This window comes from Oryx dammah, unplaced genomic scaffold (assembly GCF_014754425.2).
Source record: "Oryx dammah isolate SB20612 unplaced genomic scaffold, SCBI_Odam_1.1 HiC_scaffold_2, whole genome shotgun sequence".
Lineage (NCBI taxonomy): Eukaryota > Metazoa > Chordata > Mammalia > Artiodactyla > Bovidae > Oryx > Oryx dammah.
Window position 1 is genome coordinate 39,683,595 of NW_024070186.1, and position 126,425 is coordinate 39,810,019.

Consider the following 126,425-nt stretch of genomic DNA (forward strand, 5'->3'; position numbering starts at 1 on the left):
GGGTGGTGTCATCTGCATATCTGAGGTTATTGATATTTCTCCTGGCAGTCTTGATTCCAGCTTGTGCTTCTTTTAGCGCAGCGTTTCTCATGATGTACTCTGTATAGAAGTTAAATAAGCAGGATGACAATATACAGCCTTGATGTACTCCTTTTCCTATTTGGAACCAGTCTGTTGTTCCGTGTACAGTTCTACCTGTTTCTTCCTGACCTGCATATAGGATAGATACACCATATTTTGTGAATCCACTCATGAACTGATGGAGATTTGGGTTGTTTTTTACCTTTGACTATTGTGAATGATGCAGCTATAAACATTTGTGTACAAGTTTTTGTGTGAACATAAGTTTCCATTTCTCTAGCAGTAGAACTGCTTAAGTCCTTAACTTTTTTGAGGAGTGCCAGATTGTTCTCTGAAGCGGCTGCACCACTTCACATCCCCACCAGTATATGAGGGTTCCTGTTTCTCTACATTCTTGTCAGTGTTTATTATTGTCTTTTTGATTCCAGCCATCCTAGTGGGAGTGAAGTGGTATCTCATTGTGGTTTTAATTTGCACTTCCCTGATGGCAAATGATTTTCATGTGCTTATTGCCTGGGTGTGTATCTTCTTTGGTGAGATACTTATGCAGACCCTGTGCTTATTTATATTTGATTTTAGTAAGAACATTTTAAAATTGAGGTATAATTGACATAAAACATTATATTAGTTTCAGGTGTGCAACATAATGATTCAATATTTGTATACATCAATCTGTTGCAAGATGACCACCACAATAATTGAGACTTCCCTAACAGTCCAGTGGTTAATACTTCACCTTCTAATGCAGGGGGGTGCAGGTTTGATCCCTGCTCTGGGAGTAAAGATCCCACATTTTGACATGGACCTTTGTGGCCAAAAAACCAAAACATGAAACAGAAGCAATATTGTAACAAACTCAATAAAGACTTCAAAAATGGTCCACATCAAAAAAATCATTAAAAGAAAAAAAGCAAAATGATGTACTCTTAGCAACTTTCAAATATTCAGTACAGTATTATTAACTATAGTCATCATGCTGTGCATTACATACCATGACTAATTTATTTTATAAGTGGAAGTTTATACCTTTTGACTCCTTTTCACTTACCCACCTCCACCCCCTGACTCTGGTAACCGTCAGTCAAAGAAAGAATGCTTATATGAGATCTCTTTTGCCCAATAAAAGAGTTATTTATTTCTTCTTATTGATTTGTAAGAGATCTTGACTGGAGAAGGCAATGGCGACCCACTCCAGTACTCTTGCCTGGAAAATCCCGTGGAGGGAGGAGGTGCCTGGTAGGCTGCAGTCCATGGGGTCACGAAGAGTCGGCCACGACTGAACGACTTCACTTTCACTTTTCACTTTCGTGCATTGGAGAAGGAAATGGCAACCCATTCCAGTGTTCTTGCCTGGAGAATCCCAGGGATGGGGGAGCCTGCTGGGCTGCCGTCTATGGGGTCACACAGAGTTGGACACGACTGAAACAACTTAGCAGCAGCAGCAGCAGAAGCAGCAGCAGCAGCAGCAAGAGATCTTGATATAATTCTAAACAGAAGTTCTTTATTGGCTATATGATTTGCAAGATATTTCCTTCCAGTTTTGGGTTGTATTTTCAACTTTCTTAAAAGTGTCTTTTGAAGCACAAAAGTTTTACATTTTGATGGAAGTCCAATTAATTTTCTCTTTCTGTTGTTTGTGCTTTTAGTGTCATACTAAGAATTTATTGCCAAATCCAAGGTAGTAAAGATTTATGCTCATGTTTTCTTCTTGACTTTTCTTTGGCTCTTACATTTAGGTCTTCACCAATTTTGAGTTTATTTTTGTATATGATATGAAGCAAGGGTCCAATTTTATTCCTTTATGGCTATTGTTGTCCCAGCATCATTTGTTGAAAAGACTCTTGTTTTCCTACTGAATTGTCTTGGCATCCTTGTTGAAAACTCCACTGACTAAATATATAAGTATATAAAACATATTGACTCTATTTCCCTCATGAAATATTGCCAAGGACAAAAAGAACAGCAAAGCAATTTTTCTTTTAAATTTTTTTTTACTTAATTTTTTTTTTTGCAAAGAGAAATTTTAAAATACTGTTTTCAGTAGTCATAAATGTTAATAAAATTGTTACTTTATTTTAGTAGGATAAAGTAACTATATAATTACATTAATGTTCTTGGGAGCCAAGGTTTTCAATTTAAGAAAAAAGGATTTAAACACAAAATTCAAGAAATATGTGAAAGCCTATAATTTTACATCTGAACTGGAATTATCAATATCAGTTCAGTTCAGTTTAGTCGCTCAGTCATGTCTGACTCTTTTTAACCCCGTCAATCGCAGCACCCCAGGCCTCCCTGTCCATCACCAACTCCCTGAGTTCACTCAGACTCACGTCCATCGAGTCCGTGATGCCATCCAGCCATTTCATCCTCTGTCGTCCCCTTCTCCTCCTGCCCCCAATCCCTCCCAGCATCAGAGTCTTTTCCAATGAGTCAACTCTTCGCATGAGGTGGCCAAAGTACTGGAGTTTCAGCTTTAGCATTATTTCTTCCAAAGAAATTCCAGGGCTGATCTCCTCTAGAATGGACTGGTTGGATCTCCTTGCAGTCCAAGGGACTCTCAAGAGTCTTCTCCAACACCATAGTTCAAAAGCATCAGTTCTTCAGCGATCAATATAAAATCATGTAAATGCATTTATCTTTAAAGTACATATTTTCTATCTTTGTTCACCAAAAGTCTTAGTAGCAACGAGAACATAGTGGGTAATGAACACCCATAGACTTCAGGTTGTGATTTCTAAATACCATATATTCATACAAAGAACCAGGGGCTCTTTGAGAAAATTGCTGAATCCATATTTGGGCAGCAAATATCTCAGGTGACTCTGGGGTAACCTGTTATGCCAGTCTCTTTTCTGTGTGCTTTACATGTGTTGGGCTGCACCCAACACAAAGCCTGTGCTTGCCCAGCTTCAAGACTGAAGAAAAAGTCCACAGTCAGCAACAGAAACATCAGTAGTTTAATGGATGGAGGGAGCTAATGCATCTGAAACAAGGTACTGGAGTGACACCCCACCATGTGCAGTGAGCAGGTCTGTGGGCAGGACGTGGTGGCAGTCTCCCCTCCTGGGGCAGAGCAGTGGGGCAATAACAGTTATAGGGGAACTGACCTCAGGTGGGCTTACCAGGGAAACCAGTAGAGGGACATGCCTCTCTTTGATAAGCTATCACTCAGAATTCCCTGGTGGTTCAGTGGTTAAAACTCTGATAAGCTAGCTGGGGCCTGGGGCAAGCACTTAGGAAGATCAGTCTTGTGAGCAGGGTGAACATGAAGCAGGCACTAGTTGGGCAGGGGATGTAGAGCAGGCAAGAGACAGCCGGAATGCATGACAGGCATCAGTTCATTTAATTTTATAACTGACAAAACTGAGACTTAAATAGATTGCCAAGGTTACACAGAAGCAAAGTGACCAAAAAAAGATACAAACCCAGGCTTCAGGCCAGCATCTGAAAACTTGGTCAACCTTGTTAAGAATCAGAGAAATGCATATTATTGATAAAATAACATTGAGATACTTTCTTATTAGAACTGCAAAAGTTAACGTTGAATAAAATGACATTTTAGTGAGCACTTGAGGATATAAGAACTCTTACACATTGTTTAATTTTTAGAGCCTTTTTTGGATAATGATTTCACCACTCTTAATACATTTGAAGAGGCACATACCTCACATTCAGAAATTCCACTTCTAGACTAGGGAAATTCTACAATATTTTATCTGTACAAGAAAGCAATGTATAAATATCTACATATTTTTTACAGCCCCACAAGCTTTGAGAAAAAGAAAGCTGGTGACTTCCTGCCAAGTTAAATATGGAGCCTGCTTTCCTTTTTTGTTTTCAATGAGGAAGGCCCCTCACCCTATCAGAGATCTTTTCGTTTTTGTGGTTCATGAAGTAGGGGAATGTTATTTGCATAGAGTATTTTTAACTTTTTGAAGTGCTTTTACCATCGTTAGGTTTCATAACAGTTGCCTGTAACAGGAGAGTGTTTCCTTTTCCTTAGGCTAAGAAGCTTAAGGGATTTAAGGTCAAAGATCTAGAATTCAGTTCAGTTCAGTTGCTTAGTCGTGTCCTACTCTTTGCGACCCCATGGACTGCAGCACATCAGGCTTCCCTGCCCATCACCAACTCACGGAGCTTGTTCAAACCCATGTCCATTGAGTCAGTGATACCATCCAACCATCTCACCTTCTGTCATCCCCTTCTCCTCCTGCCCTCAATCTTTCCCAGCATCAGGGTCTTCTCCAGTGAGTCAGTTCTTTGCATTAGGTAGCCAAAGTATTGGAGTTTCAGCTTCAGAATCACTGCTTCCAATGTATATTCAGAACTGCTTTCCTTTAGAACATCTGCTTCTAGAACTCAGAGGCCCCTTCAGAAAGTCTCAAAATTTAATTTGCGTACAAATCACCTGGGGATTCAGTGAGAATGCAAGTTGTGATTCAGTGTGCCTTGGGTGAGGCCCGAGATGCTGCATTGCTAACAGGTTTGTTTCCCAGTTACTGTTGATCCCCAGGCCACACTGAGTAGTGGGAGGTTAACCCTTTGACTCCGGCTAGGTATTAAACTGCACTGGTCTGCTTTCCCTGTGTGTACTTGGTGGTGCAAATGATAACGGGAAGAAAGGGCTATCACCTTGAGAAAATCCTGACGTTGTTGTTAAGCAAGCAGATATGACTTAAGCAAGCTGATATGATTTTGTGTTTTCATTCTCTGTGACCACCTTCCTTCTTTGTATATGTAATTAACAGAAGGGCCGTGCATGGATAACCAAGACTGGAGTCAGGAGGAAATATGCTTGGGTACTTCCAGTGTTTATGATTTGGACTTTGTCAAAAATTAGAGTCTGTAGCAATCCTGGTTGCATTTGCACCTTACAGTCTACAGTTGTTTATCAGCAGTGCATCAAATAAAATAAACTTACAGTGCCTTTGTGGTTCACCTGGCTCCCCAGCACCCCTGGGTGACAGGAGCTAGGTGCTCTCCAGGAGCCCTGCAGGACAACTGGTATTTACGCAGAGGGGTTCTGGCAGCCTCCTCTGCCTCAGGTATGAGATCTGATTTGGTAACCATACCACATCCTATTAATAAATGCTAAACAATGTGGTGTGGCCTTGCTGTAGGGAATTCCTGTGAGGAGAAGCAGCTATTCTCCCAGGGACTGGACCTCGTTTGGGGGGTGGGGGTGGGCAGAAACAGAGCCATTCTGGGTTCCCAGTCTGGGGTGCAGAACGCCCCAGTGTGGCATCCTTGCCCCTTCCTGTGCCCTAGGTTGGGGCTGAGAGGGCAGCTGTGCCCTAGGTTGGGGCTGAGAGGGCTGAGAGGACAGCCCATAGGCACCTGTTCTAAACAGCAAGTGTGCTGGTTTGACTCTTCCCTTATAACTGGACAGACTGGTATAGTGAGGTGTCAGCTTTCTTTGTGAAGCAGGTTTTGGTCTTCTCAATTACAATTATTATGAACAGTTCTCAAATGTGACCGAAGGGCAAATACAGCTGTTGATATATTTTCAAATATCAAGCCTATCTTGGGAGAAGCTATGTCTAACTAAGGTAGTCTGAATTCTACTGCTGAGTCCAGCCATTAAGCAGAGGTGGCCAGGACTGGAAGTAGTTGGGACATGTTATTCCGGGGGTAGATGATCTTACAAGACATAGTCTTACTTTAAACGTGATTCTGATATAATAGAGCTCTCATTGCTCTTTCACTTTATCATGCAACTGAAATGTCAAGCTCCCCCTGTGACTGCAAAGTTTCACACCAGCCTTTGTGGTGGTGAGAGTAAATGAAAAAAGATTGAAAATGAAAGACATGAGAAATAAATGATAAAAAAGAAAGATATGGCATTTGTTCTTAAATATTTTCATACACTAGCTGAGAAATTAAGAAACAAAACTATGAATCAAGGTAACATAATAAATGCTGACTGGTCCAGGGTCATCAGTTTCAAAAAGAGTATTTCTGATTCCAATAGGAAGGGGAAACTTCTCAGAGGAGGTGAAATTTAAGCTAGATTTTGAAGGCTATGTAGTATGATAATATAAGAAAATGAAGAAAAATAGTACAGGTTATCTAGAGAACAAACAGGTGGTTGCCAGAGGGGAGGAGTGGCAGGGGGAGAGGAGAGAAATAGGTGAGGGAAATTAGGAGGTACGAAATTTCAGTCGCAAAATAAATGAGTCACAGAGACAAGATGTACAGTAAGGAATACACTCTGTAGTTAGGTAATGTCTTTGTATGGTGACAGATCATAACTAGACTTACCAGGATGATCATTTTGAAAAGTAGACATACTGAATCACCATTTTGGGTACCAGGAACTAACACACTGATGGAGGTCAAACATGTTTCAAAAACTAATCAATTAACTCATAGGAAAAAAGAGATCAGATTTGAGGCAGTGGTGGGGTTAGGGGAAGGGGGAATTGGATGAAGGCAATCAAAAGGTACAACTTCCAGTTATAAGATAAATACGAGGGATGCCATGTGCAACATGATAAATATAATCAACACTGCTGCATATTATATATGAAAGTTGTTAGGAGTAAATCCTGAGTCTTCATTCCAAGGAACAAAATTTTGTTTAATTTTGTACTGTATGAGATGATGGATGTTCAGTAGACTTTGATTTGATGTAGGTCAAATCATTATGCTCTACATCTCTTTTGGCCTTGCCATGCAGCTTATAGGATCTTAGTTCTCCAACCAAGGATCGAATCTGGGCCCTCAGCAGTGAAAGCACAGAGCCCAATCACTGGACTGCCAGGGAACTACCTAGGCTCTAGATCTGAAACTCGTTCAGTTCTCAGTCGAGTCTGCCTCTTTGCAATCTCATGGACTGCAGCCCACCGGACTTCTCTGCCCTTCACTGTCTTACAGAGTTTGCTCAAACCCATTTCCATTGAGTCTGTGATGCTATCCAACCATCTCATCCTCCGTCGCCCCCTTCTCCTCTGTCCTCAGTCTCTCCCAGCATCAGGGTCTTTTCCAATGAGTCAGCTCTTCGCATCAGTTGGCCGAAGTATTGGAGCTTCGGCATCCTCCCTTCCAATGAATATTCAGGATTGATTTCCTTAAGGATTGGCTGGTTTGATCTCCTTCCTGTTCGAGAGTCTTCTTCAAGCACCAAAGTTCAAATGCATCGATTCTTTGGTGCTCAGCCTTCTTTATGGTCCAATTCTCACATCCATATTGACTACTGAAAAACCATAGCTTTGACTATATGGACCTTTGCTTGCAAAGTAATGTCTCTGCTTTTTAATACACTATCTAGGTTTGTCATACCTTTCCTTCCAAGGAGCAAGCATCTTTTAATTTCATGGCTGCAGTCACCATCGGCAGTGATTTTGGAGCCCCCCAAAGTAAAATCTGTCACTGTTTCCACTTCCCTTCTATTTGCCATGAAGTGATGGGACCAGACACCATGTTCTTACTTTTTTGAATGTTGAGTTTTTAATTAGCTTTTTCTCTTTCCTCTTTCCCCCTTATCAAGAAAGCTCTTTAGTTCCTCTTCCCTTTCTGCCATTACAGTGGTATCATTTGCATATCTAAGGTTGTTGATATTTTTCCTAGCAGTCTTGATTCTAGCTTATGATTCATTCAGCCCAGCATTTCACATGACATACTCTGCATATGTTAAATAAGCAAGGTGACAATATACAGCCTTGACATACTCCTTTCCCAATTTGGAACCAGTTCGTTGTTCCATGTCCGGTTCTAACTGTTGCTTCTTGACCTGCATACAGGTATCTCAGGATACAGGTAAGGTGGTCTAGTATTCCCATCTCTTTAAGAATTTTCCAAGGTTTTTCTGATACACACAGTCTAAGGATTTAGCATAGTCAATGAAGCAGAAATAGATGTTTTGCTGAATGCTCTTGGTTTCTCTATGATCCAATGAATGTTGGCCATTTGATCTCTGGTTCCTCTGCCTTTTCTAAATCCAGCTTGTACTTCTGGAAGTTCTGAGTTCATGTATTGCTGAAGCCTAGACTGAAGAATTTTGAGCATCACCTTGCTAGCATGTGAAATGAGTACAATTTTACGGTAGTCTGACCATTCTTTGGTATTGCCTTTCTTAGGGACTGGAATGAAAACTGACCTTTTCCAGTCCTGTGGTCACTGCTGAGTTTTCCAGATTTGCTGACATACTGAATGCAGCACTTTAATAGCATCATCTTTAGGATTTTAAATAGCTCACCTGGAATCCCATTACCTCCACTTTGTAGTAAGGCTTCCTAAGGCCCACTCGATATCACACTCCAAGGTCTGGCTCTAGGTAAGTGATCACACCATCATGGTTATCTGGGTCATTAAGAGCTTTTTTGTGTTTAGTTTTTACATGTATTCTTGCCATCTCTTTTTAATCTTTTCTGTTTCTGTTAGGTCCTTATAATTTCTGTCCTTTATTGTGCCCATCCTTGCATGAAACGTTCTCTTGATATTCCCAATTTCCTTGATAGCTCTATTTCCCATTCTACTGTTTTCCTCTACTTTTTCGTATTGTTCACTTAAGAAGGCTTTCTTCTCTCTCTTTGCTATTCTCTGGAACTCTGCATTCAGTTGGGTATATTTCCCTTTCTCCCTTGCTTTTTCTTCTCTTTTCTCAGCTAATTGCAAAGCATCCTCAGGCAATCACTGCTTTCTTGCACTTCTTTTTTGGGGGATAGTTTTGGTTACTCCCTTCTGTACAAAGTTCCAAACCTCCGTCCATAGTTCTTCAGGCACTCTGTCTACCAGATCTAATCCCTCAAATCTATTCATCACCTCCACTGTATAATCATAAGGGATTTGATTTAGGTCATACCTAAATGGCGTAGTGGTTTTCCCACTAGGAAATTAAAATTTCAATTTAAGCCTGAATTTTGCAATAAGCAGCTCAAGACCTGAACCATAGTGAGCTCCCATTCTTGTTTTTGTGACAGTATAGAGCTTCTCCATTTCAGCTGCAAAGAATAAAATCAATCCGATTTCTGTATTGACCATCTGTCTGGTGATGTCCATATATAGTTGGAGCTTGTGTTGTTGCAAAAGGGTGTTTGCTATGACCAGTGTGTTCCCTTGACAAAATTTAGTCTTTCCCCTGCTACATTTTGTACTTCAAAGCCAAAATTGCCTATTACTTCAGGTATCTCTTGACTTCCTACTTTTACATTCCAATCCCCTATGATGAAAAGGACATATTTGGTGTTAGTTCTAGAATGTCTTATAAGGTCATAGAACCAGTCATCTTCAGCTTCTTCAGCATTAGTGGTTGAGGCGTAGACTTGGATTACTGTGATGTTGAATAGTTTGTCTTGGAAATGAACCAAGATCATTCCATTGTTTACGCAAGCCTCTTCACCATAACAAGGCTGTGATCCATGAAGGGGATCTTAAATCAAACTTACACAATGCTTTATGCCAATTTATTTTAATATGACTGGAAGAAAAATTATTTAGTAAAGTGAGCAAATGCTGTTGGAAAATGGTGCTTACAGTCAACACGGGTTGCTTCAACCTTTATTTAAAAATGCAGTATCTGGAGGAAGGGCAATAGAGTATAAAAAATGTCTAGGCAGATAGTGCTTTTAAAACTAATTGAGGGTTTGTGACAACCCTGCATTGTCAGATGATAGCATTTTTCAGCAACATTTTTAAAATTAAGGTATATTGATTGTTTTTCAGACATACTACTACTTTATACAATAGACTATAGTGTAGTATAAACATAATTTTTGTATGTACTGGGAAATCAAAAAGTTCCTGTGACTTGCTTTATTGTGATATTCACTTTATTGTGGTGGTCAGTAAGTATACCACAGTATCTCTGAGGTATGCCTGTATATAGGGATTAGTTTTCTCTCAGAGTTCATCCTTCTTTCTGGAAGACAAAAATGATTTTAATCCAATTCCCCCAGTCAAAATAAAAGTCATACAATAGAACTCATGCACATTGAACCTGGATAATATAATGAGCCTTACATGTACATACAATCTTAATAGGACTCCAGGGAGAAGACAGTACTCAAAATGATAAAAATTGTGAGCCAAAAACCAGGAGTTATACTTTTTGTTTTTGCTTTTGTAACCTCCCTCAGGGCAAAGTGTGTAGGCAAATGGCCACTTTATATCTGTATTTAAGATCAATTCTGTTTGTTCTTTTTCCACATAAAGGAAAATAATTCATTGCCATGTCTGGAATGCTGAATCTGAAAAATTGTGGTACAAGAATCTTAATGAATTATACAAATAAAGGAAGGAAGCATTAAAAAAAAATAGCACAAGGTATCTGAAAAATGAAAGTACTCATGGGGCAAGAACAGGTCTCTGAAAGGAAGATATGCATCACAAGGCTGAAAAGGAAGGTTGGGCCACGTTATGAACTGGCCTAAAAATCATAGTTAAAGAGACAGTTCATTTCAATGGCAGTAGGAAGCCACTGAAGTTTAGTTAATCCTCAGGTCTTACCTTTATCACTCACTCAAGGGGGTTCATGAAATTAATATATAATCTTCTAAGGTAAAAGGAGAGATTCCTAAAGGATTATAATTCAGCATAATACAGAGCCAGTTTGGTCGCCCCAAGTCCAGTTTTCTAATCCTTGCTCTGCTACTGGTTTGTTGATGATGAGAAAGATAACTTCTCTAGGCCATAATTTCCTCAAGTGTAAATAAAGGGGGATAATAAAGATCATTTGAAGAGTTCCTTTTAGCTCCAAAATAATTTATTCTCATTCTCCTGTTTGACTTTCTCCCTAAGTAAGAAAAAAAAAGAAAAACTGGTTACTAACCCATTTGAGCATACTGAAATCATAGCTTTAATTATTAAAATGTGCAGATTAAGTTTTATCTTCATCCCAAAGTGGAAATTTGTACACAGGAAAGTAAGTCACACACACATTATTCACTGAACCTTGTATCTGTGGAGAGCACATATCTTTTTTGACTATTGGGCTAACAAAAAGTATTTTTCAACATCACAGATTAACAAATTTAAACAAAGTGTTAGCAAAACAACTTAAAAAAAATGTACCCTTAAATATGTTATGGTGAATAACATTACTGATTTAATCTTTGTTAATTTCATGCTGTACAGGAAACAATAGTAAATTTGTCACAAATTCATTTTCAAAAGAAGTTGCATCCATAAAAGGACAAATTCTCTTTTTCTTTCAATTGGCAAGAAGAAAAAAAATTTTAGGGGCTTCCCAGATGACTCAGTGGTAAAGAATCTGCCTGCCCAGTGCAGGAGACACAGGTTCAATCCCGAAGATCCTACATGCACCACAACTACTGAGCCTGTGCTCTGAAGCCAGGAGCTGCAACTAACGAAGTCTGGGTACCCTATTATAGCCTGTGTTCCACTGGAGAAGCCACAGCAACAAGCCCAGGCACAGCAACTGGAGAGTAGCCCCTGCTTCCCACAACTAGAAAAATGCATGCATAGCGACGACAACTCAGCACAGCCAAAAAAAAAAATTGAGATTTTCTAAAAGCAGAAGCAAAAGTTCATGAAAACAGAACTGTCCTGTGTGGATCTATTGTAATCAGTCCTACGGTTTCTAGATGGTTTAGTGAGCCAGAAAACTGTGGCTCTAGTTTCTTTTCTACCTCAACTGGCCCCATGAGGGCAAAGACTCTATTTATCTGGTTTTACTTTTCTTTTGAAATACCTATCACAATTACGGTTGTTTTCATTGCATTGTTTTTTTTTCCTTACTACTGGCTTCCCTGGTGGCTGAGATAGTAAATAATCTACCTGCAAAGTGAGCAACCCAGGTTCAATCCCTGAGTCAAGAAGATCCCCTGGAGAAGGAAATGGCAACCCACTCCAGTATTCTTGCCTGGAAAATCCCATGGACAGCTACAGTTTATGGGGTCACAAGGAGTCGGACATGACTGAGTGACTAACACACTTCACTGGAAGACATCTGAGTGCTGGGACTCTATATTCACAGTTCTATTTCCAGAGCTGCCACCTAAGTTACCTTTGAATAAATGAATTTTCTTATCTGTAAATTGAGGCAGTTGTGCTAAATTTCCTATGTCATTTCTATCTTTAAGATTCTGTGATATATATGAATTTACTTTGAATTATTTAAGTTCAGACAGTTGAATTTTTCCCTTCAGACAGTTGAATTTTTCCCTTCAGACAGTTGAATTTTTCCCTTCAAGTTAATTTCTACCCTTTTATTGCTCATTATAACTTTTTCCAAATTCAGACATTTTTGTTTTAACTCAACTTGAAGAAAAAGTAATACAAGCAGAGTGGGACTGTTCAGACAGGAAAGGATTCTCTGAGGGAGTGTTGTAATATTTGCTACTGAACTGAACTCCTACCTCTTAAAGTTGTGGTTTGCATCTAAAATGACAAGAAACTAAAAAGGTAGGTAAAGTTAAATCAAAAGACAATTTCTAAGTGGAAAATTTGATGATGTCCTAAATTTTAGAGATGTTAAAGCATAATAAAATTTTGTTGTGGAATCTCCCATGTGCCAAAACTCTAGGAACCTCAGTGAGAAGAGCCATGGCCTTGCGGTTGAATATATACACTTCTTTAATGTAAATAAAAGTCTATTACAATGCATCCTGTTACAATGAAAATCTTCACTTATTTTGGAAACCCGCTTAATTACGTTGAGCAACATTATATACAACCCAACATATAAAATGAAGTCACTGACAACTCCTTGAAATGTTATAGCTAAATTACAAGAGTAGTTGGATAATGTAGACCACCCCAATAAGTATTTATTCTCTACATTGTACTCAACATTAGGTGACATATAAAATTCAACTGGGAAAGGGAGATCAAAAAAACTGTGCTTTTTCCTTGTACCAGACTCAAATAATGAGATGAGGGTAAATTCCACGTGGGAAAGTATTTAACCCATTGTGCTTTTATATATATTTTTAGTACCTATTCCCAGTTATAAACCTTAAAATTTGTGCCTCTGTGTACTATTTCTTCTAACTCAAGTATAATACCAGGCATTCCTTAAAATCATCTTCTATTAATTATAAAAAGTATACTCAGATTAAGAACGCTACAAAATCATTTTCTTCTAGAAAACATCAACTATTCAGGGATCTTTATTTTTAAAGGGTAAATCAAGACATAGCTTTCATTGACCCAAACATGCATAATCCATCCTTAATATAAAATGTACCCAATTGGTAATTACATATGAAATACAAAAGGAATGCAACTTTATTTATGTAAAATGATTGCTCACTATGGCAATTTAACAATCAAATTAATAGACATTGTTAAAAAAAAAAAGAAAAAAAACTCAAAATGTTTTAAAGCCAACTATCTATAGTAAACCAAAGGGAAATTCTGATATGGAGATATGGAATAGTTTGACTCAAAAGCAAACACTAAGGCACCTGCTAAGAATTTAGAACAATAAATTTCATTTTTAAAGGTATAATAGAATTAGTTAACCAAAAGGGAAAAAAACACAGGGGTTGATTTCCTGGGTGAGAAAGGCAGGTTAACAATGCAGATAAAAACGTGCTAGACCAAGGTCAGCAGATTCCTTTCCTATTCCAGAGTAGTCAAGGACCATCCCAACCACTCCTCTCACTCACTCTTCCCCATACTTAGGGCTATCAGAAGCTTTGAGGTTCATACTGTATAGACTAGGTAGATTTCCCTTCTGCTCCTATTAAAACAGCTTATTTTAAAGAGATATCCTGAGGCAATCAACAAAGCAAACAAGCAGCTTTCTCTCCAATTCATTAACACAGACACCTCTCAGGCTTTTTTCATCAACCTTACGGCTAAGTATTTAAATAGCCAATACTTGAAATTTTCAACAGTACTAGTAAACCTCAAACCTGCCTTCTCACTCACCCTTACCATTAGTAAAAACAAAGTCTGATCAATCATAACCTTTAAGATCATACAACAAAGGGAAGACTAAGGACTGATTTGTATCAGTAAATCCATTTAATTCCCAATGACACTTTAGTCTGATATATCTAGTATCCTCACAGAATTTTAACCATAAATCAAGAAAAGCATTTCCAAACTAAGTGTAACTTTTCAGTTGATGTGCCTTTTTGGTATTAAAAGTGCTATCAACATGCTAAGATGTCTTATGGCACACTGGACTCAATATTATGTCCTGGTGAGGCATCCATTTTTAGTAGTATTTTCCCCTAAAATGTTGTTCACCATAATAGACCCCTTTGATATATTACAGTAATTCTGGTGAAATCAATGGTGATATTAAAAAACCTTCCCTGACTTTACTCCACCACGGCTACTTTTAGTGAAACTGAAGTGACTAAGTTATAAAATGCTCAACCAAGTTGTTTTCTTATGGCATCCTTGGTTAGTATATTCACTCATGCACAATCCAAGGTAGTGTAATAGAAACAATAATGTTAAAATAGACATTGTGGATGTAAGCATCTCCCTTTATATTGGGCATTTAGAAGCTTTTAAAAAAAATTTTAGATGCTAAAAGATTGTGGGAAAACTAGGCTAGCCGTGTAGTTGTTCCATTTATAAGTACCTTATTACAGGACAGTTACATGATCCTCTGTGGGAGTGTGCTTTCAATTCAAGAAATAGTAATAAAGTGCCTAGCTATATAAAAACTGTAGGATTCCAAATTTTACATTAAGCTAACTGCATTTACACATTTGGGCTAACAAAATCTAGACCCTGTCTATATAGATTTAATCTAATTTTCTATTCTATATCTTGTTCTAATAACCACATTTTAAAAAAACCAAAAACTTACTCTTTACTGACTGAATAAGTAGGGTCCACTATTGTAGCTTAACAATCAAATTTTATTGCTTTATTCATGTGGTGCTTTTGCAAGGCACTGTGGTATGGACTAGAAAACTTGGAATGACTTGTGAAGAAACCTTGGAATGACACATGAAGGATGATATGAACAGTCATTCTGAGGCAGGATGCTTTACTGAATTGGTTTTAACCAGGATACCAAACATCAGGAATGAGTTCAAGTTAAAATTCACAGGAGAATGGAAACATCTTAAGGTCAGTCACTTCACATGCCCATCCTGATACTTTGAATAATCTGGAAAATTGCTGTAAAAAGAAAGAGCAAAAATTAAAACATGCTTTGAAGAAAACAGGCCTGCCAACTGACAAGTATTAAAGTAGTTCAAGAATCCAAGAACACCCTGACAATTACTTGCAAATATTATGTAACTTCAAGTAATATGAAAACAGGCCTACTGTGATAATACAATTACTTTTCTATGCCTTAGCTTTCCTGAATTTTATGTCTAAATGTTTAAGCGTGATCAAATAAGGAGTGATTTTTAAGAAAGAAATTAAAGTACCAAAGTGAACAGGTTTTTCTAGCATATAAGTATTTTGGTTTAACCCCAAATATCAGGTGTACTTGGCCTGTAATATATGCATATTTCCTCACTCTTAGGAAGCTGAAATTCAATTATCTTTAGGTTACATAAACTGCTTGGCTCTTGGCCATTTATCAGGAAAGCTTCTCCAACGTTCAGGAGACAGACAAAGGGAAATGGTTAAAAGAAACCTCCAGTGACTTTAAAATGTCAGGACAAGGAAAGCAGAAACATGTTATTTCCATATTAAGAGCCTGCATATTAAGATAATAAACGAAGAGAAGAAAGACATTCTGTAATCCATTTGCAGAGACAAGAGTCTACCACTCCTGTCTGCCACAGAACAGCAGTCTGCCCTGACAACTAATTCTTCCTACCATATGCCAAACATTTCTTTCATTAAACTAAAAACATCTGTCTCACACATTAAATTGTTAATCAGGTACAAATTCCTCTACCGTGGATTAATTCTTTGTACTAGCTTTACTTTATAAAACATAACCAATTTTGACTTAAAGACATTAGATTTTGGAACACGTTAGATTAAGTTCGAATAATTCCATGAACATGAAATTCACAAGCTTCTCTTTCGCAAAGGTTGCTAAACATTCTAAATTCTCATTCTGGAAGGTGTTTTTTTGTTTTGATCTAATGTTTTTCAACTCGATAATTACTGAGGACCTGACCTCCTTTTCTGTTCTGTGAGCGCAAATCAAACGGGGAGAAGTTTCTAGAGCACCACCCTCTGTACATATGTGGGACAAGTAATTTGGTTCGGACTAAAGAAAATTATACGGATCTCCCGGCAGGTGGGTTGAGAACTACGCGGGTAGGACTCACCACTCATGGGTCACCACGTCATCCCCAAACCCGTCATCCAACACCCAACCCGATGGTCGGCCCCAAAACACTTACCAGAACCACAAACAACAAAAATGAAGAGAGCCAATAACCAGGGTCCTACAGACGCCTTCTCTTCTGGAGCATTTCTCTGCAAAATGGAAAATCCGCGGTTTGCAATGTAAAAAACCCGCCCTGAGCCCGGGCTCTCACCGCCCGCACCCCGGGCCAGGTGGCCGGGTCCCCGCACATCACAGGTCTCTCCCGCGTTCCCGAGTCGACCAGATCCCGCACCCGTCTTTTAAGCTCCCAACTTAGATCCAGCTCGCGACCTCGGGCCGGAGTCCGGGGAAGAGAGCTCGACGCGGCCCTGGATCCCGGGCCTCAGAACCGGCTGCGGAACGGAGAGAGGCGCCCGCTCTTCCCTTACCGAGGTCTTGGCGACGTTGCCGCGCTGGGTGATATTCTTGCTGTGCTTCTCGTTGGCCATACGGATCCGCTGCTTGGCGACCATTTTCGCGGCGCCACCACCTGCCCCGGCCACCCCTCGGTCTCGCTCGCTCGCTTCTCGGGCCGCTGCGACCGACGCTCCGCTCCCGGTGGCCGCGCCGCCAGAGCGAGGAGGCTCTCAGGCGGGGCGCTAGCTCCGACCGCTGGGCCTGGGCGAGGCGGGCTCCGGGTCTGAACCCTAGCGGGGCGCGGGCCGACTGACGACGCCGGACTGTCCGGCCGAGGGAGGCGGGCGCGCGGGAGGTGGAGAGCAGGCCGCCAGGATAGTCTCGCGCTGCCGCTCTGGCCGCCGCCGGGAGCGTGGAGTGTAAGAGGAAGGAAACGAACACAACGCAACAACGAGACAGTGCAGCAGCCCGTCGCCTCAAACTGCTTCGGGATCCGCTGCCAACGTCAGCACTGGACTGGCCCCGCCCCGCGGAAGTGCAGGCTCCGCCTGCTGAGGAAGACGGAGAGGGAGGGTGAAGTCCGGCGCACCGACCCTAGCCCCGCCCCTCCACGCTCCGTAAAGCGCGGGGGCCCCAAAGCTGCGCGTGCGCGCCTCCGAGGTCTTTTCAGCGTCTCGCTCCGACCGGAAGTGAATTGGCCCCGAAGCTCATGACCCAGGAAACACAAGTTCGCCGTCTCCACGCCAGAGGAGACGTGTTGGGGCCGGGTTTGGCCCTCGTGAACTCTGACCCAAGTATCTGAGTTTCTTTTTCCGGGACAAGATGGCGCCGTCCACGCCACTCCTGACAGGTGAGTTCTGAACGAGCGAGGGACTATTTCTTTAGAGCAGAGTTTTTTCTGTCTTTGACCTTGGGCACTACGCGAGAAGCCTTGGAGTCAGATCTGCCTTTTTTTGTGGATTGCAGTAGAGCCGGAGGGCCTTTTGGATTTGTTGATGTAGCGTGGCAATCGGAAGTTAGGCCCTAGCATCGGGGCTTCAGCATCCCGCCCTCCGCTTTTGCCCATCCATCATTCTTTCCTAACACTTCAAGTTCTACGGGAATAACGAAAGGGGAGTAAGAACAGAGTGCCAATGGAATTTGTTAACCTGGGTCTGCAATACTGGTAGTACTCTAACGCTTACCAGGTCACAGGCCCTGTTGACAGTGTGAAGTCATTTAGTTCTGTAAGAGGAAAGTCTATTAATACTAGAGTAACCACGCACGTTAAATACACCGAAATTTAACTAATGACAAATCCTATTCTCTTTGCTTTAATGCAGTTTGTGGGACTGAATGGAGCTGTGCTAGTGTAAGTTTTAAGTAGATGAGAGTGTGGTCTAGAGGAGTAGCAATGAGCGTTATAAAGTAGCAACGTTAGAACATCATGTGATTCCTGAGGTTTTGAAGCCGAGGCATAGTTTGTAATGTTACAGAAGATAATAAACTTATTCTTAGATAATATCGGCGATGACTCTGGATTAGAGTAGTGGCTGGAGTCTCATATATGAGCTTCAAGTAAGGAGAGGGGAGTTGGGAGAGAAAAGAAGGCTTAAATTAAGTTACCAATAATTTAATAACATGTAGAAGGAAAAAGAAGCCATTGAGGAAAGGGGTTACTTCCCCCTGAGACTTGAACCTTAAAAAACTTTTGCACCTTTTGCCATCCTGCATTTGGAGATCTTTGTTGTCAATGTTAAGCACCAGGCTTATTCATATTCAGTGTGGCTACACAGTTCTTTCATCAAACGTTTGTCAAATACTGACTGATTTGTTAGATACCTTGCCAGGCAGGTACTGCCTAAAAGCATAATTACCTAACTAAAATAATTTATTTCTCTAATTTCACAAAGGTAGCTTGTATGTTACTTACAGTTTAGGAATACTGAATGCTTTTTTGAACTTTAAAAATTAATACATTTTTGAATGTAATCATTTTATCTTTTGCCTTTTAAAATCCTTATAGTAACTGCTTACAGGATAAATTCTCTGCTGTTTAGCACAGCATGTGGAACCCTTTATAATCTTTTGAATAGCTCTTGTCATTCATTTTACGTTTTGCAACCTCATCCTATTTTGTTCTTCATCAATATTGAACTTTAAAACCCTTGAGCCATGTATTTCCTTAGTCTAACACTATCCTCTTTCTCTTGATTTGGCTGACTTCTTTTTATCTTTTTAATTTTATTTTATACGTCATTACTTTATGAAGGCTTTCCTTAATCTTCCCAGATAGTCAATCTTTTCTCAGGCTGTTTTAGTACCTCATATATACTTTTTTTTTTTCTTCTCATTCATCACATAAGATAATTATCTACTTGTTTAGATGCTTTTCTCCCCTGGTAGACTGTGAACTCCTTAATGGCAGGACAGAACTCCTTATTCATCCCTGTCTTCTCAATAACAGGTACAATGCCTGGTATACAAGAGACACTAAATATTTAATGGAAGAATAAATTAATGAAAGATAACCCCTTTATTTGTAGTCAGACTAACCAAGAGTGACAGTTTTCTTACAATGCTTAAAATCAGGGACTTAAATTAAAATCAAGAGCTTAAGAGTTATCCAGTCAGTCTTCTCATTATATTCTCACACTTACAGCAGCTCAGAGAAATAAAGTGGTGAGATTCACATCACAAATTGGCGAAGTCAGAATTATATTCAATCATTCAACCCCATGTTTCATTTTTCTTTAACTGGAACTCTTTCATTGGAACATACTGATTAATCTTTGAAACATTCTGAGTATAGGTATTCCAGTCAACAATGGATCCTTTTACTTCCAAAATCTTTTTTAAATTTATGGGATTTTGGAGTTGTTAATGATTTTAAGATTACCTAGTAAATTGTATTAGTTATTATTTTTCACTGGAAATGACAGAAAGCTAAAACAAGTGAAAGGATTAAAAAAAAAAAAAAATCTCATGTACCTTAAAGCTTTCACTGTTACATTCAGGTATTCTCATGATTCCAAAAATCTGTTTTTCTTCATCCCTAAGCTCTTACATTCTTTCAGGTTAAATTTATTCTCAGGCTAATGTTTTAATTGGGATCTCCAGGTTTACATTCAGCCAGCTTAGCAGCCCCTAAGGAAAGTGCACATCTGTGCCAGTGTTAAGGTTGGCTGTCTTTGAGTTGGCTTGGCTCTTGTTCGCCATTTAATTAGTCAGATTTATTTATTTACTTTTTAAGAGTCTTTATTTTCCCCCATGTATTTATTTAGTTTTGGATGCGCTGTGTCGTGGCTTTTCACAGGCTTTCTCTGGTTGCGGTGGCTTCTCTTGTTGCAGGGCACAGGCTCGAGGTGCCCGGGCTTCAGTAGTCGTGGCACATAGGCTTAGTTGCTCCAGGACATGTGGAATCTTCCTGAACCAAGGGTCAAACCCATGTCCCATGCATTGGTAGGTGGATTCTTTTTGTTGTTCTCCCAGTTTTATTGAGATATAATTTACATACAGCACTGTATAAGGTTAAGGTGTATAGCATAATGATTTGACTTACATCACAAAATGATTATCACAGTAAGTTTCTCTTATGCAATTTAAGGAAATGAAAATTTTTTTTCTTGTGATGAGAACTCTCAGGATTTACTTTTTTTTTTTTCCTGTTTGGTTTTTTGATTAATTAATTTTTAATTGAAGGATGACTGCTTTATAATGTTGTGTTGGTTTCTGCCATACATCAGCATGAATCAGCCATAGGTATACATATGTCCGCTCCCTCCTGAACCTCCCTCCCACCCCATCCCACCCCTCTAGTTTGTCACAGAGCCCTGGTTTGAGTACCCTGAGTCATACGGCACAGCCCCACTGGCTGTCTGTTTTACATATGGTGGCGTCTATGTTTCCATGCTGCTCTCGCCATTGGTCCCACCCCTCCCGCACCCGTGACCACACATCTCTTCTCTGTCTCCATTGCTGCTGGCAGGTGGATTCTTATTCACTGTGCCACCAGGGAAGCCCTAAATTAGTCAGTTTTTAATTGGATCACCAGAACCAAATTATTCTCACCCCTGGATATTTCTCAAAGGAAAACTAAGGTCTCCTGTAAAGGGGGTCCAGGATGCTTGGCCATAAAAGAACAGTAACCCTTACATGAAGCTCATGTTGTTCAATCAGCTTGCCTACTTGAGGCCATTGAGGTAATCAAGATTGAGTCATTTTCCTAAATTGATATATACTTCAGTGGGTACAAGGATTGGAAATAGTATGATATAATCACTGTATTCCAGACCTAGGGCCAATTTTCGTTGAAGCCTCATAGTTTTCTCATATTAACTCAGGCCTAGAGCAATGAATGGTATGTATCTAGAAAGGCTAGGAAGTTTTAAAAATATACTATATAGGCACAGTATTTAACGTAATTATTGTTTTTAAACAGTAATTCTTTGTGGAACTTTGTCATTTATTTGTTGCTTTAATGAAAAGAACCATTTGTATTCTTGATTTTTCTTTTTTTATAGAACATGTTGATCCTTTTTTGATTAAAGGGGAAAATCATCAAAAATAAAGAATCATATCATGTCAATACACTACATTAAGCTATCCCCACACTTTACTCATTGTTTTACATTTAGTCACTTCCAATTAAAATGAATTCCTCATTAGAAAGTCATGTAGAAAAAGATTGTTTCGGTTATTGAAAAGAGTTTGTTTTGAGTCCATATTTATTTTTGTTTTTATTAATTTATAATGCAGTTTATGTTCTGTTATGAGCCTGATTTTGCATTTCATCTGATAAACTTTGTATATCTATATATTCAAATTTGTGGAAGAAGTTGCTCAAACTGATAATACAGTGTATTATCAGTAGCATATCTTAGTGGTTCCAAAATTTCTTACAGCACTTTCTTATAGTTGTATTTCTGTGTAGGGAACTATAAAATAAAATATTTGTTTTAAATAGTGGTTTACATGTATGAACAAAGCTGTAATGACTCATTATGATTTTTATGATGAATATAATTGATATTTAGCCCCCCTATAACAGACATATCTACTGTAAAGCATCATGGATAAAGAAGTTGTCTAATTTAATGGGAACCAACTATATCATTAGTGCATAAAGTAGCTTTCAGTTCAGTTCAGTCACTCAGTCATGTCCGACTCTTTGCGACCCCATGAATCGCAGCACGCTAGGCCTCCCTGTCCATCACCAGCTCCTGGAGTTCACCCAAACTCACATGCATCGAGTCGGTGATGCCATCCAGTCATCTCATCCTCTGTCGTCTCCTTCTCCTCCTGCCCCCAATCCCTCCCAGCATCAGGGTCTTTTCCAATGAGTCAGCTCCTCGCATGAGGTGGCCAAAGTATTGGAGTTTCAGCTTCAGCATCAGTCCTTCCAATGAACACTCAAGACTGGTCTCCTTTAGGATGGACTGGTTGGATCTCCTTGCAGTCCAAGGGACTCTCAAGAGTCTTCTCCAACACCACAGTTCAAAAACATCAATTCTTCGATGCTCAGCTTTCTTTATAGTCCAACTCTCACATCCATACGTGACCACTGGAAAAATCATAGCCTTGACTAAGTGGACCTTTGTTGGCAAAGTAATGTCTCTGCTTTTCAATATGCTATCTAGGTTGGTCATAACTTTCCTTCCAAGGAGTAAGCGTCTTTTAATTTCATGGCTGCAATCACCATCTGCAGTGATTTTAATACGTACTTTCATCTTGCAGAATATGTTTTTATCTTAGTACAGAAATTCTTGGTCAGTGCAATTTTTAATTTAACACTTTTGTTCAGTATTCCTAAGCAAATCCATTCTTGCAGAATGTTGGCAGACTTTTGATTGGTTTCATTTTTTGGAATATTGTAAACAAAGTATTACCAAAAAATGATGGTCTTTTAAAAAGCCTTTTTATTTTGAAGTAAATTAAGACTCACAGGAAGTTGCAAAAAGAGTCAAAAGAGAGTTCCCGTGTATCCCTCACCTAACTTTCCTCAATGATAATATCTTGTATAACTATAGTGTATTGTCAGAACCAGGAAATTGACACTGGAACGGTAGTATTTACTAAACTGCTGTCCTATTTGGATTTTACTCGTTTGTGCGTGCATGTATTTTACCACACGTGCAGATTCATGTCACCACCACTATCAGAATATAGAACTGCTCCATCACCTCAAAGGACTACCCTGTCACCCTTTTCTAGTTGGAGCCTCCATCCACCTGTAACCCCTGGCAACCACTGATCTGTCTTCTATCATAATATTTTGTCATTTCAAGAGTTGTATAAACGAGATCATAGACCACTTTGGATTTTTGTTTTTAAAGTGTTCTTTATTTAGAATGAGAACATATGCATGTTGAAAAAGAGTCCCCAAAGCCACTCCAAATACCATTAAGGATTGTTTCAATGGATGAATTTGGGGTTGGGGTACACAGACATTCAGTCTTTAGCAACTCTTTTGAGATCTTCTACTTATCTTAGTTTGGAGTATAAGTGTGACATAGGAATTTTGTAAGAGGAAAATCTTGTACCTGTACTGATTGCCCTGAATACCCTGAAAGTTCCCACTGCTGTAGCAGAAGGCCACCTTCTTGGGTTCTGAGGTACAGCTGCCACCTTAGTATAACCTACAAAACCTTTGAATTTTCATCAGGTCAACATTGGGTTGGTAATAACAACAGAATCAACAGATACAGAGGACTGAGGTCACCAGGTACAAATACCATGAGAGCATAAGAAGTTAAGACGAGCTGGGGATGGCTTTTTTCTTTTTTGCCAGTCATTTTGGGTAGAACATGGTTTGATTGCATTCAGCATATGGCACATTTTAAAAAGTATTTGTGGCTTCATTGGGTCTGTGCTGACAATGTACCATTTTGTTTTCCTAGATGAGTGTGAGAATTCTGAAAGAGAATGCTTAGTGAGTTAAACTGTCACTGCAGTTTGTGAGAGGGACTTCATTAGGCTGATGGAATATTATGTAACCTAGCTGTAACATGTAATCTGATAACTGTATATGCCCTAGTTTGGGAAATTCATTTTTTATTAATTCTTCAAATATTTATTAAAACCGTAATTGTAGTATTAAGAATGGTGTCTTTTCTTCTAAATCAGTGTATCATACATTGTATTGCAGCAGGTGATTGACTTCGTGACAGGAAAGAGCACAGCTTTGCCTGTGTAGTAAAAGAATTTTGATGGAATACTTGATTTTAATCAAAGGCCAAGAATGAGACTTCTCTGACTATCCAGGGGTTAAGACTTCGCCTTCCAGTACAACAGGGTGCAGATTTTATCCATCCTTTTTCGGGGAGCTAAGATCCCACATGCCTCATGGCCAAAAAACCAAGACATAAAACAGAAGCAATATTGTAACAAGTTCAATAAAGATTTTAAAAATGGTCCACGTCCAAAAATCTTAGGAAAAAAAACAAACAGTTGAGAATTTCTGATGTTAAGAATTAAACTTCATAGTTTTCAAGTCATCTAAAATAACATTTTTTTGGCAGAAAATGTTTACTAAATATTAGAGATTTTTAGAATAGGTATTCATCAGTGTTTCATTCAAGGTGTAGCAATGGACTGAGCTCATTTGAAACCATTATCTTGAGTGCAGTGATGGACTCATTTTTTAAGATCCTTAGTGCAAAGCATGGGTTTGGATTTATGGCAGGTCCGTCCTCCTGGGCCTCTCATAGTGTCCCATGCCAGAAAAAATTGGCCCTGAACCATTGCCCAGCCTCTGCCTGTAGGCTGCAGGCACTGAAGTGGGTTGCACAGTGTAAAAAAAAAAAAAAGCACCCTAATGCATAGCATATGAAGCTGTGCAGGGGCCAGATAGACTTGTAGACAGTCCTATGAGGAGTTTAGGTTTTGATATATGTAGAAATGCAGGTGGTGATTGCAGCCGTGAAATTAAAAGACGCTTACTCCTTGGAAGGAAAGTTATGACCAACCTAGATAGCATATTAAAAAGCAGAGACATTACTTTGCCAACAAAGGTCCACTTAGTCAAGGCTGTGGTTTTTCCAGTGGTCATGTATGGATGTGAGAGTTGGAGTATAAAGAGAGCTGAGCGCAGAAGAATTGATGCTTTTTAATTGTGGTGTTGGAGAAGACTCTTGAGAGTCCCTTGGACTGCAAGGAGATCAGTCCTGGGTGTTCATTGGAAGGACTGATGTGGAAGCTGAAGCTCCAATATTTTGGCCACCTGATGCGAAGAGCTGACTCCTTTGAAAAGACCCTGGTGCTGGGAAAGATTGAGGGCAGGAGAAGAAGGGGACGACAGAGGGTGAGATAGTTGGATGTCATCACCGACTCAATGGACATGGGTTTGGGTGAACTCTGGGAGTTGGTGATGGACAGGGAGGCCTGGTGTGCTGCAGTTCATGGGGTCGCAAAGAGTCGGACATGACTGAGCAACTGAACTGAACTGAACTGATATGTGGAACACTTTGCTAGACTCCATTCTGTTCAAGGGCAAATTACTCACAACAGTTCGGCAATTCAGTTTAGTATATGAGGAAACATGGTATCCAGTTTTATACTTGTGAATGTGGACAAGAAACTTATTCACTTATATGTTTACTCAACTTATTTCTCATCTTTCCACTAGAATGAAAGCTCCGTTGAGTACACAGATTTTTATCTTGTCACTAGTTCTTTTACTTTCATTCTAACTTTAAAGCATTTACTTTGAAAAGTAAATAGCAATTTTCAATATCTGAAAATTGAGCTAGTTAATAATCTATAGGCAGAAAATCAATGTTGTGAGAACTGTCCCTTGGGAAGGGAGAGGAAACAGGGGTCAGAGTTGGAGCCCCGAGTGGCCCTTGGGTACCAGCTTTGCTGCTGAAGAGTGGGAGATTTGGAAATAGCTGGTAGAAAAGGAAGCAGGTGCACTTCAGTGAAACGTTTTCTTCAGGTCTGGACTGTTGCTGCTAGCAGAAATTCCAGCTGATAAAATAATAACTCATCACCAAGTTCTGTCAGTTTTCTCTCTTGAATATTAACACTGATTCTCCACTTTGCATTTCCACTGCCTGTCCCTAGTCCAAGCTTTTTGTCTTGTTTTTGCCATGCTGCACAGCTTGCAGGATCATAGTTCCCTGACCAAGGATCAAACTCGGGCCCCTAGCAGTAGAAACACAAGAGTCCATAACTACTGGACCACCAGGGAATTGCCCTGGTTTCTGTATCTCTCCTGTGGGGCTCCTGCAGACCATCTTGAGCAGTCTCTTCACACCCTCTCACTGCCTTCTGGGTCTCTCTCTGTACTGTGTCAGGTTGGCCTTTTCAAACTGCAAATCTGGTTTTAAAATCTGCCTAAAACTTCTTTGAATTTTCCTGTGGTTCTTCGGCTCCAGTCCATTGCTGCCTAACTCAGGCCCCGGGATCCTGTTTGGTCTGAGCCCTGTTTTCTTCTCTAGATCCATCTCCTTCCAGCCACACAGGCCTTCTTTGCATCCCTGCAATGCTGTCATCTCTCCTGCCATGGAGTTTCTGTGTTTGTTACTGTTACACCTTGCTTGTTAACTGCTAGTTTATCTTTCATATCAGCACACAAATTACTAGTCAAGGATGCTTTTCCCATCCTTCGATTTTTAGATTGAAACTCCGAATTATTCACTCTAGTAGCTTCTTCTGTCTTTCCTTTGTAGCACCAAATGCAGTTATAGATTTCCATCTATTTGACTAATTATTTGGTCAGTGAGGTCAGGGACAAGAGTGATTTTCCTCTCTATTGTATCTGTAGTACTCAACATGAGAGGTAGTTTTTTTTTTCCCCCCTGTAAACATTTGTTGAATGAATGGATCATTTTGTTTGGTTCAGCTTTATAAACTTCTAATTCAGCCATTTAAAACAAAGTAGAATCTAGTCCTGTAGATGTTTTTGCTTATTTAATCTTGAACTTTGTTCCCACCTAATTTTTTAGGACATTAGTATCATTGGGGGTGTCAGTGTCTCATCCTACTTATTCTCTTAGTTTAAGAAATTGTGACAACAGTGCCTGGTTGTTGTTGTTGTTGTTTAAAGAACATTCCATGAATTTATACTATATTTTCATGTTATTATTTTACATAAAGCACACAGTGTTCTAAAGTTTTCATTCTGTTGACTAGGGCACAGACTTCGAGGTAGTAATGTATCTAAGGTTCCACAGCCAGGTAGGAACTGAGGTCTGCCTTTGAGTTCATGTCCTCTCTGTTACAATACAACTACTTTTCACTGGTGACAGTTACAATTTTGAGCTTTTATTTATAAAACTTACTTGAAACAGTAAGCTGATAAAAAGATTTAACTTAGACTCAGCTTCTAATTCTGTTTCCAACAGCCATACATTTTGAAAATGAGATTACAAAATAATGTGAAAACATAATATTAAGATCACTTTTTTCCCATTTGAATAAAAGGATATAAGTATGAATGTTATATTTCAATGCACATGGATAGATTTCTTGTAAGATGGATAAAAGTGGGTTTATTGAAGTAATCTCCTTAGAGACTAAATGAGTATGCTCTGCAGAAAAAAAAAATAAGAATATTGACTGTCTTAGTCAGTTTGCATGTGTGCCCACTAAACTGATTGATTCATGTCCAACTCTGTGCAACACTATGGACTGCAGCCTGCCAGACTCCTCTGTCCATGGGATTCTCCAGGCAAAAATACTAGAATGGGTTGCCATGCCCTCTTCCAGGGGATCTTTCTGATCCAGGGATTGAAACTGCATGTCTTATGTCTCCTGCATTGTCAGGCAGGTTCTTTACCACTAGCGCCAACTGGGAAGCCCCTTAGTCAGTTTAGGCTGTTATAACAAAGTGCCGCATACTAGGTAACTTGTAAACAACAGAAGATAGAGTTCTAGAGGCTGAAAGTCTGAGACCAGGGTGCCAGCATGGTCAGGTGCTGTAAGAACCCTCTTCTTGTTTGCTGTCTGCCAGTGTATTGTAGCCTCACACATCCTCTGTGTTTTTCTTATAAGAGTACTAATCCTATTCATGAGGAATCCACTTTTGTGATCTAGTAACCCTCTGAAAGGCTCCACCATCAAGTACCATCACGTTGTAGTTAGGGTTTCAACATGAGCCTTTTGTGGAGACACAAACATTCAACTCATTGCATTACCTATTTATTTCTCAGCAGTTACATGATCTTATGCAGAAGAGCAAGAAAAATGTACCCATTTAATGCTGATGTTCAATAGTTCTATGAAATATTTAGTGATTTTATTAGTATTTTGATTGGAAACTTTTCACTTTTTTAAACATTTGTGATGACTGAGTATTTATTAACGAAGTAATGGTGATTCTTTCCCTTTTTTTACTTTAGTCCGAGGATCAGAAGGGCTATACATGGTAAATGGACCACCACATTTTACAGAAAGCACAGTGTTCCCAAGGTATGGTTTTATTTTGTTGAGTAATGTTACAGAGAACAAAAAAAGAAAGAACAGATAAGCTAGTTTCTTGGGACATACCGTATAATGTTAACAGAAGATGGGAAGAATGCATATTCTGTATAACAAAAAAATGACCTTTAGATTTGAAAACAATAGCTTGAGTACTTTTAAAAGGTCTAGACAACAGTGTAATTTAGTTCATGCCTGAGGCTTAGAGGAATGAGGAAAAACTTGTTACTGTGATAGCCAGACCACTGCCTATCATCTCCATTAAATTACAGCCTAAGGGGGTTTTGCTAAACTGTGATAGGAGTCAACCTGAAAGAGTTCATGCCAACCTTAGAGAAAACAATTTGAGGATTAAGGAGAATAATGACCAAAAGTTAAGGCATGTCAAGTATATAAATATTCCCTCCAAAATCTTTCTCCTTCCAAATATTATTGGTCAGTGTTAGACACTGATGGGATCCTGTTCATTACTTTGAAAACTGATAAAGAAAAAAAGTCAAGCATTTATGTTACCTTTCCTGTACAAATTTTTTCAGAGAAACCAAACTGTTGATGAGGAAAACTCTATAGAGCAGTAATAAACCCAGAAGGAAAGTTGGGCTTAGATAATTACCATTTCTTTATCCTAAAGAAGTCATGTATCAGTGGTTCTCAAGCTTTTGCATGCCTCAGAATCATCTGAAGAGCTTGTTTAAAAAACCACACACACACAGGATACTGTTGCCTCTTTAGGTTTTCTGATTCAGTAGATCTGGGGCAGGACCCCATGAATAAGAATTTTTAAGTTCCCAGTTAATGCTGATGCTTCAAGTCTAGAGACCACACTTTGCGAACAACTGATCTAGGCAAATTATCATCAAAAGATGCTGAAACTGTTAGATGAACTGTTGATAGGGAACTTTATAATCAGACTGCCATCGTCTGACTCTTTTGATGATTTTTTTATGAGATCCAGTTCTCTAGAACTTTGTTACAGAAAATATGGGCCCAAGGTCAACGGTATTAGCAACACCTTGAGTCAGTGCAGAAATATAACATCTCAGGCCCTACTCAGTTTACTGAATCAAAATCTGTAGTTTAACCAGGTCTTCAGTGATTTGTATGCACATTAATATTTGAAAAGTACCACTTTAGAAAATGAGTCTGTATTAAAGCTTTTGTGCTGCGCTTCATTGGGGTGTGCAGTCCCAAGGCAGCAGGATTTAGGGAGAAAGGGAAATGAGAAAAGGAAGTGAAAGGAAACATAGAATAGGATACACTGAGCTGACCACCAGTTCACAAAATCCAGCCGGGTTGCTTGGTCATGCAAATCTCTCCAGTGAGGTTGTATAAAACCACTGTGCCTTAGGGCAACCTATTGTTAAGAGGGTGGGTACAGAGCTGATTGCAGCCAGAGTCTCTTTTGATCTGTTTGGGCTGGATCTGAGTGCCAGTGCTTCTCTTCCTGCTACTGCAGTAGGGGTGATGGAAGCCACGCTGAAGTGTGGCCCTCATTCCTGAGTAGTCTGAGACAGCCAGTGGTGGTAAGGAGATGAGGTGGCCACGTCTCTTCCCTGAATGGCCAGCGCCTGGGAGCAGGAAGGATTTGCTGGATCTGAGGAGGCACATGATGTATCCAGTACAATCTCAGCATCACTAAGAGTAGAACAAGGAGACATTGCATGTCTCTTGGTGAGCTGCAATAGGAACAGTGTAGTATTTACCTTCTATGAAGATTTTTTAAAACCTGCTTCTAGTCAAGCTTTTAGATCTGGGCATTATTGTGTGATTGCAGAAACACAAATGTCATCGTCAGATGAATTAATGCAAAGATAGTGCCCTGTTTAGAAGGGGTGTACTGGTGAGTTCTCAGTGTGTCGTCGTTTGACAATTCAGATATTTATTAGCTACAAAATTCTGATCTGATGTGACTACATGTATGGGCGTTACTGAACACACACACACACATATTTCTTTATCGGTCTTCATTATCTCTGGGAGATGTGCTCACAGTGGCCATCTCCATTTGAGAGATAGAGTGCTTAAAGTTTTGATCATTTGATAGAAGATTGCCAACAAGCCCAAGTTCCACAGGTTAGTTTTTGTACAGAATCCTGCATCCATATTTATTTAATGTGAATATCCTCTTCTGGTTGTTAATACTTTCTGTCTCTGCACAGGAGAAATTGATAGAAGATCTTTGTCTTTGAAATCCAGGGGCACTTGTTGGCTACTTGAGGATATTGTATCCACCATTGTTTTCTTACGCTGGTAGTTTGGGAAATTCTTTACAAAGCTGTGTTGAAATCCTTCAGCTGTCTCAGGATAAGGACTGACAGCTGGTAATTTCCACATTGTTGTTTGTTTTTAGTTGCTAAATCCTGTCCAACTCTTTCGTGACTCCATGGAATAGCCCCACCAGGCTCCTCTGTCCATGGGATTTCCCAGGCAAGGATACTGGAGTGGGTTGCCATTTCCTTCTCTAGGGGATCTTCCTGACCCAGGGGTCAGACCCAGGTCTCCTGCATTGCAGACGGATTCTTTACCACTGAACCACCTGGGAACTCCTAGTTTCCACATACACTTACTCTTTTGGGTTTTCAGACAAACTAGTTATTCACCCCAAAGGGCTCTATTTCTTACTTAAGATTGATCTGTTGGTATAAAAATCGATTTCCAGCTTACTTTACAGTGGTAGTCAATGCTACATTTTAAGAAAGAAAGTATTTTGGACAAACTAAACCATGGTAGAATTATTTTCTAAAATTTATATAAGTTCTTAGTCACTAAATTAGTAAGATTGTGGATTTTTGATTAGATTCTTTAAACAGTATTAATGTTTATTAATGTAAGATTTTTTTTTCTTGTCATTTTTCAGAGAATCTGGGAAAAATTGCAAAGCCTATACCTTTAGTAAGGATGGGACCTTGTTTGCCTGGGGCAATGGAGAAAAGTTAGTGTTTATTTATATAAGTTTTTTTTGTATATGTCATGAATATAAAACATAATTGTTTTATTTGAATAACATGTATTTGGATGTCATTTATAAACTCCATCTTTATCATCTTGGTACAGTTAGGTATTATCTCCAGTATAACATCCACAGAACATCTCCAAAGTTGTTAGTTTCTATTTATGTGTCAAACTTGTTTGAGTTCTCTAGTTTCTTAGAATTAAAAAGGAACATATGAAAAGGGGCTATTAATTTAATGCCAACAGTTTGTTTTAAGTGGTGCTCTAAGTTACTGGTTAGGGTTTCTTGAGTTCTGCATTAATACTTAGAGAGTAGTTCTCTTTGCTCCTTTATCTTAGATACTTTATATTTTTGCTGTTAAATTACTTAACAGCTGTATTTATTGCTATTAATTTTGTTGTAGATAACAGCATGTCATTAAGTTATTCAGAAGTATGTTTGGTATAGTCTATATTACATAAAATAATCTGATTATAAAATTGGTCTTACAGCAAAATAAGTATTTAGACTTCAGTGTCATAATTTCACTCAGAAAATGAATCCTTTTCCATTTTTCGTAGTCACTGTATTTTAATTAACAGAACCAGGAGAAATGCCCACATATTTGTTGCTTGATTTAAAGTTATTTTAGTGTTGTTTTGTTTAGCCAGATACAATTGCTTAGATTTTTAAAGGGGAAAAAACGATTACATGAGTTTGAAAAGTGCATTTTAAATGTTTCTTATACCATAGTAATAGATTCTCGGGTCTTTCGACTATCAGGTCAAGTTGGATTAAACACATGATTTTTAAAAGTGCTAGAAAGATTGTGTTGAGTTAGTTGATTCACTTTTACAACTATAAGTAGCTGGCAGGATTCACTTTCATAATTAAAAATGTTCATTAGTATTTTTTTGTAAGTTACTAAATACAATCAACAAACTACTATCAAATTATTAAGAATGTAATTATATTGGGTCTTATTCACAATGTTAACAGTCTTAGTCTCAAAAGAAAGGATGCACTTTCAACTTATTTCTTTAGGTGTAACCTGTTGGGTTTTATTGTTTTTAAATCCATATTTTAGTTTGTACTATTTGGGTAATAAGTTGATAGAAATTTACTATCTGATAGGATATACTATATATCTTTTCATTGCCTATTATCTTTTTGATATATCCTTTATTCTGATAACTTAGAGTTTATTGAGTAAGTTTATTTTCACTTTGGCAATTATCATTAATTATTTTATATGTCATATCTCCACTTTGCTTTCTGTTGAATTCAACTCAGTCCTTTTACTATGTCCCCACATGTTGTGTCCATTCATGTTTTTAATATATTTTTTCATACCTTGCTCTAGTATTTATTTCCTTAAGGTGCTGCAGCCACAATACATATTGTTCCTGGGGCAAGAGAAACAGATGTAGTGTATTGATTGTAGTCTTTGCTGAGTCCATGGTTAATTAAGTCAGAAGCTATAGCTGATTTTTCCTTAAATATATGTGTATAAAATATACACCTTTCATTAAACTAAGAGTAACTTCAAAGTTTATTAACAACAACAACAACAAAAACCTTCATGTAATTCTAAAATATGTAATTTACAGTAAATTGTAAAGAATCTACAGTTGTAAGCATGTGTGTCTGTGTGTTTAAGCAGTTTTTGCTTATCCTAACCCAGTATTCTCAAACTTGAACAAAATAACTTTAAGGAATTTCTGCAGTGAGAAGGACTATCTTTTTTTTTTTTTTTTTTAATCCTAAGGACTACACAAGAGCAAGTCAGGCCAAACAGGTTTCAAAGCCTTGCTCTGGCATTTATTAGTAGTATGATCTTGGGCAAATCATCAAATCATATCACTTTTTTTTTCTAACCTTCAGTTTTGCCATTTGTAAAATGGAGATGTTAATATCTATTTTATGAGATTGTTGTGAGGATTAAATGAGAAAATGTGCATAAAGTGGTTAAAACAGAATATAGTACGTAAAAAATATTCCCCAAAAATGGAAACTGCTTTTTTAATATACAGTTATTGTCATTTTTGTCTTTATCGTATCATGATAATTCTTATAGAATTCTTGGAGAATGCTTCTGAGATTTTAATAGACATCAAAACTCTCCTTGATTATTTTTTCCCCAGCTGCTGCAGTTTCCATTTACTCAAAAAATATACCTTTTGTTTTCTCTTGAATTTGATATTCCTTTGCTTGTCTGGGTTTGCACTGTGTTCACTCAAAGGCCTGTTATTTCCTTTTTGGCTAAAGGTGGTATCATCTATTGTGTCTCCCTGAAAATTCTATTTTAATTCCCAGCACCAGCCTTAAATAGGGGCCTTTTGGTAAAACATACACTTTTTAATGTTATTTATTGGATATTTTCTAGAACTAACTGAAAATTGATCTTTATGAAAAATGAACACTTTAGAGTGATCTGTATTTAAAAAGAAGTATGAATGTTTTGGATAGTGCTGACTATTGTGAAACAGTATTTCATTGCTGAAGTATTTCTTTTGAAACCAGAATAAATGTTATCAGTGTCACTAACAAGGGACTGCTGCACTCCTTTGACCTTCCAAAGGCAGTTTGCCTTGAGTTCTCGCCAAAAAACACTGTCCTGGCAACATGGCAGCCTTACACTAGTAAGTATATTCCAATTGTAAAAATATTCTGATAGGACCAATGCAATTCAGTGGGGGATAAAAGAGGAGGTTATAACCTTATAGGAAAGTAATTAATCTCTATAATACTAAGCAGTGTTTAAGAATGTTTTTAATCAACAATGAATCTTGCATTCCCCAAATATAGTATACTTTAAATGATTTCAAATTAGATTTGTCATGAGATAGAGGAAAAGAAAAAGCTCAAGGGAAAATTTATAAAGTAAATAATCACTGGATAAAGAAGATCTCAAAATTAAGAATAATAATGAACTTTAAAATAAAATGTTTTATATAAGCATAAATGAAAGAGGAAGTACAGTAGACACATCATCTAAGAAATGTGCATGGTATGACAGAGTAGGAAATGGTGTGCCATTTTCTGGCACAATTAAAGATCTAATATACTTTATATGAGCATTTTATGTAACTGCTTTGTAGATGAGTAATAAAATATTGGGCACTGGTATAGAGCTTACTTTAAAAAGCATTTTGTAATAATGTGGATATTGTTGAATAAATATATGTTCAGTTCAGTTCAGTTGCTCAGTCGTGTCCGACTCTTTGTGACCCCGTGAACCGCAGCACTCCAGGCCTCCCTGTCCATCATCACCAACTCCCGGAGTTCACTCATACTCACGTCCATCGAGTCGGTGATGCCATCCAGCCATCTCATCCTCTGTCGTCCACTTCTGCCCCCAATCCCTCCCAGCATCAATTAGTAGTTCATTATTTGATTATAAACCTTCTGAGTTTGTTCTTCCAAGAGGCATGGACTGTAATGAATCTTAGTTTTCCAAGTAAGTAAAAGAGAATTGGAGAATCAGTTGAGAACTATGAGTGGTTTTATGTAACTTTTTTTCATGAGTGTGACTTATAGACACAGCTTTCATAATAAGACAGTTTAATCTGTTTAGCAGCAAACCACATCAGACTTAACAAACAAGAAATCTCCTAAGTATTTTTAAAAACTGTAGTAATTGACTCATTTCAGAAATACTGAACTTCTCAAACAGCTGTCATATCGTCATGGCTTTAGGAATGGGTGATTAAATCTGTAATTTACGTTAGAGGGGAAAGTTGATTTAAAGCATCTCTTACCTGATCTTTATAATCTTTTTGAAATTTTTTCTAAGAATGAAATCTTTTTACTGGTGTTAGGACACAGTTACTGCAAAAAAATTTATTTTTATGGCAGCTTCTAAAGATGATACAGCTGGGATACCCAATCTGCAACTTTATGATGTGAAAACTGGAACATGTTTGAAGTCCTTCATTCAGAAAAAAATGCAAAATTGGTAAATAAGTGCTTTAAAATATTAGTTATTTTTAAATATTTTAAATATCTTTTTTGTATATTGTTTGTTTTTCTGGTATAATATAGAATATAACTTGTCAGATCATAATCTAGATCTTTAAGGATTTTGTACATGGAAATGTAATAGAGTAAGATCTTGATCTTTCTTTGTTTATAAGTATTCTTCCTTAAATGGTAAACAATATCATAAACTTTAACATGCTATAGTTATATTCTTGCTCTTCATTGTAGGTGTCCTTCCTGGTCAGAAGATGAAACGCTTTGTGCCCGAAATGTTAACAATGAAGTTCACTTTTTTGAAAACAACAACTTTAGTATGGAAAGATTTATGAAATAATTTTATTATTTACTATAAATATGTATAGTTTTTATTGCCATATATGGCATCATATGGTTCTCCTAAATACTGTTTTTATATTAACAGTTGCTGTTACAGGAATTCATTTGAGTAACTAAAGTCTAAATGCTAGTAAAATGTTATAACACAAAGATACTATGTTATAATAAATTTTTACCATCTAATTACTACTAAATGAATATATTTGAATAGCTCTTACTGAGTTTAGTTGCGGTTGAAATTCTGTGATACGAATTTTTAAACTATTGTGTAGAATTTCAAACACAAAAGTAGACACCTAGTCCCAGTAATCATAAGCCTGTTGCCAGTCATTCTTCATCCAGGCATCTGTTCACCTACCATCTCTTTTACTCTGCTTAAGCAAATTGTAAACATCATATAACTTTACCTGTAAATATTTCAGTAAGGTAGTCATAATACTGTTATCACAGATTATAAAATAATCTGGTCAGTTTCACATTTCTAATAATTGCAAATATAAGTTTTTTAAAACTCAAGATCTAGATAATGTCTTTCATATTACAGTTGATATATATATATGTTTCTTTAAATATAGATTTCCTCTCTATTCTTTTTTTCCCCTTGCAGTTTATTATTTTAGAAACAAGGTTACTTGTATTATATATCTTCCCATAATTTAAGTTTTGCTCTTGTATCCTGTTCTGTAATTTACCATATTCATCTATTTCCTATAAATAACTATTTGAATCTAGAGTTGGTCAGTTTCAAGTTCTTTTTGGGAGATATGAGGGCAAGACTACATCATCATAAGGCAGTATTTTTTTTATCAAGCACCTAATGTCTCATTGTCTTTAATTTTGTATAGTTAATTGGCATTAATATTCAGTGCCTTGATCCATTATTTCATGAGTGGTTAGAAATTGCTAATATTAAAGTTTCCCTCCTTCTCATCTCATTTGTTAGTTTATACTACCACTAGAAAGAGAATTCCCCTTTCTACTATTTGATTATCTAGTGGTACTTTTTATATCGGAAAGGCAAGATAAATATTCTTTTCCTTTATCACTTTTAACAAAATGAATTCTTTCACTAGCAACTAGATACCTTAGGCAAGTTAGCCTCCCCCCAACCTAATAAACATATACGATTAATCCATTTTAAAAATTATTCTTATTAATGCTTAAATTGTCCTGTCATTGGTCTTTAATGACTTCTTTGCTGTATGGTAGGACAAGTCATTCTAGGGTTATCTTGTTTATTTCTTGCTATATACCTATAATCAGCCAGTTCTCTAGTACACTCTGCTCTCTTTTAGTGGAAAATGGTATTTAGAGACTGCAGTCTGGGTGTTGAGGGTTCTCTTTGCTACTGTGTTGATTGATCATTGTTTCTACTCCTTTTTTTCTTCTTTCTTCTCTTTCATCTGTATTGTTTTTTATTAACACTGAGAATCTGGTTCTCTGGGCTACCAGGGGTGATAGTTTGAGAATAGTATATCCATAGAACCAGATATTTTCAATTTAAAATGGGTTTATCAGGACATAACCATGTTGTAAGTTGAGAAAGTAAAATGGGAATAAGAAACTGTTCACATGTACCAGAGATGGTGTGCAGGCTGATTTTGATAACATCCACACAGTCATTTAGCTTTTGACTAAATTTCCTGCTTTTGAGACTTAATCTGCTCCTGCTGATTTGGAGTTAGCTTGCTTATTTATCTTCCTTGCCACTTCATGAGCATGCTGAAAGGAGGGGGCTGCCAGTTTAACAGCTGGATAGGCTACTTTTGAACAGCTGTTAATCTCTATATTTGAACAAAGGAAGAGTAACAGCTCTTGATCCCACTGACCATGAGAGCAGTAGTGTTGATAATGTGGTTTCTTACTGCCTGGCACAGAGCAATCATTCAACAAATACCCAGCCATTGTTATTGTTACTATTGTTGTGATTATCATTGTTATGGATCTGTGTATCATGTTAGTTATGAAATTTTCATCTCCACATTCTATAGTAGCAAGCTAGAGTCATCTTTCCCATCAGATGGGCTCTAAGACAACATTAGTTCAGAGGTTCAAGGGAAGAGAACTGATACCTATTTAATACCTACTTTGTGCCTGGCACTGTGTACTAGGAATTAAGTATGTGATTCTCTTACTTGGCGAAGGTCACAGTTAGTAGTGACTGAGTAGGAATTCAAGCATAGGTCTGTCTCGCTCTCACCCCATGCTTTTTCTACTGTGTAGCTCTGCCTTGCCTACATGAGACTACATTTTGTGTATAGTTACATTAATCTTTTATGATGTATTCAGAATTTGACACATATCTATTAGCTTTTGCTCATTAACCTAACACCATTTACTTTTTTTTTTAGACACAATTGCAAATAAATTGCATTTGAAAAAAATCAATGATTTTGTGTTATCACCTGGACCCCAACCGTACAAGGTAATTGCTAATGTTTTTGTTTGTTCATGTGAAATGGTATGAGATTAAGCCTTTTCCTAGTTTTTGGTGACTTTAAAGACATGTCCATCTTGGTTTATATGCTTCAAAATATTAAGTATTTATTTATGTCTGTGTATCTTAGGTGGCTGTCTATGTTCCAGGAAGTAAGGGTGCACCTTCATTTGTTAGATTATATCAGTACCCCAACTTTGATGAACCTCATGCAGCTTTAGCCAATAAAAGTTTCTTTAAGGCTGATAAGGTCACAATGCTATGGAATAAAAAAGGTATGATAAATATCTTTTTATCTCCCATTTTGTTTGTCGGGCATTAATTTAGACTTATATTCCTGTGTGTATAGAAAAAGGAAAAATTACCAGTGCTTATTTATTGAAAATTTACATATGGTCTGTTATACTTTTTAATGCTTTTCTTATCAACATTAGGTTAATTTATGTTTTAAACCTAATTAAAGTTTTTATCCTTTTAGCTACTGCTGTGTTGGTAATAGCTAGTACAGATGTTGACAAGACAGGAGCTTCCTACTATGGGGAACAGACGCTGCACTACATTGCAACAAATGGAGAAAGTGCTGTGGTCCAATTACGTGAGTGTTCCAGTAGTCTTCCTTTGGTAGAATCGATGATAGTCAAAAATACTGTGCCATAAAAATGTTATCATCTAAGTTTTTTTTCTTTTTTTTTTTTAGTTGTGTCAGGTCTTAGCTGCAGCACACAGACTCTCTAATAGTGGCTCGCAGGCTCAGTAGTTGGGCACATGGGCTTAGTTGCTCCACAGCATGTGTGATCTTAGTTCCTTGACCAGGGATTGAACCCCCTTTCCCTGCATTGCAAGGCAAATTCTTAACCACCAGACCACCAGAGAAGTCCACATCTAAGTTGTTGATCAAGTGATAGAACTCAAATATTTTAACAACCTTTAAGATAAAATTTATCTTCATTAAGGAATTTAACTCATCCCCAAACATACTCTATTTTGATAGAATCCAATTAGTTAATTTAGTTTTGCTGTAAGTTGAGTAGGGAACTTGCTGAGTGAGGTAATTCTACTGTATTCGCTCTTTGGGAGCTTATTTAACTCACTATGACAGCAAGTTGATCTAGTGGGTTTAGCATTGTCTTCAGAACTGAAGAGTGTTAACCACTTCATACTTTGTTTCAAGGAGTTAAAGTAACTTAATAGTTTTAAAATTCCTGCAACTCAGTAATCTTTTTCATTTTGAATTGAACATGTAAGGGTAAGGTAAACTTTCTTTTAAAAAAGTATGTATTCCCATTGAAATCAGGAACCAAACAAGGATGACTCTCCCCCATGTACTTTCTACTATTATTGAACATTCTGAAAGACCTAGTCAGTGTTCCTGATCAAAAGAATAAGTATACAGTTTTGAAAGGTGAAAAGCAAATCACTTCAGCTCATACAGTTGTCACAGTATAAACAGCATCCTCTTATAAAACATAATGGAAGGAAAGATTCCATATATGGCAACAAAAAAAATAAGAAATATATAGGGCTGATGGGAAGAAAACTAAAACTAATGAAGGGCAAACTAACCTTTTGTAAGAATTTTACAAAGATGTCATTTCTTTCCAAACTAATCTAAAAATTAAATTAGAATGCCAGTGGATTTTCTTTTTTTACAACTAGATAAGCTCATTCCAAAGTTGATATCAAAAAGTAAACATGCAAGAATGGTTTGAAACTTTTTAAAAAAAGAATAAGGAAAGAGGGGTTCTGATACTATTAAGATGTAAAACAATTGTAACGAAGATAGTTTGGTTCATGTTATGCATAGGCAGATAAATCACTGGAAAACAACAGGATTCAGAAATAGATCCATACTTCTGTAGCCATTGACTTAAGTCAGCGTTTGAATCATGGGTAAAAATACCGCTCTTTTAATATATGGTTTGGGGACAGTTGGCTATTTGTAACAAAAAGGTTTTGCTACTGCTTGTTTACCAAAATAAGTTCTGTCTGGGCCAAAAAAGTATGTCTAAAACTACAAAACTAGAAGAAAATGCGGGAGAATTTTCTGCTAATCTTAAAAGTAGAATAAGACTTTCTAAACACGACAGAAGTCATATGGGGAAAGTGGTAAGTCTGAGTATATGAAATTATAGATTTCTACATTGGAGGAAGAAAAGAGTCCATAAATTAAGCAAAACAAACAATAAATTAGGGAAAAATATTTTTAGAAAAGGGATGAGTATGAGAGAAGATGAATTTTGATAGTATATTAAGTATAACAAAGACCAATAATAGGAAAGAAAAATAGATATAAGACAGTAAAAAATAGTCCACAGGACTATTACAGGACACTAAAAAAAGAAATAAGATTATGTATAAGTGTATTAAAAGGTGCTTAGCTTATAATAAAGGAAAATGAGACGCAGTTTTCCACTTAGTAGGTTGGCAAAGATAAAAATATGAAACAGTGAGTGAGAGTGAGGGAAAAGTCTTTGCTATCAAAAATTATTGGTAGTGTAAATTGGTGCAACTTCTTTAAAGGGTATTTCAGTGTACATTATCAAGTAAATTTATATGTCCTTTGACCAGGCAGTTTCTCTCTTACAGGTGTTATTTGTGTACATTTACACAAATGGAAAGTAAATACAGGGTTTGTAATGGAACACAGTGCAGCTGAATGAGGCAAAGCTCAATGTGCTTTTATGGAAAAATTTCCAATACAGAAGTATTAAATGAAACAAGAAAGGTTTAAAACTTTTTTTTGTGTGTGTGCATTTATGTATTTAAGAGAGAGATGCTTAATTTCAACAAAAATATTCTGAAATAATATGCAGGAAATATAGAGGATTGGTTGAGTTTGTATCATTGTTGTTTAGTCTCTAAGTTGTGTCTGACTCTTTTGCGACCCCACGGGCTGTAGCATGCTAGGCTCCTGTGTCAATGGGATTTTCTAGGCAAGTATACTGGAGTGGGTTGCCGTTTCCTTCTCCAGGGGCTCTTTCTGACCCAGGGATGGAACCCACATCTCCTGAATTGGCAGGCGAGTTCTTTACCACTGAACCACCAGAGAGGCTTATTTTTAAGGCATGTCTTTTTATGTAGTTTGTGTTTTTATTGCTATATACATGTATTTCCTCTCTCAAGGAAAACTAGCAATAGTTTAATAATAATAATAGCTGATGCTTCTGTGAGTCCAAATTGCCAAAATGTTTAAAAGAAATAGAGATTTATTAGGGGTTCTTAAATAAATTTATAGTTCTACATTAATTTCCACAATATGTCATGTAAAAAATCTTAATTTTATCACACTGTGAAAGTTTTGGATTTTTCTTATTTGACTTGTTTACGAGTATTATATGATTATAACTTGTGCTACTAAATATTATATTCCTGTATATAATTCTTTATCACTAACAGATATTATCTTCTTTTTCCAGCAAAAAACGGCCCCATCTACGATGTGGTTTGGAATTCTAGTTCTACTGAGTTTTGTGCCGTGTATGGTTTCATGCCTGCTAAAGCGACAGTTTTCAACCTGAAGTGCGATCCTGTGTTTGACTTTGGAACTGGCCCTCGTAATGCGGCCTACTACAGCCCTCATGGACATATATTAGTACTAGCTGGATTTGGGAATCTGAGGGGACAAATGGAAGTGTGGGATGTTAAAAAGTACAAACTTATCTCTAAACCAGTGGCCTCTGATTCTACATATTTTGCTTGGTGCCCAGATGGTGAGCATATTTTAACAGCCACGTGTGCTCCACGGTTACGTGTTAATAATGGGTACAAGATTTGGCATTATACGGGTTCTGTCTTGCACAAGTATGATGTACCATCAAATGCAGAATTATGGCAGGTTTCTTGGCAGCCATTCTTAGATGGAATCTTTCCAGAAAAAGCAATAACTTACCAAGTAGTTCCAAGTGATGTGCCTGGTGAAGAACCTAAAGTTGCAACAGCTTATAGACCTCCAGCTTTAAGAAATAAACCGGTCACCAATTCCAAACTGGTAAGTAGAGTTTTACTACTTTGGTAGGAAAAGGTTTTTCAATGCAGAGTTCCCTAGATCTTTTCTTTTTTTAAATTTATTTATTAATTTTTATTGGAGTATAATGCTTTACAATGTTGTGTGTGTTTTTGCTGTTCAGCAAAGTGAATCAGCTATATGTATGTATATATTCCCTCTTTTTTAGGCTTCCTTCCCATTTAGGTCACCGCAGAGCACTGAGTAGAGTTCCCTGTGCTATACAGTAGGTTCTCATTTGTTATCTATTTAATACATAGTCTCAGGAGTGTATATGTCAAACCCAATCTCCCAATTCATCCCTCCCCTTCTTCCCCCGCTGGTATCCATACATCCATTCTTTATGCCCTAGATCTTTTTCTCATGCACGTTTTTGTGTTACTTGGTATCTGATTAGAAGATATAAACTCTAGGGTAGAAATTGTGGAGGACCTGCTGCTGAAGATGGTGAAAGGTTGTTAACTTGGCAAAGTAATTAATGTAAAATCTTGGGAAAGATGAGTGGGTGTGACTTAACTGGCTGTAGAGTGTGGGCTCAAATTCAAATGCCTGTCAAGCTAAGCTGGTAGTGTGAGACAGTGGTGAGTGGTAGGGAGGGTGAAAGAGAGAGAACATTCCCTCTTTAAATGCCATAGCAACTGCACAACAGTAGCCTTTTGTTTCCACAAGAGATTTTTAGGCCCAGTTTGCCAAAATGTTTGATTTTTCAAGACAAAACAAGTCTGGATGCTTGTATGAAATGCCATAATTTTTTTAAGACACCACTGATCAAACAAAACATACTTGTCCTTGGACCATTAGATCCTTAACCTCTGATGCAAAATTGTGGTTCGAGTATTGGTCAGATTCTAATCTACTATAAAATGTTTCAGAGCTCAGGAGAGAGCATTTATTAATAACATGAGTTTCTGGGATGATGTTGAGGAATAAAGTTACTCTAAGAATGAACAACAAAATTACTGGTATTAATAGAAAGGTACTTTACAGGTGGCTCAGTGGTAGAGAATCTGCCTGCCAATGCAGGAGACACAGGTTCAATCTCTGAGTCAGGAAGATCCCCTGGAGGAAGAAATGGCAACCTACAGCAGTATTTTTGCCTGGGAAATTCCATGGACAGAGGAGCCTGGCAGGTTGCAGTCTGTAGGGTCAAAAAGAGCTGGACATGACTTAGCGACTGACCACAAGCCCAAGACCATACGTTAGGTGTGCTGTCCTAATATACACCTAATGTATGGGCTTGGGCTTGCTGTCAGTCGCTAAGTCGTGTCCAACCATATAGTCATGAAATGATTAGGCAATCAGGGAAGTAGATACTTTTTCAAAGGATAAATATTTCTGTGCTTCCCTTATGCTACTTATGTGCTGTGCTGTGCTGTGCTGTGCTGTGCTTAGTATTTAAACATTTTTGTTGCATTGTTATTTAGTAAAAATATATAACAAATTAAGCCCTATTTACTATTTTTGTCTTTAGATTTTTTTAAAAGGATATATTAGTCTTAAAATTTGTTCTCTCTCAATTGAAATTTTTCTTACACAAGATTAAAAGAAAGAAGTGACCTCAACCCATCCTGCTTTCTGAATCTGTGCAAGTTAGCACAAGAGAAAGAAATTCTGAATTATTAATAGTATATATTTTTGTTCTCTGACTCATTTGTTTTGGTCAGTGGAGGGAAAAAATTTAAAATAGAAAGAATATACTCTGAAAATAGTGGGAAAAAACTAAGAGCTTCTTAAAACCAAACTTTTTTTGACAATTAAGATTTCCACTAAATTTTTGCTTTTATATATAACCTGGGGATTATGTGACCCTGTCACATCATTTTAGTTGAAGGAGCTACATTCCTATGAATGAGAAATTTTTGTATGTATTTAATTCCAGAAAAGAGCTAAATGGCAAAGAAAATATTGTCAAGAAATTACTAGAAACAAAGATAGCCTGGTTGATAATTTCACAAAGAAAGAGGGTTACATAGAAGAAGGAGGAAAAAATGTGTTTGGATTCTTCCCCCTGAAGAAAAAAGGTTACTTTTTTTTATAAGTAAAAAGTTTATATATTAATTAAAGAAGTATTTCTTGGCTTTCAGAAAAGCTTCACTTTTATACAGTGTGTTCATCAAAACGATGTTAGAGTTAATGTTACTGAAGAAACAAGTTTTATTAGTAAGAATGAAATTGCTGAGTATGGATAGTTTAAAGGCAGCATTCAGATTATAGCAAAGTTGAGCATACACATACTAAAGCCAGAAAAGCTTGTGATTCATAGTAACTGTATGGATTTTTTTCATCTAAAATGAAAGTCTGTCAATGGCTACATGATGCTTATAAAGTGGAAGAGACTTCATCCTTTCTTATTGCATCTTTCTTAATTGCTTTGTCTGTTTTTGAAGTTCTCATGAGTGGAAACTTTTCAACTAAAGTAAGATACTATATAGAAGAGCTCACAATTGAAAGAATTTTGATGTATAACACAAATGTTCAGTAAATATTAGTATATCTTTAACTATCATTATGAGCAGTGGATATAAAAAAAGTGAAAGGCTTGCTGTGCAAATTTGTCTCTTCTACAAATATGGATTCTCATATATTCAGTTGCTTCAAGTAAGTGTATGCTCACACATAGAACCTTGATGCTTTCTACAGTTAGTGCAGCTGCTAAGATAAAAATCACCTTATGATTTTTTGCTATTACTCGATATCTTAAATGTTTGATCCCTGCCCATTTGATAATGGCACTTGTTAAGTACAATGCAGATGACACCACCCTTATGACAGAAAGTGAAGAGGAAGTAAAAAGCCTCTTGATGAAAGTGAAAGAGGAGAGTGAAAAAGTTGGCTTAAAGCTCAACATTCAGAAAATGAAGATCATGGCATCTGGTCCCATAACTTCATGGCAGATAGATGGGGAAAGACATCTAGTAGTCAGACTTTATCTTTTTGGGCTCCAGAATCACTATAGATGGTGACTGCAGCCATGAAATTAAAAGACGCTTACTCCTTAGAAGAAAAGTTATGACCAACCTAGATAGCATATTCAAAAGCAGAGACATTACTTTGCCAACAAAGGTCCGTTTAGTCAAGGCTATGGTTTTTCCAGTGGTCATGTATGGATGTGAGAGTTGGACTGTAAAGAAAGCTGAGTGGTGAAGAATTGATGCTTTTGAATTGTGGTGTTGGAGAAGACTCTTGAGAGTCCCTTGGACTGCAAGGAGATCCAACCAGTCTGTTCTAAGGGAGATCAACCCTGGGATTTCTTTGGAAGGAATAATGCTAAAGCTGAAACTCCAGTACTTTGGCCACCTCATGGGAAGAGTTGACTCATTGGAAAAGACTGATGCAGGGAGGGATTGGAGGCAGGAGAAGGGGACGACAGAGGATGAGATGATTGGATGGCATCACGGACTCGATGGACGTGAGTTTGAGTGAACTCGGAGATGGTGATGAACAGGGAGGCCTGGTGTGCTGCGATTCATGGGGTCACAAAGAGTTGGACACGACTGAGCGACTGAACTGAACTGGACTGAAGTACAATATAGCTCTGAGATCTAGTACTCAAAAAACTTCATGGAGATCTGGTCCTTTTGATGTGCTGAGTATGGATAGTTTAAGAGACAGCATTCAGATTATAGCAAAGTTGAGAGAAATCAATAAGTAGATGAATCTGATAAGAAGTTGAGTACTGTTATTTATACTACATGTTGCCTGAAATTACTCTGGTGTTAACTTTTTCCCAGCTTCATTGGAATATAATTTGCCTATAAAATTGTAGGAAATTTAGAGGGTACATCATGGTGATTTGATATACATTGAAAAGGTTTCCTCTCACCTGGGGATTAACACATCCATCACTTTATTTATTTATTTTTTTTTGGAGAACATTTGAATTCTGCTCTCAAGGAATTTGAGCTGTACAGTTATGCAATACAGTGTTATCAAGTATAGTCATCATGTTTTACATTAAATCCTTCTTGATCCTACATGTAATTCACCCTCTTATTGAATGTAGTTAATAATTATAGAAATACCTGATGATGAAAATGATTGCTTGTTTTCATTGTATAGTCTGACAAGTTGCTTAGTTTTTTAAAGACTTCATTATGTTAGCTGGATTTATAATTATGTAATTTATTTACCCCTTCCTGTTCGATTTTGTTTTCTTACTGTCGGTTTTTTTTCCATTTATCTTCTAATCTCTCACTTTGCAAGTAAATATCTATCAATTGACTATTTGTGCAAAGGAAATAATTGAGGCAACTGGATTTCTTTTGGCAGTAGTCAGATCCAAAAGGACCGCAGAAGAAGCTATTGTTAGTATCTAATTTTATAAAAATCATGTGTCAGTGGTAGTACTAAGAAAAATGCCATTGTTTAAACAAAGATAAAGTGAATTTTGCTGGCTCTTATAAAATTGAAAGATATCGTATATAAACGAATAGGAAGATCCTTATTAAGTCCATCCTGACCATCGAAGTAAACCTGCCACAAGAGTTTTGAAATATTCTTTGTCAGTGAACTTAAGATAAATTTGATAAAATAAATTTGTCATGTACTAGCAAAATTGTATAATTTGTTGTATACGTTTTTAAAAACATGGACTCCATTTCAAAATCATTTATTTGTATTTTCCATAGCATGAAGAAGAACCACCTCAGAATATGAAACCACAACCAGGAAATGAGAAGCCATTATCAAAAACAGCCCTTAAAAATCAAAGGAAGCATGAGGCTAAGAAAGCTGCAAAGCAGGTACTTGGGACACTTATCTTTTCAAACCCAAACAGACCAAACCAGTTAAATTAGCTCTATACCTTAAAGTTTAAAGAACTGTAGTCCTAAAAATTTGATTGTTTGATTATAAAATGTAGTTGGAGTTAGACATAAATAGCCAAAATGTCTCTTTTGTGTTTACCTATGAATTTCTCAGTAGTCCTGTATGTGTAACGTGGGACTGAGGGAACTGGGACTGACCTTAAGACCTGAAACCCTAGTGGGATTATGTAGTGTGTTACTTTCAACAGACTGTTTGGAGGAGCCTGGGTGAAGTGGTATAGTTTGCTTTCTTAAACCATGTATTTAGGAGAGACCAGAAATTACATGATTATAAAGCCATTTTGTCACTCAGTAGATTGCTACAGGAAATTGTTCAACTAGAAATCTAAATACCAGAAGTATCCAAACAGTAGAATTGTTATAAAATAATTTCTTTATATACTTCGTAGTTGAAAAACAACAATTGACAAGTAAATAGTGATGGCTTGTGGCTTATGGTGGTAGTGAGACCAGCTGGGCTAGAAATATGTGGTTAGTAAAGTTGTGGTAATCACATTTTTGAGGTTCAGACAATTTGGTCTTGCCTATTAATGCTTAGATTTTGACAGTTCTAGGTTACTTGGGTGTTTTGGTAGGCAGTTACTATTTTAAGGTACAGAATTTCTTTCATCTTCAGTCACTCAGTCATGTCCAACTCTTTGCGACCTCAGGGACTGGAGCCTGCTAGGCTCTTCTGTCCTTGGGATTCTCCAGGCAAAAATACTGGAGTGGTTGCCATTTCCTTCTCCAGTAGAATTTCACTGTGTAACCATATTCTGCTAAAATCTGGGCTTAAAATATTGGTGTGTTCTTTTGTAGTTGATATATTTTTATCTCCAGAAATACCTGTAAATAACCCATGCTTTGGTGATTCCAAGTAAAATAATCTAGTCCACGTATTAGACTTGTGTGAAAGCAGGACTTAGCCTCTCATCAGAGTGGGTAGGGACCTCTGCTGGTCCCAAATGTTACAGACTAGTAGCTAAGATTCCTTTTTTGTTGTTGTTGGTTTTCCAGCTAATGATTATAGGTGTAATTGACAAATAAAAATCTTAAAATGTCCAACATGATGAAATGATATAGGTATACATTGTAATCGGATTCCTGTAATCAAGTTAATTAACACATATATCACCTTACGTATTTACTTCTGAGGGATGGAACATTTAAATTCTGCTTTCTTACCAAAATTCAATCACTGTGTTCAGTATAATACAGTATTATCAACTATAGTCACCATATTATACATGATTATCCTCAAACCTTATTCATCCTATAACTGGAAGTTTGTACCCTTTTACCAGCCCCTTCCCATTTCTCCCATCCCCCATTCCCTCTAGCTCCTGACAGCCACCATTTCTACTCTCCATTTATGTGATTTTGACTTCTTTCTTTTTTAGATTCCACTTGTAAGTGATGTCATGCAGTATTTATCTGTCTTTCTCTTTCTGGCTTTTTGCACTTAGCATAATGCCCTCCAGGTTCATACATGTTATTGCAAATGGTAGGATTTCCTTTTTATTTATTTGTTTTTTTATGGCTGGATACTATTCTACTCTATATATGTTTAATGTTTATATATTACATTTTCTATATTCATTCTTTTGTTGACAGACACTTAGCTTGTTTCCATACCCTGGCTATTATAAATAATATTACGACAAACCTGGGAGTACAGATACCTCTTTGGGATAATGATTTTGTTTCCTTTGGATGTATACCCAGAAGAGAGATCGCTGGATCATATGGTAGCTCTGTTTGATTTCTTGAGGAACTGCCATCCTGTTTTTTACAATGACTGTATAAGATTCCTTCTAATTGAGATTTAAGGGTCTTCAGAAATCTTTTCAACATAGAATCCTATTTTTATGTGATATTTCTTCCTCTTTATCAAAAGATATTTTTAATATGACCATTGCTGGTACTGAGCTAAGTAAATTCCCTTTGTAATAAAATATTAGTTGTTTATTTTGTGTGTTTTTCTGATACTTGAATACATAAAATTTTGGGAAGAGAGTTGTAGACTCAGTTTTCTAATTTAGAAAAACTAGTATTAAAATAGTGACTTTCTTAATGATATCCCTGTGGCTCTTTTGAAAAAACAATGAGTGCTTTTACTGTAAAACGTAATAATTACAGAAACACTCTCCCACACCCACATGTTATTTACTAAAGATGATACTACTAACCCATCATTATGGAGTTGCTCTTTGCGTGTTTTCTCAGTGAAAGCAAAATGTTTTCTACTTTCAAGATAATTCTATCAGTATGCAAAGAATTTTTTTTTTTTTTTGAGACAACTGGTTGAAATTAGTAAAAGTTATGATTATGTGGTAGAATGAAGGTAAACAGTCTATGATAGGACCTCACCTTAACCAGACCGTCTTTCTTATGCCTGACTGTGAATTAAGGAACCAAAGAGGAGTCAGATGTATATAATCTAACCAAGTACTTTCATAAATTTATGGTGATTCTATGAACTTATTATCTTTATCAAAAATAATTGAAACAAAGAGTTTAATTTTATCATATGCATAGCCTTTCCAGAGAATGACCAGAATTTAAATACAGTAACAGACACTTTGACTTACTCTTTGTTTTTTAAACTATGGAGAAGTTGTGTCATATTTCACTTAACTTTAATAGTTTTTTATATGATATTAATCTTCCTAGAAAATTAGTATTCTCAGCTGACTACAAACAACTACATTTTATTTTTTTGGACATGCCACCCAGCTTACAGGCTCTTAGCTCTCTCACCAAAGATGGAACCCAGGCCCTCAGCTGTGAAAGTGGACTGCCAGGATATTCCCACAAACAACTAAATTGAAAAAAATGGGGGACTTCCCTGGTGATCCAGTGGCTAAGACTGTATTTCCAGTGCAAAGGACCTGAGTTCAATTGCTGGTCAGGGGACTAGATCCCACATGCCACAGCTAAAGGATTCTGCATGCTGTGGTGAAGATCAGACCCAGTACGAATTGACCCAGTACGATTTGACCCAGTACGGCCCAAAAATAAATAAAAATAAATAATTTTTTAAAGTTTTTTTTTTTTATTAGATTTCAAAAGTGAATTTTGGTAGGCAAAGTATGTCTATTTTCCTTTTATCTACTCTTCTCCTTTAATTTCTTATTATGAAAAATACCAAACTACACCATATCAGAATTTACAAGCTCCTTAAGAGTCAAAACTAAATAATTTCTTTCTGAATACTCTTAAATGCTCAGTAATGTTTTCACATAAAAGGTTAGGAATCAACATTTGTGGACTGTAGTGTACGAATTAGAACCAACATGACTCTAAAAAAGAAAAAAAAAATGCTCCAATTCTGCACTGTCTAAAAATTCTCCAGCAGACATTTTTAGATTTGGAGATCTAGAAGTGATTCCCTGTCCCATGTTCCCCTGGGATGCTTTGGGAGTTTGGAGTATTCCACCCGGAACTCTAAGAGGTTCTAGAGTTTTGCAGAGTCTGTGTATTCCATTGCGAACTCTGTAAGGAAGTAGAAGCCCTACTTAAAAAGGTTTCCATGGCACAGTGTCACTGAGCTGATTTGATCTGCTTGTAAATAAATCTCTATGGGACTTATCCTGTAGCATCATCTGTTATATGTACTTGAGTTTACATACTCATAGTTTTGGAGGATATCCCAAGAGTGAAACTTCATACACCTTAGTTAGATAAGCCCTCTCACATTTCCAAATCATCCATATAATGGCACATCCCAAAATAACCAAAAATCTAGAATGTTTATTGGCTGAAACAATAATCTCCTTGTTTACTAAGGTCATTTCATTTCCTTCCTTTGTTATTATATTACTAATTATATTTTACATTACTAACAAATATTTTTATTACATTTTGCTAATATTACTAAAATCCTTGTGTTGTTTTTTTTTTTTTTTCCCCTGCTGCATCACGTGTCTTGAGGGATCTTTAGTTACTGGACCAGGGGTTGAACCTGTGTGCCCTGCAGTAGAAGCACAGGGTCCTAAAACCACTAGGCCACCAGGGAATTCCTCAATATGCTATTGTTTTTTATTTTATTGTTATGTTACTTTAAATTACAGATCTTGCCTTTTGGATATCTCATTGTACTGAAATATTTTTTTAAGCTTCATTATAACTATTATGGTATGATATACTTGAGGCCAGCAATTCAGTTACTTTCTTTATATAGAGTGTATAAAAGATAAAATCATATTTTGTTTTCTAAAAGGCTATGTTTGTTGAAATACTTCAATGATTTCATTTTTGAAAACTTAATTCTTGAAAATATTTCCTGCAGGAAGCAAGAATTGACAAGAGTCCAGATATGGCACCTGTTCCTGCCCCACAAAGCACACCACGAAATACTATTTCTCAGTCAACTTCTGGGGACCCTGAGACAGACAAAAAAATCAAGAACCTAAAGAAGGTGGGAGGCTTCAGTGAAAAGCACATGTGTTTATTGAAAGAACACATGAGAATTATATAAAGGAAATAGTGTTTAGATGCCTAAAGACAGGCATCCGAGAGGTTTGTAGCAATCCTTGTTGTTGCTTTCTCACCAAATACTGTAACTTAGGAATGGTACTGATTTTAGTTTTATTCACAGATGTCTAAGGGATATTAGTCCTTTATTGTTGATTTTTAGAGTAATAAGAAATAATGTACATTTGAACATGTTTATACTCACTACATCATTATACCCTTGTGAGACAGGTAGGACAGATATTCATCCCATTTTTAAAGATGAAGAAAGAAGAACAAAAGGAAGTTTATTGACTTGTCAAATGCAGTCACTGTGTGATGGTGGCCTTGGAGGTAAAATCAGGTTTCTAGAGCACTTCCCAGGCTACATTACGAAGTTTCTCTTAAAGCTAAAGACATGGTCCAGGTATCATGAGGTACTGAAATAAATGGTGAAATTAGACATATATTTACATACATGTACATATATATACATAGATGTACATGAATAGTAATATTAAAATTTTGAAAAATACCAAATTTCATGTTCTTAATGTATACAATTTTATGTTTAATTTTGAAAGTAGATTGTGCATTCTGAAATTGCTTTTTCTTTCTTCCTTTTGCCTCCTGTTTGGTGTTTACAGAAACTGAAAGCAATTGAACAGCTGAAAGAACAAGCAGCAGCTGGAAAACGGCTAGAAAAAAATCAGGTCTTTTCTGCATTTTTCATTTGGGCTCATAGTTACTACCACCCTTCCCCTTTTTATTACAAGCAACTATTTAATCAGATTAAAGAGTATATAGATTTTAAAACTTATTTTGAAATACCCAAGGATAGGGGAAAACGTGGATCATGGTGAATGAGGGAGTCCCTGTTGCCTGTGAGACATACTAATGCTGTAGCTGCTGGCTTCTTATGTGAGACAAATAGAAGATTCTCTTCTTTTCTGTATCTCAGGTCACACTGTCCTGTTTCCCCTTTTCCTTCCTCCTGTCCTCCACATTTTGAAGCGCAAGTATAGAATGGAAGATTTATTAGACTTAGAGAATGCAGTAAGACAGCTCTGTTTTTTGTCTCCTTGATTCATCAATTCAGTTGTTCAGTCGTGTCCAACTCTTTATGACCCCATGGACTGCAGCACACCAGACTTCTCTGTCCATCACCAACTCCTAGAGCTTGCTCAAACTCATGTCCATTGAGTCAGTGATGCTATCCAACCATCTCATCTTCTCTTGTCCCCTTCTCCTGCCTTCAGTCTTTCCCAGCATCAGGGTCTTTCAAATGAGTCAGTTCTTCACATCAGATGGCCAAAGTATTGGAGCTTCAAGTTCAGCATGTCCTTCCAGTCAATATTCAGGACTGATTTCATTTAGGATTGGCTGGTTTGATCTCCTTGCAGTCCAAGGGACTCTCAAGAGTCTTCTTCAACACCACAGTTAAAAAGCATCAATTCTGCAGCGCTCAGCTTTCTTGACAGTCCAACTGTCACATCCACACGTGACTACTGGAAAAACCATAGCTTTGACAAGGACCTTTGTTGGCAATGTCTCTGCTTTTTAATATGCTAAGTTGGTCATAGCTTTTCTTCCATGGAGCAAGCATCTTTTAATTTCAGCTGCAGTCACCATCTGCAGTGATTTTAGAGCCCCCAAAAATAAAATCTCTCACTGTTTCCATTATTTTCCTATCTATTTGCCATGAAGTGATGGGACTGGATGCCATGATCTTCGTCTTTTGAATGTTGAGTTTTAAGCCAACTTTTTCACTTTCCTCTTTCACTTTCATCAAGAGGCTCTTTAGCTTCTCTTCACTTTCTGCCATAAGGGTGGTGTCATCTGCATATCTGAGGTTACTGATATTTCTCCTGGCACTCCTGATTCCAGCTTGTGCTTCATCCAGTCTGGCATTTTGCATGATGTACTCTGCATAGAAGTTAAATAAGCAGGGTTACAATATACAGCCTTAATGTATTCCTTTCCAAATTTGGAACCAGTCTGTTGTTCCATGTTGGGTTCCAACTGTTGCTTCTTGACCTTCATACAACTTTCTCAGGAGGCAGGTCAGGTGGTCTGGTGTTCTCATCTCCTTCAGAATTTTCCACAGTTTGTTGTGATCCATACAGTCAAAAGCTTTAGCATAGTCAATGAAGCAGCAGTAGATTTTTTCCTGGAATTCTCCTGTTTTTTCTATGATCCAATGGATGCTGGAAGTTTGATCTCTGGTTCCTCAGCCTTTTCTAAATCCGGCTTGAACGTCTGGAAGTTCACAGTTCACGTACTGCTTGGAGAATTTTGAGCATGACTTTACTAGCATGTGAGATGAGTGCAATTGTGCGGTAGTTTGAGCATTCTTTGGTGTTGCCCTTCTTTGTGATTGGAGTGAAAGCTGACCTTTTCCAGTCCTGTGGCCACTGCTGAGTTTTCCAAATTTGCTGGCATATCAATTGTAGTACATTCACAGCATCATCTTTTAGGATTTGAAATAGCTCAAGTGGAATTCCATCACCTCCACAAGCTTTTTTCATGTGATGCCTCCTAAGGCCCACTTGACTTCACATTCCAGGATGTCTGCCTCTAGGTGAGTGATTATCTGGGTCATGAAGATCTTTTTTGCATAGTTCTGCTGTGTATTCTTGCCACCTCTTCTTAATATCTTCTGCTTTTAGGTCCATACCGTTTCTGTCCTTTATTGTGCCCATCTTTGCCTGAAAAGTTTCCTTGGTATCTCTAATTTTCTTGAAGAGATCTCTAGTCTTTCCCATTCTGTTGTTTTCCTCTATTTCTTTTCATTGAGCACTGAGGAGGACTTTCTTTTGTCTCCTTGCTAGTCTTTGGGATTCTGCATTAAGATGGATGTTATCTTTCCTTTTCTCCTTTGCCTTTAGCTTCTCTTCTTTTTCAGCTATTTGTATGGCCTCATTAGACAACCATTTTGCCTGTTTACATTTCTTTTTCTTGGGGATGGCCTTGATCACCACCTCCTATACAATGTCACAAATCTCTGTCCATAGTTCTTCAGGCACTCTATCAGATCTAATCCCTTGAATCTGTCACTTCCACTGTATAATTGTAAAGGATTTGATTTAGGTCATAGCCAAATGGTCTAGTGGTTTTCCCTACTTTTCTTCAATTTAAGTCTGAATTTGGTAATAAGGAGTTCATGATCTGAGCCACAGTCAGCTCCCAGTCTTGTTTTTGCTGACTGTAGATAGCTTCTCCATCTTCAGCTGCAAAGAACAGAATCAGTCTGATTTCGGTATTGACCATCTGGTGATGTCCATGTGTAGAGTCTTCTCTTGTATTGTTGGAAGAGGGTGTTTGCTATGACCAGTGCGTTCTCTTGGCAAAACTCTATTAGCCTTTGCCCTGCTTCATTCTGTACTCCAAGGCCAAAGTTGCCTGTTACTCCAGGTATCTCTTAACTTCCTGCTTTTGCATTCCAGTCCCCCATGATGAAAGAGACATCTTTTTTTGGTGTTAGTTCTAAAACGTCTTATAGGTTATCATAGAAACTGTTCCAGCTTCTTTGGCATTAATGGTTGGAGCATAGACTTGGGTTATTGAATGGTTTGCCTTGGAAATGAACAGAGATCATTCTGTCATTTTTGAGATTGCCCCCAAGTACTTGATTCATATCAAACAACAAATTAGACCTTGTTTCTAATCTGTGTTTTTTAAATCTGTGGTTACCAAAAAATCTGGTAAAGTCTCAGGTATACTCTTTCTCTAAATTTTTTCTCTTTTGCTATGTGGCTATTGATCTAATAATTATGTCATTTCCTGGTTAATAACTATTGTTTTAAACTTTTCTAGTTGGAGAAAATTCAGAAAGAGAAAGCCCTTCTTCAAGAGCTGGAAGATTTGGAACTGGGAATTTAAAGATTCATAGAAAGCAAGCTGGTTACCAGAAATCACTGCAAACGTATTTTCTGTTAAACCCATCAGTGTACATAGAAATATCCATGTGCCCACATTTAACATTCACTTATAATTTTGACCATTTAACTAAGATTCTACATATCTATACAAGTACTTACTATGTCTGTTAAATTGATTTTTACATCCTGCATCCTGTATCATGTCAACATATGATATAGAAAGAAGACATATGATTTTCTGTCTAGCTAAGCTTGACAGATTGAATGACTAATGTCATTGTTTTTTAGTAGGAGACAGAATTTACCATATCAATGAATAAAAAGATTTTAATTTTAATCATTGTCGACTCTGTTTTATGTTCTTCAGTTAACAAGTTCTTTATTAATTTACAAAGACAAGTTTGGGAAATTTTTCCTTTGAATATATAACATAACTAGCTTGATCCTAAAAGATTATATGGTTGAACATTAAAGAAAAGCCTTAAAATCAGTTTGTACTAAATATATTAAATTGTTTATATTATTGGTAGTATTTGAAGTAAAGTTTTTCTGACTAGTTTTAAAGTATGAACTTTAAAAAAAGAAAATAATAAGACATTTTGATATTTCAGATAATAAACCTGGCCATTTAATGACAAGGTAATATTTTCTAAATGTGAACTATGATTATTTTGCTGTAGTTGTCTTGATTGTTGTGGTTGTTCACTTATATGATGAATAAAAGATGTACTGGTAACCCAAGACATTCAGCTATCAAAACTGATTTATATTTGGTTTTGGAGTCTGTTACAGCTACTTTTTTAAAATCTGATTTACATTTGAAGTTATTATATTTACATTGATACAGATTTTAATTATCCAGAGCTAATATTTAAGCTAAGTAAAAGAAAAGAATTTAGGAATACTCTGAGAGAGATATACAGGTAACTGAGCTTCCTGACATCCCAAAGCTACAAATAAGATTTGGTACAGATCTAATGAATTAAAGTTGAAGTGTTTTGGGTTTTTTTTTTCCCCTCCAGTGGAAGCAGAGTCTTAACCACTGGACCACTGTCAAAGTCCCTTGAGTGGTATTTTAAATGTTTTGTGTGTAGAGTGAATGTGGACACATACACACTCCTGTATATATAATTTCTTTCAACATTAATTCATTTTTGATAATAGAAATATAAACTTTTTTAAAGTAATATATTGTAAAAACAATGAATTTTTCTAATAAAATGTTAAGTGATTCACCTTAAGCCAGTGTAATGTTTTTTGACCAAGCAGCCTAAGTTTTCTTAATTTAAAATTTTTTAATTACCAATTTACACAGTTTACAGCAAATATATTAATCATTTTTAAAATGAACTTCTTAAGGGAATTCCCTGGGGTTCAGTGATTAGAACCCTGTGTTCTCACTGCCCAGGGCCCGAGTTCAATCCCTAGTTGGAGGACTAAGATCCCACACACTGTGTGGCATGACAGTGAGTAAATCAGTAATCAGTAAATCTTATCAATCAATGTATGGGAATTTCTTGGTGATTCAGTGGTTAGGACTCCATACTTCAACTGTAGGGGGCATGCATTTGATCTCTGGTCAGGGACTAAGATCCTGCATGCCGTGTGGCCCCCCCCCAAATTTTTTTTAATGAAATGTTTATCTTGGAAGTATTATCATTGAACCTTTTGTTTTAGTCAGATGCTTTTTAATTGCTCCAAGGTGACTATTCCTATTACAATTAGATTACTTGGACTCAGTTTTTAGATTGTCTTTATTTCTGTAATCTATTTAATTTTTTCCAAAGAAATGTTTTATTTCTGTGTGCTAAGTTGCTTCAGTCGTATCCGATTCTTTGCGACCCTATGAACAGTACCTTGTTAAGCTCCTCTATCCATGTGATTCTCCAGGCAATATATTGGAGTAGTTGCCTTGCCCTCTTCGAGGGAATCTTCCCAACCCAGGGATCAAACCCATGTCTCCTGCATTGGCAGGCAGGTTCTTTTACCACTGCTGCTGCTGCTGCTGCTGCTGCTAAGTCACTTCAGTCGTGTCCGACTCTGTGTGACCCCACAGACGGCAGCCCACCAGGCTCCCCTGTCCCAGAGATTCCCCAGGCAAGAACATTGGAGTGGGCTGCCATTTCCTTCTCCAAGGCATGAAAGTGAAAAGTGAAAGTGACGTCGCACAGTCTAGCGTAATGTTTATTTCTGAGCACATATCAATGTAAAAATCACTGAGATGTTCTTGGACTACATATTTTATATTTATTTTAAATCTATATATATTAGGGCACAAAAAATGTGACTAGTAGGTTTATTGATATTCATTATTATGCAAAACTTCTAACTATCTTTAATAATGATAATATTTGCATTCGTGGAGTCGCAGAGTCAGACATGACTGAGCGACTGAACAACAAATACTTGCATTTGACCCTTGTTCATTATAAATGGACATGTGACCACAAATACAATCCTCTGTATATTTGTCAACCGAAAGCAAATGAGTTCAGACACATACAACTAAAAATGTGTAACTGCATATTACTCTCGTAGTCACTGATGACAAAAGATTTTCTCATATTCATACTGGTGGCCTACTCCATGCTCATGTGTCAATCTCCATCTGAGCAGAAAAAATAACCACTTAATGAAATGATCTAAAATTTTCCAGCTTTTAACTTGTTGAAAATATGGGAATTATTGGAGAAGGCAATGGCACCCCACTCCAGTACTCTTGGCTGGAAAATCCCACGGATGGAGGAGCCTGGTAGGCTGCAGTCCATGGGGTCACTGAGGGTTGGACACAACTCAGTGACTTCACTTTCACTTTTTACTTTCATGCATTGGAGAAGGAAATGGCAACCCACTCCAGTGTTAAATGTAACCATCAAAAAATGTATTGTTCTGAAAAATTTTGTTATTATTTGGCAACATACATAAGTATGTCTTGACACTGTAGCTCTATTTCTTTTCTAAGAGAATTCTTTTTTTTGGCTCTCTCTGGAGAATCCCAGAGACAGGAGCCTGGTGGGCTGCCGTCTATGGGGTCACACAGAGTCGGACACGACTGAAGCGACTTAGCAGCAGCAGCAGCAGGACAAAGCATATTACATTTTATTTTATAAAACAATGAATGAATCTACTCTCTCAAAAGAGATGAGTTAGTATTTTTTACAGTTACCTTATGGCTGCTTTAGAAGTTATCTTCTGGCAGCATGAATAAGGTTATAGAAAAGTGTGTAAAGTGATGAAATTACGCTTGAAACTTTAAATATGTTGTTGTGTATTCATTATAAAGGAGAAAATGTAATTCCTGGATTCTCATAACTCTCTTTTCATTAATCCTCTCAGAAATATATTTGGAGGACTTTCCTGGCAATCCAGTAGTTAAAACTGCACTTCAGTGCAGGGAACATGGGTTCACTCCCTTGTAGGGTAACTACGATCCCACATGCTGCACAGCATGGCTGGGAAAAAAAAGACAGAAACGTATTTGGCATTTACCATAGGCATCTGTGAAGGACATTATAAGCTTGAGGGGAGGTCCTTCAGTAGCACAAAGGCTCTGATTAGTTACACAAGTTTCCCAGAGAGGGAGGAGAAAAAGCAAAACTTGGTGAAAAGGAACTTTAGCTTTATCTGAAATGTGTAATTTTTTATACATAAAGGAAAATATTATTTTGTACAATTTTAAAATCGTAACCGAGACTAGGCTTCCAACTAGGAAATTCTCTTCCAGTTCAATTTTATGACTTCTATACACCAGTAATATCTAAGGTAAGGACTCAATGTTATAGGTATTACCTGCAATTCATTTGCTCTTTGGAATATGTCACCTAATAACTGAGGCAGCATGAGAGTAAGGTAAATGTTTGCAAAAATGCTTCTCATTTTTTTTCCCCTAGGAAATTTTAGCAAGTAAATATGGAAAATCTACTGTATTCTCTTATAAATGCCTATTAAGTTGGGATCCATCTTTATCCTGGTCTGTTATCTAATATTTAAAAAATGAGTTTGACTCCTACTTCACACACTGATTCACATATAATAATTTTTATTATTAATGGGTACCTACATGATCTTTCTGTAATGTATATGACCCTAAGGCTGTAGAATTAAGAAATCTGCCAATATCACCAACCTAGGAGGTGGGATTTAAACCCAGGCAGTCTGATGACAGTCCTTGTGCCCTAGGTCACTATGATACTATTGCTTCTGTATCCTGAGGTAATATATCCTTATGCACTCGATTTAGTGTAATTGTAGATTGTATAAGCACGACTGCTGGACTGTGCACATTTCAATTTTCATGGATACTGCCAAATTGCCTTCTTTGAAAGTTTAACTTCTACCAATGAAAGTTTCCCATATTCTTATCCGATCTATAAGGCTTTTGAATTTTTACCAAATCAAGAGAGGGGAAATGACACTTTTTGGTTTTGTTCTTTTTATTAGTAATGGGTTATGTGTTTTTCTACATTTGATGGTGGTTTATATTTTTTTAGTGAATTGCTTTTCCTTTTCATTGGCCCATTTCCCTATTTGAGTATTTAGCTTTCATCTTACTGATTTCTAAGCATGTCCTATAAAGTAACACGTTCAGTTCAGTTCAGTTCAGTTCAGTTGCCCAGTCGTGTCCGACTCTGCGACCCCATGAATCGCAGCACGCCAGGCCTCCCTGTCTGTCACCAACTCCCGGAGTTCACCCAGACTCACATCCATTGAGTCAGTGATGCCATCCAGCCATCTCATCCTGTTGTCTCCTTCTCCTCCTGCCCCCAATCCCTCCCAGCATCAGAGTCTTTTCCAAGGAGTCAACTCTTCGCATCAGGTGGCCAAAGTACTGGAGTTTCAGCTTTAGCATCATTCCTTCCAAAGAAATCCCAGGGCTGATCAGAATGGATTGGTTGGATCTCCTTGCAGTCCAAGGGACTCTCAAGAGTCTTTTGCAACACAGTTCAAAAGCATCAATTCTTCGGCACTCAGCCTTCTTCACAGTCCAACTCTCACATCCATACATGACCACAGGAAAAACCATAGCCTTGACTAGACGGACCTTAGTTGGCAAAGTAATGTCTCTGCTTTTCAATATGCTGTCTAGGTTGGTCATAACTTTCCTTCCAAGGAGTAAGTGTCTTTTTAATTTCAAGGCTGCAATCACCATCTGCAGTGATTTGGAGCCCCAAAAAATAAAGTCTGACACTGTTTCCACTGTTTCCCCATCTATTTCCCATGAAGTGATGGGACTGGATGCCATGATCTTCGTTTTCTGAATGTTGAGCTTTAAGCCAACTTTTTCACACTCCACTTTCACTTTCATCAAGAGGTTTTTTAGTTCCTCTTCACTTTCTGCCATAAGGGTGGTGTCATCTTCATATCTGAGGTTATTGGTATTTCTCCTGACAATCTTGATTCTGGCTTGTGTTTCTTCCAGCCCAGCGTTTCTCATGATATACTCTGCATATAAGATAAATAAGCAGGGTGACAATATACAGCCTTGATGTACTCCTTTTCCTATTTGAAACCAGTCTGTTGTTCCATGTCCAGTTCTAACTGTTGCTTCCTGACCTGCATACAGATTTCTCAAGAGGCAGGTCAGGTGGTCTGGTATTCCCATCTCTTTCAGAATTTTCCACAGTTTATTGTGATCCACACAGTCAAAGGCTTTGGCATAGTCAATAAAGCAGAAATAGATGTTTTTCTGGAACTCTTTTGCTTTTTCCTACTCTTAAAATTTTAAGTAGGAAGAGCATGCATGGGATTTTTTTTTTTAATTCAAGCAGAACAAAGGCCATACAATGAAAGGTACTTCTGTTCTAGATGCAGTGATTACCAGTTCCTTAGGTATCTTTCTAAAGATACATTGCATATTTATATTCAAGTGTACATACACTTCCTTTAAAATAAATATATATATACATATATATATATACACGCACACACAGAATTCTGTATTTTTTCCCTTAACATATTTTGGAAGTCATTTCATATCAGGACATTGCCCTTTTAAAATTTATACATATACCTTTATAATGACCACATTCTTTGGGGGTAAGACAGTTTAACCAGCTCATAGCAATGTACATTTAGGTTATAAAATGTCAGTTAAATACACATATACACATGCTTTAAAATAAAGTATAGATGTTTATTCTGGGATTAACGGGTGTCTTTTTTTTTTTTTTCTTTAAATGGGTTTGCTGCATTGGGTCTTCATTGCTGTACACAAGCTTTCTCTAGTTATGAGCAGGGGCTACTCCAGTTGCAGTGCTCAGGCTTGTTGCAGTGGCTTCTCGTTGCAGAGCATGGGCTCTAGGCATGCAGGCTTCAGTGGTTGTGGCGCATGGATTCCAGAGCTTAGGCTCAGTGGTTGCGGCACATGGGCTTGGTTGCCCTTTGGCATGTGGGATCTTCCCAGACCAGGAATCAAACCAGCGTACCCTTCATTGCAAGGCAAGTTCTTAACCACTGGACCACCAGGGAAGCCCCAAGTTGAGTGTCTCAAAAAATTAAATTAGGTCTTTGGATACTCAGTTTAACTGTGATCAGTTTTGCAGTGTATTTCTTTGAGTTAGTGAAATATAAGAAAAGATAACTAGGAATATTGAAATTTTTTTTATTGAAGTGAGGTTTCAAAGCAGTTCTTGGGTTCATCCACTTCTGAAAATATTAATACATTAATGTCCAGAGCAGGGGAAAAGTATGAATTTATAAGTAGTAAAATGACAAATTACTGTGACTGCCTTGCTGTTCCAATTTTGCCTAAGTTAAGTGTTTTTTTTTTGTTTGTTTGTTTGTTTTAAATTTCTGAAAGGCAGGAGGAAGAATAAGCAAACACTAAGTGCCTAACTCTCTGGGTCATCTTTGGCACCAAAGGTAATAGAATCAAATCAGATTTTGAAGGAATAACTTTCATGCTTTTTTTTTTTTTTTAAAGCTACATAGATCAGTTGCTTATAGTGTAAAGTACAGGTTACAAAGGAAGTACAGTGTATTTAGAAGTTCATTGAATTGAAGTAAAAGATACTTGAAGATTCCTGCCAAAAGATGTGGCCAGGTGTCTTAATCCATCAGGGCTACTGTAACAAAATATCATAGGCTGGGTTGCTTATCAATAACAAAAATTCCTTTCTGACAAATCTGGAAGTGGGTGAGAGGCTGCTTCCTCGTTCTGTCTTCTTACTGTGTCCTCACACGGTGGCAGGTGGGAGGGAGCTCTAGGGGCTGCTTTTATAAGGGTGCTAGACCCCTTTATGAGGGCTCTGCTGAGCCCTCACTTCCAAACACCATGATGCTGGGAACTAGGTTCAATGTATGAATTTTGAAGGAACACAAACATTCAGTCTCTATCAGTTCAGTTCAGTTCAGTTGCTCAGTCGTGTCTGACTCTTTGTGACCCCAAGGACTGCAGCACTCCAGGCCTACCTGTTCATCACGAACTCCCAGAGTTTACTCTAACTCATGTCCATTGAGTCAGTGATGCCATCCAACCGTCTCACCCTCTGTCATCCGCTTCTCCCGCCTTCAATCTTTCCCAGCATCAGGGTCTTTTCAAATGAGTCAATTTTTTGCATCAAGTGACCAATGTATTGGAGTTTTCAGCTTCAGCATTAGTCCTTCAAATGAGTATTCAGGACTGATTTCTTTTAGGATGGACTGGTTGGATCTCCTTGCTGTCCAAGGGATTCTCAATCTCCAATACCACAGTTTAAAACCATCAATTCAGCACTCAGCTTTCTTTATAGTCCAACTCCCACATCCATATGTGACTACTGGAAAAACCATAGCTTTGACTAGATGGATGTTTGTTGGCAATGTCTCTGCTTTTTAATATGCTGTCTAGGTTGGTCATAACTTTTCTTCCAGGAGCAAGCATCTATTAATTTCATGGCTGCTGTCACCATCTGCAGTGATTTTGGAGCCCCTAAAATTAGGCTCTCACTGTTTCCAATGTGATGGGACCCACGTCCAAGGAGTGCTGGCTGCGCCGGCACAGGAGAGCCGAGAGGAGCTACTCCATGTTCAAGGTCAGGAGGGGCAGCGGTGAGGAGATACCCCTTGTCCAAGGTAAGGAGCAGCGACTGCGCTTGGCTGGAGCAGCCGTGAAGAGATACCCCACGTCCAAGGTAAGAGAAACCCAACTAAGATGGTAGGTGTTGCAAGAGGGCATCAGAGGGCAGACACACTGAAACCATAATCATAGAAAACTAGTCAATCTAATCACACGGACCACAGCCCTAACTCAGTGAAACTAAGCCATGCCCTATGGGGCCACCCAAGCCGGGTGGGTCATGGTGGAGAGGTCTGACAGAATGTGGTCCACTGCAGAAGGGAATGGCAAACGACTTCAGTATTCTTGCCTTGAGAACCCCATGAACAGTATAAAAAGGCAAAATGATAGGATACTGAGAGAGGAACTCCCCAGGTCAGTAGGTGCCCAATATGCTACTGGAGATCAGTGGAGAAATAACCCCAGAAAGAATGAAGGAATGGAGCCAAAGCAAAAACAATACCCAGTTGTGGATGTGACTGGTGATAGAAGCAAGGTCCGATGCTGTAAAGAGCAATATTGCATAGGAACCTGGAATGTCAGGTCCATGAACCAAGGCAAATTGGAAGTGGTCAGGAGATGGCAAGAATGAATGTCAACATTCTAGGAATCAGTGAACTAAAATGGACTGGAATGGGTGAATTTAACTCAGATGACCATTATATCTACTACTGCGGGCAGGAATCCCTTAGAAGAAATGGAGTAGCCATCATGGTTAACAAAAGAGTCCGAAATGCAATACTTGGATGCAATCTCAAAAACGAAAGAATGATCTCTGTTCATTTCCAAAGCAAATCATTCAATATCACAGTAATCCAAGTCTATGCCCCAACCAGTAATGCTGAAGAAGCTGAAGTTGAACGGTTCTATGAAGACCTACAAGACCTTTTAGAACTAACACCCAAAAAAGATGTCCTTTTCATTATGGGAGACTGGAATGCAAAAGTAGGAAGTCAAGAAACACCTGGAGTAACAGGCAAATTCGGCCTTGGAATACGGAATGAAGCAGGGCAAAGGCTAATAGAGTTTTGCCAAGAGAACGCACTGGTCGTAGCAAACACCCTCTTCCAACAACACAAGAGAAGACTCTACACATGGACATCACCAGATGGTCAACACCGAAATCAGATTGATTATATTCTTTGCAGCCAAAGATGGAGAAGCTCTATACAGTCAGCAAAACAAGACCGGGAGCTGACTGTGGCCCAGATCATGAACTCCTTATTGCCAAATTCAGACTTAAATTGAAGAAAGTAGGGGAAACCACTAGACCATTCAGGTACGACCTAAATCAAATCCCTTATGATTATACAGTGGAAGTGAGAAATATATTTAATGGACTAGATCTGATAGAGTGCCTGGTGAACTATGGACAGAAGGTCGTGACTATGTACAGCAGGCAGGGATCAAGACCATCCCCAAGAAAAAGAAATGCAAAAAAGCAACATGGCTGTCTGAGGAGGCCCTTACAAATAGCTGTGAAAAGAAGAGAAGCAAAAAGCAAAGGAGAAAAGGAAAGATATACACATTTGAATGCAGAATTTGAATGCTATTCTCCAGAATAGCAAGGAGAGATAAGAAAGCCTTCCTCAGTGATCAGTGCAAAGAAATAGAGGAAAACAACAAAATGGGAAAGACTAGAGATCTCTTCAAGAAAATTAGAGATACCAAGGAAACATTTCATGCAAAGATTGGCTCGATAAAGGACAGAAATGGTATGGACCTAACAGAAGCAGAAGATATTAAGAAGAGGTGGCAAGAATACACAGAAGAACTGTACAAAAAAGATCTTCATGACCAAGATAGTCACAATGGTGTGATTGCTCACCTAGAGCCAGACATCCTGGAATGTGAGATCAAATGGGCCTTAGAAAGCATCACTACAAACAAAGCTAGTGGAGGTGATGGAATTCCAGTTGAGCTGTTTCAAATCCTAAAAGGTGATGCTGTGAAAGTGCTGCACTCAATATGCCAGCAAATTTGGAAAACTCAGCAGTGGCCACAGGACTGGAAAAGGTCAGTTTTCATTCCACTCCCAAAGAAAGGCAATGCCAAAGAATGCTCAAACTACTGCACAGTTGCACTCATCTCACATGCTAGTAAAGTAATGCTCAAAATTCTCCAAGCCAGGCTTCAGCAATACATGAACCGTGAACTTCCAGATGTTCAAGCTGGTTTTAGAAAAGGCAGAGGAACCAGAGATCAAATTGCCAACATCTGCTGGATCATGGAAAAGCAAGAGAGTTCCAGAAAAATATCTATTTCTGCTTTATTGACTATGCCAAAGCTTTTGACTGTGTGGATCACAAGAAACTGGAAAATTCTGAAAGAGATGGGAATACCAGACCACCTGACCTGCCTCCTGAGAAACCTATATGCAGGTCAGGAAGCAACAGTTAGAACTGGACATGGAACAACAGACTGGTTCCAAATAGGAAAAGGAGTACGTCAAGGCTGTATATTGTCACCCTGCTTATTTAACTTTTATGCAGAGTCCATCATGAGAAATGCTGGGCTGGAAGAAGCACAAGCTGGAATCAAGATTGCTGGGAGAAATATCAATAACCTCAGATATGCAGATGACACCACCCTTATGGCAGAAAATGAAGAGGAACTAAAAACCCTCTTGATGAAAGTGAAAGTGGAGAGTGAAAAAGTTGGCTTAAAGCTCAACATTCAGAAAACGAAGATCATGGCATCCAGTCCCATCACTTCATGGGAAATAGATGGGGAAACAGTGGAAACAGTGTCAGACTTTATCTTTTGGGGCTCCAAAATCACTGCAGATGATGATTGCAGCCATTAACTTAAAAGATGCTTACTCCTTCGAAAGAAAGTTATGACCAACTTGGATAGCATATTAAAAAGCGGAGACATTACTTTGCCAACAAAGGTCCATCTAGTCAAGGCTATGGTTTTTCAGTAGTGATTGGACCTTTTCCAGTCCTGTGGCCACTGCTGAGTTTTCCAAATTTGCTGGCATATCAAGTGTAGTACATTCACAGCATCATCTTTTTGGATTTGAAATAGCTCAACTGGAATTCCATCACCTCCACAAGCTTTGTTCATAGTGATGCTTCCTAAGGCCCACTTGACTTCGCATTCCAGAATGTCTGGCTTTAGGTGAGTGATCACAGCATCATGATTATCTGGGTCATGAAGATCTTTTATATAGTTCTGTGTATTCTTGCCACCTCTTCTTAATGTCTTCTGCTTTTAGGTCCATACCATTTCTATGCTTTATTGTGCCTATCTTTGCATGAAATGTTTCCTTGGTATCTCTATTTTTCTTGAAGAGATCTCTCAGTTCAGTTCAGTCGCTCAGTCATGTCTGATTCTTTGCAACCCCATGGACTACAGCACTCCAGGCCTCCCTGTCCATCACCAACTCCTGGAGTCTACTCATACTCATCTCCATTGAGTTGGTGATGCCATCCAACCATCTCATCCTCTGTCATCCCCTTCTCCTCCTGCCCTCAATCTTGCCCAGCATCAGGGTCTTTTCAAATGAGTCAGCTCTTCGCATCAGGTGGCCAAAGTATTGGAGTTTCAGCTTTAGCATCATTCCTTCCAAAGAACACCCAGGACTGATCTCCTTTAGGATAGACTGTTTGGATCTCCTTGTAACTAAGGGACTCTCAAGGGTCTTCTCCAACACCACAGTTCAAAAGCATCAATTCTTCGGTGCTCAGCTTTCTTTATACTCCAACACTAACATCCATACATGACCACAGGAAAAACCATAGCCTTGATGAGACAGACCTTTATTGGTAAAGTAATGTCTCTGCTTTTTAATATGCTGTCTAGGTTGGTCTTAACTTTCCTGCCAAGGAGTAAGCGTCTTTTAATTTCATGGCTACAGTCACCATCTGCAGTGATTTTGGAGCCCCCCAAAATAAAGTCAGCCACTGTATCCTCTGTTTCCCCATCTATTTCCCATGAAGTGATGCGACCAGTTGCCATGATCTTCGTTTTCTGAATGTTGAGCTTTAAGCCAACTTTTTCACTCTCCTCTCTCACTTTCATCAAGAGGCTTTTTAGTTCCTCTTCACTTTCTGCCATAAGGGTGGTGCCATCTGCATATCCGAGGTTATTGATATTCTCCCGGCAATCTTGATTCCAGCTTGTGCTTCATCCAGCCCAGCGTTTCTCATGATGGACTCTTCATATAAGTTAAATAAACAGGGTAACAAATTACAGCCTTGAGATACTCCTTTTCCTATTTGGAACCAGTCTGTTGTTCCATGTCCAGTCCTAACTGTTGCTTCTTGACCTGCATACAGATTTCTCAAGAGGCAAATCAGATGGTCTCGTATCTCTTTCAGAATTTTCCACAGTTTACTGTGATCCACACAGTCAAAAGCTTTGGCATAGTCAATAAAGCACAAATAGATATTTTTCTGGAACTCTCTTGCTTTTTTGATAACCCGGCAGATATTGGCAATTTGATCTCTGGTTCCTTTGCCTTTTCTAAATCCAGCCTGAACATCTGGAAGTTCATGGTTCACGTACTGTTGAAGTTTGGCTTGGAGAATTTTGGAGATTTTGAGCATTACTTTACTACCATGTGAGACGAATTCAATTGTGCAGTAGTTTGAACATTCTTTGGCATTGCCTTTCTTTGGAATTGGAATGAAAACACCTTTTCAGCAGTGGTCCTGTGGCCACTGCTGAGTTTTCCAAATTTGCCGGCCTATTGAGTGCAGCACTTTCACAGCATCATCTTCCGGATTTGAAATAGCTCAATTGGTATTTCATCACCTCCAGTAGCTTTGTTCATAGTGATGCTTCCTAAGGCCCACTTGACTTCACATTCCAGGATGTCTGGCTCTAGATGAGTGATCACACTATCGTGATTATCTGGGTCTTGAAGATCTTTTTTTGTACAGTTCTTCTGTGTACTGTTGCACCTCTTCTTAATATCTTCTGCTTCTGTTAGGTCCACACTGTTTCTGTTCTTTATTGAGCCCATCTTTGCATGAATGTTCCCTTGGTATCTCTAATTTTCTTGAAGAGATCCCTAGTTTTTCCCATTCTGTTGTTTTCCTCTATTTCTTTGCACTGATCACTGAGGAAGGCTTTCTTATCACTCCTTGCTATTCTTTGAGTGCTCTTCTCTGCACTCAAATGGGTATTTCTTTCCTTTATTTCCTTTGCTTTTCATTTCTCTTCTTTTCACAGCTGTTTGTAAGGCCTCCTCAGACAACTATTTTGCTTTTTTTGCATCTTTTTCCTGGGGATGGTCTTGACCTCCGCCTCCTGTACAATGTCACAAACCTTCGTCCACAGTTCTTCAGGCATTCTGTCTGTCAGATCTAATCCCTTGAATCTATTTCTCACTTTAGCATATACGGAAAAAAAGTCATAAAACAAGGAACATATGTTGATGTAGGTTCCCCCCAAAACGCAATTCCTGTTATGGCCACTAGAGGGTTTCAAAGATCAGAATATTGGGAAATTAAGGCATGGGGTGGCTAAGAGCCGGATACGGCTGAGCGACTGAGCGACTTCACTTTCCCTTTTCACTTTCATGCATTGGAGAAGGAAATGGCAACCCACTCCAGTGTTCTTGCCTGGAGAATCCCAGGGACGGGGGAGCCTGGTGGGCTGCCATCTATGGGGTCGCACAGAGTCAGACCCGACTGAAGTGACTTAGCAGCAGCAGCAGCAAGGCATTAGAAACTGTAGAACATACCTGGAAAATATCTTCACTCACTTAAAAGTTGCAAATGTAGGGACTTCCCTGGTGGTTCAGTGGTTAAGAATCCGCCTTCCAATGCAGGGTACACGGGTTTTCTTGTCGTGGGACTGAGATACCACATGCCACAGGGAAAATAAGCCTACACCCTGCAACTAGTTGCAAATATAATCGCCTGTATTGCTGCTCTTTGCTTTTATATCGCCAAACTCCTTGAATTAACCCTTGTTAGCTCCTTGCCATCAGACTTATTCCTACCTTACCCCTGAGTTCTGTCAAGAGCTATTGGTTGCAAATAAATCATGTCTCAAGAGTTTGTTTATAGGTCAAATGTTTACAAATGAAATTTTGCATGTTTTCCCACAGAGGTAATAAGTGGTTATTGGTGCTGAGATTATCCCACGAAAACGTTACATGGAAGAACTGGGTATATATTAATTAAAACAAAAATGCTATTTACAAGTTAATTTTTTAAATTAATGCCAATAGAAGAAAACAATGAGAATTATTTTTGAAAGTTTGAATGCTAACTTTTTTTTAAACAGACTTAAATGATGGAAAAAGAAGAAAATAATTTTAAGGGGATTCCTAAATGCTTTTGGTTATTCTTCTGCACTTTAGATACTGGTTCTGTGCTCCATACACATAAAGTTATCTTCTCTTCCTCAATTATCACTAAAGTTGGCCTAAAGCTCAACATTCAGAAAATGAAGATCATGGCATCTGGTCCCATCACTTCATGGGAAATAGATGAGAAAACAGTGGAAACAGTGTCAGATTTTATTTTGGGGGGCTCCAAAATCACTGCAGAGGGTGATTGCAGCCATGAAATTAAAAGACGCTTACTCCTTGGAAGAAAAGTTATGACCAACCTAGATAGCATATTCAAAAGCAGAGACATTACTTTGCCAACAAAGGTCCGTCTAGTCAAGGCTATGGTTTTTCCTGTGGTCATGTATGGATGTGAGAGTTGGACTGTGAAGAAGGCTGAGCGCCGAAGAATTGATGCTTTTGAACTGTGGTGTTGGAGAAGACTCTTGAGAGTCCCTTGGACTGCAAGGAGATCCAACCAGTCCATTCTGAAGGAGATCAACCCTGGGATTTCTTTGGAGGGAATGATGCTAAAGCTGAAACTCCAGTACTTTGGCCATCTCATGTGAAGAGTTGACTCATTGGAAAAGACTCTGATGCTGGGAGGGATTGGGGGCAGGAGAAGAGGACAACCAAGGATGAGATGGCTGGATGGCATCACGGACTCGATGGACATGAGTCTGGGTGAACTCCGGGAGTTGGTGACAGACAGGGAGGCCTGGCGGGCTGAGATTCATGGGGTCGCAAAGAGTCGGACACGACTGAGCGACTTAACTGAACTGATTCTCAAATTCTACCACAGTTGAGGTCACTGAGTGTTTATCAATGAAACAAGGAGAAGGAAAGAAAGGAGATTTTTCCTAAGATCACTAAGCAAAAACTAGATGCAGGAGGGAAGGAGAAAATGACCATTTCAGAGAAAAAGATATATATGAGATGGACAGAGAAAGAGAGAAAAGGGGAAGTGAAGCAAAGAGACCCTGGAATTGGATTGGAGCCATCACAATCAGGGTGCCATCTTGGTTTTTTTTTTTTTTTTTTTGAGCTGGGGAGCGATGGCACCCTTGGAAAAGGAAATCAGTGTGTAACCCAGAAATACTTGCAAATGAGGCACTATGTGACTTGGGAATGCCTCCACAATTCTCTTATGAATTAAGTTCCCTTTAGAAGAAAATTCAGGTGCATTTTTGAAGTCTTAAAAGAGCTGGCAAAGCAGAGCTGTTTGCATTCACATTCTCAGGCAAAATTACTTCTGGGCAGTTTTGTTTATTTGTTTATGTTCAGTTGAAACTAAACAGGTCAAATCCTAAAATTGTGATGTCACCAGACAGACACTTTCATTGTGCCCCGTCTGCTTTGCTTTTGTGTCCCTTCCCTCTTCTTCCCAGCAGGGGTGAATGGTACCCTCTTAAGGAGTTTAGAATCCCGGGATTGTCCCTCCTCTTCCAAGCCCACAGTCATATAATGGAGACAATTCAGGCTTACTTATTGGTTGAAAAAAATACCTTTGGACGACAAAACTCAAGCATGTATTTGCATTTAAACACTGGCAATGAAAGACTTGAGAATTTCGTGTTTGATAATATTGACTGGAGCAGAGAAGTGATTAGCCTTAGACATAGAAGTGGGTATGTGTGTGGGGAGTGGGGAGTGCAAAATGAAAATAGGGAGTTCTTGTTCAAAAAATAAGAATTTCGAAGTGGTGATAGCAAAGCGTTAAACCAAGTGCACGGGGTCTTTACATGCTGGACCCTGTACACCTGCACAGGTTGTGCAGCCGTGATGCCAACCCTGCATAGAAGCTGTAAGAAACCGAATTCCCTCTGACCTAAAAGAAGTGTCTTTACTTTGTTTCTGGACATCCCCTTGTTACCTGGAGGAGAAAGAGGTGGTGGCTGACTCTAACAAGACTGCTGCAGAGGAAGGGAAGATTTTTTTTAGATGAGTTTTGGGTTCACAGCAAAATTGAGGTGATCCCCACCACAGTAGTACATTTATTACAATCGGTGACTGCCTTGACATATAATCACTCAAAGTCCATAATTTACATTCAGTTTCACTCTTGGTGTTGAACATTCTATGGGTTTGGTCATAGGTGCAATAACATGTATCCACCATTATAGAATCATACAGAACAGTTTCTCTGATTGGAAAATCCTCTGTTCTCCACCTATTCATCCCACTCTCTCCCTGGCAGCCACTGATCTTACTGTCTCCATAGTTTTGCCCTTTCCAGAATGTCATATAGTTGGAATCATACTGTATGCCGCCTTTTCAGATTGGTTTCTTGCACTTAGTAATAATGCATTTAAGATTTCTCCTTTTCCTTATGCCTGCCACCCCCACCCCACTTCCAGGTATGTCTAGGAGGCTTCAGGGGATGTCTGATGTATGGTCAGCAAATGAATTCACGCTTATCAAGTGTTGCCACTGCCTCCACTTGCCCCATAAGTCTTCTGATGAGTGCTACCTTTGCTGAAGACCCCAACCCCTGCTGGCACCTGTTGCTGCTCCGCCAGGCCCTGAGGTTGCTTTCAAGATTTGTGCATATTTAGCATATCACAATCCTGAGACGCTAGAGCTTCATCATACCATACGTAGTAACCCTGGGTGAGATGGAGAATCTCTCTCCTTTTTGCATTGTATTCTTTTGGGAGAGAGTTGTTAAAAACTGTCTGAGCCACCAGTGCTTCTGGGGTTCCAATGTCATGCTTCATTCTTAGACTTTTAGACCTATTAACTTATTTTTGAATAGAGTTAGGCTGGCTTGGGGAAGCAATCTGAATGACAGTACTCTTATGCTGGAGTTGGAACCATCTTTCTTCCAGAGACCTGTGCTCTGTTGCTGCCTGGGCTCTATGTTGTTTGGCTCGTTCTCTCTCTCTCTTTTTTAAGTTATTTATTTTTGGCTGTGCTGGGTCTTCCTTCCTGCACTAGTTTTTCTCTAGTTGCAGAGAGCGGGAGCTACTCTCTAGTTGTGGTGCTAGGCTTCTCATTGCAGTACCGTCTCTTGTTGTGGAGCACAGGCTCTAGAGCACAGGCTCAGCGGTTGTGGCACATGGGCTTAGTTGCTGCACAGCATGTGGGATCTTTCTGGATCAGGGATCAAACCTGTGTCTTCTGCACTGGCAGGCAGATTCTTCCACTGAGCCACCAGGGAAGCCCTGGTTCATCCTCTTGAAATGCTTTATTTCCCAGGATTCACTCCATGTCCCACCCTCACCTACAATCCACACGTGTTTACTTGCCAACCACACCCCACATGTCCGAGCCCCAGCAGTGAAAAATGAGATTTTTCCATTAGCCTACTTTTGCACATCTTATTGTTTCCACTTGAAATATTTTCTTATCCTATAGCGACCCTCTTTTAAGAAGTCTTTCCTCAAGAACCCACAAGTCTAGTTATTCCTTGTGCCCTGTTCTTTTTAAAAATATTTATTTTCTGTATTTGGCTGCACTGGGTCTTAGTTACCGCTCGTGAGGTCTTTTGTTGCAGCACTTGGACTTAGTTGCCTTGTGGCATGTGGGATCTTACTTCTCTGACCAGCAATCGAGTTTGTGTCCCCTACATTGCAAGGATGAAGATGAGATGGTTGGAGAGCATCAACGATTCAATGGACATGAACTTGGGCAAACTCTGGGAGATAGTGAGGGACAGGAAGGCCTGGCATGCTGCAGTCCATGGGGTCACAAGGAGTTGGACATGACTTAACAACTGAACAACAACATTGCGAGAGGGATTCTCAACCACTGAACCACCAGGGAAGTCCCCCTTGGGCCCTGTTTCTGTGCTAGGTCAAAGTGGTTTATAATGAGTGTCTGCATCTTCATGTTGTATGCGACTTCCTACCTTTAGACACTTCTTTCTTCAGGGATGCACGCGGTCACTACATCAGTCTTCCTTAGTGCTTTGATAATGCTGCCAATCTTCAATAGCTCCCTTTTTTTTAATAGGAAAAAAATTTAAACTGCTTAGCCTGGCATTCAAGAACTTCCGCAATCTGCCCCACCTACATTTCCATTCTGGTTTCCCATTCATCCCCTAATGGAGCCCTCTCCAGCACGGTAGTCATGCAACCACCCCGCTCCTGGCTTTTATTTATATTCTCTTTTCTTCTTCACTCTTTAAAATTTTTACCATCCAGGACGTACACACATTCAAACATTATTGGCTGTGTCAGAATGAATTAATAAATAAAAAATAATAAGGGTAAAGCCCCAGGCACTCAATAGATAGTAGTTGATATTATTTGTTCTCATTTTATTCTCACTGTTATTATTTTAAGAAGTCTATAGTTACCTGGACTACAAGGACTAATGACAGTTCTTGCCCTTGCCAGTCTCGGCTAAAAGCAGAAGAGTCTGACATAGTAATAACAGATTACAATGATGCATAATGACTAGGTAGGCAGTCAGAGCTGAGTGCCTCAGGGGTATAGTGCAGGAAGGGTTAAGGGTAAACGTCACTGAACAGTGAATTGGCCTGGAAGAGTAAATAGAAAGTTTTTTACTTTCCTTTGTAAAAGTTTTGCACATTTCATTTTAGCTTTATTCTAGGAAGTATTTGTAAAAGATACCTTTTTAAAATTTTAGTCGCTAAGTTGTGACCCCTTTGTGACCCCACGGACTGTAGCCCACCAGTATTCCCTGTCTATGTGATTTCCCAGGGAAGAGTACTGGAGTGTGTTGCTATTTCCTTCTCCACCGGGTCTTCTTGACCCAGGGTTGAACTCACATCTCCTGCATTGGCTGGTGGATCCTTACCACTGAGCCACCAGGGAATTTTTTTTTTTTTTATTACATTTTAAAATTGTCGATGAAAGATTGTGCCCGGCCCTCTTTCTGTTTCACTAAGATATATGACCTGTTTTAGTCAGAGTGAACTGAAATAATTATTCAGAAACGTTTTCGGACTTTCACTACATTCTTAAATTAGAAAACAATTTTTGATCATGTGTTTCATTCAAACTGTTGGATATGAGAAACTGTTGCTGTTGTTCAGTCACTAGGTCGTGTCTGACTGTTTACAACCCCTGAACTGAGGCACACCAGGCTTCCATGTCCTTCACTATCTCCCAGAGTTTATTCAAACTCATGTCCATTGAGTCAGTGATGCCATCCAACCACGTCATCCTCTGTCATCTCCTCCTCTTGCCCTCAATCTTTCCCAGCATCAGGGTCTTTTCCTGTGAGATGGCTCTTTGCATCAGGTGGCCAAAGTATTGAAGCTTCAACTTCAGCATCAGTCTTTCCAATGAATATTCAGGACAGATTTCCTCTAGGGTTGACTGGTTTGATCTCCTTGCAGTCCAAGAGACTCTCAAGAGTCTTTTCCAACACCACAGTTCAAAGGCTTCAATTCTTCAGCACTCAGCCTTCTTCATGGTCCAGCTCTCACATCCATACATGTTCAGTTTAGTTCAGTAAAGTCGCTCAGTTGTGTCCAACCCTTTGTGATCCCATGAACCACAGCACACCAGGCCTCTCTGTCCATCACCAACTCCCAGGGTCCACCCAAACCCATGTCCATTGAGTCGGTGATGCCATCCAACCATCTCATCCTCTGTCATCCCTTTCTCCTCCTGCTCTCAATGTTTCCCAGCATCAGGGTCTTTTTAAATGAGTCAGCTCTTCTCATGAAGTGGCCAAAGTACTGGAGTTTCAGCTTCAGCATCAGTCCCTCCAATAAACACCCAGCACTGATGGACTGGTTGGATCTCTTTGCAGTCCAAGGGACTCTCAAGAGTCTTCTCCAACACCACAGTTCAAAAGCATCCGTCCTTCGGCACTCAGGTTTCTTTATAGGCCAACTCTCACATCCATTCACAACTACTGGACAAACCATAGCCTTGACTAGATGGACCTTTGTTGGCAAAATAATGTCTCTGCTTTTTATTTTTTTATTTTTTTTTTCAGGAAGACGGAAATGTTTATTATTCACTAATCTTTTGATTGCAACCATTACAATTTTTTTGGTTTAACTGGGTAGCAAACTTGATTAATAACACTTCCAGGAGTTCACAATTTCAAGGCTAAGGCTCTGACTAAGGTAATATGGTTATCAATTTAATATAAATGAAGCTTTTAAAAAAGGGTGAAAGCAGTCTGCCTCTTACAGGAAAATATAAATGATCCAGACTTTAGTCCTAGTAACATAAGTACACTTTGGTGCTACAACAGTTAAAGAGAAAGATCTTAACTAAAGATCAGAAAGGAGCGCTGCTACATTCTTCTACAACATTTATGCTTTGGCCACAGCATGCTAGCGTGAGTAAGGCAGTGTGCTCAGCACTGGCGTGCAGAGTGTGATGAGCTGCGCTGCAGAAGGCAGTGGTGCCAGGCGGACACGGCGTGGGGCGGCTCCCCAGGCTCCTGTCAGTCATCTTTGCCTCCACAGAGCAGCAGGAGGGTTTTCTTATAGTCCCCAGACGTGTCCCCCTTAATCATGGAATAAAGAGAGGTGCCAAAATTCTTCCTAAACTCCTTCCTAATGTTATACAGATCAATCTCACTTCTGGAAACCACAATTCTGATGAGGGTATGATCATCTGTTCCAGCTCCCTTCATAGCATAGTAGAGGGTTTCTGCAAGGTAGGCAGGTATACTGCGAATGGATTTCACAACAGCAAGGAGAAGCTGTTCCAAATTGCCAGAAGTCTCCCGGTCAATGGTTTCTTCTATCTGAAACCCGGATATAGTCATGTATTTGTCAAACACTCTTCTCAAGTGAGATACACTTCGTGTTCCAAAGATGGTAATAAACTTTTCTTCATCTGTTCCCCATTTAAGTTCTCCAGCCTGAAACAAAGCCTGAGCATCTTGTTCAGCCTGTGCTTCATCAATTCTAGCGTCAGGGTCTCTATTAGCCTGAAGGAGGACCACCAGCATCCTCTGGTACCCTGAAGTATCCCTCACCAAATCATCTTCCAGGCTTGAGCCATACTCTTCTTCATAAACTTGTTTTATGGCTCTCAGTTCTTCAGGTGTCCTTGACGCAATGATTTCTGTCAGGACTTTTTCATCTGTCCCAGCTCCCTTAAGAGCATGCTTCAGTTCATAAGCATCATAAAGCCGAGAGGGTTTCATCAGAGCCACGATTAATTTTTCAAATTTTCCAGTCAGTTCTGATTTCAGGTCATCCAGAAGGTCCCTGCCAAACAGAGTTTTAAAAGCCACAGCAATCTCCTGGTGCTGAGCATTACTGCGGGATGTCAACAGAGTCAGGATGCTCTCCTCATCCATGCCCAGGCCTTTCATGGCCTTCCGGAGAGTTTCTGCATCAGCCCGCTCATCAAATCCAGGGAAGTCAGTCACGGTGCCTCTGAGAACCTGTGCCATGGCGCCTGCCCAGGTCAGGAGAAGGTGAGCGACACAGGACCAGACCCAAACTCTGTCTCTGCTTTTTAATATGCTGTCTAGGTTGGTTATAACTTTCCTGCCAAGGAGTAAGCATCTTTTAATTTCATGGCTGCAATCACCATCCGCAGTGATTTTGGAGCCCAGAAACATCCATACATGACTACTGGGAAAAACCATAGCTTGGGCTATATGGACATTTTTTAGGCAAAGTAATGTCTCTGTTTTTTAATATGTCATCTAGGTTTATCATAGCTTTTCTTCCAAGGAGCAGGAGTCTTTTAATTTCATGACTGCAGTCACCCATGGTGATTTTGGAGCCCAAGAAAAGAAAACCATTGTTTCCACTTTTTCCCCATCTATTTGCCATAAAGTGAGGGGACCAGATGCTTTGATCTTAGTTTTTTGAATGTCGAGTTTTAAGCCAGCTTTTTCACTCTCACCCTTATCAAGAGGTTCTTTAGGTTCCTCTTTGCTTTCTGCCATTCAAGTGGTATAATTTGCATATCTGAGATTGTTGATTGGGAATCTTGATTCCAGCTTGTGAGTCATCCAGCCTGGCATTTTGCATTATGCACTCTGCATAGAAGTCAAATAAGCAGGGTGACAATACAGCCTTGACATACTCCTTTCTATTTTGAATCGGTCCATTTTTCCATGTCTGGTCTAACTGTTGCTTCTTTTCCTGCATACTGGCTTCTCAGGAGACAGGTAAGGTGGTCTGGTATTCCCATCTCTTTAAGAATTTTTTGTAGTCTATTGTGATCCACACAGTCAAAGGCTTTAGCATAGGTAATGAAGCAGATTTTTTTTTTGGAATTCCCTTGCTTTTTCTACAGTCCAACAGATGTTGCCAACTTGATTTCTGGTTCCTCTGCGTTTTCTAAATCCAGCTTGGACATCTGACTCATGGGCATACACATTTATTGAGAACTAGAACTCATACCTGATGCATTTCATTAATTATGGTATCTGGGCTAAATGATTCAAAATTACTAAAATTTACTAATTCTGAGGCTTTATTTTTCAAAAATATGGCCAAATTTTCTATTGGCATTCCCAATACTCTTCTCCAAATCATCTGAAGCCCATATACTATAATAATTTTCCTAAAACCCTCTTACTGAGACTCTCCTTGATTTCCTGTGGTGTGTGCTGCATTGAATAATAAACGAAACTTTACAAATTCCTGGTGTAATCTTGACCTTAAGGTTTTCTCTGATGGGACCTAAAACAGATATCAACCAATGGCAATGGATTACTTTTTACTTTGCTTTTGATTTTAGTCCTTTTTGTGTCCCCAGTTTCTTGGTTGCAGAAAGTAGGCTTCATTTAGCCTCTTTGACATTCCCTGAGTTCTAAAGAGCAGATTCAGAAGGTTGCTGTCAGGGAAGTTAGAGAATGCAGAAACCAGAGAAGTGCAGTCAAGAAAGGGTGCAGGGTGGTGGTCCAGTGGTTAAGAATCCACCTGGCAATGCAGAGAACTATGATCCCACATGCCTTAGGCCAGCTATACTAGAATGCCACAACTGCTGAGCTGTTGTGTGACAACTGGACAGTCCTTGGGCTGCATTGAAGGTCCTTCACAGCGCAGTGAAGATCCCAAGTGCCAACACTAAGACTGGATGCAGCCAAGAAAAAAAAAGAAGAGAATTTGTGCATCCACAACAGTGTGGTCTTGGGAAATAGGTAGAGACTACAAGGCCCCTACTCAGGTGGAGGATGGTAATTTGAGGCTGAGCCCAAGATTCCTGGTACACCACCATTACTTCACCACCAACCAATCAAAAGAAAGCCACCCACCCTGAGGCCTCACCCCAAATTTTGCTTATGAAACTATCCCCCCCAACCATCGAAGATTTCAGGATTTTAGGCACAAAGCACTCATCCTCTTTGTATTGGCACATTTATAGTAAATGCTGCGTTTTCCTTCACTACAGTCCAATGTCAGTAGCTTGGGTGAGCAGACCCATTTGGTTCAGTAACAATTTGAAAAATTAACAATAAAAATAAATACTAAGACAGGAGAAATTTGAACAGTGGATATTTTGGTATGAAGCAATAATTTTTTTACGGTGGAATAATGGTATTGTCAAAGCCTTTGACTGTGTGGATCACAATAAACTGTGGAAAATTCTGAAAGAAATGGGAATACCAGACCACCTGACCTGCCTCTTGAGAAACCTATATGCAGGTCAGGAAGCAACAGTTAGAACTGGACATGGAACAACAGACTGGTTCCAAATAGGAAAAGGAGTACGTCAAGGCTATATATTGTCACCCTGCTAATTTAACTTCTATGCAGAATACATCATGAGAAATGCTGGGCTGGAAGAAGCACAAGCTAGAATCAAGATTGCCAGGAAAAATATCAATAACCTCAGATATGCAGATGACACCACCCTTATGGCAGAAAGTGAAGAGGAACTAAAAAGCCTCTTAATGAAAGTGAAAGTGGAGAGTGAAAAAGTTGGCTTAAAGCTCAACATTCAGAAAATGAAGATCATGGCATATGATCCCATTCATGGGAAATGGGGAAACAGTGGAAACAGTGTCAGACTTATCTTTTTGGGCTCCAAAATCAATGCAGATGGTGATTGCAGCCATGAAATTAAAAGACGCTTACTCCTTGGAAGGAAAGTTACGACCAACCTAGATAGCATATTGAAAAGCAGAGACATTACTTTGCCAACAAAGGTCCACTTAGTCAAGGCTATGGTTTTTCCTGTGGTCATGTATGGATGTGAGAGTTGGACTGTGAAGAAAGCTGAGCACCAAAGAATTGATGCTTTTGAACTGTGGTGTTGGAGAAGACTCTTGAGAGTCCCTTGGCTGCAAGGAGATCCAACCAGTCCATTCTAAAGGAGATCAGCCCTGGGTGTTCTTTGGAAGGAATGATGCTAAAGCTGAAACTCCAGGACTTTGGCCACCTCATGGGAAGAGTTGACTCATTGGAAAAGACTCTGATGCTGGGAGGGATTGGGGGCAGGAGGAAAAGGGGACGACAAAGGATGAGATGGCTGGATGGCATCGCCAACTCGATGGCCGTGAGTTTGAGCGAACTCCGGGAGATGGTGATGGACAGGGAGGCCTGGCGTGCTGCAATTCATGTGGTCGCAAAGAGTCGGACACGACTGAGCGACTGAACTGAACTGAATGATATTGTGATCAGTTCCCGCTCCCCCCCCCACCAAGCTGGTTATTTTTTAGATATACACCCTTAAAAATCCATAGATGAAGTTATTTGTCTCCTACTATCTTCTCTTTGGGAAAAGCAGTTAGAGCTATACTACAGACAATTAAGATTGTCAAAAGGCCAGTAATTGTTAACGGTGAGTAAGGTAATTATTCTGTTCTTTTATATGATTTTGGGAATTCCCTGGTAGCTCACTGGTAAAGAACCTGCCTGTACTGCAGGAGACCAGGGTTCAATCCCTGGATTGGGAAGATCCCCTGGAGAAGGAAATAGCAACCCACTCCAGTATCCTTGCCTAGGAAATTCCATGGACAGAGAAGCCTGTCGGGCTACAGTCCATGGGATCACAAGAGTGGGACAGGACTTAGCGACTAAAACCACTATATAATTTAAGTTTTCTGTCCACAGGGTTCTCCGGGCAAGAAGACTGGAGAGGGCTGCCATTTCCTTCTCCGTTCGGAAGGCAGGGGCTTTCTCTTTTAGCTCCCACACCTGAATCAAGACTGTTAAAACACGTGTTCTTAAACGTCTCGGGGATATAAATGTCTGAAGTAAACTGTATACAGAATCCAGTTGTGTCGCGAGCTTTCATTAACTGGCTCCTCTGACGTACCACCGGCAGTAGGTCCCTCCCTACTCCTGTCATTCCACCCCAGAGTCTCCGGCGCACACCCAACATGGTGGGTCAGGACAGTAAAATGGGTCAGCTCTCCCTTCACAGGCTGCGCCGGCGCCAGGGTGCGCATGCGCACTCCTGCTTCCCTCGTCGACCTTGGCGGATCGCGTTTGCGCGGTGGGGATCAGTTCCCAGCACCGGCTCGGCTTTGGGCTGCCTGCGGTCTCAGCGTGAGGGCGGCCGAAGTGGCTGGCTCGTTTAAGATGAGGATTCTGCTCCTTCTGCTGGTGGCGGCGTCGGCGGTGGTCCGGAGCGATGCCTCAGCCAACTTGGGCGGCGGCGTGCCTGGCAAGAGATTAAAGATGCAGTACGCCACGGGGCCTCTGCTCAAGTTCCAGATTTGGTAAGTAGGTACGCCGGCTCCCGGCCGCGCCTCTGCTCGGCCCCTCTGACTACGCGAGGCCCCGGATCCGCGGCCTAGAGGGCTGAACTTTCCCCGGCCAGGAAGAACGGCGCCAGCAGCCTTCCGCCGCCTGCCTCCTCCGGGTCTCTTCCCGGGGATGGCCTGGCCGCCCTCCTTGCCTCCAAGCACAGCCGCTCACTTTGTTTTTATTTTTATTTCTTTGGTTCCTCGAATGAATGGAATGGGAACGGAGGGAAGGGGAATGGTAAATACGGAAAGGCGAAGGCTTGGGGACACTTGTCAGTACGGAGAACCGGTCGGCGGCGTCACGCCACGGCCCTCCGGCTGCCTTGCGGAGGTGGGTTACGTATGAGTCGGCGCAGTGTCAGCGCGGGAGCTCCAGCGTTTGTCACTGGGTTCACTTTTCCTCTCGCCTTTCGCGGGTAACGCCTGGCGGCCTCGCTGCCCGGCCAGACGAAGGTTAACTTGGGTCATTGGAGGGATCCCGCGAGGGACAGACGTCTTTTTCTCCAGGATCCGCCAAAGTGACTGTTGGATGAGGGAGTCGGGATTCTGATAGCTGATGGGCTTGGATGGGGAAGCTGATTGTCCGTTTGCAATTTCCAAAGTGTTTTTGAAAAGGAGCACGTTGCCCTTCTGACAAACGTTCACTCCCAGACAACTGCATCTTCTTCTCCAGTCCCGTTACTCCCGGGAGTTCCTTGCCCTGGCATCTCTCTCCACCTTTCAGATCTCTTGGGCCTTAAGAGAAATAGCAAAAACAATCCCTCATCCCCCCAGACCCTGCAGTTTTTGACAATTTTCTGTAAGTTTGTTGTTACCTAGATAGGTACTAGAAGCAGAATAGCAATGCACGCGATAAGGTAAGTGGTGTTGGGGAACGTTTGAAAGGCCTCGATGAAAAACAAAAACCAAAATTGTAAAATTGTAGAAATTAGAATCCTGTATCTCAAAAGATGGTTTGGTTTTTTTTTTCTTTCCTGAGAAGAAGGTGGTCAGATTAGTAAATCTGAAGAATCCTGTTATTTTTGAACACTGGTGTTGGCCTTAATACATTTAAAATCAGTTTCTTCAAGCTTCATATATTAATATGTGTACTAAAATTTAGATTTTCTGCTTATCCAATTAGCTTTTTGCTCAATCTTAAAGACTAAGCAAATCTTTAAAATTAAATCAGTTTAAGTGACTTTTAAAGAAAGTCAGAAAATAAGATTTTTGAACTGAAAACTAAAACCTTGCTTCTTTCTGATTGAAAAAAGCTTCCTGTAGTGTTTACTGTGTGCCTGGCATATATCATTGTATATCATCTTTCATTTGTGATACGGTAAATGAGAATTTTGGCTTGACTCCCCCTTCCCTGTCATTTTTTTTTTTTTGAAAGTGGCAGTCTTCTTACTAACTTACATATATTATTAAGGATTAAGTGTGATACTTTTGGATTTAAGTAGTTAAAAAAAGACTGCATTTTCCAAGTTAAGTAATTTTTCTGTTTCTTATCTCTGGGTTTCATTTGTGCTTTTCAAAAATATTCTTTTACAGTTGGTTATATCGGTTTACTTGTCACAGTAATTTAACAAATGTACCTTCCTCTTAGGTACACAGCAAAGTTTTGAAAATGTATAAATAAATGTAGGGAAAGGCATTCAGTTCTTAAAATCAAGCTTCAAAAACGTCATAAGTACTTCAGCTGAACTTCTTTTTTAAAGATTATTTATTTAATTATATTTGGCTGCTGGTTCTTAATTGCTGCACAGGCTTTCCTTTAGTTGTGATGAGCAGTGGCCACTGTCTAGTTGCGGCATAGGGGTGTCTCATTGCGGTGGCTTTTCCTGTTGCAGAGCACAAGAGCAGAGCACCGGGGCTTCAGTAGTTGCGGTGTGTGGGCTCAGTCGTTGCAGCTCCCAGGCTCCAGACCACAGGCTCGGTAGTTGTGGCGGGCTTCGTTGCTCCTTGGCCTGTGGGATCTTCCTGGATCAGGGATGGAACCAGTGTCTCCTGAACTGGGAAGCAGCTTCTTTACCACTAAGCCACCCGGAAAGCCCTCAGTTGAACTTTTGTTACTTAGTTTTTGTTTCCTTTTATTCTTTAAGTAGAGAAGTACAGACTTGTCCTAAATTCTTTTGCAGTCATCCTAAGCATGTTACATACAAAAATGCGTCACTCTTAAAAAAATATATCTGTATATGGCAAAAAAACCTGTTGATATGCCCTGTGCCCTTTTGTGACCCAGCAATCCCACTGCTGGGCATATACACTGAGGAAACCAGAATTGAAAGAGACATATATATACCTCATGAAGCAACCTAGATGTCCATTGGCAGACAAATGAATAAGGAAGTTGTGGTACATATACACAATGGAATTACTCAGCTATTAAAAAAAAGAACACATTTGAGTCAGTTCTAATGAGGTGGATGAAACTGGAGCCTATTATACAGAGTGAAGTAAGTCAGAAAGAGAAGCACCAATAGTATATTAATGCATATACATGGAATTTAGAAAGACGGTAATGATGATCCTATATGCAGGACAGCAAAAGACACACAGATGTAAAGAGCAGACTTTTGGACTATGCGGGAGAAGGTGAGGGTGGGATGATTTGAGAGAATAGCATTGAAACATGTATATTAGCATATGTAAAATAGAGGACCAGTGCCAGTTCGTTGCATGAAGCAGGGCACTCAAGCCAGTGGACTGGGACAACCCAGAGGGATGGGGTGGGGAGAGAGAGGGAGGGGGCGGTTCAGGATGGGGGGACACATGCAGTTGTGGCTGATTCATGGAGATGTATGGCAAAAACCACCACGATATTGTAAAGTAATTATTCTCCAATTAAATTAATTAAAAAAATATGCCCTATGCCCTACCAAATACAGGTAAATTTAGCTTGTTTGTTACTTTTTCCCCCTGAGACTAATCTGTGTATAGTAAAGTGAATATTTGGTTTCTGATTTTGATAGAATCTCTTGGGCATTTATTTGCAAGTTTGGGAAAAGAAGGAAGTTAAAACGAGGATAAATCTGTGAAAATTATTTTAATTCCATTTAAAATCAAAGTGCTGTAAAGTGCAACTTTTCATTAATTACCAGTGTTAACAGAGAACTCATTTTTCCCAAACTTTAAACTTTTGTTTTTTCAAACTTTAAACTTTTATTTTGTATTGGTGTGTAGCCAACTAATAATGTTGTGGTAGTTTCAGATGAACAGCAAAGGGACTTAGTCATGCATATACCTGTATCCATTCTCCCCCAAACCCCCCAGGCTGGCACATAACATTGAGCAGAGTTCCATGGCTATACAAGAGGTCCTTGTTGGTTATCCATTTTAAATGTAGCAGTGTGTACATGAGGTATTTTTCCCTTCCTTTCCATTTCTTTTGCCTTTTATTATTTTATATTCATTATGAGTACTCTTTCTTTAACTCAATATATCATCTGTTAATTGTGGCACTTTTGTAATTGCTAATAGAACAAAATAATACATAATGGAATTGAAGAGAGAGAGATCAAGCATGCAGAGTAGCTTGAACAAACCTCCTATTCTGTTTTCATGTATTTTTTCAGTAAATCCTCATTTAAGACCCGCTTGTGCCAAAGGCTAAAGATAACTTGAACAGGGCAGATGTGGCTCCTCTCAAAGCCTACTGAGAAGCACAATATAACTGAATGTTTGGTTTATTACATCAGTTGATCAAGCAGTTGAAGAAGATGCATGTAAGGATGTTGCATATTTGGAGGAAAATTTATACTGTTTACTTGGACGTTTAAGCATTAAGCATAAAAAAGGAAGTTTTCTAATCAAAACTTAAAATTCCCTTATCACATTTTTTTTCCCTGTGATTTTTGTGTAAATGTATTCTGACAGGTACTGTTTGGCATGTTTGTATGCATGCTTTTTTCCTCCCATATATGTGAATTAACATGTAATCATACTTACAGCATAGGATCAGTTGTTGCAGTTTAAAGAGATTACTATCTGCAGCTCTTCATGGTTAATACTTAGTCAACATTTGACAGTTGATTTTCTAAGAATAGTAAATTAAAGTTAAGATTTCAAAACATAAGCAGAATGCATCAGAATTTTCCAATTTTTGTTAAAGAACCCATTGCTATAATTTTAGGACAACCAATTTCTAAATGGAGTTTTAAGAAGTAAATGGAACAATTGCTAGAAGACATTTTAATTTAAATTTATGCCAGTTTTTAGCCTTTGCTTTCATAGTATGGAGGCAAGAAAATAAAGACCAAAGACTGATTTGGATGTTAATATTGATCAAGATTAGTAAAATGCTGAATGGAAGAAATCTGAGAAATTTTAAGTTAGTTTTTTAGACAAATATTTGTATGTTTACAAGTAGTTGAGCCCCAAGTCTATGCAGGTGCTTTGTTTGATGCTGGGAGTTCAGTTCAGTGCTCTCATAGATGTTAAAGGCAAGAATAGAAGGCAGTCATTAATCCATGACAACACATAAAATTACCATTGTGTTAATTGCAATAGGAAACTAATAAAGTATGAGAGAGACCTAGTCACAGGATCAGGGAAGGTTTCATGAGAAAATGAACTTTGAACAGAGATTTGAAGGTCAAAATATATTTAGAGAGCACTTTTGAGCAATGGAAATAACACATTTGGTGGCCTTATAATAGGAGAGAACATAATTTCTTGAGGCCAAGGCTCCTGACCTCAAAGACCAGAGAGAAGGTGGCACAGACCCTGGAAGGTCTGGAGGGCCTCGTTAAGGAAAAATCAGTAGGTATCACTGTGGGAAAGACATTGTGTGCGTTAGTCTCTCAGTCGTATCTGACCTTTGCGACCCCATGAGCTGTAGCCCACCAGGCTACTCTGTCCAGGGGTTCTCCAGGCACGAATACTGGAGTGGGTTGCCATTTCCTTCTCCAGGGGATCTTCCTGACCCAGGAATCAAACCTGGGTCTCCTGCATTGCAGGTGGACGCTTTACCGTCTGAGCTACTAGGGAAGCCCCTTACAGGGGACAAAAAATAGATACGGGGAGACCATTTAGGGGGACTCTTGGAATTGCTCAGGCAAGAGACAGTGGAGCTTGGAATAGAAAGATGTTGGTAGAAGTAAAGGGACAGGTCTAAGAGATCTTTCTGAGATTAAGTTAGTTTCTAGTGATTATATATTTGAGGGGCCGGAGAGGTGGCATGGAATGAGAGGTGTCAAAGGTGGCTTCTCAGTTCTGGAGCGATGTCTAATGATAAATGGTAAAAGGAGATAATAGTTTTTTGCAGATTTTTGTGTGTGTAGTGGGGGAATGAAAGGGCAAGAATCCTGAATTTTTTTTTTAACTGAAGTGTAGGTTACAATGTTGTGTTTGACGTGTACAGTAAAGTGATATATGTATTATATATATTTTCTTTTTCAGACTCTTCCCCATTATAGGTTGTTATAAGATATAGAGTGTAGTTTTCTGTGCTGTACAGTAGGTCCCTGTTTACCTGTTTTATATTTAGTAGTACATAATCCTAAACTCTTAATTTACTGCCTCCCCATCCCCTTTGGTAACCACAAGTTTGTTTTGTTTGTTCAGTTTTAAAACTAAAAACAGAGTAGCCAGGGCAAAATCCTACAAAGAAAGTTTCATCTCTCCCAAATAGTCACAGTAACTAAAACTAAAAACTTAAATAGCAGGGATTATATTTCTCAAAACCTAAGATATGATAGATTGTAAGATACACCATTATTTTATGTAGCACTCAGAAGGGAAACCAAGAAGGCGATGGCACCCCACTCTAATACTCTTGCCTGGAAAATCCCATGGATGGAGGAGCCTGGTAGGCTGCAGTCCATGGGGTCGCTAAGAGTCGGACACGACTGAGTGGCTTCACTCTCACTTTTCACTTTCATGCTTTGGAGAAGGAAATGGCAACCCACTCCAGTGTTCTTGCCTGGAGAATCCCAGGGACGGGGGAGCCTGGTGGGCTGCCATCTATGGGGTCGCACAGAGTCAGACACGACTGAAGCGACTTAGCAGCAGCAGCAGCAGAAGAGAAGAAATATGGCCATTTAAACTGTGACACACTAATGATTATGAGATAAATTTTGGTTTTTAGAAAGATGCTAAAAGGGAAGAATGTACTACTTGGAAACAGTGAAATAAAGGAGTGATAGGAAGTTGATCCAGATAGTAGAGTAGTGGTAGAGTGCTATAGAGATAAATAAAATGGTAGCTGTTGCACCTGCCACTGTGGTTTATGTTTAAAGTTATATAGAATTTAGTCATCATTTTGTTTTGACCATTTTGAAGATAAATAGCAGGAACTAACTGAGTGCTGTACGTATAATAGTTGTTTCTTCTTAATAATGAATGAAGTACTTTAGTTCAAAGCATTTAGATGTAAGTAAAATATGAATGGTTTTAAGATTTTATCTCCTCTTACAGAAAATTAGAATATTGTTTCCTTACAGTTGCCATTAAGGTAAGTGGTAGCCAAAATCAAATTTAATATATCATTCAGAAACCGCATAAATTTTGAATGGTGTAGTTACTGGGAAGCTGAGCATTTACTGGACCAGCAGTTTGGAGGTCTAAAACAGTTTGCCTTTTTATCTTCTGAATGACTTAGGGGGAATTATGTATCTCTTTAGCTCTCAACTTTTTCTTCTGTACAGTAAGGATATTGGTTGTATTCCAGTTACTTCTTTTTTATTTATTTTTATTTTTAAAAATTAATTTGTTTTAATTGTAGGCTAATTACTTTACAATGCTGTAGTGGTTTTTGCCATACATTGACATGAATCAGCCATGGGTATACATGTGTCCCCCATCCTGAACCCCCCTCCCACCTCCCTCCCATCCCTCAAGGTCATCCCAGTGCACCAGCCCTGAGCACCCTGTCTCATGCATTGAACCTGGACTGGGGATCTGTTTCACATGTGATAATATACATGTTTCAATGCTATTCTCTCAAATCACCCCACCCTCGCCTTCTCCCACAGAGTCCAAAAGTCTGTTCTTTACATCTGTGCCTCTTTTGCTGTCTCGCATATAGGGTCTTCGCTACCATCTTTCTAAATTCCCTGTATATGCATTAATATACTGTATTGGTGTTTTTCTTTCTGACTTACTTCTCTTTGTATAATAGGCTCCAGTTTCATCCACCTCATTAGAACTGATTCAAATGCATCCTTTTTAATAACTGTGTAATATTCTATTGTGTATATGTACCACAACTTCCTTATCCATTCGTCTGCCAGTGGGCATCTAGGTTGCTTCTATGTCCTGGCTATTGTAAGCAGTGCTGCGATGAACATTGGGGCACACATGTCTCTTTCAATTCTGGTTTCCTTGGTGTGTATGCCCAGCAGTGGGATTGCTGGGTCATATGGCAGTTCTATTTCCAGTTTTTTAAGGAGTCTCTACACTGTTACTTCTAATATTCTATTAAGTACCATTAAGAAACTTAAAGGAAAAAAGTGAAAGCATGTATGTATGTCTCATTTACATCTTTGTCACTTAAGAGTGTAGTTGGAGTCCTCTAGTTTATCTGATTGATATTCCCTGCTTTCCAAAAAGGAAAATCATGTTTTCAAATACTTTATCTTGATTGAGATGCAGTCTGAAATTGATCAGAAATCGTGGCCACGTAGATTTTAGCAAGAACTGATAATCAAACTCTTAGTATTTTTTTCTTTTGTTTCTTGATTGAAGGACAATTGCTTTACACAATTTTGTTGTTTTCTGTCAAACCTCAACAAAGCCCTTGGTTTTTAATGCCCCCTTTTTCATACCACTTGTTTTCTCTTTCTGTTCAAATTTTAGGAAGACATGATTTTTTTTTTTAACTGTAACATTTAAAAACCAGTTGTCTGGTAGGAGAGACAATAAACAATATTACAGTAAAACATTCTGTTCTGAGTGTTCTAAAAGAAGTCTTAAAAACCCAGAGGGAAGAAAGATTACCTATTCAGGAGGTTGGAAGGCTTTGCAGAGAAGGAAATGAAATCTTGAAGGGTATGGGGAACTCTATCAGGAGATACAGAGGATGAGCTGTACTAGCTAAAGGAAGAACACATGCAAATGAAGCCTGACTCAGCACAGAGGCAGAGTAGACAGGAAATAAGGAGAACTGGAGTCAGATAATCTGTTAAAGCACAGTATATCTGGGCTACTGCCATTTATCAAGTGCTCGTTATGTAATTTATTGTTTGTATTCTCGTTAATGTTATAATGGTAACTTCAGTAAATAAACCTTTGAAAGCTTTACTTACTGGCTTTCACCTTAAAAGAAATTCAGATAGATCACTGACTGTTGATGCTGAAAGCACTGGTGCTGAATTGAATCTCAAAGACAGAGTTTTGGGTGAAGTGGAAAAGGATCTGCCTACCAAATAGGAGATGTGGGTTTGATCCCTGGGTCAGGAAGACCCCCTGGAGAAGGAAATGGCAACCCTCTCCAGTTTTCTTGCCTGGGAAATCCCATGGAAGAGGAGCCTGATGGGCTAGAGTCCATGGGGTCGAAAAAGAGTCAGACACAGCTTAGCAACTGAACACATCATCAGCAGAAAAGAATAGTTTTATTGGGCTTCCCTGGTGGCTCAGACGGTAAAGCGTCTGTCTGCAATGTGGGAGACCCGAGTTCGATTCCTGGGTCGGGAAGATCCCCTGGGAAGGAAATGGCAATCCACTCCAGCACTCTTGCCTGGAAAATCCCATGGACGGAGGAGCCTGATAGGCTACAGTCCATGGCGTCGCAAAGAGTCAGACACGACTGAGTGACTTCACTTTCACTTCACTTTCATTGGTTTGCCAGGCAAAGGAAGACAGAGCAGACTCCTGCTTTGTGTCCCAACCCAGGGGGATTTGATGAGTTTTTACAGTAGTTCAGGATGGGGTTACTGACAGGATTAGGGTGTGTGCAGGGCCCCAGGTGGTCTTGTTGAGCTTCTGTAGTCTCTTAAATCTCACCTCAGGTGGTTTCTTGACTACTCCTTTCCTATAAGCAATTGTTTCGTCTGCCCTTTGGAACTCAGGGAGTGTCCTGGAGGTTAGAGTCTTAGCTACAAGAAACAAGGGACAAAAAGGCTTCTGTGCCCAGGAGCCACACAGGTTCCTTTTCGGTTTCACTATGAAAATAACTTGTTTGTTGTAAAAATAATAAAAAAAGAAAGTATATAGAAGAAAATGAAAAATGCTTGTAGCTCTTTGATAACATGTTGAAGAATCTTCCTTCAAGCTGACTCTTCACAGACACATGCTATATTTTATATTAATGAGTTCATAGTTCATAGTTGTATGGTTTTATGAAATTTGCCTTCCCCACCACCACTTACCTGTTCATATCAGTAAATACTGTTCTATATCAACAGGCATAGTGTTCCATAAGATAGGTATTCTTTTTGTGTTACTCACTTAGTTGTGTCCGACTCTTTGTGGCCCTATGGACTGTAGCCGGCCAGGCCCCTCTGTCCATGGGATTCTCCTGGCAAGAATACTGGATGGGTTGCCATTTCCTTCTCTAGGGGATCTTCCTGGCCCAGGGATGAAACCTAGATCTCCTGCATTGCAGGCAGATTCTTTACCATCTGAGCTATAGGGAAGTCCACAGGTGCTCTCAATTTATTTAAGCTACTCAGTCTTTTGTTTAACATTTATGTTTGCCCTAATTGTTCTTTTTTTAGAATGCATTTATTTTTGGCTATCCTGGGTCTTCATTGCTGCTGCAGGCTTCCTCTAGTTTCGGTGCACAGGCTGCTGGTTGTAGTGGCTTCTCTTGTTGGGGAGTATGGGCTCTAGAGCCCATGGGCTTCAGCAGTTGTGGTGCCTGGGCTTATGGAAACTTCTTAGACCAGGAATTGAACCTGTGTCCCCTGCATTGGCAAGTGGATTCTTAACCACCGGTCCATCAGAGAAGTCCTATGTTGGTCCTAATTTTTCATAAAATTACTTTGTTCAGGTTACTGTCAGTTATCTAGTGTACTTGTCCAATTATTTCCATAAACTAAATCCATAGAAGTAAAATATTATGATTACATTAATGGGCATCACATTTAAAATTTTGACATAGCTAAACTAGGTAATACTCTTACTAGAAGATCTTAAAGTAGGTTGGGTTTTTTAGAATTCTCTAGTTTATTGCTCTGTAATTAGAGAACGTGACATTTGCTGTTATATTTTATTCCACGGACATACTGAGAACTTAGCCCTCGGAGACAGCCTCTCATCAACAAGGGACTATTACGAAGAGGTAGGGGAGGAGCCAGGAGTTTTTGCAGGGGGGAAAAATGGTTATCAGAGTGTCAGATTACTGAAAGAATGAATGAAAGAAAAACCTCTCAAGTCAATGAACTTAGTGCTTTTCCATATATGGGAAGTTGCAAGAACTGAAATTTCTTTGATATGTATTTTAACTGTCTAGGTCCAGTATCCTATTTTTCTCCGTCCCAGATCCCCTCAGGGTGCGCAGCTGGGGGTGTCTGCAGTGGCTGATGGCTTAATGGTTGCAGCATCCTTTGCTTACTGAGATATCTGATGACATTCTTCATCCACATACTTATGGGCTTTCTTTGTGACCAATTGTGACCAATTGTTGTAAATATTCTGTGGTTTCTCAGGGTGTTTTCTATAGGAAAAAACCCTGGTTTATCAACAAACTCCCTCTATTGATGATTCTACTCAGATCTGTAATTTTTGTGTATTATTCACCTATTACTGATTCAGTTTTTCACCCATCAATTTTCTTCTTTTAGGGCCTATATATGTATATAGATATATATTTTTTATTCTGCTTTTTCATTTCACGGTTTCTTACAGTCCTCCCTTATCTCTTTTATCATTCTTTTTTTCTTCTTGCAGAATATTTTTGGATGTAGGCTTTTATTTTGAATCTTTTTTTTTTTTGCTTTTTCTACTCTTTGAATTTGTGACAGTTTTTGCATAGTCCCTCAGGTGTTTCATTTTTTTCATTCCTGTTTCTCAAGCAAGACAAGGAAAACAGCTTCAGATATTATCAGTTGATGAATTGTATCCTCTCCATTAGACTGTTACCAGCTTACTTTCTTTTCTTTATTAGAATCACAGCAGCATAGATCTTTGTCTATTTTGCTTGCTGCTGAATATCTAGAACCTAAAACAGTTCCTGCCATCAGGCAGTATTTATCGAAAAAATGAATACAATCCTGTGGCAGTCCACTCTGGTCATGACATAATCTGTCTTCTCCCCCGCACCCCCATTTAAACATTTCTAACTGGAGTGTTGAACAGTGCTTTCTAATATTGTTCCTTTCAGGTGGATTTTTACCTGGTTGACCTCTATTTCAGTTTGGTAGCTTTTAGGCATAGAATGTGATACATGTAAAACATCGGTTTTGAATGTACTCCATACTCAGTGACCTTTTTTACCTGGCTGCCGCCTTTACTGGTGGGGCTAACCTTCCAAGCTTCCTTGTGTTATTGTCCGTCATCTTCCTGCTGCTCTCATTTCTGAGATACCCCTACTACTTATCCTGTTGGTGGTTTTCTTTCTAAGGTTCCTGTTTGTGGTTTTCTAAGGTTACTGACCTTTTTGTTGAGTTTATTCTAATATCTGAAATCAGTCTACAACATGCTGGTAAAAGCATAAGAGAAACAGGAGAGCTGTAAAGCAGCCTGGAGACATCTCTAGTTTGGCCAGTGAATTAGCATGGAACACAGTGTTGTTGTGTTTTTCCTAATCATTCTGACAACTTATAAAAATGCACTGAGGATGAACTTTATGGCATGTGAATTATACCTCAATTTAAAACAATGTATTGAAAAGAATAAAAGCATGAAATTATGTGAAATATTTTAAGTTGAGACAAAAATTGTTGCAAAGTGCAGGTGATTTGCCATTTATTAAATGCTTTCATCAAATCACTTTTACTGAATGGCTGCATACCTTATAAATCTGTTGATGAGAAATGCTTTCCAGATTAAAGAGATAAAATCCCTTCCCCACAAAGAGCTGAGGAATTCACACAGTTTATTAGTTCTTTATGGAATAGTCTGCAGCAGATTTCCTGAAATGTTATGCCAAAGGTATAGGGAAACTAGAAACTAGTGACCTCAAGAATAATACACAAAGAATAAAGAGAATAAGAACAGATCATTTATTGAATTTTAAGTTTGCCAGATCTTTGGAGTAAACTCAAGAAACCTGGAATCTTAGAAGCTTTGTTAGGTGTGTTTTGTAATCCTAAGTGTTTTTACTATGGTGGCCACTGCAGTGTTCTGAGAGTTAGGCAAGTGGAAGGGATATTATTTGATTTCATATAATACCGTTCTTTTTTGGGGCTCCAAAATCACTGCAGATGGTGATTGTAGCCATTAAATTAAAAGACGCTTATTCCTTGGAAGGAAAGTTATGACCAACCTAGATGGCATATTCAAAAGCTGAGACATTACTTTGCCAACAAAGATCCATCTAGTCAAGGCTGTGGTTTTTCCAGTAGTCATGTATGAATATGAGAGTTGGACTGTGAAGAAAGCTAAGCACCGAAGAATTGATGCTTTTGAACTGTGATGTTGGAAAAGACTCTTGAGAGTCCCTTGGACTGCAAGGAGATCAGTCCTGGGTGTTCTTTGGAAGGAATGATGCTAAAGCTGAAACTCCAGTACTTTGGCCTCCTGATGTGAAGGGTTGACTCATTGGAAAAGACTCTGATACTGGGAGGGATTGGGGGCAGGAGGAGAAGGGGACGACAGAGGATGAGATGGCTGGATGGCATCACTGACTCGATGGCCGTGAGTTTGAATGAACTCTGGGAGATGGTGATGGACAGGGAGGCCTGGTGTGTTGCAATTCATGGGGTCACAAAGAGTCTTCATTGCTGCATGCGAACTCTTAGTTACTGGCATTTAGTTCCCTGAGCAGGGGTCAAACCTGGGCCCTCCTGCGTTGAGAGCACAGATTCTCAGCCAGTGAACCCCTAGGGAAGTCCTGATAGTTACTTTTTAAAATCCTGGTTTTTCATTTTTAGAGAGGGCACTCAAGTCTTCCTGTGACAGGTTTGCATTTCTGCAAATGCAACATCAGATACTGCAGGAAGTTGAGTTTTATTGTATAAACAGGAGCCAATCCTATGTGTGGGTAGTTGGATGATTGGAGGGGAGATTATTCTGAATAAAAGAGGGGAGGGCGGTAAGTTCAAGAGATGCAAGAAATAGAACTCACAAGGTTTTATTTCATAACCACAAATAGGTGAGATTTTGCCCTGTTTTCCTTTAGTAAGGAAATAGGAGGGGTAGGGTTTTATGTAAGCAGGCATTTGACTACAGTTATGGGCAGGTGTTGGTATAGAAAAGGAAAAGTGGGATGGTTGGTACCATGAATTAGGCTGAAACACGATGGACTGGAAAAAGCACAGAATGTATTTGAAACAGCACAGGCATTCCTCAATTTCCTTTCTGTTCATTACAGAAGGATCATCTAGTTTGTATGCAGGTTCTTTCTTTTAGAAAATTAATCTTTGAGAAGTACTATGTGAAATATTTTAAATTTAGCAGTTGCAAAAGTTGCTTCTTATTGCAAGGTATTTTTGTATTACAAGGAAGAGATTTGCAAAGTGATTATATGTTTAGTTGCTAAATCATGTCTGACTCTTTTGCGACCCCATGGATTGTAGTCCGCCAGGCTCCTCTGTCCATGGGATATCCCAGGCAAGAATACTGGAGTGGGTTGTCATTTCCTTCTCCAGGAGATCTTCCCAACCCAGGGATCGAACCCTTGTCTCCTGCATTGCAGGCAGATTCTTTACCATCTGAGCCACCGGGGAGTTTCCTGTGTGCTAATGGTATTAAGTCATTTCTATATTTAGTAATTATGTTTGTTCCTGTTGTTGTTTACTTGCTAAGTTGTGTCTGACTCTTTTGCAACCCAGTGGACTGTAGTCCACCAGGCTCCTCTGTCCATGGAATATCCCAGACAAGAATACTGGAGTGGGTTGTCATTTCCTTCTCCAGGGGATCTTCCCAACCCAGGAATTGAACCCATGTCTCCTGTGCTTCCTGCACTGCAGGTGGATTAATATTCCCTTCCTGCACTGCAGGTGGATTAATTTACTTCCTAAGGACTTTGGTTCAAGGGCAGAAGGAATAGGCAGCAGCTACAACATGTTTTTAGTATGTTCACGTACTTATTTTGTTGAAGGTATTCTATGAGTTATATAGTTTTATTCACTGACCCAGAAAGAGTGGAAAAGTCGAAAGAGCTGGGTGTAGTGGTAGATGTGAAATGATTACTGATTCCTTACCATGTGTGCCTTTAATTTAACATCTTTCATACCTCAGTAAACACTAGATATGTTTTATTTTGGAAAACATCTGTCAGCAGTAATGATTGCTATTTCAAAACAATTTTAACATTTTGGGGAAATCACTATAAGGAAAAAAGTTACTTGTGTTTTCTTCACACATCTGAAGGCAAATACAGGGTGGAATGTTTGCTTATGGATGAGTAAACTTGTCTAAGAATATGTTGTCAGGTTTGTAAATTGCTTCATTTTTCAGAAATAAATATACAGTTGTTTGTTTTGAGATATAACAGTTTCAGGTGTACAGTGTAGTGACTTGATATTTGTATATATTACAAAATAATCACACAGTAAGTCCAGTTAACATCTGTCATTATACACATAGTTACATTGTTGGTTTTTTTTTTTTTCTGTGATGAAAACTTGATTTCAAGAGCTGCTCTCCCAGCTACATTCATATATGAAATACAGTATTATTAGTTTATAGTCACCATGTTGTACATTATACATCCCCATGACTTATTCATTTTATAACTGGAAATTTGAAGAAAGTTACAGATTTAAAGTCCTTTTTAGATGTCAAGATTATGGGTTGATTCAAGATTATGGTGTGGAGTTCGATACAAAGATCTGAGTCTTAACTGAGGAATTGGGACCAGGAAAACCAAGGATAGACTTAGGTTTCTGAGCATAGCAACCAGAAAACTGGGTGACTGGGAGGAATCTAACCTGTGTGTTGCCTGTACTTAGACATTCCTCTGTAGCTGGGCCTCTTGGGGCTTCCCTTGAAGAAGGCTTGGAACTCCTAGAGCAAACACGAGGATTGTTGGGGCCCACAGGCTTAGTTCGCCTGGAGGGAGAATCTGTAGCTTCATCAGAAGAACCTCAAGAGATCTCTGCTGCTTTATGAGTACTTGATTGTGGCCTTAAAGTAGCAGAGATTTGTGGACACAGGGAAAGTTAGCTTACATCATCTAACTGTTTTGTTGAGGTTTAATGGAAAGGGCCTAGGATCTGAAATCACAGTCTGTGTTCCAGTTTCAGCCCTGACTAAGGGGGACCATATCTGAAGTCACTTGATCTCTCTGGGATTCAATTTTTTCCTCTTTGTCTATAAAAAAGGAAATTTCAAGTCTCCAGCTCTCAAATACTGCATTAAAAGTTACATATTATCATTTTAGATCATCAACTCCATTGTAAATACTGATGCAAACTTAGGCATTGAAATTACTTGGCATTTCTTGGTTTCAAGGTAGTTAGGTATGTAAGTTGTTACTGTTCAGTCGCTTAGTCATGTCTGATTCTTTGTGATCAGGTTTCTCTGTCCTTCACTAGTCTCCTGGAGTTTGCTCGAATTCATGTCCGTTGAGTTGGTGATGCTATCTGACCATCTCATCTGCTGCCCTCTTTGCCTTTTGCCTTCAATCTTTCCCAGCATCATGGTCTTTTCCAATGATTTGGCTCTTCGCATCAGGTGGCCAAAGTATTGGAGCTTCAGCTTTCACATCAGTCCTTCCAATGAATACTCAGTGTTGATTTTCTTTAGGATTGTCTGGTTTGATTCCCACATTGACTGGTTTGAACCTCATGCACAGTATAAAAAGGTACATAAGTGCTTTACATTATTTTTGTAATGTAAAGCAAAACAAAAGCAACATTAAAATTCTCTTATATAGAAAGCAGTTGTGGCAAAAAGACATACTTGATGAATCTAACCATAGTTATAATAAAATGTTGAATAAAGTAAATGTTTCTTAGTAAAGATAAAGTGTCTGGAGATTCTTAAGTTCTTTTGTTTAGTTAATAGAAACTTGTCTCCTTTTGCTAAAATTTCGTATTTATCTTTTGTGAGATTTTCATTCTCAGTGTAGAAGTATTATTTGTAAAGAAAGAGTGGTGAATTTCTCTCTCTCTCTTTTTTAGTGAGTTTTCTTACATTGAGATCTACTAACATTTGGACTTGTTCTCCCTGTCAGATGTAAATTTGATGCTGTTAGTTTGGGCTGGTGATGGTGGTGGTTGACATTTTTTTTTCCTGGATGATTGTATGATTGACAAAGCTGGCACTTCAGGTTTCGTCCTACTATCAATTACTGATCCTGTTTCCTCCTACCAAATGGTACCTTCATTGCTTTATAATGTGTTTTTGATGATAGACATTCTAACAGGTATGAGGTGATAACTCATTGTGGTTTTGATTTGCATTTCCCTGTTGATTAATGATGTTGAGCATTTTTTCAAGTGTTTGTGGGCCATATTTATGTCTTTTTTGGAAAAATGTCTTTTCAGGTTCCTTTCCCATGTTTTCTTATTTTTTTTGGCCACACTGCAGCTTGCAGGATCTTAGTTCCTGGACCAGGGATTGAACCCAGTCTCCCACAGTGAAATTACTGAGTTCTAACCACTGGACCACTAGAGAATTCCCCTGTTGCCCATTTTTGAAGTAGAGTTTTGATTTTTTTGGCTATTGAATTATGTGAATTTCTTATATATTTTGGATATTAACCCCTTATTGGAAGTTACATATGCAAGTACTTTGTCCCATTCTATAGATTGCCCTTTCATTTTGTTTGTTGATGGTTTTCTTTGCTGTGCAGAAGCTTTTAAAAAATTCATTGTGAGGATCAATGTCAAGGAGCTTAGCCCTGTGTTTTCTTCTACTAGTTTAATGGTTTCAGATCTTCTGTTCAACTTCCATTTTGAGTTGATTTTTGTGTATGATGTAAGACCATCATTGTTTACATGTCCACTTTTCCCAACACCATTTATTAAAGAGACTGTCCTTTTCCCATTGTATATTCTTGGCTCCTGTGTTATAAATTACTTGAGCATATATGTGTGGGTTTATTTCTGGATTCTGTCTCATTGATCTATGTGCCTTTATACACCTGCCACACATACTGTAGCTTTGTAACATAGTTTGAAGTAAGGAAGCATGGTGCCTCCAGCTTTATTCTTCTTTCTAAAGATTTCTTTGGCTACTTGGGGTCTTTTCTGGTTTTATACAAATACTAGAATTGTTTGTTCTATTTCTGTGAAAAATGTCATTGCAGTTTTGTTAGGCATTGCATTAAATCTATAAAGTGCTTTGGAAAGTGTGGACATTTTAACAATATAAATTTTTCTGATCCATAGACATGAGTTGTTTTCATTTACTTGTGTCTTCAGTTTCTTTAATCAGTGTCTTACTAGTAAGTTTTCAGTGTACTGTTTTCCCCTGTATATGCATTCTGGTGGCATCTCTTCCTTTTCTTCCTAGAGCAACATATAGACCCACAGTTTAGTTATTCAGAAATTTTAATGGAGATGATTGGCTGCTGTTGACTTAATTTCTGGAGTAATGACATGGATTACTGTCATTGCTGAAAAGTATCTTCTCAGTCTGTTTTTATTTGTAAAGCAGAGAGTCAGAAAGGATCTAAGAAATTTTAAAGTTTCTTTTATTGTGATTGAGCAGGCAGTTAAGGGTAGAGTTGGAATAAGAAACAATATATCGTGTCTAACGCCTTAGCATTTTTTTAAGATTCCTATGCCCAGACTTTTTTAAAAATTATATTTATTTATTATTGGCTTCACTGGGTCTTCATTTCTGTGCACATGCGTTCTCTAGTTACGGCAGGGGAGGACTACTTTTCATTGCTGTTCATGGGCCTCTCGTGGTAGCTTCTCTTGTTGCAGGGCATGGGCTTAGAGCAAGGGCTCCATAGTTGTGGTGCATGGACTTACTTGGGTGCGTGGAATCTTCCTAGACTAAGGATCAGACCCATGTCCCCTGTATTGGCAGGTGGATTCTTAACCATTGGACCACCAGGAAAGTCCCCTATGTCCAGATTTTGAATGTCTCTAATTCAGATATAAATGAGTTGTTTTCATTTCATTGTTTATACAGTTGTTGATAAAAAAACAGAAAAACGGTATTTGGAAGTTGAGAATATGGTGATTTCTGTAAATACGCATTTGCTTCTTCCAACAATAACCCACATCTGTAAAGTTTAGTGTTCTAATAGAAGAATTTACTTGAAGGTAAGATAACTAATCTGTGAGAAAAGTCCATTTATACACCATCAGTCATTACTAATATATAACTGTTTTGAGAAAGATTTTTAATCTTGGTAATAATTTTTAGGTTTTGTATAACTACAAAATGTTGTTGTTTAGTCAGTAAGTCATATCTGACTCTTTTGCGATCCCGTGGACTGTAGGCTGCCAGGCTCCTCTGTCCATGGGATTTTTCAGGCAAGAATACTGGAGTGGATTGTCGTTTCCTTCTCCAGGGGATCTTCCTGACCCAGGGATCGAATCTGTGTCTCCTGCATTGGCAGGCAGATTTTTTTTTTTTTTTTTTTTTTTACCACTAAGTCATCAAGGAAGTCCCATAACTACAAAATAAATCTAGTCATATTCTAAACCACTTAATGAAAACACTTTTATTTTTCTGCAGTGTTTCCTGAGGTTACAGGCGGGTGTTTGAGGAGTACATGCGGGTTATTAGCCAGCGGTACCCCGACATCCGCATAGAAGGAGAGAATTACCTCCCTCAACCAATATATAGGTAAGTAAATGTTGGCTTATTAAGGAGTTTTTAAATGAAGTTTTTTCTCATTTGTCAATAAACTTTTATGAATTGGTTGAATTAACTATCCTTAGTTATTATAATTTCTTAGTTGGTTATACTTTACAGAGAACAGTTTTGTAAATAGCAAGTTTATTTGAGCCAAAACCAAAGAATTTTTCTGTAAGAAGGAAAAGAGGAAGATCATTTCAGAGATGGCAACCCTTCTAAATATGTGTTTTCTTAATTTTTATTGTGGCAATAAATCAAGTCAATGGTACAAAGTTGTGTATTGTTAAAATAATAGTATCTTTAGAGATCAGTGCTATATATAATTTTATAAATTAGTTTTTGGTTGATTCCAAGATCTTAAACATTTTTGTTTTATGCTGCACAATAAAATTTAGTTACAGGAGTTTGGGATGGACAGGTACACATTACTATATTTAAAATGGATAAACAACAAGGACTTACTGAAGAGAAAAAAATTAATTACTAGCTTTTTCCTGGTATATTTAGCAATTTTTAGATTTAGTGTTTAAAAAATGTCTATACACATAGACTTGAGTTATGAAATTTTGAAATAGATGAGAAATTGCAGCTTCTGATTAATTTATTTCTTTTCTTTTGATAGACACATAGCATCTTTCCTGTCAGTCTTCAAGCTAGTATTAATAGGCTTAATAATTGTTGGCAAGGATCCTTTTGCTTTCTTTGGCATGCAAGCTCCTAGCATCTGGCAGTGGGGCCAAGAAAATAAGGTATGTAATATAATAGGTTTGATACCTATAGGTTTTTAGGTTGTCAATGAAATAGTTTAGTGAGTTTTTCTTTTTTTAAGTACTTTTTGCCATTTACATGTGCTATTTCAACTTAAACCAGGTTTTGTTTTGTTTTTTCCTCTTAGCAAAGCACTTAACTTCCTTTGGCTATAGTCTCCATATTTATATATTAAGAATGATTAGTCTTATGTTTTATTGTTTGAAAGCTAAAGAAGTATTACTTTAGTAGAACCTGGGCACAAAATAATTTCATACCTGATTTTGATTGTATAACTTGGGCCAAGTCATACAGCAAAACAATGTATAAACAATGTAGGCCTTTTATGCAGACAAATGAGTATTAATAGGTTTATTCACATTAAAAATGAGATTTCCACCAATTTACTCTTATTCAACTCTCTGTTTTTATTATTTGTTCTTTGACATTTCTGTCCATGAGGAATCTAAAGCAAATTAACTGGAAAAAATCAGTATAAATAGACATAAGGATCTTGTGCTATTTTCTTCTTTGTTGCAGCGTACTGTTTTCTAGAGCTCTCATCTCTTTTACTTAAAATCATTTTTTCTGCAGGGTCTACCTTTCTTCTCTGAGAAATAGGACTAATTTTTGTTTCTCTCTTGAATGATATTGCTTAGATTCCTTCTAAGAATTACTGTCTTTTGGAATTCTCTGTCTTATCCGTTAGTTCTGTGCTGAGACAACCTTTAGCCAGCTCATAACAAAGCTGTTCTTTTTCTTACAGAATCACTTAATTTCCAGTAGCAGGCAAGACTTCTTTTTTTTTTTTTAAGACTTCTTAACATAAACATCCTCAGGTGCTACTTCTAATTGAGATGTGTGTCTACTCTTATTAACAAAATGTTGATTTACATAGGATTAAGAGTACTTACGACAGTGTTTTGTGCCATATTTGTTAATTCTGTTGATTCCACATTATCTTTAGTACAGTTTACTGGTATAGACTTAAAACATTGTTGATCTACTGTGGAAGAGGATACCTGAAAGCTGTAGCTTTCATGACACTTCCTTGTGTATTGTTCTCAAGAAAGCAAACTTTGTCCCTAAATACCAGGATAACTTCTATGAAATCAGAGCCCACCTAGCTCAAGTGGGACTAGGGGAAAGCTCCTTCTCATCTGCTGTAGGCATTTTAATTTATTTTTCTGAAGCAGCTTGCTGTGAATTGACATCCTTACTACATCCTGCTTTTGATTGGGTGATGGGTGATTTTTGTTAAATTAAAACCTTTCTGTCCAGCAGGAGCTTTTATTTCTTGGGAGGGTATGGATTTGCCTTCAGAAAGTGAATGAATGTAACTTAATATGCTAGTGCTTTCTAACCTACTTTTTTCCAGTTTGACTTCACATGACTTGTTTGGAACATGGACGGGTTGTATTGAATACATGGAATTGCTGATGATTGCATCACTAGTCTCCTGGGAATTCATACGTTAGATCATAAAAATGCTAAAATGAATCCATCTTAAGCTGGTATTCTTTTGTTTAACTTATTAAGGCTATTATGAGATTTTTAAAAATTTCTTTTTTTTTCTTCCAATTTTTTTGCCACATGTGGAATCTTAGTTCCCCAACTAAGGATCAAACCCATGCCCCCTGAAGTGGGAGTGTGGAGTCTTAACCACTGGATCACCAGGGAAGTCCCCAGAAATTTTATCTGTACATTAGGAATAACATGTATAAATTCTTCAGAGTATATAGAGCTGTGAATTAGTGTTGTAGTTTTCTGTGTACATTATCTGAATATATGGAAAGGGAGTAATTGTATATAATCTTTAGGTAGATTTAAAAAGAACAGTTACCAAATAAAAATTAGACTGTATTTAAAAGATTACTTGTCAAGTTTTGATTTGAGACTGACTTAACCTGTTGTATTTGATTGTATTTTCTCTTAGGTCTATGCATGTATGATGGTATTCTTCTTGAGCAACATGATTGAAAACCAGTGTATGTCAACAGGTGCATTTGAGATAACTTTGAATGGTAGGTTCTGAGTAGTTTGCATTTTGTAATAAATTTTAAATGATTTATACTAAGCATCAGGCTTTTCTATTTTTCATAATATGCTAAATTATATCCTTGTATGGTCCTCAGCTACTCCATGGCTTTAGAGTAACATCTGTGTGATGACCCTTGAATGTACAGTCTGGGGAGTTCTAGACCTCTCTTCTATGTTCTGTATGTAGCCAGGAATCCTAAACATTGCCTACTCCCAAATGGTTGATTACCTCAGCTTCCTGCAGTTCTTTTATATTCCATTTGCTCCTTTCCTGGCATTTTTCACTTATTTAATGGCATCATTATCATTCTACCTAGTTGCTCATGTCAGAAACCTAGGATAACATTACTTGCTCTCCATATCTAATGGATTACTAATTTTTCTCAATTCTACTTTTTACAGTTTTCAAAGATCAGCTTCTGTTTATCTTCATTGCTAACCACCCTAATCCAAGCCACAATTATCTTGTTACCCTTTAACACATTGTCTGAAGCAGAGGTGGCAAGTATAGTATGGCCTGTGAGCTAATAATGGCTTTTACAGTTTTAAAATTTATTTATTTTTGTTAAAAGTTTTTTTTTATTGAAGTATAGTTGATTTACAATGGCATGTAGTTTTCAAATATACAGCACAGTGATTCCTATATATATATATATAGGAATTTGGATTCTTTTCCCTTCTGGGTTATTAATATTGAGTACATTTTCCTGTGCTATACAGTAGGTCCTTATTTATTTATTTTATGGGAAGCAACATATATATATGTTAATCCCAGCCTCTTAAGTTATCCTTCTCCCTAATCCTTTTCCTCTTTGGTAGCCGTAAGTTTGTTTTCTCTGCCTGTGAGTCTTTCTGTTTTGTGAATAAGCTCATTTGTGTCTTTTTTTTTTTTTTTAAGATTCCACATATAAGTGACATCATATGATATTTGGCTTGCTTCACTTAGTTTGATAATCTCTAGGTCTATCCATTGTTGCTAGGTGGTGCTTACATTTTGTTGGTTTTTTTTGGCTGTGCTATGTGGTTTGCAGGGTCTTAGTTCCCCGACCAGGGATTGAATCCAGGCCCCTGCAGTGAAAATGCTAAGTCCTAACCACTGTACCACTAGAGAATTCCTTTTTACATTTTTAAGGGATAAACAATCAAAAGAATATTTTGTGACATAGAAATTATATGAAATTCAAATTTCAGTACTCATACCTAGAGTCTAGTGTTTCATCAATGAAAAATTTATATAAGTACCTATATAATATCCTTGATTTGCCTCTTGGTTTGTAAAGTCTAAAATATTTACTGTCTGGCTTTATACAGAAAAATTTGCTGATACCTGCTCCAAACAGTTGAGTTATTTAAAAGAAGATTTTTTAAAATGCACCTTTCATCTGTTGCTTTACTGCCTCAAATTTATTAAATGGCTTTATTTTGTTCTCAAGATAAAGACCAGAACATTTAACATGGACAAAAGGCCATGCATGATATAGCGTAGGCACAGACAAACCATGGCCCTGTGTAACATATCTTCTGCTTCCTGCTTTGTAACTAAAGTTTTATTGGAACACAACCATGCCCATTCATTTATCTGTTGCCTGTTATTGCTTTTGGGCTATAATGGATCTTAAGTAGCTGGGACAGATTGTATATCTTCTTGAACTAACCATGCTTGCTCTCTGACCCTTTATAGTTTTTTGATCCCTGATCTAATCTCTGCTTACCTCTCCAGCCTCCTTTGTACCATTCTATATTTTAGCTTTTATGTTTAATAATAATATCTCTCAATTTTAATAGTAGTTCTATTTTAATAAAATTAAGTACAAAGGCTCCTTCCCAGCCTCATATATCCCTCTTGTAGCATCTTCTCATTTTAATTTTAGTGTACAAGGGTAATTTTGTAGCTATTTGTATAGTTCTTTTTATATTTCCTCTACTAGAATGTAAACTTTATAAACGCAAAAAGCTTAATTCTGTCTTCAGCTGTGTGCATAGAGTACAGTACATATTTGTAGAATGAATGTCTATTGTAGACTCATCTTTAATTTGGAGAGGGCGGTACCATTTATTTTTGTAGATGTACCTGTGTGGTCTAAGTTGGAATCTGGTCACCTTCCATCCATGCAACAGCTTGTTCAAATTCTTGACAATGAAATGAAGCTCAACGTGCATATGGATTCAATCCCACACCATCGATCATAGCCCCAACTATCAGCACTGAAAACTCTTTTGTAAGTAGTTTAAAAATGCAGTAACTATAGGTATCAGTTAATTCTCATGAATCAGTAAGATATTACATATATATTATATTAGTATACTAGATATACATATATAATCATAGATATTACATTTATTGTCAATTGAGTTTCCAACTTAAGATTTAACAAATGACCATAAAGTAAGGTTGTGCTATTAGTTTTATGTTTAAGGCTTAATAATTGGGCCTGTAATAGCATTTTCTTGACTACGAACTCCTAATGACTAGAATTCATGTACTATACCTGTATTGTACATATAAACCTCTTTACCTTCAAATAACTAGTTCTTAAGACTATGCAATTTATTTTCACCCTGTCTTTGACTAGGGTTATCGTTTTGCCCACGATAGAAAATTTATAAGCAAATGTGCATGAACATGGAGGTGTGAAAGTTAATTTTGTTTAGCAGAGATGTTCTCGGTTCTTTTCTGATCAGCAAGTTAATTTTATAAGAGTGAATTTTTAAAATAAAATGCTCTTTTTTTTTTTCTTTGTATCTTTCAGACATTAAGGGATTTTTGCAAGAGCAGCGTGACTGACATTATGAAGGCCTGTACTGAAGACAGCAAGCTGTTAGTACAGACCAGATGCTTTCTTGGCAGGCTCGTTGTACCTCTTGGAAAACCTCAATGCAAGGCAGTTTTTCAGTGCTGGCACATTTTGGAATTCTGCACATTCGTGGAGTGCAATAATACTGTATAGCTTTTTTTCTTCCCCAGATCCACTCAGTTAATAGTTTTAAAAAATGCAGACATACTCCTTGTACTCTTTTTTCTTGGTCATATTTTCAAAAGTAGAAAATTGAGTTACAATTTTATTTTTTTTTCAAAGATTTCTGTTAAATCTGTTGTGATTTTATATGAATTTTCCTTTTTTATAGTTTAAAATTGATCTTTTGGGGACTAGAGCTGAAGTTCCCAAATACTTTATAAGAGTTTATCAGACATCTCTAATTTGGTCATGTCCAATTTATATAGTTTTCAAAATACTGCAGATTGTGAACAGCATATTATATAAGATTATGGGGGGGAAATCCTATATCCAGAGTACTCTACCAGTTGTGTATGTGTGTGTGTGCGCGTGTGTGATTACCAGAGAACTACTAAAAGACCAACCGCTTTTTAAATCCTGTTATGTAGTTCAAGTGTTCTGCCTTGACCAATTTAATGAGTTGATTAACTGGGCCTTTATACTTAACTCAATAAAAAACTAAACAGACATAAGTTAAATAAAAAGTTCAAGTTTATTGCCCAGCGTACCTATTAACATTATATTTAACAGTTGTCTACCTAAATTTTTGTTCTTTGACTCACTGATAGTTTCCTAGGCGACACACTTTAGATGCACACGTAAGTAATAGGTCACTCACCATTTTTAGGATAATTGAAACTTGCTTCACTAAAGAAAGTTTAGTTAAACCTCTTTACAACATTAATGTTAGGTACATGGAGATCACTTGTCTAATAATTTAACTTGACATCATATATCAAAATTTTATCCTATTTGAGGAACAAAATTGAAGTTTTTTGCTTGGTGAATTGAATGTCTTTCCAGAGTTCTAAAAAGGTAGGTTTTTTTTTAAAAATTTAAATTGATAAAGACTATAATTTAGCCGAAATAGGGCCATAAAGTAGAAAAACACTCTTATAGCAATAGTCATAACATACTTCAGCTTCTATGTAGGAACAGAAGTGGTAGGTCCAGTTTTGTTAGTGGAAGAAAAGGGATTATGGAAAAGTTATGAGATGTTTCAATATTGAGTCCACCAAACACTTTGCACAATGTTATACTTCATTTGTCAGTGAATATTTGTTAAAATGCATGTCTGGTTATTATCATGATTGTGACAGCCTCAAGGTAGAACACACTGTAGTCCCTAGCTGAACAGAAGTTAGCCTAATAATTCATGACAGAAAATTGATTAAATGCCTTATCCTTTTAATTAAGGCTGCAGAACTGTTAACTTAAGATCACACTGTGGCAAGAGTCATTATAATTTAAGCTAGAGGTTACTAGGAGGTTATTACTCAGGTGTAATAACATTTCGCTGTCTTTGACTAGGGTTTAAAGCCCTGTTAAGTTGATTTGTACCAGCCCAGACTTTTTCCCTCTTACAAGTTGAAAACACTGTTGAGTTTGTTTAGGGACTTTCTTCAGCATCAGACATTCCACTAGTGATGGTTAGCCTTTTGACATTTAGAACTTCTAAACTTGAATCTTAGATAGTCCCATGTGTCTGACAGGCCAGCCATGAAGAATTTAAGATTTAATTCTAACTTTTTCCATGTTTGCCTTGGGTGAATGACTCGTCTTTTAAAGAGTAGCTTTAAGTGACGTGGTCACTGATAAAACTCAACTATTTTGTTGATACCCTTCAATATTATTTTATGTTTGGCCATATTTAAATTTAATATTTAATAGTCTAGTGAAGAAATTAGTGGAATGTGTGAATATAAAAAAATACAAAAAAGCTATTTAAAATGTGGCTTTATTATATTCCTAACATTTCAAAATTTATTACATAGTTGCTTATAAATTGCTGTGGCTGTATAGTTTATAAATGTTTATGTACTGTGTTAATTAGAAGACCATAGAACGTGACACCAGTTTGGTTAATGTTATTGGGGTGTTTACGTAGTTGCTGTTGTGGAAGAGATTATATATTAGATTAATAAAGTTGGTAAAACCTGGCTTTATACCTCAGCAACAAAATGTACAAAAAACATAGGCTTTCAAGATATATGTGCATTATTAACTCATGGCACTGAGATTAATGATAGCAGTTGATCAAACATGACTATCAAAATTTAACAGGATCCTAATGATGATTCCTATTTTGAATTTTATTAGTTTGGGACTTTGATTGGTTGGCATTTTATCATTGTCACAATTTTAATTAATTTTGATTTTTAAAAATAGCCTACAGAACCTTAAAGCATGATTTGATATTTAATACTAAGACTTAAAATCTTTTTTGAGAGAAACATGAGGAATTGTGAAGTTCAGGGGCTTACCTCTAGCATTGTGAAAATAAACTTATTAAGTTGATATGAAAGGAATCCCTCCTTTCTGAAGCTGAATCTCTGCTAGAACACTTGATAACTAAAATTAGGAAATTTTACATTGTGTAAGTTATCAAGTAGTGTTTTCTAATGGCTTCCTAACCCAACCAGTGCTAACACGCCCCCGTTCTCCACCCAACCCCAGGCACTCCAGTCTTAACTACTCTCGGACCTTAAACTGCTTCCTGAACCTTATGGTCCAGTTGTGTGTACTTCTGTGTTACTTTTCAACAGCTCTGTGGTATGTTCTCTGCTGAGGTGGAGCAAAGAGGAGATAGATTATTGTCCTTCACCCCTAACTTCCAGAATCCCTGTGAAAGTCATGCCAACATCCCCAAATCTGGAGAGAAATAAAATGAAGGTTTCTGTCTTGACTGATACAGACCATTTAACAATCTCAGAAGAGAAAGCAAAGTTGTTTTTCCTTAAATCCAACTGAGCCTTTTCCTTCAAAGTCGCTGGCTCCTTTCCTCTAGGCTTAAAAACAAATAGAAGCAGACACAGATCTGAACTGAAGAAAAATAGAAATTGGTCTCAGGAACAGTGGGAAGAGTGTTAAATCACCCATTCTCTGTCGAGGCTTGTAGAATGTCTTTTGTTGCCTTTGTTAAGCATGAGCAAAATAAAAGGAAACAACATGATATCTAGGCAAACGAGTAATAGCAGTGGTTTTACAACTTGAGAGAATAATTAAGGCAAATTCCTGGATCCTGTCCCTAGAGATTCTTATTCATTTGGCCTGAGAGGGGTTCCAGTAATTTGTACTTTAGCCCAGCTTCCAGATAATGCTGACGCTATCAGTTTGAGGTCCACACCGCAGAGCACAGTACCAGAGGTACCAGAGGTCAGAGTGCGAAGAGCTCAGGACAAATGTAGCTTGTGGAACAGAAGAAGATTTTGCACATTCACTTCACATTTGTGGAATGACTTACTAAGAACAAGACAGTCAGTAAAATGAGAACCTCAAAGAAGAAACGGAATGAGATGAGATTGTTTTAAAGAAAATAAATTGAGGGTTTAATTGTTGCAGTTAATCTGTTTTATCAATACAGTGTATTTGTTATCCTTTGGGTTAATATATTAAGACTTTTGGGGGTGGGTATTTTAAAAGGAAATGTTAAATCTTTGAGTATAAAATAATGCATTTGAATTGCCAGATTTTCTCAAGGCAGAGTATTTAAATTTTTACCATTCTGAGTAGGCAAAATCTATACTCTTAGTTTTATTGTAGTAACCACAGTAGAGTTCTTAAATCACTAGGGAAACCCACTCTAAACTTAAGCCCCCCAAAAGGAAAAGGTTAACTTTCATGTAATAGAAAAATCCAAAGTAAAGTTGGTCTCATTTTCTATGAGCCTCCACCGTAATTGGGGAGATTTTGTGGGGGCCTGGGGAGAATGGGAAAGGAATACAAAATGTTGATAAAGTCTCAGATCACCTTGTTGAAACTTGAGTTACATTCTTTGGATTCTGTTTCTCAAATAATATCCACTCTAATAATTCTGACATGTTAAGTCTGCTTTTTTCTAATTATTGACTTTATTCCCTGCACACAACCTCCTTCCTATTCAGGATCATAACTGTGTAAGACAGGTTTATGGCTTTGTGGTTATAAGCTGTTGAGATCAAGTGCTTAGGACCTGGGAATTATCTGGAATGGATGGAGCCAGTGTTGGGTCGCTTGGCTTGGCTAGTAAAGTGTTACAACCTGGCTGGCAGGTTGCTGCCAGTATTCCCTGGGGCCACTGGCTATTCTCATTTACTTTGTGTACTAGCAACTCTTACTAGAGAAAAAACAATTACCACTCTTGTTTATCCCTACTCTTGAGTTGCTAAGAACACTTCTGTTTGCAGGGAAGTATGCTGATGACATTTCCCCCTAAATACTTCTTAATGTATTAGAAAATGCTACTGAATTTCATCTCTTTAATGGTCCAGACGATCTAGAGATGAGACACTGTTTTTAAGGTATTAAAACATATAGTGTATTTAAATAATATGTGAACTATGAACTTCCAGATGTTCAAGCTGGTTTTAGAAAAGGCAGAGGAACCAGATAAAATTGCCAACATTTGCTGGATCATTGAAAAAGTAAGACTTGAGTTCCAGAAAAACATCTATTTCTGCTTTATTGACTATGCCAAAGCTTTTGACTGTGTGGATCACAACAAAGTGGAAAATTCTGAAAGAGATGGGAATATGAGGCCACCTGGCCTGCCTCTTGAGAAACCTGTATGCAGGTCAGGAAGCAACAGTTAGAACAGGACATGGAAAATCAGACTGGTTCCAAATAGGAAAAGGAGTACGTCAAGGCTGTATATTGTCACCCTGCTTATTTAACTTATATGCAGAGTACATCATGAGAAATGCTGGGCTGGAGGAACACAAACTGGAAGCAAGATTGCTGGGAGAAATATCAATAACCTCAGATACACAGATGACACTACCCTTATGGCAGAAAGTGAAGAAGAACTAAAGAGCCTCTTGATGAAAGTGAAAGAGGGGAGTGAAAAAGTTGGCTTAAAGCTCAATGTTCAGAAAACTAAGATCATGGCATCCAGTCCCATCACTTCATGGCAAGTAGATGGGAAAACAGTGGCTGACTTTATATTTTTGGGCTCCAAAATCACTGTAGATGGTGATTGCAGCCATGAAACTAAAAGACGCTTACTCCTTGGAAGGAAAGTTATGACCAATCTAGACAGCATATTAAAAAACAGAGACATTACTTTGTCAACAAAGGTCCATCTAGTCAAGGCTATGGTCTTTCCAGTGGTCATGTATGGATGTGAGAGTTTGACTATAAAGAAAGCTGAGCGCCAAAGAACTGATGCTTTTGAACTGTGGTGTTAGAGAAGCCTCTTGAGAGTCCCTTGGACAGCAAGGAGATCCAACCAGTCCATCCTAAAGGAAATCAGTCCTGGGTGTTCATTGGAAGGACTGATGTTGAAGTTGAAACTCCAATATTTTGGCCACCTGATGTGAAGAGCTGACTCATTTGAAAAGACCCTGATGTTGGGAAAGATTGAAGGAAGGAAGGAGAAGGGGACAACAGAGGATGAGATGGCTGGATGGCATCACCGACTCAGTGGACATGAGTTTGGATAAATTCCGGGAGTTGGTGATGGACAGGGAGGCCTGGAGTGCTGCTCTTCATGGGGTCACAGAGTTGGACATGACTGAGCGACTGAACTGAAATAATAGGTTGGTTATTAGTGTGATTGTGCCAATAAAATTTATAATATATGGAAATTTAGTGATATGAAAGATTTTGAGATTTGCTTCAGAATTCTGGAGAAAAGACTTAAGAGTTAAGTATCTTGCCCTGATTGTTTAGTTTGTGGGAGTGCTAAACCGAAAGGAAAACAAAACCATATACGCTTGGTGAGGCTTGAGGAAGGAGGAGAAAAGTAAAGAGAGCTTTATCAGGAATTACCACTTGTGGGAAGAGAAGAGACCACTAACAAAGCCAACTTAAAATTTTAATCTCAGTTTCACTTCACAACTGTTTATTTGCTTTAGCTATGATGTGGAATTTTTCAACTAAACTGAAAATAGAAGGCAGGATACGCCAGAAGAGAAGGCAAATTTACGTGATAGTTTTCTTGTCCTGACATAACTGAAGTCAGGCTACAGATGGACTCAGACCTGGAAGGGCCCTTCCCCCAGAAGGGATTTAGGAATCACAGTTTTCCTGACCACTTCCCCTCCTTACTTTCCATGATGAGAATTACGAAAGAAGGAGGGTACCAGTCCTAGGGAAGGCAAAGCTCAATCTGTAAGATGGATTTGAAAATACTGCACCTGTCCCTGAGCTGGAGTTTGGATCATAGGTTTTCTTGAAGTTCTTGTAATTTTAATTCAAAGAAGGTGCTCCAACCCATTAAAGTAGGGCCTCTCAACCTTTGTGCTGAAGCTCATGTCTACCTGGGATTGGCTTGATGTGACTTTGCAAAACACAATTTTGCCAAAGACCTATTTCAAAGTCCGTGCAAGAAATGCACTCCAAATTGTTCATGTTGCTTTTAACTTTTCTATTGTTCTAATAACTCCCTAAATCTTAAAATTTGCATTCCAGGAAGCCATTTCTCCTGAGACGTGTGTAACCCCTGCTGCACTGCTTATTTTTCTTGCATTGGGGTATGTGTGTGCACCTGTTTGTACCCATTATCTTAGGAAACATGGAGTCATTTGCTTTAAAATATACATAATGTACACATTATAGTCACTTGCTTTAAATGTTCATAAAGTTTATACATAATCTGCACTACAGCATTATACTTAGGGATTATTACAGTAACTGAAGAGGATGTGTTCCAGGAAATTTACATCCAGAAGAGGCATGTGGAAGATAATGTGAGAAGCGTAGCTGTGAGTTTTAAAATGTTAAAGAGAGTTACAATGCCAGGAAACCAATTAAATACTGTCCAGAGTTAAGTAATGGCAAACATACTGGAAACCTAAGCCTCTGAAAGTTGAGGAAGGCTAAAATGCTGGTTTTATGCTGGATTGAGGAATGGATTTGGTTAAGGCCGTGGTTCTTAGCTGGGGGTTTTGTCCAGGAGACACTGGTGATGAAACATTTTTGATTGTCACTCCTGGGAGGGTGTGGTGTGTAACTCCTGGTGTATAGCTGGTGGAGCCAGAAATGTTATGAAACATCCTACAGTGACCAAGACACTTTCTTACAACAAAGAATAATCTTGGATCAAAATGTTAGCAGGGCGGCTGTTAGGAGTGTTGGAGGAGGGTGCTGGGAAAGGAGAAGAAAAAGATTGAGAGACAGAGAGACCAGTGGATCAGCATATGCTTGCCTAGAGGGTACTGGAATGGATCCTGGGAACCATAGCCTTTAGCTGGGACCTGGAGTTGGTGGTGGGGTGGAGTGGGGAGAGAGCAGTTCTTTTCTAGCCAAGACTGAAAGGATTTCCTGTTAAGGCCTGGTATAGTTTCAAGGGTCTCCTTTGCTTCCCTGAGTAGTTTTTCCATATTTAAAATTGCTTCGACAGAGGAAGACTCATAAAGAGCTAAATTGAAGGTGACAAACATTTTTGTGGGAAAAGACTGTCAAGCCAACAAAGAGAAATGGCTCTTTATAAATGATTTCTGGTTTTGATTAGGAACAGAGGAGAAGGACTTTGAGGGCTTGAAGTTGGTAGTGGGCCACCGCGGAGCACGGAAGGGGATACAGAAAGAGGCTTCACATTGTTTCCGGGGGAAGTCCCTATTTCCTTGGAACTTGTGTGAGCAAGTGAACCATGATCAGAAGCAGCTTTGAGGTAAATAAGTTTAAAAGCAGCCTAGCATTTGTGTAGGAATATTTTTTCCCCTGGAGAGATTTGTATTTATGAGTTGGGTGGTAAAAGATGATTAATTCAGACTAATAGAGTCCAGAAACATCTTCTAACAATTAAAATAACTTGTGTTTAAATCTTCCAGGCTTCCACCTTTTCTTAGGCTGATGAGAGGGTGGTGGGGAATAGCTTTGGAGTCTGTAGGAAGGACAAGCAAATCCACACTTGAAAGGCAACTGTATTCTTTTAATATTCCAACTTCAGGACAATGTTTCTGTTTAGCTTCTTAAAGCATATTTTGAGGTTTCTTTGAGCCAGGAAATGTGGAGGCTAACAATTGTGAAGATGTATAGTGCAGTTCCTGCATTCAGGGAGCTTATAGTTCCAGTTAAACACAGCACAAAATAGTAAGTCCTGGTGAAAGAAGCCTAACAAAGGGGGCTACAGAAGTAGAGGGTGGGGCATTGGCTCTAAACCCTTGAATATAGAATTTTTGGTAAATGGGGGAGGAAGATTGGGGAGGCAAGAGGAACAAGGATTTCGGAGATGGGAAAGTACAGAGGAACAAAATCTCTGATAATTCCTGCAGGGAAGGATCATTGAGGAGAGGTGTCTGGGAGAGGGTGGAAGGAAGAGGGGTGAGTGATGTGATGGGAAATGGGCTGGAACTCTAGGTTGGAGGGAAGATGATAGAGGGCATTGAGAACTGAGGAATTGGTCTGCATGCTATGGATTAATAGCCAAGGAGGGGCTTTGTACCGGTGAGTAGTAGGATCAGATCTGGGTTTTGAGGTGATTAGGCTCTAGCGAGGGTGTTGGGGGGCTGGAGCAGAGGGGAGGCAGAGGCTCTAACAAAAATATTCTGGTATCCTCATAGCATCTCTTCAGATATCTGTGACCTCAGAGACAAACACACAGTGATTTATGCAGTTACAACTCACTTGTCAGATTCTGTGGTCATAGTCCCTTTATATTCTGGAGTTTTCTTTTACTTCAGGGTTTAGATTCATGCTAAAATTTACATTCCCTTAGAATTATCCTCTTTAAATAGTCTCATGTTTACAACATAATTTTTAACCCTTTGGTATCATTGAAGTTTCTTTTTGTATCTATTTTCTGCTCATTGGCCAAGGAGCCTGCCTTGCCCAGAGTACATGAAATTCATTGTAATTAAAAGTATCTGGAGTTTTAGCGTAATTATTCTTGTGGGGTTTTTCAGCTGCACCACGCAGCTTGCTAGATCTTAGCTCCCCAATCAGGGATCAAACCCATTCCCTTTGCAGTGGAATGGTGGAGTCCCAACCACTGGACTGCCAGGCAAGCAAGTCCCTCTTTTGTTTTTGAGAATCCATCCTTGCCCTTTGTGACCCAGTTAAGGACATAATCGTGACTTTAGTCTCTGGGGACAATACTCTGTACCCTATGAATATTGATTTCAGGAATGATACAGCTATATATTTGTGTAGGGAATTAATTTTTCTTACTCTAAGGAAAATCATATGATGGATATTAAACTGATTACTCTCTTGGACTGAACAAGAACTCGGTACAAGTATGCTGCTGCTGCTGCTAAGTCGCTTCAGTTGTGTCCGACTCTGTGTGACCCCATAGATGGCAGCCCACCAGGTTCCCCCATCCCTGGGATTCTCCAGGCAAGAACACTGGAGTGGGTTGCCATTTCCTTCTCCAATGCGTGAAAGTGAAGTGTGAGTAGGACCTAAAAGCCTTGTCCTCCTGAAATCTGAAATCTTGATTAGCCTATACTGAGCTGCCAGATATATTGATGTATAGATTCCCCTCTCCCATAGCAGTCAAGATGGCATAATACACTTGCTTTTCTCAGGAGAATAATGGGCAGTGACTAAAGGCTTCTCAGTGGTCCCTCACGACGGTGTTGTACCTCTCCATCTCTTACTATCCCAGAAATTTCTGAAGATCATTTGGATAGAAGATGAAAAACCATGTTACAAGGGAATTCATGCTTCTGGCCACTATGGAGTAACAGACCTAACTAAACTTCCTGAATAGATAATTAAAAGTAGATGAAATTTGTGAAACAACTACTTTGAGAAACTGGACAACAGGCAGTACAGGACTGATCCCCAAGAGAAAGAACATAGCAATGAACCGCCACTTTCAGACTTTCTCTTGGGAGTGTATCTTAGCTCAGGCTGCCCTGACGAAATCCCTCAAACTGGGTGGCTTGAACAGCAGGAATTTAGGTTCTCACAATTCTGGAGACTATGAAGTAATCAGCGCTCTCAGGGTTGGTTTCTGGTGGGCCTCTTCCTGGTGTGTAGACGACTGTCTTCTCGTGTGTCCTCACATGACATTTCTTCTGTGCCCATGTGGAGGGAGAGATTTTTGGTATCTCTTCTTAAAAGGACACCAACCTTATAGGATTAGAGCTGTACCATTATGACCTTATTTAACTTTATCTCTGTAAAGGCCCTGTCTCTGATATATAGTCACATTGAGGGTTAGGGCTTCAACATATGAATTTGGGGGAGCACAGTTCATAATGGGCACTTTCTGTGCTAAGATGCAGAGAAGGGGAGAATCCCAGTCAAAGCACAGTCTTGTTAATCAGTTGAGGTGGCAGTTCACGGAGGGGGCTAGAATTTGCAGGGCAGAAAATTGAGGAAAGAGTTATGCGAAGGAACAGCCAAAAGTCTCCACAGGTGTTTTCTTGAGTGTTCTGCTGAAACCTCTTAAGGCTGGGCAGAGAATGGGGAGTTGCAAGCTGAACAGTTACCAGAGCGCAAAAGGGCTGGGAAACATTCATGTTCTGAGCTGCCAGAATGGAGAGAGAAATTTAGGGCATTCAGTAGACACCTCAGAAGGGTTGCATCTTGGCAGTAGAGCTAAACTAGCCCAGAGTAAAGATTACCTTAAACTCCCACCCATAAGCTTAATAACAAGCCTTGAAAGCAGCACAATCCAGAAGTAACCTGTCACGTTGAACAGTCTTACACCCTGAAGGAACTAACAAAATTAAACCCTTCACAATGTAGAGTTTGCAATGTCAATCCATTTAAAAAGTTACTACTCATTGAAGGAATTAGGAAAATATGAATTGTAGCAGAAACACTGATAAATAGAAAACAATCAGAAATGACTGCCAATAGGATTAGCAAAGATTTTTAAATAGTTTTTATCCATCTATTCAAATACTTAAGGAAAAACATGGATATGGTGATGAGAAGATTTGGAGATACAAAAAAAGAACCAAATGGAAATTGTAGCAGTGAAATAATGCAATATCTTAGATGAATAGTTCACTGGAGGGGCTTAAAAGATTGGACACTGATTAAAAGATCTATGAACTTAAAGACATTGCAAAAGAAACTAAAGAAAGAAAAATCCAAAGTGGCTACACTATTTTGCATTCTCAACAAGATTGCTCCAGTTTGTCAACATCTTCACCAACAGTTATTGACTTTTTGATTATAGCCATCCTAGTGGTTTGTGAAGTGGTATTTCATGGTGGTTTTATCTGAAATTTTGATAGCTAGTGGTATTGAGCATATTGTCATGTGCTTATTTGCCACTTGTATATCTTCCTTGAAGAAATGTCTATGTTATAAGGGTTCTTCATGTATTCTGCATATTAAATTTTATCAGATATATGATTTGCAGATGTCTCATTTTGTGGGTTATCTTTTTATATTCTTAACTTTTTTTTTAGGCAACTTAGAATTTTATTGGAGTATAGTTGACTTACAATGTTGTATTTCAAATGTACAGCAAAGTGAATTATTTATATATTATATTTCAAGGGTATAGCAAAGTGAATCATTTACATATTACATATATCCACTCTTTTTTAGGTTCTTTTCCCATATAGGTCATTACAGAGTATTGAGAAGAGTTCCTTGTGCTACACTGTAGATCCTTATTAGTTTTCTATTTTGTATATAGTAATGTGTATATGTCAATCTCAGTCTCCTAATTTATCCATCCCTGCTTCTCCATAAATTTATTTTCTATGTGAGTCTGTTTCTGTCTTGTAAGTTTTTTTTTTTTGTACTAGGTTTTAGATTCCATGTATAATTGATATCATGATATTTATCTTTCTCTACCTTACTTCAACCAGTATGACAATCTCTAGGTCCATCTGTGTTGCTGCAGATGGCATTATTTCATTCTCTTTATATTTTAATATTCCATTGCATATATGTACCACATCCTCTTTACCCATTTCTCTGTCAGTGGGCATTTAGGTTGCTTCCATGTCTTGATGGTTATAAATAGGACTACAATGAACATTGGGATGCATATATCATTTCAAACTATACTTTTTCTGGATATATGCCTAGGAATGGAAATGCTGTATCATATTGTAACTCTATGTTTAGCTAATTTTTAAGGAACCTCCATACTATTCTTCATAGTGGCTGTACCAATTTACATTTCCACTAGCAAGTGAGGAGGGTTCCCTTTTCTCCACACCCTCTCCAGCATTTATTGCTTGTAGACTTTTTGTTGTTGTTGGCTGCACTGGCAGCTTGTGGGATCTTAATTCCCTGACCAGGGATCAAACCTGAACCCTCAATATTTACAGCATAGAGTCCTAACCACTGACTGCCAGAGAATTCCTTGTTTGTAGGTTTTCTTGATGGTGGCCACTCTGACCAGTGTGAGGTGATACCTCACTGTAGTTTTGGTTTGCTCTTCTCTGATAATCAGTGATGTTGATAACCTTATCATGTGCTTTTTGGTCATCTGTATGTCTTTGGAGAAAGGTCTATTCATTTTAAATTGTGTTGTTGTGTTTTTTTTTTCAAATTGAGCTAAATGAGCTGTTGGTTTATTTTGGAGAATCCCTTGTTGCCTGCTTCATTTGCAAAAATTTTCTCCCATTCTTTGGGGTTATCTTTTTGTTGTGTTTTTGGTTTCTGTTGCTGTGCATAATCTTTTAAGTTTATTTTTGTTTTTATTTTCATTACTCTAGGGGGTGGATCAAAAAGATTGTGCTGCTTACATCAGAGAGTGTTCTGCCTATGTTTTCCTCCAGGAGATTTATAGTATCTGGCCTTACGTTTAGATCTTTAATCCACTTTGAGTTTATTATTGTGTGTAGTGTTAAGAAGTGTTCTTGTAACTGTACATGTAAAATGTAGCTGTCCAGTTTTCCCAGCACCACTTATCGAAGAGATGGTATTTTCTCCATTTTATATTCTTGCCTCCTTTGACATAGATTAGGTGTCATAGATAGGTGCTTAGATTTATCTCTGGACTTTGTATCCAGTTTCATTGATCTATATTTCTGTTTTTGTGTCAGTACCATAATGTTTTTATTACTGAACCTTTGTAGTATAGACTGTAGTCAGGGACCCTGATTCCTCCAGCTTCATTTTTTTTCCCTCAAGGTTGCTTTGGCTCTTAATGATGTCCTTCAAAGCAGAATTTTTTTTTTTTTACTATTGGTGAAATCCAATTTTTCTTTTTTGTTGGTGTTACTTTTCCTATTGGTATCATATCTGAAAAGCCATTGCCTAATTCAAGGTCATCAAGATTTATGCCTATGTTTTCTTATAAGAGTTTCATAGTTCTTACAATTGGGTCTTTGATCCACTTTGCATTAATTTTTGTAAATGGCTTAAGGAGGCTTCCAAGTGCATTTTTTGCATGTGGAGTTCAGTTGTCTCAACACTGTTAAAAAGACCATTTTTCCCTCACTAAATTGTGTTGTCACCTTGTCAAAGGTCTACTGATGATAAGTGTAAAGGGTTTATATCTGTATTCTCATTTTTGTTTTTTTTGCCATGTCACACGGCTTGTGGTATCTTAGTTCCCTAACCACGGATCAAACCCATGGTCCAGCAGTGAAAGCGCCGAGTGCTAACCACCAGACAGCTAGGTACCAGGGTCCATCCTGGTTGTATCCAGGGTATCCGAAGCATGGATGGCGAGGCGAGAGAGATATATAGATTTAGAGAGAGATAAGGAAAGAATTTGCATTTAAGAGACTAGAGGAGAAACAGAGGCTTATATTCCTTGGTTTACACAGAAAATCAATAAAGTCTGGAGACAAGAGACTTGCACTGTCTACGTAGGCCGCAGGCGCCCTCCTGGTCTCCTGAGGGAGTGGAGACGCAGGGCGCCTTCCCATTCAGATCTTAGAAGCCCAGGCAAATAAGTAGACACAGCGGACCTCTGTGCTCCAGATGGGAACTAGCCTGAAAGAAGAGTAAGAAAGAAAAGACGACATGGGGAAACCAGACTTTCGAGAAACTGGCCCATCTCTTTATTTTTCAGGAAAGCTTTTATACTTTAAGTTGTACATAGAGATAAATGTAAGAAGCAGAGTCACGCAGGGTCAGCTGCTCTGACCCTTATCTAAAGACAGAGTGTTCTTTGCATACCTTTGTTCTTACAAGGGTCTTATGTTTGTTTACAATATCTTCTGGTCTGAAGACTGATTAACATTTTATGGCCCCATCTTTCTTTCTATTGATAAAGGTTAGTCAATCAGAAAACTTGTTTTCCCTTAAAATCTACTTAGTCTTAAGATAATAATAAAGTTATATTCTTGCATAGCAAGGATACAACGATTTATAACAAATAAAGAGGAGTACAGTGATTTATAATAAAGAAAAAATTCATTAACTCAAAAGTCTAGTATTGCTAATATCAAAACTATTATACTTCTTTTTCTACATTCCAATTACATTGTTTAATACACTCCCAGGTGCCTGAGGATATGGAGGCCTGGCAGCAATCATTAACTCAGCAATGAAACCCTTCACCAACATGACTTTTATCTTTAGAAAAACCCTATGCTAACTAAGACTTTCAAAATACTCTAAACTCTCTGTGCTGTTTATGGTTGAGAGGTTGTAAACATCATGTGCATAGTAGCAAGAGTGTGGATAATCCTGTCACACAAGCTAGTCTGCCAGCAGAGAGGTTTGACCTGAGACACTCCTTTTATATGCAGGAGACTGTTAACTGGAGCTCTAAGTTAATTTTCCAGAGAAAGGTGGTCAAGGATAGCCCATTAATGTCAGAAGAGTGTATATAACAGACAGATTTTGGTTTCAGGGGTAGATGCTCGAGCAGATCTAGGGGACTTCTGGAGTCTTGATCCGCCTCACCCGCATGACCTTGTCATGGCTGGGGTCAGGGAGTCCCTCGAGTCCTGACCCGCCTTTGCCCGTCAGGGCTCTTCCTCATGACCTTTGCCAGGATTTTCAATTCAATTCTAGCCTTATGCCAGCTTGCCCTCGTCTTCTATTGCTGATGATCTCTTTGCTTATAGTTTTCATTTCTTCATATATCAGTTTAGTATTTTGTGTTTGCCTGGTAATCTGTCCATTTCATTAATCTGTTTTGTTAGCATACAGTCGTTCATAGTATTTCTTTGTAATCCTTTTCATTTCTGTAAGTTTTGTAAATGTCTCTTTTGTTTCTCTTTTAGATAATTTGAGTCTCTTTTCTTTTCCTTGGCCTGTCTGGCTAAAGACTTGCCAATTTTGTTGATTTTTCTCAAGGAAACAACTTTCGGTTTATTGATTTTTTTTTTCTGTTGTTTTTCTATCTGCTGAAAACCAGTAATAAAGAGAAGAATCTTATAAAGCAGCCAGAGGAAAACAAGACTTGCTTGCTTTCAGTGGAAGACTTGCTTGCTTATAGAGGAAGAAGAACACCTACTAATACAGAACCTAAGGATACTACACTTACAATAGCTGCATTAAATTTCTTTTAAAAGTTTTGTTTAAAAAAAAGCATGTTTCCTTTGAGTCTAAATACTATCAGTTTGACCTTGCATGAGACAGTACACTTTCCTTGTCCCCAAATTCTCAGATGATACCATGTCCCAGAGTTCATGGTAGAGGTGATGGTTTTTCCTTCAAGCACAAAAGGAAAAAACAAAGCAAAGCATAGTACGCCGTGGTCCTAGTGTAAGCAGGAGTCTGCACTGATTATGACGCTTTTATGGAATTTTTTTCCTCCTTCCTTTTAGCCTTAATCCAGTCATTATCAACCTCAGCTGTGCTTTCGAATCAGCTGGGGAGTTTTTAAAAAACCACTGAAGCCCATTTCTATCCTGCTGCTGTTGCTGTTTAGTCGCCAAGTCATGTCCAACTCTTGGTGACCCCTTGGACCGTAGCCCACCAGGCTCCTCTGTCCATGGGATTCTCCAGGCAAGAATACTGGAGTGGGTTGCCATTTCCTTCTCTAGGGGAATCTTCCCAACCCAGGGATCAAACTCCTGCTTGTCAGTGTGTGTGTGCATGTGTGTAAATATATATGTGTGTATGTGTATACATATAAATGTAAACTATATGTGTATTGTATATGTATGTATATATGCATGTTGTGTTTTTCTCACTATTATGTGAAAATTTAAAAATATGTTCTGAAGTGGTGAGAACAGTGATCTTTAAACTGGGTGTATGAAGAACCCTGGGGGTGGAAGACTTCTCCAAGGAATCAGCTTTAGCTGAGTATCCAGGGTAGAATTGACATCCCAAGTATACTTTGTCCAGTTTCTCTGTCATATGAGGTGCAAGATTGAGGTGTTTCTTGGTCATGAAACAGATACTGTTACACACATACAAATACACACACATATAAACACTGTTGGGAGAAAAAATTTTCCTGTTACCTTATGTCCTAGTGGTTGGAGCCTGGGTGTTAATTGACAACTGTTAATTCACAACTACTTGAAGATCATGTCAAGGGGTTTGCAGTTCTTTGCTTTCAATAAAATTTTGAAAGGGTAAGTCATAAATATCCACTAAAATTTTACTTTCAGTTATCAAAATTTGTCATTTAAATCAACCATGTGCAACTAGTAATTGTAATGTTAACTCAGTCAAAATGTTATTTTGAACACATAGCCTTAAGATCATAGGAAGTTAAGTTTAAATATTTTTAAATACTTTGGTAGTCAAGAAATGTGAGGAGATGATCAGTAATAATCTTTAAGCATAAAAATGTATCACAGTCCAATAAACATCTTTGAAAGAAGTAGGGCTGAAAGTGTAAGTTCAAGGTGGGAGGTGGGAGGGAGGTTCAAGTGGGAGGGGACATATGTATACCAATGGTCAATTCATGTTGATGTATGGCAGAAAACACTACAACATAAAGTAATTACCCTCTAATCAAACACATTTTTAAAAAACAGTGTCAGTTCAAAAAGAAAAAAAAGAATGTTGTTAAGAGTGAGTTCATATATTTTTTAATGGAAAATAACAGGTCATATTGCTGTGGCCTTTAGGTTCCATTGGATTCATTTCAGAAAGTAATGTTTTACTTCAAAATGTCAAGATTCATAGTATATTGGAAATTAGGTCCTTCACAACTACTTAAACTTATGATGAATCATTATAGATGTCAACTGAAAAATGTAGAACGTGCATTAAAAAAATTTTTTTTAAGGGCTCAAGAAGGGAAAAGTGAAAATCACTGGTCTAAATTCCTTTGTTTCCTTCTGGAGGGCCAAGGACCATTCACTACAAGGTATTTTTATTTTAAACTTTGTCTTCATAGTTAATGAAGCAGGAATTGATTCATACTTTACAACTTCACCTGTTTTAGGACTGATAACTAATAAATGCTGCAAAAAAAAAAAGTATGTTTAGGAAATTGTGTGGGTATGTTTTGTATATTGCACTTTCTATCCTTGAAGGAGAAACAAATATGTCTGTGTAGTACAAAGTTACTTTTGCTGTCGATAATACTGATCAATACAGTTTATTTAATAGGAATAATGAAATCTTTCCATTCTGACATCAGCCTTCATTTCCTGTCAATTTTTAGTCTAATTTACCTAACCTAACTTTATAATCTATTACTAATTCTATGAATTTTCATTCTTTGGTTTGGTCAGAGGGGCTGTGGAAACGTGGGGCTCTGCACAAGCTTTGCAAGGTTCCTGTAGCAGATGAGGGTTCCCCTCACTGAGCACAACTTACTCCAGGCTACACACTGTACGTTTACTCTAATGGCCACCACGGCCATGGCAAGTTGATACTGTCTTTTTCTTACATCTGAGAGAGCTGAGGCTGATGGAGGTAAGTAGCCCAAAGGCACACAGCTAGTTGGTGGAGAGCTAGGATGTATCCCTGGGATGATCTATCAGATGACTTCCACTTCAGCGTACTGCCCTCTGGGCTCTAAGAGCAAAGAAGAGCACTCAGGTGAGGAACAGAGGGAAGAACATTGGATGGAATCTGAAGACCTGGGCTCACTTTCCAGACCTGGGCTCACCTTCCTGGCTAGTTGTGACATCATGAGAAGTCACCATCTTCCTGTGTTAGTGTCACTGGAACTTTGCAGGATTATATGAGATTTAAACTGCAAGCAATACAGGAGTATGTAGAAGCATTATTTCGTACTGTCTCCTAGCTCTTACTTTGTTATAGAATTAATGGGAAACCATATCACCTTTTAGTCACACAGTGTTCATAAAACATCATTCAGTTTTGTGGGACTGGGGACTGGGTTATGTTTTTCTGCCTCTGTTAAATCCAACAGTGATTGTACTGTCAAAGCTTGGAAGTGTGTAGTGTGGAGTATTCCTCCCTGATCAAAACCACTGGGAAAAGAACCCAGGTAATGGATGGATATTAGGAAAATATTTGCACATCTTTTTAGATTAATATTACCTGTGTGCATTCTAGATGTTGATCTAAAATGAATAGACTGCCAGATATTTCTCCAACTAAAATGGGTTTATTTGGGATCAGCAAAGAATTATAAATGAGTCTGCAACCATGTTGGGCCATGTGCAGGATTCCACCCAATACAAGGTAAAGAGAACTGTTCTGCAGATGGGGAAAGGACCCTGGGAGGGTACAGGAAATAAGAGTCCATGGCTTTTCAGTGGGTCTTTGCCAGGAAACAAGTCTTCTAGTTGGGCTCCACTACCTTGTAGGATGTGAGAGCTGCCCTTTCTGGTCTCCCAATTTTATTCCATTGAGGTTTCTGTTTAACATCTTGTACAGATGATCCATGAATTGAATGAACTCGGGTAGAGAACATCTACGTTGCTCGTGTTGAGCTCGGAATCTGGTCTCTAGAATTATGTAAGGGTAGAGTTACAAAACAAGAATACAGTGTGTATTAAAGGAATATCACTTGTTCCTTAAGGAGAAAAGAAATTTCTAAGTTCCAGTCTGGTTTCCCACTCTACTTTCAAGAATTCAGTTAAAGCTTTTACTCGCTCATAGAATTATTTCTCCCCAGTAACTGCTTCAACTGTCTTTTCTATGTTTGTTTGCCTGCTTCTGGCTAGTCTTTTTTTTTTTTTAAAGAACAATTTCAGATATTAAAAGCATAAAGAATAATTAATGAGGATCCATAAACTTACCACCTTACTTAAGCAACAGTCAAAGGCCCCGCAGTCCTCTCCCCATACATACACCTCCAGAGGTGAGCACCAGCCTGAAATTCGACATCTGTAATTCCCATGCCTTTCTTTATACTTTACCTGCATGGATATGTCTAACTAAATGATATAAATGGTTGCTTTTGCATGCTTTAAAACTTTATATAAATAGAATAATACTAAACATATCCATCTGCCCTCTTGATCTTTTCATTCAAAGTGAAGAGTTTTTGAGGGTTGTTCATATTGATTTAGGTAGGTCTAGTTCATTCATTTCACTGCTGTATGGAATTCCATTATATGGAATATGTCAGTTCAGGTTGCTTAACTAAGTGCCACAGACTGGTAGCTTACAAACACAATTTTATTTCTCACAGCTCTGGAGACTGGAAATGTGAGATCAGGGTTCCGGCATGGTCACATTTTGATAAGAGCCCTTTTCCAGCTTACAGACTAATTTTCTCTTTGGATTGAAGCCCCTCTACCCTCAATGCCTGGAGTAAAACCTGTGACCCTCCACCCCTCTCTTTGTGTGTTTCTGGAAATCACTGTGGCTTCTGTAAGTGCTTGGTCAAGGGTAAGGGTTTGCTCGAGTCATCTCTGGCCATCTCCTGCCAACCTGATGGGGTGGAAAATTCCTCAAAGGCCGCTGAGCACATTTCACTTACTCATCATCTGGACATAGTGACTCTATGGGCATCATTTGAATTACCTGTGATTTCTGCAGTCACCCTGTTTAAGGATTACTAGTTGCCTTAGGCGGGGGAAATTCTGTGATTATTCTGAGACTGGTCAGCTGACTCGCTCACCTTTGTGCCTCCCTCTTCTACCCTACTGCTGCTGCTGCTAAGTCACTTCAGTCATGTCCAACTCTGTGCGACCCCATAGACAGAAGCCCACCAGATCCCCCCATCCCTGGGATTCTCCAGGCAAGAACACTGGAGAATCACTGGAAAAGGGCTCTTATCAAAATGTGACCATGCCGGAACCCTGATCTCACATTTCCAGTCTCCAGAGCTGTGAGAAATAAAATTGTGTTTGTAAGCTACCAGTCTGTGGCACTTAGTTAAGCAACCTGAACTGACATATTCCATATAATGGAATTCCATACAGCAGTGAAATGAATGAACACTGGGTTGCCATTTCCTTCTCCAATGCATGAAAGTGAAAAGTGAAAGGGAAGTCGCTCAGTCGTGTCCGACTCTCGGCAACCCCATGGACTGCAGCCTACCAGGCTCCTCTGTCTGTGGGATTTTCCAGGCAAAAGTACTGGAGTGGGGTGCCACTGCCTTCTCCATCTTCTGCCCTACATGACATTTAGTTCCTGGGCTGGGACAGGTGATCTGTTTTTGGTGCTCCCTATAATTCTACCTCTGCACTTACCTCATTGTTTTGTCATGGTCTCTTTTCCCCTGAGGATACAGAAATGTGATTTTTAGCTTTGTATCACTAGTGCATGGCACAAAGTAGGTATGTAATAAATGCTTATTAAACAGGTGAAGAAACGAATGAGTGGTATGACCTCTAGATCTGGAATGAGAACCTGGTTTATTAGCACATTCAGTCTGAAGAGAGAGAGTGTGTGCCAGGTGTTTCTGGTAGAAATTTGTAATCAGTGGCTATTCACTCTTGAGAAAACCAGATTTTCCACAGACTGGTAAACTGAACTACACTTGGGACAGAGTCAGTTTTAGTGTATTCTCACACTCCACCATTAAGCACAAATAGAGCAGTGAAGAGACACCCAGAATTTTGCTCCGTGGCCATGTCCATCCCAGGTAGAGACTTTATTCATTCAGCATTCATCAGGTGTAAATATGTTTTCACATAAACAAGAGAGAAAGAGGCTAGTTTTTTCCCCTAGTGTGTTGTCACTTTGCTTACTAGTTTCCCCACAAAAAGCTTGTGTTATTTGGAAAATGACTCAATCAGGCATCATCCCTGAGGAGTCTGGATGGATGTTACATAGTCATTTTCATTTCCCAAGACAAGTATGTAAAAAGTGGATGCGGATGGTAGAGTTGTCCCCCCAGCCCCCTACAGGACTGACTCCTCTATGTCCCCCCGCCCCCCTCAGGACTGACTCCTCCATGTCCCCCCGCC

The 126,425-nt window shown here is 38.5% G+C and overlaps 4 protein-coding genes, 1 long non-coding RNA gene and 1 other non-coding gene across 8 annotated transcripts; 3 read left to right on the plus strand and 3 right to left on the minus strand.

Annotated features, from left to right (window-relative positions):
* Positions 1-12,597: 12,597 nt before the first annotated feature.
* On the minus strand, positions 12,598-17,161 carry SERP1 (stress associated endoplasmic reticulum protein 1). Its single transcript, XM_040234811.1, has 3 exons — positions 16,681-17,161; positions 16,326-16,401; positions 12,598-15,132 (listed from the first exon to the last, which is right to left on the minus strand). Exons 1-3 carry the CDS (start codon positions 16,762-16,764, stop codon positions 15,092-15,094), a joined length of 201 nt encoding a protein of 66 aa, XP_040090745.1. The 5' UTR covers positions 16,765-17,161; the 3' UTR covers positions 12,598-15,091.
* Positions 17,162-17,270: 109 nt separating this feature from the next.
* Positions 17,271-55,621, plus strand: EIF2A (eukaryotic translation initiation factor 2A). Of its 3 annotated transcripts, none has more exons than XR_005719913.1 (14): positions 17,271-17,498; positions 27,970-28,039; positions 30,906-30,980; positions 33,504-33,622; positions 34,839-34,938; positions 35,190-35,272; positions 37,649-37,722; positions 37,865-38,009; positions 38,213-38,329; positions 41,151-41,722; positions 46,366-46,479; positions 50,834-51,063; positions 51,645-51,710; positions 54,814-55,619. XR_005719913.1 is itself a non-coding variant. In XM_040234802.1 (14 exons), exons 5-14 carry the CDS (start codon positions 34,928-34,930, stop codon positions 54,877-54,879), a joined length of 1,377 nt encoding a protein of 458 aa, XP_040090736.1. In that variant the 5' UTR covers positions 17,271-17,498; positions 27,970-28,039; positions 30,906-30,984; positions 33,504-33,622; positions 34,839-34,927; the 3' UTR covers positions 54,880-55,621. The 3 variants fall into 3 exon arrangements, 2 of the variants coding, with proteins under 2 accessions (XP_040090736.1, XP_040090725.1); XM_040234802.1 differs by having other exon boundaries at positions 30,906-30,984; positions 50,834-50,962; positions 54,814-55,621; XM_040234791.1 differs by having other exon boundaries at positions 50,834-50,962; positions 54,814-55,621.
* Positions 24,289-24,420, plus strand: LOC120859908. The gene has a single exon (XR_005720183.1). It is a non-coding gene; the product is annotated as a small nucleolar RNA SNORA42/SNORA80 family (small nucleolar RNA).
* A 19,484-nt stretch (positions 55,622-75,105) lies between the features above and the next one.
* Positions 75,106-76,587, minus strand: LOC120858634 (annexin A5-like). Its single transcript, XM_040234824.1, has one exon. It carries the CDS (start codon positions 76,538-76,540, stop codon positions 75,578-75,580), a length of 963 nt encoding a protein of 320 aa, XP_040090758.1. The 5' UTR covers positions 76,541-76,587; the 3' UTR covers positions 75,106-75,577.
* A 3,920-nt stretch (positions 76,588-80,507) lies between these two features.
* On the plus strand, positions 80,508-108,061 carry SELENOT (selenoprotein T). Its single transcript, XM_040234836.1, has 6 exons — positions 80,508-80,773; positions 99,470-99,580; positions 100,215-100,341; positions 102,276-102,363; positions 104,445-104,598; positions 105,130-108,061. Exons 1-5 carry the CDS (start codon positions 80,634-80,636, stop codon positions 104,567-104,569), a joined length of 591 nt encoding a protein of 196 aa, XP_040090770.1. The 5' UTR covers positions 80,508-80,633; the 3' UTR covers positions 104,570-104,598; positions 105,130-108,061.
* A 10,556-nt stretch (positions 108,062-118,617) lies between these two features.
* Positions 118,618-121,428, minus strand: LOC120858649. The gene is made up of 3 exons (XR_005719922.1): positions 121,409-121,428; positions 120,634-120,636; positions 118,618-119,140 (listed from the first exon to the last, which is right to left on the minus strand). It is a non-coding gene; the product is annotated as an uncharacterized LOC120858649 (long non-coding RNA).
* Positions 121,429-126,425: the final 4,997 nt, after the last annotated feature.

Excerpts from the sequence above, each read along its gene's own strand:
- SERP1 (XM_040234811.1), bottom strand. The coding sequence starts at position 16,764 with ATGGTCGCCAAGCAGCGGATCCGTATGGCCAACGAGAAGCACAGCAAG. Across the intron at positions 16,402-16,680 it reads GCAACGTCGCCAAGACCTCG|AGAAATGCTCCAGAAGAGAA; the intron begins GTAAGGGAAGAG and ends TCCATTTTGCAG. Across the intron at positions 15,133-16,325 it reads TTTTGTTGTTTGTGGTTCTG|CAATTTTCCAGATTATTCAA; the intron begins GTAAGTGTTTTG and ends TTCTTTTTACAG.
- EIF2A (XM_040234791.1), top strand. The coding sequence starts at position 17,471 with ATGGCGCCGTCCACGCCACTCCTGACAG. Across the intron at positions 34,939-35,189 it reads CAGAAAAAAATGCAAAATTG|GTGTCCTTCCTGGTCAGAAG; the intron begins GTAAATAAGTGC and ends TCTTCATTGTAG. Across the intron at positions 38,330-41,150 it reads AAGTGCTGTGGTCCAATTAC|CAAAAAACGGCCCCATCTAC; the intron begins GTGAGTGTTCCA and ends TTCTTTTTCCAG.
- LOC120858634 (XM_040234824.1), bottom strand. The coding sequence starts at position 76,540 with ATGGCACAGGTTCTCAGAGGCACCGTGACTGACTTCCCTGGATTTGAT.